Here is a 144179-nt window from a genome sequence, read left to right as displayed (position 1 = left end):
CACCTAAATGGCACTGAACAATAGGATGCAAGAGGCTCAGTGTGATAAGTGCAGTGCATGCTGGGAAACACAGGTCTTTCACCTAAATGGCACTGAACAACAATAGGATGCAAGAGGCTCAGTGTGATAAGTGCAGTGCATGCTGGGAAACACAGGTCTTTCACCTAAATGGCACTGAACAACAATAGGATGCAAGAGGCTCAGTGTGATAAGTGCACTGCATGCTGGGAAACACAGGTCTCACTCACCTAAATGGCGCTGAACAATAGGATGCAAGAGGCTTAGTGTGATAAGTGCAGTGCATGCTGGGAAACACAGGTCTTTCACCTAAATGGCACTGAACAACAATAGGATGCAAGAGGCTCAGTGTGATAAGTGCAGTGCATGCTGGGAAACACAGGTCTTTCACCTAAATGGCACTGAACAACAATAGGATGCAAGAGGCTCAGTGTGATAAGTGCAGTGCATGCTGGGAAACACACAGGTCTCTCACCTAAATGGCACTGAACAATAGGATGCAAGAGGCTCAGTGTGATAAGTGCAGTGCATGCTGGGAAACACAGGTCTCTCACCTAAATGGCACTGAACAATAGGATGCAAGAGGCTCAGTGTGATAAGTGCAGTGCATGCTGGGAAACACAGGTCTTTCACCTAAATGGCACTGAACAATAGGATGCAAGAGGCTCAGTGTGATAAGTGCAGTGCATGCTGGGAAACACAGGTCTTTCACCTAAATGGCACTGAACAACAATAGGATGCAAGAGGCTCAGTGTGATAAGTGCAGTGCATGCTGGGAAACACAGGTCTCACCTAATGGTGCTGAACAATAGGATGCAAGAGGCTCAGTGTGATAAGTGCACTGCATGCTGGGAAACACAGGTCTTTCACCTAAATGGCACTGAACAACAATAGGATGCAAGAGGCTCAGTGTGATAAGTGCACTGCATGCTGGGAAACACAGGTCTTTCACCTAAATGGCACTGAACAACAATAGGATGCAAGAGGCTCAGTGTGATAAGTGCACTGCATGCTGGGAAACACAGGTCTCACTCACCTAAATGGCGCTGAACAATAGGATGCAAGAGGCTTAGTGTGATAAGTGCAGTGCATGCTGGGAAACACAGGTCTTTCACCTAAATGGCACTGAACAACAATAGGATGCAAGAGGCTCAGTGTGATAAGTGCAGTGCATGCTGGGAAACACAGGTCTTTCACCTAAATGGCACTGAACAACAATAGGATGCAAGAGGCTCAGTGTGATAAGTGCAGTGCATGCTGGGAAACACAGGTCTTTCACCTAAATGGCACTGAACAACAATAGGATGCAAGAGGCTCAGTGTGATAAGTGCACTGCATGCTGGGAAACACAGGTCTTTCACCTAAATGGCACTGAACAACAATAGGATGCAAGAGGCTCAGTGTGATAAGTGCAGTGCATGCTGGGAAACACAGGTCTTTCACCTAAATGGCACTGAACAACAATAGGATGCAAGAGGCTCAGTGTGATAAGTGCACTGCATGCTGGGAAACACAGGTCTTTCACCTAAATGGCACTGAACAATAGGATGCAAGAGGCTCAGTGTGATAAGTGCAGTGCATGCTGGGAAACACAGGTCTTTCACCTAAATGGCACTGAACAACAATAGGATGCAAGAGGCTCAGTGTGATAAGTGCAGTGCATGCTGGGAAACACAGGTCTCACCTAATGGTGCTGAACAATAGGATGCAAGAGGCTCAGTGTGATAAGTGCAGTGCATGCTGGGAAACACAGGTCTTTCACCTAAATGGCACTGAACAACAATAGGATGCAAGAGGCTCAGTGTGATAAGTGCAGTGCATGCTGGGAAACACAGGTCTTTCACCTAAATGGCACTGAACAACAATAGGATGCAAGAGGCTCAGTGTGATAAGTGCAGTGCATGCTGGGAAACACAGGTCTTTCACCTAAATGGCACTGAACAACAATAGGATGCAAGAGGCTCAGTGTGATAAGTGCAGTGCATGCTGGGAAACACAGGTCTTTCACCTAAATGGCACTGAACAACAATAGGATGCAAGAGGCTCAGTGTGATAAGTGCACTGCATGCTGGGAAACACAGGTCTTTCACCTAAATGGCACTGAACAATAGGATGCAAGAGGCTCAGTGTGATAAGTGCAGTGCATGCTGGGAAACACAGGTCTTTCACCTAAATGGCACTGAACAATAGGATGCAAGAGGCTCAGTGTGATAAGTGCAGTGCATGCTGGGAAACACAGGTCTTTCACCTAAATGGCACTGAACAATAGGATGCAAGAGGCTCAGTGTGATAAGTGCAGTGCATGCTGGGAAACACAGGTCTCTCACCTAAATGGCACTGAACAATAGGAAACACTTTGTTTATGTTTCTTATTAAAAAAAAAAAAAACATTTCATGAGCACTGTTTCACTTTTAACTCCTTTTGGAACTTGTTTATTACATTAATGGGATACAAAACCCAATTTTTTTTCTTTCATGATTCATAGAGCAGCAACTTTCTCATTTACTCCTAGTATATAATTTACAGCTTGCTGATTGGTGGCTAAATGTAGCTACCAATCAGCAAGCGCTACCCAGGTGCTGAACCTAAAATGGGCCGTTCCTGCCTTTTTAAATAAAGATAGCAAGAGAACGAAGAAAAATGTATAATATTGCTGCTCTATCTGAATCATGAAAGAAAACATTTGGGTTTAGTGTCCCTATTTTATGTCATTATTTTACAACCAAAGCACTACATGAATCTGCTGGGACAACTGCTACTTACAATAATGGTACAGAAAACAAACATCAGCATTGTATCACCTTACAGGTGCTGATTGGTCAAGCTCCTCATCTACATACAGGTGATATACAGATACTGTACACACATACAGGTGATATACAGGCACTGTACACACATACAGGTGATATACAGGCACTGTACACACATACAGGTGATATACAGGCACTGTACACACATACAGGTGATATACAGGCACTGTACACACATACAGGTGATATACAGGCACTGTACACACAGGTGATATACAGGCACTGTACACACATACAGCTATATATACAGGCACTGTACACACATACAGCTATATATACAGGCACTGTACACACATACAGGTGATATACAGGCACTGTACACACATACAGGTGATATACAGGCACTGTACACACATACAGGTGATATACAGGCACTGTACACACATACAGGTGATATACAGGCACTGTACACACATACAGGTGATATACAGGCACTGTACACACATACAGGCGATATACAGGCACTGTACACACATACAGGTGATATACAGGCACTGTACACACATACAGGTGATATACAGGCACTGTACACACACACACAGGTGATATACAGGCACTGTACACACATACAGGTGATATACAGGCACTGTACACACACACAGGTGATATACAGGCACTGTACACACATACAGGTGATATACAGGCACTGTACACACACACAGGTGATATACAGGCACTGTACACACACACAGGTGATATACAGGCACTGTACACACATACAGGTGATATACAGGCACTGTACACACATACAGCTGGTATACAGGCACTGTACACACATACAGGTGATATACAGGCACTGTACACACATACAGGTGATATACAGACACTGAAAAGAAGGGTGTACTAAGGCACTACTATTGATGTAATACAGGGATTTTATTAACTCTGAATAAACCAGCTGTATATTATCGCTGGGTTATGTGATAAAGAGAAAAGAGGGGTGCTATGTACTTTAATTTTAGACTAGGGCAAATCAGTATAAAACTGATAATAATGTACATCTGTTTAGCACTCACATTCCTGTAATTTAATTTTAAAGGATAACAACTAATATGAGACTCCTCGGTGGAGTTCAGAGCTAGGATATAAAATTTAACCTTTATTAGAAATCATTAAAAATGTTACATACACACAAGGACAAAACTTTTAAAATTAACATCTGCTGTTGAAATTTGTTTCTTTATTTTGTGAATTCACAATAAGACTAGGAGGGTAATAGGTGATTGGTGAGCTCCAGTGATTAACTTGCCATTAGCTTAATAATTCTAAAATAGAACACTTTGTAACTTTTTCCCAGGGGTATTAGTTGATTGTGTAATGGCTTTGGTTCTCTAGTCACTCAGATTATTATTATTATCTAGTGTTATACTAGGGTTAGAGTAATATGTATATTACTGCGTTCTAACCCTGTAATTCCAATTGGTTAGATCATTCACCTAAGTAAGCACCAACAGTTTTTATGTGATCCTACAAATCCTTTGTTTAAGATGTTAGTACAATTTGTCAGATTACCAATGATAATGGATTTTAACTCCTAGACCTGCTTAGGTAGGAAAGTATTGCCTTGTATGGCAGTGAGTGTTGTTAGGATATCTAGATCAATTGAACTCTCTCTGTTATATAAAGAAATTGCTGCGTTAAATATAGTGGTTATTGGGTACCCTACTGCTTAAAATCTTTAATTTTGTATAGGTTGGTTGTATTAACTTTTATTCCCCACTAGATGGCAGTATTGTGATTTACATTCACTCTCTAGTTAATACTTGAGATAACGTTCAATATATGATTTTCACAATAAAAGGATCCAAGATATAGGAAGCGTTTGTAAATCACCGGAGATGCTGGTATAAATATCTTTGTGAATTGGAGTTAACACATATGCCCATTTTAAAGCATTATTGACATTTTGAATAATGTTAAAATGTATTGCAGCACTGTTGTATTTTACTTTAAATACCAGACTGATGCTATAGAAGTAATTCAAGATTTAGTTTGCACAGTAAAGGATCACATATGATGAAACTTAATATCAGTGTGTATATTACTATGTTGCTATATTTTTGCTACATAGTATCTGGTCTGATTCATAGGTTGATGTTCTTGGGAATAAGTGTGTATTGATTCTTCCTGCAGTTTGGAGCTTTGCACTTTAAAGGATTACTTTCTGTTATAATTTTTAAGCCAAACAACTAACATATTAAAGTTAATAAACATTAATTAAAACCTACTGACCTATATTTTCTCCAAAACGAGGTTTCATAACGTTCTAAAAGTTATATCTTTTATTCGCCGATGATGTCACGTTATCCTGCCCACTATTTTCAGCACTGAGTGTTCAAAATACTTAAACCAATAACTTTGTGTTTAAAGCGCCATTTTGAAACCTAGGTACTGTAAACGGATTGGTACAGAGCAAAGGATACCCACGGAGTGGGTTTGGAAAACAATTAAATTTGCAGACAAGATTTCTGATATACGGTAGAGATATGTTAATGAAATGCTATTGATAAAAAGCGTATTTGGCATAGTTAGTTAGTAACAGGCATAGAAAATATTTACTTACAGTGGCCCTTTAAGCTCTTGTATAGTTTATTAGAAGTTTTCTTTTGCTTTAACATATATCTAGCCGGCCACACCGATTTTACTATTAGGGGGATATCAGTATACACGATTTTCGCTGTATTTTAACCTATTGAGTGCTGTAAGAGAGCTGAATATTTTAATTGATTTTTTTCTCAGTTAAGGCATATTACCTTCAGTTGCAGGTTACCGATTTTTACCTTTATGCTCAGTTAGATAGTTATATTACCGGCCTATAACTTTAATTAATGGATTGTCATTTGTTAACCTCTATGATAATTTACCGGCCTATACCTTTGGGAACGGACCTGTTGCTCCTGCAGGTCTATATTATTATCATTCTAATGGCATTACTAAGTCTCTATAGTGGTTTACCGGCCTATACCTAAGGTAACAGATATAGAATGTGGTTGCCAATCTATACCTTTGTTGCGGTATGATATCTAAATCTAAGCACAGGAATTACCAGCCTATTCCCAAACTTGTAGATACTGATTTTTGCTTAGCAATGACAGGTTATGGAAACTTGTTCTCAGAGATAGTTACCGGCCTATACCTTGTGGGCAGTATTTAATGTTAGCAATGTTATCATATAGATTCTAGTGTTAGCATAGTGCTATGTCTAGTCTTATATTGAAGATTACCTGTTTATACCTAGGAAAAGTTACCGCTAAAGATCATTGCTTATTACCACTAGTAAAGTGAATATAAATATTGAGGTTGTGGGGATGGCAATATGCCGTAATAGTTTTTAAATTATAAGATAACCCCCACAGCTCCTTTTATTCAAACAACAGACGAGCTAAAATGTTCAAAACACCACAATCCCCTAAACTAATCAACTAATACCCCTGGGAAAAAGTTACAAAGTGTTCTATTTTAGAATTATTAAGCTAATGGCAAGTTAATCACTGGAGCTCACCAATCACCTATTACCCTCCTAGTCTTATTGTGAATTCACAAAATAAAGAAACAAATTTCAACAGCAGATGTTAATTTTAAAAGTTTTGTCCTTGTGTGTATGTAACATTTTTAATGATTTCTAATAAAGGTTAAATTTTATATCCTAGCTCTGAACTCCACCGAGGAGTCTCATATTAGTTGTTATCCTTTAAAATTAAATTACAGGAATGTGAGTGCTAAACAGATGTACATTATTATCAGTTTTATACTGATTTGCCCTGATATACAGACACTTTACACACTTACAGGTGATATACAGGCACTGTACACACATACAGCTGGTATACAGGCACTGTACACACATACAGGTGATATACAGGCACTGTACACACATACAGGTGATATACAGGCACTGTACACACATACAGGTGATATACAGGAACTGTACACACATACAGGCACTGTACACACATACAGGTGATATACAGGCACTGTACACACATACAGGTGATATACAGGAACTGTACACACATACAGGCACTGTACACACATACAGCTGGTATACAGGTGATATACAGGCATTGTACACACATACAGCTGGTATACAGGTGATATACAGGCACTGTACACACATACAGGTGATAGACAGACACTGTACACACATACAGGTGATATACAGGCACTGTACACACATACAGCTGGTATACAGGCACTGTACACACATACAGCTGGTATACAGGCACTGTACACACATACAGCTGGTATACAGGCACTGTACACACATACAGCTGGTATACAGGCACTGTACACACAGGTGATATACAGGCACTGTACACACATACAGCTGGTATACAGGCACTGTACACACATACAGCTGGTATACAGGCACTGTACACACATACAGCTGGTATACAGGCACTGTACACACATACATGTGGTATACAGGTGATATACAAGCACTGTACACACATATAGCTGGTATACGGGTGATATACAGGCACTGTACACACATACAGCTGGTATACAGGTGATATACAGGCACTGTACACACATACAGCTGGTATACAGGTGATATACAGGCACTGTACACACATATAGCTGGTATACAGGTGATATACAGGCACTGTACACACATATAGCTGGTATACAGGTGATATACAGGCACTGTACACACATACAGCTGGTATACAGGTGATATACAGGCACTGTACACACATACAGCTGGTATACAGGCACTGTACACAAATACATGTGGTATACAGGTGATATACAGGCACTGTACACAAATACATGTGGTATACAGGTGATATACAAGCACTGTACACAAATACATGTGGTATACAGGTGATATACAGGCACTGTACACAAATACATGTGGTATACAGGTGATATACAAGCACTGTACACAAATACATGTGGTATACGGGTGATATACAAGCACTGTACACACATATAGCTGGTATACGGGTGATATACAGGCACTGTACAAACATATAGCTGGTATACGGGTGATATACAGGCACTGTACACACATACAGCTGGTATACAGGTGATATACAGGCACTGTACACACATACAGCTGGTATACAGGTGATATACAGGCACTTAACACACATACAGCTGGTATACAGGTGATATACAGGCACTTAACACACAGCTGGTATACAGATAATATACAGGCACTGTACACACATACAGCTGGTATACAGGCACTGTACACACATACAGGTGATATACAGGCACTGTACACACATACAGCTGGTATACAGGCACTGTACACACATACAGCTGGTATACAGGCACTGTACACACATACAGCTGGTATACAGGCACTGTACACACATACAGCTGGTATACAGGCACTGTACACACATACAGCTGGTATACAGGCACTGTACACACATACAGCTGGTATACAGGCACTGTACACACATACAGCTGGTATACAGGCACTGTACACACAGGTGATCTACAGGCACTGTACACACATACAGGTGATATACAGGCACTGTACACACATACAGGTGATATACAGGTACTGTACACACATACAGGTGATATACAGGCACTGTACACACATACAGGTGATATACAGGCACTGTACACACATACAGGCGATATACAGGCACTGTACACACATACAGCTGGTATACAGGCACTGTACACACAGGTGATATACAGGCACTGTACACACATACAGCTGGTATACAGGCACTGTACACACATACAGGTGATATACAGGCACTGTACACACATACAGCTGGTATACAGGTGATATACAGGCACTGTACACAAATACATGTGGTATACAGGTGATATACAGGCACTTAACACACAGCTGGTATACAGATAATATACAGGCACTGTCACACATACAGCTGGTATACAGGCACTGTACACACATACAGGTGATATACAGGCACTGTACACACATACAGGTGATATACAGGCACTGTACACACATACAGCTGGTATACAGGCACTGTACACACATACAGCTGGTATACAGGCACTGTACACACATACAGCTGGTATACAGGCACTGTACACACATACAGCTGGTATACAGGCACTGTACACACATACAGCTGGTATACAGGCACTGTACACACATACAGCTGGTATACAGGCACTGTACACACATACAGCTGGTATACAGGCACTGTACACACAGGTGATATACAGGCACTGTACACACAGGTGATATACAGGCACTGTACACACAGGTGATATACAGGCACTGTACACACAGGTGATATACAGGCACTGTACACACAGGTGATATACAGGCACTGTACACACAGGTGATATACAGGCACTGTACACACAGGTGATATACAGGCACTGTACACACAGGTGATATACAGGCACTGTACACACAGGTGATATACAGGCACTGTACACACAGGTGATATACAGGCACTGTACACACATACGATATACAGGCACTGTACACACATATAGCTGGTATACAGGTGATATACAGGCACTGTACACACATATAGCTGGTATACAGGTGATATACAGGCACTGTACACACATACAGCTGGTATACAGGTGATATACAGGCACTTAACACTCATACAGCTGGTATACAGGTGATATACAGGCACTGTACACAAATACATGTGGTATACAGGTGATATACAACCACTGTACACACATATAACTGGTATACAGATTATATACAGGCACTGTACACACATACATGTTGTATACAGGCACTGTACACACATACAGCTGGTATACAGGTGATATACAGGCACTGTACACACATATAGCTGGTATACAGGTGATATACAGGCACTGTACACACATACAGCTGGTATACAGGTGATATACAGGCACTGTACACACATACAGCTGGTATACAGGTGATATACAGGCACTTAACACACAGCGGGTGTTACGTGTTGGTTTCAGGAGGGGGTGTCAGTTCAGGACTCGGCATCGGGCACACCATACCAGCTGGAAATTAGCACTTATCTGTTCAGGACGTCCAGGAGAATAGATTTCAGACCACGCAGCTATGATTCCAAAAGCTATTCTGTTTATTACCAGTTGTTAGGCACTTTTATAGCCAAGAATTACAGCATATAGGTTTAACAAGTGACGTATTCATAATTACATCATTTCACATAGTATTTCTATAAGAACAAAGAAACTCATTTAAAATATAATTGGAAGAAAAGGAGTGTTAGGGAGTCATTTCTACAGAAATACCTAACTACAGATAAACAGTAACTGGGCCTCCTAGCCCAGCACAAATCACAGCCGTTTGACATCTTGTAGAGATAACAATGCATCCAAGAACATTGTCGGGGTCATTCTCAGGGCTATTATATCTATGCAAGTCTCCCTAACATCAGATATTTCTTACTACATAATAAACCACTATAATTAAAGATTCATTACCCAAGATGGATGCCTAAGACAAAATGGCGGCGAAGAACAAGATGGCGCTAGTCATGCTAACAATAATTCCTAACAGCTGGTATACAGGTAATATACAGGCACTGTACACACATACAGCTGGTATACAGGTGATATACAGGCACTGTACACACATACAGCTGGTATACAGGTGATATACAGGCACTGTACACACATACAGCTGGTATACAGGTGATATACAGGCACTGTACACACATACAGCTGGTATACAGGTGATATACAGGCACTGTACACACATACAGCTGGTATACAGGCACTGTACACACATACAGCTGGTATACAGGCACTGTACACACAGGTGATATACAGGCACTGTACACACAGGTGATATACAGGCACTGTACACACAGGTGATATACAGGCACTGTACACACATACAGGTGATCTACAGGCACTGTACACACATACAGGTGATCTACAGGCACTGTACACACATACAGGTGATCTACAGGCACTGTACACACATACAGGTGGTCTACAGGCACTGTACACACATACAGGTGGTCTACAGGCACTGTACACACATACAGGTGGTCTACAGGCACTGTACACACATACCAGTGATATACAGGCACTGTAGACACATGCATGTGGTATACAGGCACTGTACACACATACAGCTGGTATACAGGAAATATACAGGCACTGTACATACATACAGCTGGTATACAGGTGATATACAGGCACTGTACACTCATACAGCTGGTATACAGGTGATATACAGGCACTGTACACAAATACATGTGGTATACAGGTGATATACAAGCACTGTACACACATATAGCTGGTATACAGATTATATACAGGCACTGTACACACATACATGTTGTATACAGGTGATATACAGGCACTGTACACACATACAGGTGATATACAGGCACTTAACACACAGCTGGTATACAGGTAATATACAGGCACTGTACACACATACAGCTGGTATACAGATGATATACAGGTACTGAACACATATACAGCTGGTATACAGGCACTGTACACACATACAGCTGGTATACAAGTGATATACAAGCACTGTACACACATATAGCTGGTATACAGGTGATACAGGGAGTGCAGAATTATTAGGCAAATGAGTATTTTGACCACATCATCCTCTTTATGCATGTTGTCTTACTCCAAGCTGTATAGGCTCGAAAGCCTACTACCAATTAAGCATATTAGGTGATGTGCATCTCTGTAATGAGAAGGGGTGGGGTCTAATGACATCAACACCCTATATCAGGTGTGCATATTTATTAGGCAACTTCCTTTCCTTTGGCAAAATGGGTCAAAAGAAGGACTTGACAGGCTCAGAAAAGTCAAAAATAGTGAGATATCTTGCAGAGGGATGCAGCACTCTTAAAATTGCAAAGCTTCTGAAGCGTGATCATCGAACAATCAAGCGTTTCATTCAAAATAGTCAACAGGGTCGCAAGAAGCGTGTGGAAAAACAAAGGCGCAAAATAACTGCCCATGAACTGAGAAAAGTCAAGCGTGCAGCTGCCAAGATGCCACTTGCCACCAGTTTGGCCATATTTCAGAGCTGAAACATCACTGGAGTGCCCAAAAGCCCAAGGTGTGCAATACTCAGAGACATGGCCAAGGTAATAAAGGCTGAAAGACGACCACCACTGAACAAGACACACAAGCTGAAACGTCAAGACTGGGCCAAGAAATATCTCAAGACTGATTTTTCTAAGGTTTTATGGACTGATGAAATGAGAGTGAGTCTTGATGGGCCAGATGGATGGGCCCGTGGCTGGATTGGTAAAGGGCAGAGAGCTCCAGTCCGACTCAGACGCCAGCAAGGTGGAGGTGGAGTACTGGTTTGGGCTGGTATCATCAAAGATGAGCTTGTGGGGCCTTTTCGGGTTGAGGATGGAGTCAAGCTCAACTCCCAGTCCTACTGCCAGTTTCTGGAAGACACCTTCTTCAAGCAGTGGTACAGGAAGAAGTCTGCATCCTTCAAGAAAAACATGATTTTCATGCAGGACAATGCTCCATCACACGCGTCCAAGTACTCCACAGCGTGGCTGGCAAGAAAGGGTATAAAAGAAGAAAATCTAATGACATGGCCTCCTTGTTCACCTGATCTGAACCCCATTGAGAACCTGTGGTCCATCATCAAATGTGAGATTTACAAGGAGGGAAAACAGTACACCTCTCTGAACAGTGTCTGGGAGGCTGTGGTTGCTGCTGCACGCAATGTTGATGGTGAACAGATCAAAACACTGACAGAATCCATGGATGGCAGGCTTTTGAGTGTCCTTGCAAAGAAAGGTGGCTATATTGGTCACTGATTTGTTTTTGTTTTGTTTTTGAATGTCAGAAATGTATATTTGTGAATGTTGAAATGTTATATTGGTTTCACTGGTAAAAATAAATAATTGAAATGGGTATATATTTTTTTTTTGTTAAGTTGCCTAATAATTATGCACAGTAATAGTCACCTGCACACACAGATATCCCCCTAAAATAGCTATAACTAAAAACAAACTAAAAACTACTTCCAAAACTATTCAGCTTTGATATTAATGAGTTTTTTGGGTTCATTGAGAACATGGTTGTTGTTCAATAATAAAATTAATCCTCAAAAATACAACTTGCCTAATAATTCTGCACTCCCTGTATATAGGCACTGTACACACATACAGCTGGTATACAGGTGATATACAGGCACTTAACACACAGCTGGTATACAGGTAATATACAGGCACTGTACACACATACAGCTGGTATACAGATGATATACAGGCACTGAACACATATACAGCTGGTATACAGGCACTGTACAAACATACAGCTGGTATACAGGTTATATACAGGCACTGTACACACATACAGGTGGTTTACAGGTTATATACAGGCACTGTACACACATACAGGTGATATACAGGCACTGTACACACATACAGCTGGTATACAGATGACATACAGGCACTGTACACACATACAGGTTGTATACAGGTGATATACAGGCACTGTACACACATACAGATGATATACAGGCACTGTACACACATACAGGTGATATACAGGCACTGTACACACATACCGGTGATATACAGGAACTGTACACACATACAGGCACTGTACACACATACAGCTGGTATACAGGTGATATACAGGCATTGTACACACATACAGCTGGTATACAGGTGATATACAGGCACTGTACACACATACAGGTGATATACAGGCACTGTACACACATACAGCTGGTATACAGATGACATACAGGCACTGTACACACATACAGGTTGTATACAGGTGATATACAGGCACTGTACACACATACAGATGATATACAGGCACTGTACACACATACAGGTGATATACAGGCACTGTACACACATACAGGCACTGTACACACATACAGGCACTGTACACACATACAGCTGGTATACAGGTGATATACAGGCATTGTACACACATACAGCTGGTATACAGGTGATATACAGGCACTGTACACACATACAGCTGGTATACAGGTGATATACTTTTAATAATCTCATTCCTATAATTTAATCAAATTTCTATGATGGAGATTTATCTGAATTAAGTAAAAATGCCATTATTTACTTCTATTGCCCATAGTTTGGTTAATTTCTTGCTGCATCTATATATGTATATATTGTAAAGATTGTTAGATTGTTGGTTACATTATTATATAACCATGATGATGAATAATTTTATATTGTTTTTAATTTGATATTGTTAGTATCAGCTGTGTTTGTGGTTGCATTCTATTTTTCTATGATACACTGAGTAGAGCTATTTTGGCTAATAAAAAGTTAAATATGTAAATATCTCTATTGCCCCCTTGTGGCTGAGGGGTATATTAGGATGCTTTGTACCACAAATTTTATTGCATGATTAAGGGAAGGAGTTCCTGAAACGTTGCATGTGTCTTCTGTGCTGAATAAACCTGTTTGACTTCACGTTTGCTGCCACATTATTTTGAATGCTCCACTACATAGACAGTATACATGCACTGTACAGGTACTATACAGACAGTATACAAGCACTGCACAGGTACTATATAGACAGTATACAGGCACTGTACGGGTACTATACAGACAGTATACATGCACTGTACGGGTACTATATAGACAGTATACAGGCACTGTACAGGTACTATACAGACAGTATACATGCACTGTACAGGTACTATACAGACAGTATACAGGCACTGCACAGGTACTATTAAGACAGTATACAGGAACTGTACGGGTACTATACTGACATTATACAGCTACTATACCGACAGTATACAGGCACTGTACGGGTACTATATAGACAGTATACACGCACTGCACAGGTACTATACTGCCATTATACAGGCACTGCACAGGTACTATACTGGCATTTTACAGGCACTGAACGGGTACTGTACAGACAGTATACAGGCACAGTACGGGTACTATACAGACAGTATACAGGCACTGTACAGGTACTATACAGACATTATGCAGGCACTACACAGGTATTATACAGACATTATACAGGTACTGCACAAGTACTATACTGACATTAAAAAAGGTGCTGTACAGGTACTATAGACACAGTATACAGGCACTGTGCAGGTACTATAGAGACATTATACAGGCACTGTACAGGTACTATACAGACAGTATACAAGCACTGTACAGGTACTATACAGACATTATACAGGCATTGTACGGGTATTATACAGGCACTGTATGGGTACTACACAGACATTATACAGGTACTATACAGACATTATACAGGCACTGTACGGTTACTATACAGACATTATACAGGCACTGTACGGGTACTATACAGACAATATACAGGCACTGTACGGGTACTACAGACATTATACAGGCACTGTACAGGTACTATACAGACATTATACAGGCACTGTACGGGTACTATACAGACAGTATACAGGCACTATACAGACATTATACAGGCACTGTACAGGTACTATACAGACAGTATACAAGCACTGTACAGACATTATACCGGCATTGTACGGGTATTATACAGGCACTGTACAGGTACTATAAAGACATTATACAGGCACTGTACGGGTATACAGACATTATACAGGTACTATACAGACATTATACAGGCAATTTACAGGTACTATACAGACATTATACAGGCACTGTACGGGTACTATACAGACATTATACAGACACTGTACGGGTACTCTACACATTATACAGGCACTATACAGACATTATACAGGCACTGTACGGGTACTATACAGACATTATACAGGCACTGTACAGGTACTATACAGACATTATACAGGCACTGTACGGGTACTACAGACATTATAGAGGCACTGTACAGGTGCTATACAGATATACAGACACTGTACAGGTACTATGCTGACATTATACAGGCACTGTACAGGTATTTTACAGACATTATACAGGCATTATACAGGCACTGTACAGGTACTATACAGACATACAGGCAATATACAGACATTATACAGGCACTGTACAGGTACTATACAGACATTATACAGGCACTGTACGGGTACTATACAGACAGTATACAGGCACTGTACAGGTACGATACTGACATTGTACAGGCACTATACAGACATTATACAGTCACTGTACAGGTACTATACTGACAGTATACAGGCACTGTACAGGTACTATACAGACATTATACAGGCACTGTACAGGTACTATACAGACATTATACAGGCACTGTACAGGTACTATACAGACATTATACAGGTACTATACAGACATTATACAGGCATTGTATGGGTACTATACTGACATTATACAGACACTGTACAGGTACTATACAGACATTATACAGGTACTATACAGACATTATACAGGCATTGTATGGGTACTATACTGACATTATAAAGACACTGTACAGGTACTATACTGACATTATACAGGTACTTTACAGACATTATACAGGCAGTGTACAGGTACTAAACAGACATTATACAGGCACTGCACAGGTAATATACTGACAGTATACAGGCACTGTGCAGGTACTATACAGACAGTATACAGGCACTATACTGACATTATACAGGCACTGTACAGGTACTATACAGACATTATACAGGCACTGTACGGGTACTATACTGACATTATACAGGTACTATATTACTGACATTATACAGACACTGTACAGGTACTATACTGACATTATACAGGCACTGTACAGGTACTATACTGACATTATACAGGCACTGCAGAGGTACTATACAGACATTATACAGGCACTGTATGGGTACTATACAGACAGTAAACAGACACTGTACAGGTACTATACTGACATTATACAGGCACTGTAAAGGTACTATACAGACATTATACAGGTACTATACAGATATTATACAGGCACTGTACAGATACTATACAGACATTATAGAGGCACTGTACTGATACTATACAGACATTATACAGGCATTGTATGGGTATTATACAGGCACTGTACGGGTACTATACAGACATTATACAGGCACTGTACAGGTACTATACAGATATTATACAGGCACTGTACAGGTGCTATACAGACATTATACAGGAACTGTACAGGTATTACACAGACATTATACAGGTACTGTACAGGTACTATACAGACATTATACAGGCACTGAACAGGTACTATACTTACATTATACAGGCACTGTAAAGGTACTATACAGACATTATACAGGCACTGTAAAGGTACTATATAGACATTATACAGGCACTGTACAGGTACTATACAGACATTATACAGGCACTGTACGGGTACTATACAGACATTATACAGGCACTGTACAGGTACTATACAGACATTATACAGGCACTGCACAGGTACTATACAGACATTATACAGGCACTGTACAGGTGCTATACAGACATTATACAGGCACTGTACAGGTACTATACAGACATTATACAGGTACTATACAGACATTATACAGGCACTGTACAGATACTATACTGACATTATGCAGGGACTGTAAAGGTACTATATAGGCATTATACAGGCACTGTACAGGTAGTATACAGACATTATACAGGCACTGTACAGGTACTATACAGACATTATACAGGCACTGTACAGGTACTATACAGACATTATACAGGCACTGTACAGATACTATACTGACATTATGCAGGGACTGTAAAGGTACTATATAGGCATTATACAGGCACTGTACAGGTACTATACAGACATTATACAGGCACTGTACGGGTACTATACAGACAGTATACAGGCACTGTACAGGTACGATACTGACATTGTACAGGCACTATACAGACATTATACAGTCACTGTACAGGTACTATACTGACAGTATACAGGCACTGTACAGGTACTATACAGACATTATACAGGCACTGTACAGGTACTATACAGACATTATACAGGTACTATACAGACATTATACAGGCATTGTATGGGTACTATACTGACATTATACAGACACTGTACAGGTACTATACAGACATTATACAGGCATTGTATGGGTACTATACTGACATTATAAAGACACTGTACAGGTACTATACTGACATTATACAGGTACTTTACAGACATTATACAGGCAGTGTACAGGTACTAAACAGACATTATACAGGCACTGCACAGGTAATATACTGACAGTATACAGGCACTGTGCAGGTACTATACAGACAGTATACAGGCACTATACTGACATTATACAGGCACTGTACAGGTACTATACAGACATTATACAGGCACTGTACGGGTACTATACTGACATTATACAGGTACTATATTACTGACATTATACAGACACTGTACAGGTACTATACTGACATTATACAGGCACTGTACAGGTACTATACTGACATTATACAGGCACTGCAGAGGTACTATACAGACATTATACAGGCACTGTATGGGTACTATACAGACAGTAAACAGACACTGTACAGGTACTATACTGACATTATACAGGCACTGTACAGGTACTATACAGACATTATACAGGTACTATACAGATATTATACAGGCACTGTACAGATACTATACAGACATTATAGAGGCACTGTACTGATACTATACAGACATTATACAGGCATTGTATGGGTATTATACAGGCACTGTATGGGTACTATACAGACATTATACAGGCACTGTACAGGTACTATACAGATATTATACAGGCACTGTACAGGTGCTATACAGACATTATACAGGAACTGTACAGGTATTACACAGACATTGTACAGGTACTATACAGACATTATACAGGCACTGAACAGGTACTATATAGACATTATACAGGCACTGTACAGGTACTATACAGACATTATACAGGCATTGTATGGGTATTATACAGGCACTGTACGGGTACTATACAGACATTATACAGGCACTGTACAGGTACTATACAGACATTATACAGGCACTGCACAGGTACTATACAGACATTATACAGGCACTGTACAGGTGCTATACAGACATTATACAGGCACTGTACAGGTACTATACAGGCACTGTACAGGTACTATACAGACATTATACAGGCACTGTACAGATACTATACTGACATTATGCAGGGACTGTAAAGGTACTATATAGGCATTATACAGGCACTGTACAGGTAGTATACAGACATTATACAGGCACTGTACAGGTACTATATTACTGTCATTATACCGGCACTATATGACAGGCACTATATTACAGGTATTATACTGACATTATACAGGCACTGTACAGGTACTATACTGACATTATACAGGCACTTTACAGGTACTATACAGACATTATACAGGCACTGTACAGGTACTATACAGACATTATACAGGTACTGTACAGGTACTTTACAGACATACAGGCACTGTACAGGTACTATATTATACTGACATTATACAGGAACTATATTACAGGCACAGTACAGGTATTATACTGACATTATACAGGCACTAGGGTTGCCACCTGTCCCTTAAAATACAGAACACTTATAAGTTACACATGCTGCGCCTGCAGGGTGTGCCGGGAGGAATATGAATAGTGTTGTCCAGAAACACAATACATGTTCCTCCCTGCACACCCTGCAGCATGTGTAACTCATAAGTGTCCAGGAAAACATGGCTGAGGTACATAGTTGCCAACATTTCAAAAAAAAATTCCAGGGACACTGCAGCAGAGCAAGCAAGCGGGTTACTGGAGTATTGACAACCTACTGTTCAACTGCTCCGCCCACTCAGTTCTGCAATCAAAACACACCCATTTGAAAGTAATAGTATAATTAGACTTATCTATAGTTTATTATACAGATTACAGCACCAAGCTCTTACACCTACAAAGTCTCTGGAACACATTCTGGGCATATGGTTATTTTTACAACACAGCATCAAAATTAGAAAGACAAATAATATGTGAACCCATTCAATAATAATAACAATATTCAATTAGGAATGACTTATATTTAAATAATACAATATGTCTATTTATCATCTATCTATCTGTATATATGTGTGTCTATCTGTATATATGTATGTGTGTGTGTGCATATGTGTGTATATATATATATATATATATATATATATATATATATATATATAAACCAAAATTCATTAAAATTATGGGGGGGGAGATAAAAAACTGAAATTAAAATCCTCCATGTCTCAAAATTAAATCAATGTAAATATTTGCATAGGAAATTAGTACATCTAAGCAAGTATCCCCGCTTGCCCCCAGAAATTCTTAATATGCAATGTTTCCAATGCACAAAAGAATTGTGGGTAAGATATGCAAATTAGGTATGCAAATTCTCAGTTTTTTTGCTTCAAAATACTGTTTTAACACAGCGATCCTTTTAAACAGGAATATGACAGCAAACCAGAAATCACTCACTATACAAGCCTGTTTCGTTCTTTTTAGAACTCATCAGTAGGAGATAGATTTCTGATTGCTGCATTGGAAAAGCTATTTTCATGGTTAAACCAAAATTCATTAAAATTTATACATTATATACAAACAACAAATGTTGTGCAAAAGAGATTTTCAGGAACATTTTCAGGGACAAAAAAAATCCAGGGACATACAACAAAATCCAGGGACTGTCCCTGGAAATCAGGGACTGTTGGCAACTATGGAGGTGGCAACCCTAACAGGCACTGTACAGGTACTATATTATACTGACCTTATACAGCCACTGTACAGGTATTATACTGACATTATACAGGCACTGTACGGGTACTAGTATATTACTGTCATTATACAGGCATTATACTGACATTATACAGGCACTGTATGTACAGGTATTATACTGACATTATACAGGCACTGTACAGGTACTATATTACTGACATTATACAGGCAATGTACAGGTATTATACTGACATTTTACAGGCACTGTACGGGTACTAGTATATTACTGTCATTATACAGGCATTATACTGACATTATACAGGCACTGTACAGGTACTATATTACTGACATTATACAGGCAATGTACAGGTATTATACTGACATTTTACAGGCACTGTACAGGTACTATATTACTGACATTATACATGCTACAATAAACTCAGGGCTTGTCCCTCATTCTGCTATGAACCCAAAGTCTACTGGAAAGGTCAAAGTTTGCCATTAAGTAAAATGGCCGCCGAGGCGTGCCGGAAGACTTGTCATTGAATCTAGGGCTCACATCTAGTTAGCGGTGCAATGAAGTTACCGAGGCCGGTGTTTCTTACCGTTTTGCTGCTGCTGCCGGGCTTGGCCCGGACTTTTGAGCCGATCAGCACGACCATAGGAGGCTTTGTATTAGGCCTCGCTTACTTTGGGGTGAAGTTCTACTACGAGGAGCGCTGTTCCCAAGGGACCCTCAACACCACAGGTGCAGGGGATAACTAGGGACTGAGGGGCAGGTACAGTGTGTAACAAGGAACTGAGGGGCAGGTACAGAGGGTAATTTGGGACTGAGGGGCAGGTACAAGTTGCAACTAGGGACTGAGGGGCAGGTACAGAGATTAACAAGGGACTGAGGGGCAGGTACAGGGGGTAACTAGGGGTTGAATGGCAGGTATAGGGGCAAGTTGGGGCTTAGGGGCAGGTACAGTGGGTAAATTGGGACTGAGGGGCAGGTACAGGGGGTAATTGGACTGAGGGGCAGGTACAGGGGGTAACTAGGAATTTAGGGGCAGGTACAGTGGGTAACTTGGGATTGGGGGCAGGTATAGTGGGGAGCTAAGGGGTAAGAAGCAGCTTCAGGCTGAGGGCAGTAAAGGGGCAACTACTTTACAGTAAGGATTGCAGCTGGTACCTGCGGCTCTGGATATACTGTATGTGCAAGTACATTAGATCTATTTCCTTATATAAACCTGTTACTTCCCCAGTTCTGCAGCTGGTACCTGCGGATCTGGATATTTGTGCAAGTACATTAGATCTATTTCCTTATATAAACCTGTTACTTCCCCAGTTCTGCAGCTGGTACCTGCGGATCTGGATATTTGTGCAAGTACATTAGATCTATTTCCTTATATAAACCTGTTACTTCCCCAGTTCTGCAGCTGGTACCTGCGGATCTGGATATTTGTGCAAGTACATTAGATCTATTTCCTTATATAAACCTGTTACTTCCCCAGTTCTGCAGCTGGTACCTGCGGATCTGGATATTTGTGCAAGTACATTAGATCTATTTCCTTATATAAACCTGTTACTTCCCCAGTTCTGCAGCTGGTACCTGCGGATCTGGATATTTGTGCAAGTACATTAGATCTATTTCCTTATATAAACCTGTTACTTCCCAGTTCTGCAGCTGGTACCTGCGGATCTGGATATTTGTGCAAGTACATTAGATCTATTTCCTTATATAAACCTGTTACTTCCCCAGTTCTGCAGCTGGTACCTGCGGATCTGGATATTTGTGCAAGTACATTAGATCTATTTCCTTATATAAACCTGTTACTTCCCCAGTTCTGCAGCTGGTACCTGCGGATCTGGATATTTGTGCAAGTACATTAGATCTATTTCCTTATATAAACCTGTTACTTCCCCAGTTCTGCAGCTGGTACCTGCGGATCTGGATATTTGTGCAAGTACATTAGATCTATTTCCTTATATAAACCTGTTACTTCCCCAGTTCTGCAGCTGGTACCTGCGGATCTGGATATTTGTGCAAGTACATTAGATCTATTTCCTTATATAAACCTGTTACTTCCCCAGTTCTGCAGCTGGTACCTGCGGATCTGGATATTTGTGCAAGTACATTAGATCTATTTCCTTATATAAACCTGTTACTTCCCCAGTTCTGCAGCTGGTACCTGCGACTCTGGATATTTGTGCAAGTACATTAGATCTATTTCCTTATATAAACCTGTTACTTCCCCAGTTCTGCAGCTGGTACCTGCGACTCTGGATATTTGTGCAAGTACATTAGATCTATTTCCTTATATAAACCTGTTACTTCCCCAGTTCTGCAGCTGGTACCTGCGGCTCTGGATATATGTGCAAGTACATTAGAGCTATTTCCTTATATAAACCTGTTACTTCCCCAGTACTGCAGCTGGTACCTGCGGCTCTGGATATATGTGCAAGTACATTCAATCTATTTCCTTATATAAACCTGTTACTATCCCAGTTCTGCAGCTGGTACCTGTGGCTCTGGATATTTGTGCAATTACATTAATTCTATTTCCTTATATAAACCTGTTACTTCCCCAGTTCTGCAGCTGGTACATGCGGCTCTGGATATATGTGCAAGTACATTAGAGCTATTTCCTTATATAAACCTGTTACTTCCTTAGGTCTGCAACTGGATTTTGAACAGAGAGTTTTTGGGCAGCACTTGGCCGAGCAGGTGATTCTCAGAGGTGTAGCTGGTTTCATGAAGAATAAAAATCCAAAAAAACCTCTTGTGCTGTCCTTCCACGGCTGGACCGGCACTGGCAAGAACTATGTCAGCCAGATACTGGCCAAGAATATATACACTGAAGGAATGAGCAGCAAGTTTGTGCATCAGTTTGTGGCTACCTTACATTTCCCACATGCTAGTCAAATTAATACATACAAGGTAAAGTAACAACCCTGGTACCTTTTATGTACCGAGTGTCTTTTTCTTGGTCTCGAACCCTTCACAGGGTTTTATGGTAAATTAAACACTAACGTAATGGGCACCACCATGTTAAAACATAGGTTTCCCTTATTTTATCTCTTGCTGAGGAGAGCTAGGAACAGATAGTGTGTAATTGACGGCTGTGTGGATTATAGCCTGTGAAACCCTGTTAAATATGTACTTTCATTGCACACAGCCATCTTTATCTGTCTCTTGTTGTCTACTCTTCTGCATTAAAGATTAGATAAGGGGAGATCTAGGTTTTAACATGGAAAAGCCCATTAGGCTATAGAATCGAAAACGTTACACTAATTTCTTCATTATTTAATTATAATTTAAGAAAAAAAATACATCTACGTATTATTCTCAGGTTAATCTTTGCTTTGAATACTTCATTATAGATAGCATTTATTTTCTGTTTAATGTCCTATTAGGAGCTAGCAATCTAACATTTAATGGAGGGCTTGAAAAGTCATTAAAACCAGAATTTTGTTAGCAACACACATATGTGTGTGTGTGTGTGTGTTTGTAAATAAGTGATATAACCCCTTGGTTGCCAGTAACATGAATACCAATGGTATATAGGCAGCTGTGATTTAATCTGATTCTCCAGAACACATGTACACCAATGATATAACCCTTTGGTTGCCAGTAACATGAATACCAATGGTATATAGGCAGCTGTGGTTTAATCTGATTCTCCAGAACACACCAGTGATATAACCCCTTGGTTGCCAGTAGCATAAATACCAATGGTATATAGGCAGCTGTGATTTAATCTGATTCTCCAGAACACATATACACCAATGATATAACCCCTTGGTTGCCAGTAACACAAATACCAATGGTATATAGGCATATGTGATTTAATCTGATTCTTCAGAACACACCAGTGATATAACCCCTTGGTTGCCAGTAACACGAATACCAAAGGTATATATGCAGCTATGGTTTAATCTGATTCTCCAGAACACACCAGTGATATAACCCTTTGGTTGCCAGTTACATGAATACCAATGGTATATAGGCAGCTGTGGTTTAATCTGATTCTCCAGAACACACCAGTGATATAACCCCTTGGTTGCCAGTAACATGAATACCAAAGGTATATATGCAGCTATGGTTTAATCTGATTCTCCAGAACATACCAATGATATAATCCTTTGGTTGCCAGTTACATGAATACCAATGGTATATAGGCAGCTGTGGTTTAATCTGATTCTCCAGAACACACCAGTGATATAACCCCTTGGTTGCCAGTAACATGGATACCAATAGTTTACAGACAGCTGTGATTTAATCTGATTCGCTAGAACACATATATAGACCAGTGATATAACCCCTTGGTTGATAGTAACATGCATACCAATGGTATATAGGCAGCTGTGATTTAATCTGATTCTCCAGAACACATATACACCAATTATATAATCCATTGGTTGCCAGTAGCATGATTACCAATGGTATATAGGCAGCTGTGATTCAATCTGATTCTCCAGAACACATATACACCAATGATATATCCCCTTGGTGGCCAGTAGCATGATTACCAATGGCTTACAGGCAGCTGTGATTTAATCTAATTCTCCAGAACACATATACACAAATTACATAACCCCTTGGTTGCCAGTAACATGTTTACCAATGGTATATAGGCAGCTGTGATTCAATCTGATTCTCCAGAACATATATATGCACCAGTGATTTCCCATTAACTGCCCCTTCACCTCTGTGGAGCCAGTTACCCTAGTTTTGTGTTCTGCCTTTGATCAGCTCAGTTTGCTGAGAGTTGAAGGAGAGGGAATTAGTAGAGAGTTGCACTACTGGGCAGGTTTTGATCTGTGGCTTCGATAGATCTTTTTGCAAACGGTGCAGCTATGACTCCTGTATGTAACCTGACAAAATACCTGAATCACTAGGTAAATATACCGCGTCATACCTGGCTGCACACTGATGTAATGTTACAAGATATAATATTTTGGGTAGAGCTACTGTCCCCCCCGGGTTAATATACAGGTCCAGCAGATATTAGTATGAAAATGTGTAGTTTGGCAAACTGGCGTGAATTGTCTTTAACCCTTACTGCTTTTATATGTGAATAGTAAAATGCATTACTTTAGTATCACAAGGTTTATTCTCCAGAGTGAAAAAACTGTAACCTGGTTGAGGTTTTACTGATGAGCTAGACAGATGCTATTATACCAGTATATGTGGTTTACCTATATGTATTGCAATAGGACCAGCTGCAGGCATGGATCAAGGGGAACGTGTCACTCTGCGAGCGCTCCGTCTTCATATTTGATGAGGTGGATAAAATGCATCCTGGACTGATTGATGCCATCAAACCTTACCTGGATTATTACGATCACCTAGAGGGAGTGTCTTATCGCAGAGCCATCTTCATCTTCCTCAGGTATAGGCCTCTTCATTTTAGCTAAAGGTGGCTGGCTGCTACCTACCTGACTTCTGTAAGTTTTAGAGAGAAAGCACAGAGGGCAAACTGTATATAACAACTGTAACACTTGTGCCTTATCTAATGTAAGAAATCCAAATATATTTATAATATAGTTATGTTTAAAACCTTTACAACCATACAAATATGGTTGTAAGAAAATGGTGAAAATAATCTGCCTTATCACCTTTGGGCAGAATATTTTGTGAGTTTCCCATCCTTTTAATTCCCATAAAGGACCACTAAACACAAATTGTAAACTAAATGATTTTGAATCTTCATATCTGAGAATAAATTTGCAATGAAAACTGCAGCTTTATTTTGTCAAATGAGTACATTTTTATTTTTATTCTTTTCACTGATTTCTCTGTCCCCCAGAACAAAAGAACCCTTGCTAACCAATCACAAACTAATACTCGGATATAGCACAAACTCTGTTTGCGCATGTGCAGTTGAGAGAGTGGGGAAGTCTGCTCTTATCTCTTCCCTTAAGGTGGTTTAGCACTGATTCAACTTAGTTACTATTGCAAAGAATGATTCACCTATCATGATTGTTGATGCAAAACTGATCATCCACCTTTTACAAATATGTGACTGCGGAGAATCTTAGGGGGTAGGGGGAAGTAAACAAAAGCCAAGCCTCCCTGGGAGAAAGTAAAATAAGCATATCTTTTAGATGTATTTTACAGCAAAAGGTAGAAAAATTAATAATGAATATATATTGCAATAATGTTTCACTTGCAATAATGAAACATTTTATGCGTTGTTAAAATGTCAAGATTAATGGTCCTTTAAAGGTATATAGAAGTGACAGTGGCGTGCTTTTCTAACACACTTCATAGCCTAAATGTATATAAAAGAACTGCTTTGCTTTTTAAATATATTTATTTTGTCCTGATCTCAGATGCTAGAAAGCTGTGTACTTGCCTGTCAAATCTCAAGCGTGTACTTTCTCATCACTTGCTAAACGCACCCTGGTATTGGCACTAAGTGCGCGTAATAAAAGCTGCTGCTCTTGGAGTGTGATTAGCAAATGTTTGCTAATTAGCTTCCTATGCGCCAAGGTAAGTACCAGGTACATGCACAAGGGGCTAAGCTCAGCGTAAAAAAGTCTAAGCAGCATTTATATTACAATGACATAATATACTGGTTCTGTGCTTTTGTCACTTTAATGCTAGTGAGACTGTTTACCGATCACCTGAGAGCGTTTGTGGGCTATATTCTGTGGTGTTGGGTCAGGAGAAAAGAAAATTATTTTTTAGTTTTCTAGAAAAATACTTTTTACAGCTACTGCAAGCTCTGCACTGTTACTAACTACTCATTGGCTATAGTTAGGCAGTTTAGCGCAATCTGGCTTATCGCACCTTCGGCTTAGTGCACTTTGGAATACAGCAGCTTCAGTTTGTGTACTGTGGCTTAGCGCACCTTCATCTTAGCGCACCTTTGCTTATCGCACCTTCGGCTTAGTGCACTTTGGAATAGAACAGCTTCAGTTTGTGCACTGTGGCTTAGCGCACCTTTGCTTATTGCACCTTCGGCATAGCGCACCTTTGGTTAGTGTTTGAGCGAAAGCCAGAACTGAGTTTGTAGACGTCTATGAGGAGAGGGAGTTGGCGCGGCCGTGCTATCAGGGTTCCAGATGTTAGCGCGCCTGAGGCTTCACTCGAAGCATTACCTTTTTACTTTCAACTTGTAATGTGAGCACAAGAATAGGAGCGATATTGATTTACTTTGAGCAGTGTTAGCGCTCAGTAGCACTAATATTATTGCTCTCCACTTGTAATCTAGGCCTGTGTTTCAACGGTTGCAAAAGGGTTAAACACCCAGAAAAAAGTCTGCTGCTAGGCAGGAAACCTGATTGGCTACTAGGTGCAGCTGCCTCCCTGAACTTTCATGTAGAAAATTAATTGGTGTAATTAAAGGACTATTAATCTGTTGTAAAAAAAAAAAACACTTTCTAGGTCGTAGAGTGTATGAAAGTTAGTTGATTAAATGTAAAATTGCAATTAAAATGAATTATACATTTGATACATTCTTACTTTAGAATTCCTTGATATTCAATTTCATTGCTGCAGACTGATTAGCCATTGCCAGAGGGAGATTTCCTGTAATGTGACATATTTTTTAGCCAATCGCATGAGAGCGTGCACCTGTTTCTTCACAACGTGTCAGCAGTAACGCTGTCGCTGTTCCCTTTGTAGTAAATATGGTTTAATTATTTCCCTTGAGATGTCAGTAATTGCTAGCTGCTAAAGCAAATTGTTGCCTTAATTAGTTTCAGAATTAGTACAAACATATCAGCAAATCACTTTTGTGCGTGCGAAATATAAACAGCGTAATAATAAGCTCATGTTTATTACCATTACATATGCAGCAAATGGTATAACTTGATAGGTAATAAATATATACAGCAGTCACTGTTGTCTGAGGCCTCTCAGGGATGGTTTCGATAGTTGCTTGTTCTAGGTACACTGTGCTCCTGCCTTTTATGTGCAGAGTTTCCCAGTCACATGGGGACTAAGGTGAAAAAAAATCTCAATATCTCATAATGGGATGGTCGGTTTGCAGGTCCGGTAAGTTAGGCTTGTGTAGTTATAACCACAAGGCTTGCTTGCAGACATATGATCTGTATATTTATGCTGATTGGTTGTTTACTGTGCATTCGGTTTGCAGGTCCGGTAAGTTAGGCTTGTGTAGTTATAACCACAAGGCTTGCTTGCAGACATATGATCTGTATATTTATGCTGATTGGTTGTTTACTGTGCATTCGGTTTGCAGGTCCGGTAAGTTAGGCTTGTGTAGTTATAACCACAAGGCTTGCTTGCAGACATATGATCTGTATATTTATGCTGATTGGTTGTTTACTGTGCATGGTCGGTCTGCAGGTCTGGTAAGTTAGGCTTGTGTAGTTATAACCACAAGGCTTGCTAGCAGGCATATAATCTGTATATTTATGCTGATTGGTTGTTTACTGTGCATGCTCAGGATGGCGGGACAAGTGTTTGCCGCACTGTAGCGAAAGACAGACAAACCACAACACATGCTAAAAGGATTGTACTAATCTTATCCATTTGCTGCATTTACTTAAAGGGACATAATACTCGTATGATAAATCACTTGAAAGTGATGCAGCATAACTGTAAAAAGCTGACATTTATATATCTTCAGCTCACCAGAGTAAGTGCTCTGATAACTGTTATACTTACGCTGCTGTCCAGCCCCCCCCCCCCCCCAAAAAAAAATAGCCAATCGGCATCAGCATTGCTTAGGTCATGCTTTGCTTTGCTGTGATCTCATGATATTTGATAGTAAACTTCCTTTAAACTGAATAGGAAAATAACATGAGTGTGCCTTCACATGCCAAATGCACTCTCCCTTGCAAGTCCTGGGACTAGTATCCTGATTGGCTGCTTAAAGTCTCTTACACATGGGGTGTGCAAACGTAAGAAACTTTGAGGTACAATAACTTCCTTTTTCACATAGAGATGTTCATGTGATATTTTCTAGTCATCTTTTTACAGCTATACTGCATCACTTTCAAGTATTTAAACATTTCTGTATCATGGCCCTTTAATCTATATAAAGTTCTTATTCATGTGTCACAATGTGAGTTTACAGCACAGCAATGGGAGCTCAGGTTGTGACACAGAATGCTGATTCACTTCAATAGCTGCAGCTTACTAGACGTAACTGCTTGTAGTTCTGGCTGCTGTTGTGACGGGAGTTTCTCATTGGGTTCATCTGTTTGTGGCTTTCAGTAACACCGCGGGAGAGGTCATCTCTAAACTGACTTTGGGTTTCTGGAATGCTGGAAAAAAACGAGAGGAAATTAAGTTGTCTGATGTGGAACAACAGTTATCCCTGACTGTATTTAACAAACCGGACAGTGAGTATTACACTACAGGCGTAAAAAAAAAAAAAGCTGGGCAGTGAGGGGGGAGGAAGGGCAATGAGGGAGATCCTATGTGGGATCAGTTGAGGGAAAGGGATCTGGGAGCGGGGAAGGGTATTGAGGGGGGCAGCTACACTACAAAAAGATCAGTATTTTTTTAATTTGCAGCAAACTGGGTACTGGCAGACAGCTGCCAGTACCTAAGATGGCGGCAAATAGAGGGCTGAGGGTTATAAAGCTCTTTGCAGGGGATCACTGAGGTTTTGGAGGTAAGGGAGATACTACCCTGCAGAAAATATATAATAAAAAAACGTATTTTTATACTGGCACTTAAAGATCGGGGGTGACCTTTGGGGGGGGAGAGCTGTTTTAGAGGGGTCAGAGAGGGATCAGTGGGTGGGATGTGTCATGTGGGAGGCTGATCTCTAAACTAAAGCTAAAATTAACCCTACAAGCTACTTAATTAACCCCTTCACTGCTGGGCATAATACAAGTGTGGTGCGCAGCAGCATTTAGCGGCCTTCTAATTACCAAAAAGCAATGCCAAAGCCATAAATGTCTGCTATTTCTAAACAAAAGGGATTCCAGAGAAGCATTTACAACCATTTGTGCCATAATTGCACAAGCTGTTTGTAAATAATTTCAGGGAGAAACCTAAAATTGTGAAAAATGTTAATTTGTTTTTATTTGATCGCATTTGGCGGTGAAATGGTGGCATGAAATATACCAAAATGGGCCTAGATCAATACTTTTGGGTTGTCTGCTAAAAAAATATATATATAGTTTTGATAGGTAAATATATAAAAAAAGGCTTTATTTCTGTTTAAATGTAGTGATGGCACAAAAAAAATGCTCTGGTCTTTTGGGGAAGTTTTCGTCTGAAATGCCCAGTCCTTAAGGGGTTAAAAACATTCCAAAGTAGTCTTAGGAGCGGCGATACATTACTGAGAGCTAGCTGGTGATTGGTGGCTGCACATATATGCCTCTTGTCATAGGCTCACTCAGTGTATTCAGATAGCTCCCAGTAGTGCAATACTGGTACTTCACCTAGGATACCAAGAGAATAAGGCAAATGTAATAATAGAAGTAAATTGGAAAGATGTTTAAAATTGTATGTTCTATTTGAGTTTCATGTTCCTTTAATTATACATAGTAATATATTTGCAATATACTTTCATGATTTATTTTGCCCCCTTTTTCTAACATTTTAAAATCTGTTTTATTCCTATGTCTAGTGATTAAACATTCACCATGTTTTCATTAACCATATGGCATTTAGAGGCAGCGCTTTATTGGTCGCCTTGATGTAAGGATTTATTATAGGCTGAGGCAGAATAATAAGTTTGGTATGACATTAAATAGTGTCTAACAGGTTAGAAAACTGCCATTTTCAAACTAACCATATTATAACTATTTGAAAGAGGAGATTCTCCTCTTTCCAACAAGGTCCATATCCCATTGTAAGTTGCATGGGAGCTGCCTACTGCCAAGATAAGACGTTTGCCCCTCCCTGTGATTAAAAGGGCAGTAAACCTAGAAAATAATGTTATATAATTCTGCACATAGTGCAGAATTATATTATTATTATTATCAGGTATTTGCAGAGCGCCAACAGATTCCGCAGCGCAGTAAACCTAGAAAATAATGTTATATAATTCTGCACATAGTGCAGAATTATATAACATTATATTAGTGCTAGATTTATCTAACATAATATTGCCGGTGAAATTTTTATTAAAAAAGAGGGTTTTTCAGACCCGCCCTCTGTGCTCTACTGAGCGGGTCTGGTTTTCCCTCAGAGCGCATCTGGGCAGCTGTCTAGTCACAGCCCGGCCCGATCGCGCCATTACACTCAATGCAGTTCGCTCCTGCTATCAGACAGAGAAGGAGCGAGCTGCATTGAGTGTAATGGCGCGATCGGGTGGGGCTGTGACTAGACAGCTGCCCAGATGCGCTCAGAAAGAAAACCAGACCCGCTCAGTAGAGCACAGCGGGCAGGTCTGAAAAACCCTCTTTTATTTAAAAAAAAAATAATAATTTCACCGGCAATATTATGTTACATAAAGCTAGCACTAATATAATGTTATATAATTCTGCACTATGTGCAGAATTATATAAGATTATTTTCTAGGTTTACTGGCCCTTTAACTCTTGGTCAGTTTATACATACTACACTGTATATGGTAGCCATTCCCCTATGTGGAATCTTCAGATTGCCACAGTTTCACTGACTAAAATATCAAGCCTTGGTTTCTCCTGTATTCTCTCTGCTTTTCAGTGACTAATGAGCCTCTCTTCTGACTTATAGGTGGTCTATGGCACAGCAACCTGATAGACAAGAACTTGATAGATTTCTTCATCCCGTTTCTTCCTCTTGAGTACAAGCATGTGGAGATGTGCGTGAGAGCAGAGCTGCACCAGCGTGGAATTCATTCATATAATGAGGAGATTGTCACCAATGTAGCCAAAGAAATGACTTATTATCCAAAAGAGGTGAAAATATTTTCCGTAAAGGGCTGCAAAGTAGTGTCCACAAAGTTGGATTACTATCTATGAGAAAAGCCACTTTTTATATACTTTTTGTACGGCTGTGAACAAAATGATGTAAATAGGATTTTAAACCGATGATCATCTTGAAGCTTTGGTGATCTTGGGTACAAAAAACCCATCTTGGAACTTTATGGACTTGTGGATGTATCTATATTCTCCTGCACTCCAATGCCAGCTAATTCCTCTGTGGTGGGGTTTTTATTTACTGGACTCCTCTCGCCAGTTTCTAACTGCTATGAAAGTGTTATTTGAAAGCATTTCAATCCCGTGCCTCACCCACATTACAACATTTCAACCAGGCCAGTGTTTTTGGTGATTTGTGCCATGTTTTCAGCTACAGTTTTTACTTATCCTGCGCTCCCCTGAGAGCTCATGTTATTGTGCACACCGGGCCCTGATCTAACCACTGAGAACTGTTTTAGTAAAAAAGAAAATTTTGTGTATAGATCTATCAAAAAAGTGCCTTTTCAATACTGTCTAATGTACAATATTATTGTGTATGTGTAGTTTCATTGGTCTTATTCTGTATTGTTCCCTTTCAATTCTTCAACTCGCAGTAATGTGATTCACCGTGTTCTAGTATATACTGCAGTGAAATATATAAATACTAGTCCTAAAGGATGTGTACACGGGCCAAAATCCCCATCCACTTGGATCCTCCCTCCCTCGTTCCTGCTGCTCTCAGCATTTGTATTTTTTCTTCAGTGTAGCGTTCCTGCCCCCCTCCCTCTCTGCTGTCTAATCCTCACGGCTTTTTGAAGTCTCCCACAGTCACTGACTGATCCTTCCTTTAGGCCAGGTATGTTTGTCTTGCCAGGAATAGAAAAGAGGGCGCCACATAGTGTGAAAACGTCTGGTCAGGAACAAGATGAACAAATTGCAAAGGCTTACCAAATGTAGATGCACCGTTCAGTGACCGGTGCCCTCTGGCAGACTAACACTTGCAGTGGTTAGCACACTGATGGAAGCGTGGTACCGCTGTAACCTTGGCAAAGGCAGGTAAACTTCTGTAGTGAGTAGTCTTTTGGGCTGCACTGTGGATCAGATTGAATCTGATCCACAGTGCAGCCCAAAAGACTACTCACTACAGAAGTTTACCTGCCTTTGCCAAGGTTACAGCGGTACCACGCTTCCATCAGTGTGCTAACCACTGCAAGTGTTAGTCTGCCAGAGGGCACCGGTCACTGAACGGTGCATCTACATTTGGTAAGCCTTGCAATTTGTTCATCTTGTTCCTGACCAGACGTTTTCACACTATGTGGCGCCCTCTTTTCTATTCCTGATTTTACAGATTCTCCACACCGAGGACCAGAGGAGCTGCCGCCATTGATTTTCCTCTCTGTTGGTGCCATTTGGGCCAATATTCTGACATCCGTCTGTACCTGACTGCTGACGGTTTGTGCACACACTTTGGTACATTTTAACCTAGCGCGCCCTTACCTGGGTTTCCCTCTTGGGGATCCACTTTTACTCTAGATGTTTGTCTTTCGCTGCAGTATCTTCTGCGCATGACTGCATCGGACAAACATACCTGGCTTTTTATAACATAGGATTTCAACTAAGAAAAATGTCTGGTGATTATCAGCTACAAGCGACGACTTCCTGATTGGCTGACCAGTGGATGGAGCTGTGGATGTCACATACATTGGAATCGGTTGTACAAAAATGATGCACTCTCATTAATTAGAATGTGTAATATTGCACAAAAACATCCTGTAATTTATTTTAACCAATTTCCCCACAACATAGGGAATTATGCACAGTAAAAAAATTAAATCTAATACGTGTTCATTTATTTTTCCTGCAATTAACCTCTGAAAATCATGGCTTTTCCACTGCCCCCAGAGGGCTGAAGTGAGCCCCGCATAAGCAGATCTGTGACCCTGCAACTTATGCAGGAACTTATTTATATGTATCCCTAATTGGCTACAGCAAACAATATACTGAGGAGACTTTACAGTGGGTGTGTCCATAGCATTCAAAGCTATGCAACATTCTACAAATCACAGATAAATTGTGGCTTTAACCCCTTAAGGACACAGCACTTTTCAATTTTCTGACCGTTGTGGGACCAAGGTTTTTTTTACATTTCTGCAGTGTTTGTGTTTAGCTGTAATTTTCCTCTTACTCATTTACTGTACCCACACACATTATATACAGTTTTTCTTGCCATTAAATGGAGTTTCTAAAGATAACATTATTTTTATTATATCTTATAATTTAATATAAAAAAATTATAAAATGATGAAAAAAAAACACTTTTTCTAACTTTGACCTCCAAAATCTGTTACACATCTACAACCACCCAAAAAACACCCCATGCTAAATAGTTTCTACATTTTGTCCTAAGTTTAGAAATACCCAATGTTTACACGTTCTTTGCTTTTTTTGCAAGTTATAGGGCAATAAGTACAAGTAACACTTTGCTATTTCCAAACCACTTTTTTTCAAAATTAGCGCTAGTTACATTGGAACACTGATATCTGTCAGGAATCCCTGAATATCCCTTGACATGTATATATTTTTTTAGTAGACAACCCAAAGTATTGATCTAGGCCCATTTTGGTATATTTCATGCCACCATTTCACCGCCAAATGCGATCAAATTTTTTTAAAAAAAGTTAAATTTTTCACAATTTTAGGTTTCTCACTGAAATTATTTACAAACAGCTTGTGTAATTATGGCACAAATGGCTGCAAAAGCTTCTCTGGGATCCCCTTTGTTCAGAAATAGCAGACATATATGGCTTTGGCATTGCTTTTTGGTAATTAGAAGGCCGCTAAATGTCGCTGCGCACCACACGTGTATTATGCCCAGCAGTGAAGGGGTTAATTAGGTAGCTTGTAGGGAGCTTGCAGGGTTAATTTTAGCTTTAGTGTAGAGATCAGCCTCCCACCTGACACATCCCACCCCCTGATCCCTCCCAAACGGCTCTCTTCCCTCCCCCACCCCACAATTGTCCCCGCCATCTTAAGTACTGGCAGAAAGTCTGCCAGTACTAAAATAAAAAAAGTTTTGTTTTGTTTTTTAAAAAAAAACATTCTGCTGTGTAGGATCCCCCCCCAAACAGTTTTCTAACCCTCCCCCTCTACCTTATTGTGCGCCATCTTGGGTACTGGTTTGCCATAAAATATGGTATTTTTATAAACTAATAAAATATTTTCTGTAGTGTAGCTGCCTCCCTCAATATCCAACCCCCCAGCCCCTCCCAGATCCCTTAGCTAAAAATTCCCACCCTCCCCAGTCCTCTCTCACATCTTATCGAAAAAAATTGAACGGGAGTCACCTTGATAATACTATCACTGGGCTCCTATAGGAGGCGCTAGAATCTGGTGTAGATAATAATACAATATTAGTGAATAAAAATGTAGGAAACGGCTGGCATTGGTACAAATGACAATATTTTACACTAGTATGCCAGCATGAATAATAAATTGTGAAAAATGAACAATATAAAATAAAAAATAAAAGTATAAAATATATACGAATCAGATGGTATATGCAACCCAATCTGGAAAGTCCAGCAAGACTCTTCAAATGTCCATCAGTGCTTGAACAGGCTGCTCTCTGTCTTCACCCAACTGGATGATGTATTCTATGATGCAAAACGAAAAAACAGAAACAGAGGCGCCACATGTGTGGATCAATATAACCAGAATTCCAGTAAAGGAGTAGAATAAGGGTACTCACAAACGAGGCGGCACTCTCTTGTGCCAGTAGAGGCAGGCTGGTTTTCAACAGCAAACCAGCTGGCTGTGTGTCTCCCAAATCGATCAGGGATGCTTGTCTCTTTGGTGTCAAACACCGGCTAAAATACTGCAGTGGAAGAAGGAGGGAGGGCTATAGTGCCCTTAGGTTACTGTGATGGGGATAGTAACACCAACGCCAGACTTATGTAAAAGTATAAAATCAGTCTTTTTATTATACACAATAAAAATACCAAATGGTATAACAGATTACAGCTGGGTGATGACAAACTATCTCCCCATGAACCATACAAGATAGCGACGCGTTTCTCGGCCTGCCTCTACTGGCACAAGAGAGTGCCGCCTCGTTTGTGAGTACCCTTATTCTACTCCTTTACTGGAATTCTGGTTATATTGATCCACACATGTGGCGCCTCTGTTTCTGTTTTTTGTTTTGCATTATCGAAAAAATTGTCTCATAGTGTAGTGTTCCCACCCGCTCCCGACTGCACCTGCGATCCCGCCCCCCTCTGACTCCTTCCTCCCATCGATGGCTGCCCACCTGCCTCCCTGCATCGGCTCCCACCCACCAACGATCATGACCATCGATGGCCGGTGCAGAGAGGGCCACAGAGTGGCGCTCTCTGCATCGGATGGCTAAAATATGTTATTGCATGATGCCTCAATATCGAGGCATCACTGCAATAACATGAAAGCGTCTGGAAGCGATCAGGATTGCTTCCACCGCTTGAAAACACCAACAATGTACAGGGTACGTCCTTAGTCGTTAAGGACCTTTTTTGTAGGACGTACCCTGTACGTCGTTGGTCGTTAAGGGCTTAAAGGGACATGAAACCCAAAATGTTTCTTTTATGATTCACATAGAGCATTTCATTTTAAATAACTTTCTAATTTTTATTTCTATTATCTAGTTTGCTTCATTCTCTTGTTATCCTTTGTCGAATAGAATACCTAGGTAGGCCCAGGAGCACTACTGAGAACTAGCTGCTAATGGCCGCACATATATGCTTCTGGTCATTGGCTTACTTAAAGGGACAGTCTAGGCCAAAATAAACTTTCATGATTCAGATGGAAAATTGTTTAAAATTACATGCTCTAATTTACTTTTATCACCAATTTTGATTTGTTCTCTTGGTTCATATGCTAATTTCTTAGACCTTGAAGCCCACCTCTTTCAGATTGCATTTTAACAGTTTTTCACCACTAGAGGGTGTTCATGTATTTCATATAGATAACACTGTGCTTGTGCACGTGAAGTTATCTGGGAGCAGGCACTGAGTGGCTAAACTGCAAGTCTTTCAAAAGAACTGAAATAAAGGGGCAGTTTGCAGAGGCTTAGATACAAGATAATCACAGAGGTTAAAAGTATATTATTATAAATGTGTTAGTTATGGAAAACTGGGGAATGGGTAATAAAGGGATTATCTATCTTTTAAAACAATAAACATTCTAGTGTAGACTGTCCCTTTAATGTGTTCAGCTAGCTCCCAGTAGTGCATTGATGCTCCTTCAACAAACAATGCCAAGAGAACAAAGTGAAATTGATAATAGAAGCAAATTAGAAAGTTGTTTAAATTAGTATTCTCTGTCTGAATCACAAAAGAAAATAATTGGGTTTCATGTCTCTTTTAAAGGGATACTAAACACAAAAACAAATTCTTTAATGATTCAGATAGAGCAGCAACTTTCTAAATTACTCCTATTATCAAATTGTCTTTGTTCTCTTGCCATCTTTATTTGAAAAACAAGTATTTAAGCTTAGGAGCCGGCCCATTTTTGGTTCAGCACCTGAATAGCGCTTGCTGATTGGTCGCTACATTAAGCCACCAATCAGCAAGCGCTACCCAGGTGCTGAACCAAAAATGGGCCCAGATTCCTGCTTTTTCAAATAACGATAACAAGAGAACGAAGAACAATTGATAATAGGAGTAAATTAGAAAGTTGCTGCTCTAGCTGAATTATTAAAGAACAAATTTGGGTTTAATATCTCTTTAATCTCGTAATTTTCTGTACTCCCTCTTGCCTCTTTGTCTGATGAATATCTCCTCTCCACCCATTCCAATTGAGGAGCCAGTATTTTTGTTTTTAACTTATTTCATTACATCCAGGGAATATGTCACTCTTCTGTATTGCTTTATTTGTTTTTTATTATTATTTTAAAACTGGTTTTATTGAAGGTAAGAAAAAGTGTCTAAAAGTGGTATAAAACCATTACCACAAGAAAGACACCAGCACAAATGAATAAAATACTGGTGTAACAGAGAAAGATAAATAACAATAAAAGTCCTTTATTAAAGATGGAAACAAACTTTACAAAAAAAACATAGAAAGTGATCAAAACTGACATAAGAAGTACAGAAAGGGAAATAGCTATATGGGGTTGATTGCCCAATGTCCTTGAAAATCAGTCCGAAAGTGCTGCAGAGAAATAATCATCTAAAACTGTCTTCAGGTGTTGCAGCATTGAACTCCCCGGTTCTTAAAAAAATAAATATAAAATACAAAATTAACAAATTTGTGTCTGTTTTTCTTTTAAGGTGTGAACAAAAGGAAAATCTTGTGGAGCAAGCTTTGCCATGTAACAGTAAATGGGTAGTTAAAAAAATGTCCATAGCGAAGGAGTAACCTAATGTGTACAAAGGTAGGAAAAATGTCTTGACAATCTTGGATCAAGTGTTCTTTAGTTAGGGGGGAAGAAAAAAATAAATAAATAATAAACCTCTATTATTCCATAATTGTAGCATAATTTCACAAATTTAAAATTTGCCAACTTTAAAGGAATAATCAAATTAAAACGTAATGATTCAGATAGAGCGTCAATTTTAAGCAACTTTCTAATTTACTCCTATTATCAATTTTTCTTCATTCTCTTGGTATCTTTATTTGAATGTAAGCTTAGTTGCCAGCCCATTTTTGATTCAGCACCTGTGTAGCACTGTTTGGTGTCTAAATGTAGCCACCAATCAACAAACTGTACCAAAAATGGGCCGGCTCCTAATCTTACATTCAAATAAAGATACCAAGAGAACGAAGAAAAATTGATAATAGGAGTAAATTAGAAAGTTGCTTAAAATTGACACTCTGATTCATGAAAGATTAATTTTGACTACACTATTTCTTTATGATAATGGAATCTCTCCAATTGCAATATGTGCATAACATGGTCCTCCTATTCTCTTTTTGTGGGGTTTGTAGAGGCTTTCTAGTGTTTGGGGCGAATTACCTGATACCTAGTCAGTATCATTAAAGGGACACTGAACCCAAGTTTTTTCTTTTGTGATTTAGATAGAGCATGACATTTTAAGCAACTTTCTAATTTACTCCTATTATCAATTTTTCTTCATTATCTTGGTCCCTTTAAGTAAGCTTTGGCCCCATCATTAAGTTTGGAGACATTGTGTAGAAGCAATATGTGTGGTCCATTTGGGACACCAACCTCAAGAATATCGTCCATAACCCCCAGAACAGCAGTATTCTTCAATCTTTGGGCATTGCCACCAGATACGTAGGGCCAAAGCCTCACACCCACAACCTCTCCAGCATTTTCCATTTGATGGAGGATATATTTGTTTAAAGGGATAGTAAAGTCCAAATTAAACTTTCATGATTCAGATAGGGCATGTAATTTTAAACAACTTTCTAATTTACTTTTATTATCACATTTGCTTTGTTCTCTTGTTATTCTTTGTTGAAAGCTAATACTAGGTAGGCTCATATGCTAATTTCTAAGCCCTTTAATGCATTTTGACAGTATTTCACAGCTAGAGGGTGTTAGTTCATGTGTTTCATATAGATAACGTGCTCACGCACGTGAAGTTATTTAAGAGTCAGCACTAATTGCCTGAAATGCAAGTCTGTCAAAAGATCTGAAATAAGGAGGAAGTCTGCAGAAGCTTAGATACAAGGTAATTACAGAGGTAAAAAGTATATTAATATAACAGTGTTGGTTATGCAAAACTGAGGGATGGTAAATAAAGGGATTATCTATCTTTTTAAACAATACATTTTTTGGTGTTTACCATCCCTTTTATGCCTGGAGGGAGTAAGATACTATCTGCTCATGAATTTGTAATAGGATTCCTGAACTTGAGATGAGACCTTTTTGGCAATCTGGAAAAGCTTCATCCATTCTTAGCATGTCAAATCTGAGCCTAGCTCTTTATGCCAACCGTGTACATATGATGGAATACAGTTTTTGCTAGGAATCAGAAGCAAGCTATAAATTAGCGAGATAGTATGTCTAGTAGGAGTCAATTGTACACCTAGTTTTTCAAACATGGTAGTGTCTATATAGAAAGATTGTTTATTTTGATGCAATAATACAAAATGCTGTAGTTGTTGATATTTATACCAAGAAGACAATATGTCAGCAAAACAATCAGGCAAGTCTTCACGCAACAGAATTTTGCCCCATTCCAATATGTAACGGAAGCTTCCGTTACATTTGTACTTGGAAAGGAATGCAGGCCAGCCTCCTTCCCACCGACTATGGACCCTGGAACTTGAGGGGATTCTATGATTTGGGAGGCGGGTGTCCAGGGTACAGTTGGAGTACTTTTACCCTGGATTCAGGTTTACCCCGTCTCCATGAATTCTCAGAGACTCTAAGAACTGAAGGGCCTTGAAGATTCCTGTGTTTTGTTGGAGTATAAGGTGACAGCCCAATCCAGCATTGTCTGCTTGAACCCCCCCCCCCCCCCTTAGACTCAGAATGTTTGAGCTAATTGTAACCTCCTGCTCTAATGCTGGGACCCCCTGTTGTTATCTAGTCTAGGTGTGAAGTGTCTTTCTGTTATTGTGTGAGTCATCCATTGTCCTTTTGTAAGTCAGGATGTGATTAGAATCTTGTTTAACTAACCATTGTCTGTTGTTTGTCTCAATGTATAATATTTGTTTCTATTGATTATATAGTAACCATTTGTTGGAAATGTATACAAGCTGTGTTTTCTGTGCAATAAAGCAGTTCCTATTTTGACCCTCAAGCATTCAGTCTTGGCTAATGTTCTTGGGGGTAGCTATAACAACTTGCAGCGGCCGTTATTCTAATAGCGGTGGTATCCAGTGGAGGTTCATGAGTTGGCGTTTGGTGGGAGGAAGCTGACTTTAGCGGGTATACCCAGTCTGGGGTACCAAGACCCGCTACACAATATAATATACACAATACCTTGCGTCAGGTGATAACTGTTGTCTAAGCTTTTCCTCTTACTAAACAAAGGAAGGCCTTGACTTTCCAAAATTGGAGTCATTGGTGATATTCGGAAGGAAATGTGGGAGCTGGTGAAGATCAGTTTGTCCCACTCTTTAGAGAATTCATAAAACAGGGTGAATTCCAATAGCGTTTTCGGTCTAAATCTAGCCGGTAGCCACGCCAGTGATGCAACATTTCCTTTTCAGAGAATGGCCACATCTAACCGTACCCAGTCCTTGTGGGCTGAGTTGTGACTCCAATCAACAAAACAATGTAATATGGTTGCCTGTATTTAGAGAATAAGGTTAGTTTAATCCCCAACCATAGAAAATTCTCAATTTTTGGACTTACATAAGTAATGTTTGAGGAAGATGTATGGGGGTAGTCTGCAATAAGTATAAAAGTCTAGGAAGGATGTACATTTTAATACTTATTATTATTTTTTTGTATAGCAGCGCCAAATTCCGTAGTGCTGGGTGAAGTGATAGGGGTATACAATGACAAGGATTTGTGATAAAATACAAAACATAACAAAACTAAATAAATCTAGTACAGGAGGAAGAGGGCCCTGCTCCGGAGAGCTCACAGTCTATAGGTTTAGGGTGCAGAGACATAAGGTTGGGGTAGCTTGTTACATCGGTTGTAGTTGCAGAAAACATGTAAACGTTTTCGGGTCTTGAATAAAGGTGTTTATTTGCAAGAACGGTGAGTGTGTTCCAGTTTGTGCAGCTCATATAATGTTTTGAGTGCATCCGGCAAAATTTTCTGTGCAGTAAGTGTGTGCCACGCTCTACATGGGACTTATATATATATATATATATATATAGTTAACATGGATGATTGGCACCAGAATTAGTCAGACTTAGTAAATGCACACTTGCTGTAATAAGGACAAAGGCAAGTGTGCAGTGCAACAGAGGTATAGCTAAAATATTAACTACTCAGAAGAAAATTAAACCAACAGGGAGAGGCAAAAAGCAGCATGTACCCCCTACTGATGATTTAAAAGTATACCCTTACCTGGCACAAGCCTAATAAAGTCATATAAGAAAAATCAATGAGAATACCACCAACGCATGCATTTAAACATATCATTTAATATTATAGCACATACATAATTGCTTATCAATAACTTCTAAATATAAACTTCAAACTATTTCTGAATATAAGCCACCTCAGAGGTATCGAAAAAAAACACAGTCACAGCAGAAAAAATAAGGGTACCCTCAAGTGAAAAATTATATAGGGATCTCCTTATAGATGAATAGCACCCCTTCACCGGTATCGGTTTGAATAAAACCACAAAGTAATTTCAATGATAATGAACTCCACATCCACAGGAATCGGGGAGAGTCCTTAATGCAGCTGTAACCCCAATAAGTAAGCAAGCAGGGAAGCAGTTAAAGCAGTCTCCCCCAGACACTATGTATTCAATCTGTTGTTAAGCAAAGGCTAGGTATAGGCAGGGTAGGTTGCAACACATATTACTCTCACCCAATGTTATAAACTGACGATCAATGTGTCCGTAGCAGGGGCTCAGTATGTGACTCACCTTACCCTCCTGGTATCATCCCATCTAGGAAATAGAAGAGAAAGCAGCCCCACAAAAAGAATTTGTAGAGGGGGGAAACAAAGAAGACAGTCATGTTCAAGACAAAAACAGGTACCCTTAGAGAAATCAGAGGAAAGAAAAGAGCTAGAAGATGCACTAGATATTAAGGTAGTGAATCTGTCACAGAAAATAATATCTGATGCCCAAATTAAAGTTTTGGAGAAAGGGTTCATTTTTGCCCCAACTAATACTTGTGACAGATTCACTGCAGTGAAGGATGTGCATCTTTTTGCGAGAAGATAGTTCTAAGGAAAATACATCAGGATAAAGTACAAGCAGCCACCCTAGACATGCAGGATAGATTGCTATTACAAGATTGGACATTAAATAGCACCGAAAGAGATGAGGATCAATCTGAGCAGATAGGTTTTAGTAATCTGGGGAAAAAATCTGAATATATGCCAGACCTATCGATGGCACCATCAGTTCACAATTTTGTCAAACTGGTGGAAAAGGATATAACTGAAATGAAGATCCTTAGAAAAAAGGATAATTTATCTAACCAGGAGACAAAAGCCATAAAAGAGCTAAAAAAAGATACATCAATAGTCATCAAGCCATCGGACAAGGGGGGAAATGTAGTAATTTTAAATACCAAAGATTACATTAAGTAATGCAAAAAACAGCTTGGGGATAAAACCCATTATAAATGCTTGAAGCATAACCCCACTGAAGAATATAAATTGGAACTTGTTAAAATCCTAAAAAATGGTCGTGATGAAGGGTTAATAAATAAAAAATAATTTGATTATTTCAATTAAAATTTCCCCAGCTCTGCAACATTTTATACAATCCCAAAAATACACAAAAAGGTTGTCCCTGTACCAGGAAGACCAATAATTGCTGGTATACATTCGCTAACTGAGAATATTTCCCATATATGTGGACTACTTTCTACGACCTTTTTTAAGTTCCTTACCCTCTTATATTCAAGAAGATACGCTAGATGTACTCAAAAAGCTTAATGGAACTTATGTCAATAATGAAACTATCTTGGTGACTATTGATGTTGAACAGCTCTACTCCTCCTTTCCCCATGAGAAAGGTATAAGCCAGATAAAAAGAATCCTAAATGAAAGAGGAGCAAGATATAAAAAACACACAGATTTAGTTTTGGAGCTATTAAGATTCATTTTAAACCATCATTTATTTGGGTTTCAACAAAGATACTATGAACAAATACTGGGCACATGCTGTGCCCCTACCTATGTATGCCTGTACCTAGGAGGCTGGGAACGTGACGTTGTTCTCGATGCATCCAACCTTGATCTGGGCCATATTAGTTTATGGCTCAGATTTATTGATGACATTGTAATGTTTTGGGAAGGAACTGCAGGACAACTAACAGACTTCATGGACAGACTAAATGATAATAACTTTAATTTGAAGTTCACTTACTCTTGGAAAATCAAAAAAAGTGGCACTGAGATTATTACTGAAACATTTCGAAAGTGTACAGCTGGAAACACAATTCTTCATGCTGATCATTTACCACACCTCCTAAAAAATATACCTCAGGGCCAATACCTAAGGCACCGTAGGAATTGTACCAACATGAATAGCTTTACTCAAAGCCCTTGAGTTAAAATTCTAAGAAAGAGGGTACCCCCAAAAAACCTTAAAGCAGGCTTTCTGCAAAGCTCGAGACAGTAATCGAGATAGCTTGCTTTATAATCCAAAAGTAAGTGAGGATGATAATGTCATCAGATTGTAAGTACATTTAATGAACAATGGGGCAATCTGGCATCTATTCTAAGAAAACACTGGCATGTATTAACCTTAGATAAATCCATAGAAAAAATGGTAGGGGTGAGACCGAACCTTACAGCTAGGAGAGCACCGAATCTAAAAGACAAACTGGTAAGCAGTTTATTCAAAGATTCAGATAATAAATACAAAAAGAGAGATGGTAATTTCAGATGTACTAAATGCTCTGTCTTTAATAATCTGTTGAGGGGAAACATGTTTTGTGACACTGTTGGTAAAATACACAAAGTAAGAGGACCCATAACATGTAAGACAGAAGGGGTGGTATATATGCTTCAGTGCAATTGCCCCAGATATTACATTGGCAAAACCTATTGTGAACTGAAAGAAAGTATAAAGGAACATAAGAGATATAAAAAATAAATATATAAAAACAAGCAGTATAGCTAGACTTTTTTATTTTCATCACAATAGCGATGAAGAGAGTTTAAAATTCCGAGGTTTAGAACGAGTGCAGTTAAATGAAAGAGGTGGTTGTAGCGGAGAGGCAATAGGATCTGCAATATCTTTTTGTTAGGCAGAGACAAACAAGTAACTAATCTCAGACATAGCTTGGGAATCAACGACTTTTACTGGAAGCACATAAAAATTAAAAAAAACAAAAAACAGTTTAACATATATTTTTAACCATTAGCCTAAATAACAGTAATTTAAACCGTCTCCCCTACATGGGGTTTCTGAACTCAAACAGCAGGGGTTCCTAGCAAAACAAACACAGTTTAACATATATTTTAACCATTAGCCTAAATAACAATTCTCGCATAGTTCATAAGTGGCGAAGTTTGCCACAATGCTCCCCCAGAACCAGGCCGGCATACCCAGTCTGATCCCAATAGATTGGCTTGGGGAGGTCCGGAGCAGTGTTCACAGATCAAGGTTCAAGTTCGGTTTGTCTGGACAACCCGTCGGCGTTGCCGTTTTGCTTCCCAGGGCGGTAATGGATTGTTAAGTCAAATGGCTGCAGCGCCAAACTCCAGTGCAACAGCCGGGCATTGTCCCCGGATACCCTGTTCAGTCACACTAACGGGTTGTGATTTGTGAGTAAGGAGAATTGTTGTCCATATAGATATGGCTGAAGTTTCTTGATGGCCCACACCACGGCCAGGCATTCCTTTTCGATGGCAGCGTAGCTAACTTCTCGGGGTAACAGTTTTCTGCTTAGGTAGGCCACAGGATGCTCGCCGCCATCAGCCCCGACTTGGCTCAGCACGGCTCCCAATCCAAACATAGAAGCATCTGTATGGACGAGAAAGCGTTTAGTTGGATCAGGAGAAGCAAGGATAGGGGCATTTACGAGAGCGTTTTTCAGTTCTTGGAATGCTTGTTCACACTCTGGGCTCCAGGTAACAATCTTAGGAAGGTTTTTACGGGTGAGGTCGGTGAGGGGTTTGGCTAGGGTACTATAATTAGGTATGAACTTCCTATAATAGCCTGCGGTACCTAGGAAGGCTAGCACTTGGGTTTTGGTACGGCAAGTGGGCCACTTGGCTATGGCCTCTACCTTGGCCGGATCGGGCTTCTGCTGCCCGCTACCTGCTCTGTGTCCTAGGTAATGGACCTCCGCCATCCCTATATGGCATTTGCTAGGCTTAAGGGTTAATCCTGCCTCCCTAATGCGATCTAGGATCTCCCCTATATGGTTCAAATGCTTGTCCCAGGAGCTGCTAAATAAAGCTATGTCGTCTAAATAGGCGCATGCCTACTCTTGGGACCCATCCAGTAGACGATCTACCATCCGCTGGAAAGTAGCCGGAGCGTTCTTCATCCCGAATGGCATGACCTTGAATTGGTACAGGCCAAACGGGGTAACGAATGCCGACTTGGGGATGGCATCCTCGGCTAGTGGGATCTGCCAGTACCCCTTACACAGATCTATGGTGGTGAGGTACTGTCCTCGAGCCATTTTATCCAGGAGCTCATCTATCCGGGGCATAGTGTAGGCGTCAGAGACGGTTTTATCATTAAGTTTCCGGTAGTCTACGCAGAAGCGGGTCATGCCGTTCCGCTTCGGCACTAGAACTACCGGCGAGGCCCAGGGGCTATCCGAGTGCTCAATCACTCCTAACTGTAGCATCTCATCAGTCTCCTTCCGCATATGTTCTCTCACCGATTCTGGTATGCGGTAAGGAGGTTGACGCATTGGGAGGTGACCTGGGGTTTCCACCCTATGGGTGGCCAGTCGGGTATATCCAGGCACGTTGGAGAACGTGTCTCTCTTTTCCTGCAGTAGCTCTGCTATTTGAGCTCGTTCCTGAGGACTTAACCGCTCACCCAATTGTACCTCTCCCAGACCTTTGTTCCGGTTCTTCATTCCTAGGAGGTCGGGGAGAGGTAAACTGCCCGCAACAGAGGCGCAAATAGCATTCCCCTCCTCTGCGCGTTCATGGTACGGCTTCAACATATTTACAAGGAGCATGTGTCTACCGCCTGCTCCAGTACATGGGCCAATCACATAGGTGGTGTCACAGATTTGGTCCACAACCTTGTATGGGCCCTGCCAGGAGGCCTGCAGTTTGTCATTTTTGACCAGTTTTAAGATTAGCACCTTCTGCCCGGTCTGAAAACTGCGGTCCCTGGCGCCCCTATCATACCAACGGCGCTGACGGGTCTGAGCCGCCTGGAGGTTGGAGCGGATGGTCCGAGTCAGTGCCTCCAGGCGCTCCCTAAACTCCAGCACGTATGGTACGATAGGAGTACCGTCACTAGTGACTTCCCCCTCCCAATGCTCTCGGATTAAGTCTAGGGGACCCCGTACCCTCCTTCCGAATAATAATTCAAAGGGAGAGAACCCCGTGGACTCCTGAGGTACCTCCCGGTAGGCAAAAAGCAAATGGGGTAGAAACCGCTCCCAGTTCTTCTGGGTATCTATGAACGTGCGGAGCATTTGTTTCAGTGTTCCATTAAACCATTCACAGAGCCCATTAGACTGGGGGTGATAAGCGGAATTTACAATGGGTTTCACCCCACATGCTCTCCACAACTGGTGGGTAATCTCGGCCGTAAATTGGGTGCCCCGGTCCGAAATAATCTCCCGGGGAAATCCCATGCGGGAGAAGATTTTGATGAGGGCATCCGCCACTGTCTTGGCATGAATATTAGCCAGAGCCACCACCTCGGGATATCGGGTGGCATAATCCACGACTGTGAGGATATACCTTTTCCCTGAGGGGCTAGGTTTGGCTAGGGGGCCAATGAAGTCCACCGCCACTTGACTAAAAGGCTCCTCTATTATGGGGAGGGAGTGTAGCTTCACCTTATATCGGTCTCCTCTTTTCCCTACTCGTTGGCAGGTGTCACACGTCTGGCAATACTGCCTAATATCTTTGGTGATCCCTGGCAAAAAGAAATTCTGAGTTAGGCAGGGGAATAGATCCGGCCACTATCTTCTCAGTATACCTGTACAGTAACCCCTTGTTCCAAACATACCTCTCTCCTTCCAACCCTGCCTGATTCTGGTCTACCTTATCCCTATATACTTGCAATGATGGGTCAGTGGTCACTTCGCTACCAAACTCTAGTGGAGGGGCCCAAGAGACAATAGGGGGGTGGTTGCTTACCTGAGCCTCAGAGTGATCAGCCGGTGCGTTGGTGCGGGCCTGTTGTCGGGTAACCACGGGCAGTGCTGCTTGTGGGGAGAGGCGGGGTGCAAAAGCTGAAGTCAGCTCCCCCAAGTCATTGCCCAAAATAACGTCCGCTGGCAAATTTTGCATCAGGCCCACTTCTACATTCCCCGACCCCGCTCCCCAATCCAAGTGTACCCTTGCTGTGGGAATCTTGTAAATGGCTCCCCCGGCCACCTGTACTGCTACGCAGTCTCCGGTGAGTTGATTGGTGGAGACTAAATGTTGCCGGAGCAAGGTTATGGTGGCTCCAGAGTCATGCAGCCCTTGGACACGTCGGCCCTCATATAGACCGCCTGGCAGTGGCTTTGTAGGTTGTCCGAAGCAGCCTGTACTGGGTTTACCTCATGTAAGATGCCCAAGGGTTCCCCGTGGAAGACTGCGGGTTGGGTCTGTAGTCGGGGCTCGTTCTGGTAGCAGTGCACAGCTGCTCGGTTGTTTGACAGGTTGTTCTGGTTGTTCCAGGTGGATCGAATCTTGTTCCTGGGACAGTCTCTCTGAATGTGCCCTTGTTGGTTACAAAAATGGCAATGGATAGCTGATCGAGTCTGGTATCGGGGAGGGGGTGGGTGGTTTCCCCCTCCAGGACGGGGTAGCAGAGGTGTGGGGGGCTGCAGTGGGGGTCGGGGTGACCCCAATACTAGAGCGTTGCTGTGTTCATTGAGCTCTCCGGGCGTCTTGGTATTCATCGGCCAAGGTCGCTACAGTATGTACTGTGCACGGTTTCCGATCTCTCAGCCAGTTTTGCAATTAGGTGGACACCCCTTGGAAGAATTGCTCCATCAACAGGAGCTGTAAAAGGTCTTCCAACTGGGTGACTTGGGCTGCCTGCAACCAGCCTTTAGCGGCCCTGGTTAGCCGATGCGCCCACTCAGTGTGGGTATCTTTCTCCAGCTTCTTCAGGTCTCGGAACCGCTGTCGTTATGCTTCCGGGGTAATAGCATACCTAGTCAGGATGGCCTGTTTTACCTTCTGATAGTTATGTAACAGATATAGCATTTAAATTTTGCAAACATTGCTCTTAAAAATTCCTAAAAAATTCCAAATTTAGTATAAGGCTCACAACAGAAATTTGAATTTTTTATGATTATTTTTTTAAGAGCAATGTTTGCACAATTTTAAATGCCATATCTGCTATATAACTATTTGTTTTAACTATTCATTTAGCTATTATTGCTGTATAAATTTGTGTATGTGGTAAACACAAAGTTGAATTTCTGTTGTGTACTCAATAAATTGTTTATTGTAATTGTTTGATAATATTGCTTTTGGTCCAGACCCAGCCTTCGTATAGTTGGCGCTTTGGTATACCTTATTAGTTTCATCTTTCCATTTTGACAACTAGGTGTCAAATTATCAAAGCCAGAGGTCTTATTTAGTAGGCGCTAGGTGCACTCCACTATCAATATCACCTTCTGATAGTCCCTGCTGTCCTCATCTGGTATGGTGCGGTAGGCTTCAGCGGCCCGCCCGGATAACTTGCCAGCCAGTAGGGGAACTTGGTCAGCGGTACTAATATTATGCAGTTGACATAATCGCTCAAAGTCCTGTAGGTACCCATCGATATCCTCTGTGTCGGTATGATCCTTGAAGGCGTGGTAGGGAATCTTAGCTTTCCCGGTACCAGCGCTAGAGGATACTGGGAGTCCCTCTCCAGGTCTCGGGGTGGTTTGTCGGGTCACCATTAAGTACTCCTGTACGTCTGCTGATGTCCGTGTCAGGAGCTCCTCTGAATGGGGTAGCGGAAAAAAAGCCAACCGGGTCCGCATCTCTTTTTGGAATTCGGTTTCGTTGTTCGCCATGGGTATGGTTGTACCTGCTACCCGGTCTCCCTCCATGAGCTCCGCAATCAGCCTTACTTTGGTTTTATTGCTGGCAATAATTCCTCTCGCCTCCAGTAATTCCTTCAATGCAGTTCGCTTTAGTCTGGTATAATCTGTCCCCATTGACTGTCCGTTCATATACATCCACATGTCCTCGAACTCCGGTTTCATACAAAACAAAGAGGGACTTTCTAGGACTTGCTGTGCGGTTTGAATCCCGTCGCTTGCCAGTTGCCACCAATTGTAGCGGAGAGGCAATAGGATCTGCAATATCTTTTTGTTAGGCAGAGACAAACAAGTAACTAATTTTAGACATAGCTTGGGAATCAACAACGACTTTTACTGGAAGCACATCAAAATTTAAAAAAAAACAAAAAAAAACATTTTAACATATATTTTTAACCATTAGCCTAAATAACAGTAATTTAAACCGTCTCCCCTACATGGGGTTTCTGAACTCAAACAGCAGGGGTTCCTAGCAAAACAAACACATATATTTTAACCATTAGCCTAAATAACAATTCTCGCATAGTTCATAAGTGGCGAAGTTTGCCACAGTGTTAACCTGGATAAATTATTACTACAGAAGGAATGTAAATGGATATTTAGGCTCTTAGGCTCCTTGAAACCGAATAGAATGAATGAGGAATTGAATTTTGCTCCTTTTTTAGGGTGTTAATAATATATTCTGTTCTCTATATTTGATTTAAAATATGTTAGAATCAAACACATTGTTGAAATCGAATAGAGTATCTCATATAGTTTATTTTGTTAAAAAATGTTGAACAATGTGCTGACATCTCACAGTATTGTCATATGTTAAAAGTTTAAAATGTTGATTATTTTCTACACCATAAATGGTGAAATTCTGATAAGCCACATATAGCCACAAAGCGGTACAATGTATATTTTTGCATATAAAATGTTTCTAAAATTGATGCTGGATTCTTCAATTTCCCCCGGCAAAAGAAGGCGGAGTCCAATGGATCAAAAAGGGCGTTGATCTGTAGTGACGCCATCAGACTCAGCCAGAAGAAGCCCCGTGCCTTTAGGGGTGAAACGTGCGTAGCAAGGCAGCTACACTTTCTCACAGCAGACACCGGTATCCTGCATACATCGGACCCAGGTGAATTCATTGAGGTCCAGCTATGGCAGCATTCATTACCCATATGGAGTTCTTCTGGTAAGCATAAGGGTTATTTAGCAACCGGCCCCCCATTGCAAGATTTACATCGGAGCTAGATGGGATGATACCAGGAGGGTAAGGTGAGTCACATACTGAGCCCCTGCTACGGACACATTGATCATCATCAGTTTATAACATTGGGTGAGAGTAATATGTGTTGTCTTCAGACTCGCCAGAAACAGCAGTTATGATGCAGCGGTCACAAAGACCGCTGCTCCATAACCTGTCCGCCTGCTCTGAGCAGGCGGACAGACATCGCCGGAAATCAACCCGATCGAGTACGATCAGGTTGATTGACACCCCCCTGCTGGCCGCCTATTGGCCGCGAGTCTGCAGGGGGCGGCGTTGCACCAGCAGCTCTTGTGAGCTGCTGGTGCAATGCTGAATACGTTGAGCGTATTGCTCGCCGTATTCAGCGAGGTCTGGCGGACCTGATCCGCAGTGTCGGATCAGGTCCGCCAGACCTTAATAACTAGAGGCCATAGTGTCTGGGGGAGACTGCTTTAACTGCTTCCCTGCTTGCTTACTAATTGGGGTTACAGCTGCAATAAGGACTCTCCCCGATTCCTGTGGATGTGGAGTTCATTATCATTAGAATTACTTTGTGGTTTTATTCAAACCGATACCGGTGAAGGGGTGCTATTCATCTATAGGAAGCTCCCTATATATTTTTTCACTTGAGGGTACCGCTGAGGTGGCTTATATTCAGAAATATTTTGGTGTTTATATTGGGAAGTTATTGATAAGCAATTATGTATGTGCTATAATATTAAATGATATGTTTAAATGCATTTGTTGGTGGTATTCTCACTGATTTTTCTTATATGACTTTATTAGTTTTGTGCCAGGTAAGGGTATACTTTTAAATCATCAGTGGAGGGTACATGCTGTTTTTTGCCTCTCCCTGTTGGTTTAATTTTCTTCTAAGTAATATATATATATATATATATATATATATATATATACTATATACTGTATATATATATACACACACTGTATTTATATGTTAATAGTCTATACACTTTGGTTAATGAAAGCAAATTAAAACAAATGAAGGGTTGAATTGTTGCCTTTGGTCCTGAGAATCATCCTCTGTCACAGAGTCTCACCCACTTAAGGTGCAACAGTCCTATTTCTGCTGAGGGGAGCTAATTAACCCCAGAGCAAGACACACATAAATCTAAGCACCATGTGTTACACACAGTACGGGGTGATCACACAGCAGGACGACTGACAGGCTTGCAATTAGTGTATTGTAGGAAGTGTTACTGCCCATTACTAGAGGATTTCACTATCCCTCTAATCAGATTGTGTTCCAGCTCCTCCTTCCAGCAGCAGCAGCAGTGTTTACTGAAGCGTTTCTGTTCTGTGCACAGAGGGAACTTAGTTCCTCCTGCAAAAATAGTGCAGGAACTTCGTTCCCATGCATTCCTGCTCGACTTAACCCCTGGACCTAGAGGCTGAGAAGTGGTTTTAGCGTATACACAGTCTCAACGCTGTGAATTTAATTGCTTATGTGACTTCTTTATGAGTTATTGGGGAATCTAGGAAGTCAATACTTTCTTTAGGCAACTTCTTTAACCCCTTGAGTGCTAACGACGGCTCTGAGCCATCGCAGAGTTTGCCACTCAGGTGCTAACGACGGCTCAGAGCCGTCGCTAGCACTCTCCCACCTTGAGGGAGATCTGGGGGCTCCCACCCATTCCTACCCCGGCGATCGGGCCTGTATAGTGACAGGCATCGCCAGGGCTTCACGTTATGCGCGGTGACGTCACGCGCAATGACGTGATGACGCCACCACGCAACTTTATTTAAACTTAACAATGTTAAGTATGGGAAAAAGGGGAATGCTGCTTAGAAGCCTGTATCTCAGGCATCTAAGCAGCTACAGACCCCCAAGACCGTTGGAAAGGTAATCGCCTAACCTTTCCAACAGTGTTAGTCTTGGGGATCTGGAAAAAGGAAAAAGTTAAAAAAAGAAGAAAACCCTTTGAACAGCTTAGCACCCAGGTGGGAAAGTGCTTAGCACTCAAAGGGTTAATGCAGAGGTAAAGATGTCATCTGAAATCTCCTTTTCTCTAACTATCCTGTCCTCCCCCTTGCATTTCTGTCCCTTTTGAGTTGCTAGGATTGTGGAGCACAAAAAGATCTGAAGGGTTTTACAACGGCTGCACTACATGAATATTGCCCACTGTTTTTACCAATTATTGTGTATACAAATGATTTTAGTGCTCTGGCCAGCATTTTACCAGTCTTATCCCCCCTTCATAGAACTTTTGGTTTGTAAATTAAGTTTTTTGCTGGTTCTTCTTGTAAAATGATTTTTAAGGTCTATTCTGGCTTTTAATTCAGTTAAAATGTCATTGGGTTTCTTTTTGTGTCTATTTTCTCCCTGCCAGATTTCAGTAGTTTAGATTTATACTTAAAGGGACAATCAACTCAAAAACTGTTATTGTTTAAAAAGAAAGACAATCCCTTTTCTACCCATTCCCCAGTTTTGCAAAACCAACACAGTTATATTAATATACTTTTTACCTCTGTGATTACCTTGTATCTAAGCCTCTTTTGACAGTCCCCTGAGCACAATGTGATCTATATGGCTCACATGAACTAGCAGTCTCCCGTTGTGAAAAGTAAATTAAAAAGTAAGTGATAAGAGGCTGTCTTTAGTGGCTTAGAAACAGGCAGAAATTTAGAGGTTTTAAGGTTATCGGGTATATTAATATAACAATGTTGTTTGTGCAAAGCTGGGGAATTGGTAGTAAAGGCGTTATCTATCTATTTAAAAAATAAATTTTTTAGTGTAGACTGTCCCTTTAATAAGTTCTCCCCTAAGAATACACTTGTGGGCTTACCATATAGGCTAGATTACGAGTGGCGCGCTGTTACGCAGGAGCGATAAACGGTATTTTGTGGCTCTTTTATTCATTGTTCACTTGGGCACAATCAAATTTACGCACGTGCGGTTAGCGTGACTTCAGAGTTCTTGTTAACTATTACGAAAGACTAAAAAGTGGCATAAAATACATTTAAAAGTAAGTTACACTCATACTAACACTGTCTGATAAAAAATGATTTAAAGAAAATATTGCATTAAAAAGTTATAAGGGCTCAAAGATATGAGGTCTCAGATGTTAGAAACAAGCGCTGCAAAGGGCTCTAACATAGACATTTATGTCTAAATATGTATGTGTATGCATGTGTATATATGCGTGTACAGATGTATTTGTGTATTCATGTGTATATATGCGTGTACAGATGTATTTGTGTATTCATGTGTATATATGCGTGTACAGATGTATTTGTGTATGTGTATGCATGTGTATATATGCGTGTACAGATGTATTTGTGTATGTGTATGCATGTGTATATATGCGTGTACAGATGTATTTGTGTATGTGTATGCATGTGTATATATGCGTGTACAGATGTATTTGTGTATGTGTATGCATGTGTATATATGCGTGTACAGATGTATTTGTGTATGTGTATGCATGTGTATATATGCGTGTACAGATGTATTTGTGTATGCATGTGTATATATGCGTGTACAGATGTATTTGTGTATTCATGTGTATATATGCGTGTACAGATGTATTTGTGTATGTGTATGCATGTGTATATATGCGTGTACAGATGTATTTGTGTATGTGTATGCATGTGTATATATGCGTGTACAGATGTATTTGTGTATGCATGTGTATATATGCGTGTACAGATGTATTTGTGTATGCATGTGTATATATGCGTGTACAGATGTATTTGTGTATGTGTATGCATGTGTATATATGCGTGTACAGATGTATTTGTATATGTGTATGCATGTGTATATATGCGTGTACAGATGTATTTGTGTATGTGTATGCATGTGTATATATACGTGTACAGATGTATTTGTGTATGTGTGTATATATGCGTGTACAGATGTATTTGTGTATGTGTATGCATGTGTATATATGCGTGTACAGATGTATTTGTGTATGCATTTTTATATATGCGTGTACAGATGTATTTGTGTATGCATGTGTATATATGCGTGTACAGATGTATTTGTGTATGTGTATGCATGTGTATATATGCGTGTACAGATGTATTTGTGTATGCATGTGTATATATGCGTGTACAGATGTATTTGTGTATGTGTATGCATGTGTATATATGCGTGTACAGATGTATTTGTATATGTGTATGCATGTGTATATATGCGTGTACAGATGTATTTGTGTATGTGTATGCATGTGTATATATGCGTGTACAGATGTATTTGTGTATGTGTGTATATATGCGTGTACAGATGTATTTGTGTATGTGTATGCATGTGTATATATGCGTGTACAGATGTATTTGTGTATGCATGTGTATATATGCGTGTACAGATGTATTTGTGTATGCATGTGTATATATGCGTGTACAGATGTATTTGTGTATGTGTATGCATGTGTATATATGCGTGTACAGATGTATTTGTGTATTCATGTGTATATATGCGTGTACAGATGTATTTGTGTATGTGTATGCATGTGTATATATGCGTGTACAGATGTATTTGTGTATGTGTATGCATGTGTATATATGCGTGTACAGATGTATTTGTGTATGCATGTGTATATATGCGTGTACAGATGTATTTGTGTATGTGTATGCATGTGTATATATGCGTGTACAGATGTATTTGTGTATGCATGTGTATATATGCGTGTACAGATGTATTTGTGTATGTGTATGCATGTGTATATATGCGTGTACAGATGTATTTGTGTATGTGTATGCATGTGTATATATGCGTGTACAGATGTATTTGTGTATGCATGTGTATATATGCGTGTACATATGTATTTGTGTATGTGTATGCATGTGTATATATGCGTGTACAGATGTATTTGTGTATGCATGTGTATATATGCGTGTACAGATGTATTTGTGTATGCATGTGTATATATGCGTGTACAAATGTATTTGTGTATGCATGTGTATATATGCGTGTACAGATGTATTTGTGTATGCATGTGTATATATGCGTGTACAGATGTATTTGTGTATGTGTATGCATGTGTATATATGCGTGTACAGATGTATTTGTGTACGTGTATGCATGTGTATATATGCGTGTACAGATGTATTTGTGTATGCATGTGTATATATGCGTGTACAGATGTATTTGTGTATGCATGTGTATATATGCGTGTACAGATGTATTTGTGTATGTGTATGCATGTGTATATATGCGTGTACAGATGTATTTGTGTATGTGTATGCATGTGTATATATGCGTGTACAGATGTATTTGTGTATGTGTATGCATGTGTATATATGCGTGTACAGATGTATTTGTGTATACATGTGTATATATGCGTGTACAGATGTATTTGTGTATGTGTATGCATGTGTATATATGCGTGTACAGATGTATTTGTGTATGCATGTGTATATATGCGTGTACAGATGTATTTGTGTATGCATGTGTATATATGCGTGTACAGATGTATTTGTGTATGTGTATGCATGTGTATATATGCGTGTACAGATGTATTTGTGTATGTGTATGCATGTGTATATATGTGTGTACAGATGTATTTGTGTATGTGTATGCATGTGTATATATGCGTGTACAGATGTATTTGTGTATGCATGTGTATATATGCGTGTACAGATGTATTTGTGTATGCATGTGTATATATGCGTGTACAGATGTATTTGTGTATGCATGTGTATATATGCGTGTACAGATGTATTTGTGTATGCATGTGTATATATGCGTGTACAGATGTATTTGTGTATGCATGTGTATATATGCGTGTACAGATGTATTTGTGTATGCATGTGTATATATGCGTGTACAGATGTATTTGTGTATGCATGTGTATATATGCGTGTACAGATGTATTTGTGTATGCATGTGTATATATGCGTGTACAGATGTATTTGTGTATGTGTATGCATGTGTATATATGCGTGTACAGATGTATTTGTGTATGCATGTGTATATATGCGTGTACAGATGTATTTGTGTATGTGTATGCATGTGTATATATGCGTGTACAGATGTATTTGTGTATGTGTATGCATGTGTATATATGCGTGTACAGATGTATTTGTGTATGCATGTGTATATATGCGTGTACAGATGTATTTGTGTATGCATGTGTATATATGCGTGTACAGATGTATTTGTGTATGTGTATGCATGTGTATATATGCGTGTACAGATGTATTTGTGTATGTGTATGCATGTGTATATATGCGTGTACAGATGTATTTGTGTATGTGTATGCATGTGTATATATGCGTGTACAGATGTATTTGTGTATGTGTATGCATGTGTATATATGCGTGTACAGATGTATTTGTGTATGCATGTGTATATATGCGTGTACAGATGTATTTGTGTATGCATGTGTATATATGCGTGTACAAATGTATTTGTGTATGCATGTGTATATATGCGTGTACAGATGTATTTGTGTATGCATGTGTATATATGCGTGTACAGATGTATTTGTGTATGCATGTGTATATATGCGTGTACAGATGTATTTGTGTATGTGTATGCATGTGTATATATGCGTGTACAGATGTATTTGTGTATGTGTATGCATGTGTATATATGCGTGTACAGATGTATTTGTGTATGCATGTGTATATATGCGTGTACAGATGTATTTGTGTATGTGTATGCATGTGTATATATGCGTGTACAGATGTATTTGTGTATGTGTATGCATGTGTATATATGCGTGTACAGATGTATTTGTGTATGCATGTGTATATATGCGTGTACAGATGTATTTGTGTATGCATGTGTATATATGCGTGTACAAATGTATTTGTGTATGCATGTGTATATATGCGTGTACAAATGTATTTGTGTATGCATGTGTATATATGCGTGTACAGATGTATTTGTGTATGTGTATGCATGTGTATATATGCGTGTACAGATGTATTTGTGTATTCATGTGTATATATGTGTGTACGGATGTATTTGTGTATGTGTATGCATGTGTATATATGCGTGTACAGATGTATTTGTGTATGTGTATGCATGTGTATATATGCGTGTACAGATGTATTTGTGTATGTGTATGCATGTGTATATATGCGTGTACAGATGTATTTGTGTATGCATGTGTATATATGCGTGTACAGATGTATTTGTGTTTTACTGTATATTTACTCTACATATTTCACATTCTAAAGTTCTTCACTTATAGGAAAATGTCCTTTTTATTGTGAATACATATTTCTATATATATCTATACCTGTATATCTATTCCTATAGATATAGAAATAAATTAATAAAATAAATATGTTTTTGACTTTTTGTATGGCTTCTTTTATATCCTCTTTGGAGGAGAGTGTTTTAAGGTCTTCTTTAGTGACACAGGCGATGGGTGAGGTAGGATTACCATGTACTTAAGCTGAATATGTAAGTCTGTGATCATGTGATACATCGGCGGAGGCCATTGGAGGAGTGTCAGTAGTACAAAGATATTGATTCAAACTTTAAGACTTAGAGCTCTTGTCAGCCATATTATATTTTTTATTCGGCATCACTAGTATACTGAGCCAATCTATTTCTCAGAGTATAGGCGAGTGATCATAAGAGTCAAAAACAGAAGGGCAGGAGATGGGGCAACTGTGAGGGTTGTCAGTAATTATGAAACGTTCTCTACCGCCGTGCCTTTAAAGTATATGACAAGAAAGATCAGTAAGAGTAAGTTCGGGCATACCTCCCAACATTTCAAAATCCAAAAGGGACCACCCCCCCACCCACTGAGCAAAAGTGTGATATGTGGTGTGCAGGAGCAGGGATAGGGTCTGGGGAGTGGGCTTAACAAGTGGCAGAACATAACATACATTAAGTTTTTAAAAAAAGAAGTATAAGCACTCTGATAACTGACTTTTGTTCCTAGGGGGACGCTTTCTGGTTGCCTAGGTAACCACACCAAGCCTCCTTCCCCAGTCTGCAACCGGTGATGTGTGCAGACTTTGCTTAAAGCAAACGTTTTAGCTGACAGCAGAAGGAATAATCCTAACAAATTAAAGATGCTTTTTTTTGTACAGTGTTTTTCTTATGTTTGTACATGATACTCCCGAGGTTTAGCAGGTATTAAGTGCTCTGTGTAAAAAAAAAAAAAAAAGGCATTTGGGGTAGTATATAAATCCCACAAAAACTTTAGCACTGTATACCACTACAGATCACTATGCAAAATATTAAACTATTCAGCTGAGCAGACACATTGACCTGGCACTGCCTTATTAATAAATAGTGACATGTCTTACATGTATATGTATATTTAGAGCATTCATTTCAGGGGTTTAAATATAATATATAATATAATAACATATAATAGGCCAAATTACGAGTGGAGCGCAAAATTGGTATTACAGGTTCAGCACAATGCGAAAACAACTTTGCGTTTGCATTACATGTTTAAAATTAACCAGAGATCTGATCTCGGGTAAATTTTCGAAACGCTAATTGCTACCACAATCTCGCAGTAGCATTAACCAGACAAACTCTGCTAACAATCAATATTGAAACGAAAAGTTTTACTGCATGATGTGTTACTCAAATTACCCCCACAAATAAAAATAAACACACACATATATATATATATATATATATATATATATATATATATATATATATATATACAGGGAGTGCAGAATTATTAGGCAAATGAGTATTTTGACCACATCATCCTCTTTATGCATGTTGTCTTACTCCAAGCTGTATAGGCTCGAAAGCCTACTACCAATTAAGCATATTAGGTGATGTGCATCTCTGTAATGAGAAGGGGTGTGGTCTAATGACATCAACACCCTATATCAGGTGTGCATAATTATTAGGCAACTTCCTTTCCTTTGGCAAAATGGGTCAAAAGAAGGACTTGACAGGCTCAGAAAAGTCAAAAATAGTGAGATATCTTGCAGAGGGATGCCGCACTCTTAAAATTGCAAAGCTTCTGAAGCGTGATCATCGAACAATCAAGCGTTTCATTCAAAATAGTCAACAGGGTCTCAAGAAGCGTGTGGAAAAACCAAGGCACAAAATAACTGTCAAGCGTGCAGCTGCCAAGATGCCACTTGCCACCAGTTTGGCCATATTTAAGAGCTGCAACATCACTGGAGTGCCCAAAAGCACAAGGTGTGCAATACTCAGAGACATGGCCAAGGTAAGAAAGGCTGAAAGACGACCACCACTGAACAAGACACACAAGCTGAAACGTCAAGACTGGGCCAAGAAATATCTCAAGACTGATTTTTCTAAGGTTTTATGGACTGATGAAATGAGAGTGAGTCTTGATGGGCCAGATGGATGGGCCCGTGGCTGGATTGGTAAAGGGCAGAGAGCTCCAGTCCGACTCAGACACCAGCAAGGTGGAGGTGGAGTACTGGTTTGGGCTGGTATCATCAAAGATGAGCTTGTGGGGCCTTTTCGGGTTGAGGATGGAGTCAAGCTCAACTCCCACTCCTACTGCCAGTTTCTGGAAGACACCTTCTTCAAGCAGTGGTACAGGAAGAAGTCTGCATCCTTCAAGAAAAACATGATTTTCATGCAGGACAATGCTCCATCACACGCGTCCAAGTACTCCACAGCGTGGCTGGCAAGAAAGGGTATAAAAGAAGAAAATCTAATGACATGGCCTCCTTGTTCACCTGATCTGAACCCCATTGAGAACCTGTGGTCCATCATCAAATGTGAGATTTACAAGGAGGGAAAACAGTACACCTCTCTGAACAGTGTCTGGGAGGCTGTGGTTGCTGCTGCACGCAATGTTGATGGTGAACAGATTAAAACACTGACAGAATCCATGGATGGCAGGCTTTTGAGTGTCCTTGCAAAGAAAGGTGGCTATATTGGTCACTGATTTGTTTTTGTTTTGTTTTTGAATGTCAGAAATGTATATTTGTGAATGTTGAGATGTTATATTGGTTTCACTGGTAAAAATAAATAATTGAAATGGGTATATATTTGTTTTTTGTTAAGTTGCCTAATAATTATGCACAGTAATAGTCACCTGCACACACAGATATCCCCCTAAAATAGCTATAACTAAAAACAAACTAAAAACTACTTCCAAAACTATTCAGCTTTGATATTAATGAGTTTTTTTGGGTTCATTGAGAACATGGTTGCTGTTCAATAATAAAATTAATCCTCAAAAATACAACTTGCCTAATAATTCTGCACTCCCTGTATATATATATATATATATATATATATATATATATATATATATATATATATATATATATATATATATATATAAACAGGTTATCTAATTGTGCTGTGTATTAATGCATGAAATTAAACTGCAAATAGTCTCTCCTAATGTACTTTTAAAGGCACCTGCAACTGCTGAATCCACTGTCACCAGTTGATATAGAAGGAATCCTTGTCAGTAGTTGTGGCAGGAACAGTGCTCATAGAAAGGGAGAGAAGAAAATCAAAGGCAACCAATAGTGTAATATGTAGACAAATAGTGGTGCGTGTTGGATGCAGAAAACTTGCTCACCTTGTTAGAACCAATGACTCTACAGTCACAACAATGTGTAAAATGAAGCTGATTTATTTTCTAATAAACCGTGGACTTAGTGTGAGGATCCGGGTATTCACCTATACACCCTTCCAGTAAAACAAATTGTCTCAAAACGGGGTATCCCTCAGGGGGGGGGATACTTGTAGTTGCTGTTTGAAAAACAGTTCAAGTTTGCAATGTCCGTTTAGCCAATATAAGTTCAGTAAAACTGGCTAAGGTAAGGCTTTTCTGTAAAAATGAAAAGGTCCTTATTGAGATACAAACAGTGTTCGGCTGAGTTTCTCCTCTCAGTTTGTTTGTGGTCTTGCCGGACCAGAAGTGACGTCACTGAGTGGGTGGTCCCTTACGCGTTTCGTGAACACACTGTTCACTTCATTAGAGGGTATGCCCACAATGCAGAGACGCTCACCTTTTAAAGGCTGCATATTCACAGCTGAGGAATGTCTTTAATCAGCATTTACAAGCGGATTACTTGATTGATGGCTATACAGCTCAAAATAATAGGCTAAGGATAATAATTATACTGCTTAAACACTAATACTGCTATATGGCTTGGGCGAAATATTTCATTATTTACCACTACCAACGATTGTGATAACTTGAATATGTAAATGAGATACAATAAAATGAAATAAAATGATAGTAACATAACTGATCATCTCTTAAATAAACGTGCACCTTAAAATAATGTACTCTGTGGGAATAACTATGATTGCTTTATGCGCATAAAATGTTGAACATATTATACGATCATAGAACTTATTAACTATCCACCCATGAGAATGAATTGTGTTCTAGTAAATTGGTACATTTTATCCTTTTTATACTATGTACATGAGTGCAAAGGTGGAAAAAGAGATAGGTGTGTAAAGACTGGGTCTCTTATTCCTGATCATATTATTCTACACTAAAACAGAAAGTACAAGGGTAACTAGCTATCAGGTGATAATCATACTTATATGATGTGTGAAAATTGCCAAATGTCTTCTTCTATACCATACTCCAAGAAGTGGAAGCAGAAACAGAGACACATCTTTACCAGATAGGGATATATATCCCCTCCGTGAGCATCACATACCTCACATGTTTGAGGTCTAATATGGGTACATATTACACTATTGGTTGCCTTTGTTTTTCTTTTCTCCCTTTCTATGAGCGCTGTTCCTGCCACAACTACTGACATATATACGGTATATATATATATATATATATATATATATATATATATATACACACACTCACCGGCCACTTTATTAGGTGCACCTGTTCAATTGCTTGGTAACACAAATTGCTAATCAGCCAATCACATGGCAGCAACTCAATGCATTTAGGCATCTAGTCGGAGAAGACCACTTGCTGAAGTTCAAACCAAGCATTAGAATGGAGAAGAAAGGGGATTTAAGTGACTTTGAACGTGACATGGTTGTTGGTGCCAGATGGGCTGGTCTGAGTATTTCAAAAACTGCTGATCTACTGGGATTTTAACGCACAACCATCTCTACGGTTTACAAAGAATAGTCAGAAAAAAAGAAAATATCCAGAGAGCAGCAGTTGTGTGGATGAAAATGTGTGACAGACCCTTCGGTCAGGACTGAAAGTGTTAACTTTATTTTCTAACCACAAGTGGCTGGCTCCAGCTACAATCTAATTAATGCTTAGCATTCTATTGTTGATCACCTCCAGAGAGAAAAACGCCTAAGTGATAAGGAGAGTCAAGAGTGTCCTGTGGTTGAAGTGTTTAAGTAATCTAATCCTATTGTATCATGTCAAGGGCGCTTCTCCCTTTTATCTAATGTACAACATTCTTTCAACCCCCATCTGTGGGGGGGTCAAAAACCTGTATAAATCTGTATGCTGCCTTCAAATAAAGTTATTATCCTGTTTTAAACCTGAAATGTGGAGCTTGGTCTCATGTTTGCAGGGAAACTGATCAAGGTTGTGAAGTGCTGATTCTGTATGCAGGACATTGTTCATCTGGTATTAACCCTTGGTATACAGTTGGTACCGTAACATTGGTGGCAAGCGACGGGAGAATCCTTATCGCCCAAAGGAGCAACTACGGATCCAGACCGAATGGGAACACCGTATGAAAGGCTAAAAAGAGCTACCCTTAAAGACCTGCTAGAGCAACGGGGCCAACAAACCAGTAACCTCAGGAAGAGGGAGATTATTGCAAGACTGACCGAGATGGACGGAGTATCAGGACACGAAGGAACCAATGAGCCCAGCATGTCAGACAGAACCCCCGAAGAAGCAAGCTTTGACCGGGCGGTCAAAATAAGACTGGCACACTATGGCCCCAACCCATCTGCGGAAATTATCGACCGGGTCATAGCAGCTGTGGAGGCCAACCTACTTCGCCAAAGCGGCGCTGCAGCAGTCCAAGTCACCGCAACCCCAGTGGAAAAGAGAAAAGTGCATTTTACCGCTTTTAAAAACTTTCTGGAAACAGAAGGAGAGATTGATGGGTACCTTGCGGATTTTGAGAGACAATGTGCACTACACCAGGTACCCGCAGAGGACTGGGTCACGATATTATCCGGAAAATTATCCGGCCGGGCCAGTGAGGCTTTTCGGGCCATTCCAGATGAGGAAGTTGGGGATTATAATACTGTGAAAGAGGCTCTGCTCTCCAGGTATGCGGTTACACCGGAGGCATACCGGAGGCGGTTCAGAGACACTGTTAAATTGGCTGGCGATTCCTACGTTGAGTGGGCATGTAAGGTGCACCGCACAGCATCGCACTGGATGGCGGGGTGCCAAGCCGTGTCTGGGGAAGAGGTGCTGCAGCTATTCCTGTTGGAACATTGCTTTGACAAGTTATCAGCAGGAGTTAGGGAGTGGGTTCGGGACCGTAAACCCTCCACCCTGCATGAAGCTGCTCGCTTGGCAGATGAGTATACGGATGCCCGCAAACTGGACACTGCTACCACTAAGCCCCCTGCTAAAGTGGAGTACAGACCCCCGGCCACCCCAGCAGCTGCCATTTACCAACCCCCGGCGCACCGCTATGCCACACAGCCTCCAGTCACGAACTACCCTCAGACAGCCCGGTTCACCTCATGGGATTACTCCCAGCCTATCCGGTGCTTTGGATGTAAGCAAATCGGACACAAAAGGTCGGAGTGTCCCCTCAACACGGCCAACCAAGCACAGTCCTGGAGGAGACCCGCCGGCGGAATCCCACGTAACCCTCAGCCCGCTGCCCACTGCGTAGAGGATCAAGAGTGTTGGGGCATCCTACATGAAGCAGACCCCGTACAAGCTGTCCATCGGGATAACCGGCAACAGCACCGGCAACTGGTTAAAGTAAATGGGAAGGAGGTCAGTGGTCTACGGGATACTGGTGCTACCATGACCTTGCTCCAAAAGAACTTGGTGTCCGAGAACCAGCACACTGGAGACACTGTGGCTGTGAGGGTGGCAGGGGGCACTGTGTTCCGCCTACCTGTTGCCCGGGTACATTTGGATTGGGGAGTGGGCGCTAGACATGTGAATGTGGGGGTCATGAGGGATTTACCAGCTGATGTTCTCCTTGGAAATGACTTGGCCCCCCTTGTTTCGGCCTACGCTCCCATGGGTCCCGTTGATGTTAACCCGGTGACTACCCGTGCCCAGGCCCGTGCCACCGAGACCGACCCACCTGCTGCTGAGACCCAGGTAAGACTCTCTTCCCCGACTTATACCCTAGACCAGACCCCCTTGAGTTGGGATACCCCAGAGACGTACGGGAGGGAAACCCGGGAGGATCCGACCCTTCAGAAGTACAGGGCTAGGGCAGACACTGGAGAAGAGGGAGTAGATGGGGAACGTTATGAGTGGATGGGGGATAGGCTATATAGAATCCCCAAACCTGCCCAGAAAAGTACTGCCCTTCCGCCAAATCGGCAGCTGGTAGTGCCTGCGAAATACCGGCAAGAGATTCTGCGGATTGGGCACGATGTACCGTTAGCTGGACATCTAGGGTCCCGCCGCACCGCTCATAGGATCACCCAGAATTTCTTCTGGCCCAATTTTAACCGAGATGTGCGGGTATATTGTAGTACTTGTGACACCTGTCAACGGGTGGGTAAGCGGGGGGGACCACCCCAAAGCTAGGCTTATGTCTATGCCTGTCATTGGGGAACCCTTTTCCCGCATAGCCGTTGACATTGTGGGTCCCCTTGCCAGGGCTAGTCCATCAGGTAAGAAGTATATTCTCACTGTGGTGGACTATGCCACTCGTTACCCAGAGGCAGTAGCACTGTCGAATATAGAGGCAGAGACAGTCGCTGATGCCCTAGTTAAGGTTTTTACTAGGGTCGGGTTCCCTAAGGAGATTCTCTCTGATCAGGGGACCCAGTTTACCGCGGTGCTCACCCAGCAGCTGTGGAAGGTGTGCGGCATTAAACCGTTTGCTCAGTTCGCCTTATCACCCCCAGACTAACGGTCTCTGCGAGCGCTTTAATGGCACCCTCAAGCAGATGCTGAGGACCTTCACGGACACTTGCAGAGACTGGGAACGATTCCTGCCTCATCTGCTATTTGCGTACAGGGAGGTGCCCCAGGAGTCCACTGGGTTCTCTCCCTTTGAGTTACTCTATGGGAGAAGAGTCCGCGGCCCTCTGGACCTCATTAGAGGACACTGGGAGGGAGAGATAGAGCAGGAGGGAACCCCCATCGTGCCATATGTTCTGGAACTCCGGGACCGCATGGAGAAACTGTCTCTGATGGTAAGAGGGAATCTCCAGGTGGCCCAGGAAAGACAGAAGGGGTGGTACGATCAAGGTGCCCGGCAGCGGGTCTTCCAGGTTGGACAGAAGGTTTTGGTGCTCAAGCCTGTGAAGGCCAACAAGATGCAAGCATCTTGGCAGGGCCCGTATAAAGTGTTATCCCGGGTGTGTGATACTACCTATGTTATAGCCAGCTGTGCAGATGAGAGGATCCAGCGATCCTTTCATGTGAACATGCTGAAGGAGTATCAGGAGAGGCCAGAGGACGTAGCCGCAGTATGTGCCCCTGCTGCAGATGACCCAGAGAACTTACCCCTACCCGACTTATTAGAGAAGGACCCCCAGACTGACCTCACTAGTCTTGTGCAGCTAGGGGACCGGTTGAACCCTACCGAGAGGGTACAGGCAAGACAGCTCCTGTGGGAGAAGCAGGCGACGTTCTCCCAAGAGCCCGGCTACACTACCCTAGCTGTACATAAAGTAGAGACTCCTGGACAGAATCCCCTGCGACAGCCTCCCTACCGTATACCCGAAGCAGTCCGAGAAGGAATGCGGAAGGAGATACAGGAGATGGCCCGGCTGGGAGTGATCGAGCCCTCCGATAGTCCTTGGGCTTCCCCTGTAGTCCTGGTACCCAAGAAGGATGGAACCACCCGGTTCTGTGTGGACTACAGGCGGCTCAACGGGAGGACCACCACTGACGCCTACCCGATGCCCCGGGTAGACGAATTACTAGACCGTATTGCTAGGGGGCGCTATCTGACAACCATAGACCTGTGTAAAGGCTATTGGCAGATTCCCCTGGCCGAGGATGCTATCCCCAAGTCGGCATTCGTCACCCCATTCGGCCTGTACCAGTTTAAGGTCATGCCCTTTGGGATGAAGAATGCTCCGGCTACCTTCCAGCGTATGGTGGATAGACTCCTTGATGGCTTCCAGGAATTTGCTTGTGCATACCTGGACGACATTGCGGTTTACAGTGGGTCCTGGGAAGAACACCTTACCCATGTAGGGCTGGTACTGGACAAGATTCGGGCCGCTGGCCTGACCTTGAAACCGGACAAGTGCCATCTAGGTATGGCTGAAGTACAGTACTTGGGGCACCGAGTGGGGTGTGGGAGCCAGAGACCGGAGCCAGCCAAGGTAGAGGCTGTGGCTAACTGGCCCACACCTATCACTAAGACCCAAGTACTAGCCTTCCTGGGGACGGCCGGGTATTACCGACGTTTTGTCCCCGACTACAGTACTATCGCCAAGCCCCTGACTGACCTGACTAAAAAGAACCTCCCCAAACAGGTCCTGTGGTCTCCAGCTTGTGAAGCCGCGTTTCAGGCACTGAAGCAGGCCCTTGTGAATGCCCCTGTCTTGGCTGCCCCAGTTCCTAACAAACGTTTTCTCATTCATACAGATGCTTCCATGTATGGACTGGGGGCTGTACTGAGTCAAGTCGGGGAGGATGGAGGAGAGCATCCTGTCGCATACCTAAGCAGAAAGTTATTACCTCGGGAAGTAAGCTATGCGGCAGTGGAGAAAGAATGTTTAGCCCTGGTCTGGGCACTGAAAAAGTTGAACCCTTATCTATATGGACAGGAATTTTCCCTCATAACGGACCACAATCCCTTAGTCTGGCTCAACCGGGTCTCAGGAGACAATGGTAGATTGCTGAGGTGGAGTTTAGCCCTCCAGCCCTATAACTTCACCATCAGCTACCGGCCCGGTAAGCTAAACGGGAATGCCGATGGATTGTCCCGGCAAACTGATATGCCTACCACCACCCAGTCCGGTCATCCCCAAGTTGACCCGCCAAAGGGTCAAGCCGGGTCTGCCGGAGTGTTCCACAAGGGGGGAGCTATGTGACAGACCCTTCGGTCAGGACTGAAAGTGTTAACTTTATTTTCTAACCACAAGTGGCTGGCTCCAGCTACAATCTAATTAATGCTTAGCATTCTATTGTTGATCACCTCCAGAGAGAAAAACGCCTAAGTGATAAGGAGAGTCAAGAGTGTCCTGTGGTTGAAGTGTTTAAGTAATCTAATCCTATTGTATCATGTCAAGGGCGCTTCTCCCTTTTATCTAATGTACAACATTCTTTCAACCCCCATCTGTGGGGGGGTCAAAAACCTGTATAAATCTGTATGCTGCCTTCAAATAAAGTTATTATCCTGTTTTAAACCTGAAATGTGGAGCTTGGTCTCATGTTTGCAGGGAAACTGATCAAGGTTGTGAAGTGCTGATTCTGTATGCAGGACATTGTTCATCTGGTATTAACCCTTGGTATACAGTTGGTACCGTAACAAAATGCATTGTTGATGTCAGAGGTCAGAGGAGACTGGGCAGACTGGTTCGAGTCGAGATGATAGAAAGGCAACAGTCCCCAGATCTCAATGCAATAAAGCACCTTTGGGATGTGGTAGATCGGGAGATTCGCATCATGGATGTGCAGCCAACAAATCTTGCTATATTAGTATAGTAAGCTAAGCTATATTTACTAGTACAAATATTTATTATTATCCCGCTCAAAATGACCACGGAAACTATTCTGCCATTACACAATTACCCCGGCACTATTCTGCCCTTACACAATTACCCCAGGCACTATCCTGCCTTTACACTCTTACCCCAGGCACTATTCTGCCCTTACACAATTACCCCATGCACTATCCTGCCCTTACACAATTACCCCAGGCACTATCCTGCCCTTACACAATTACCCCATGCACAATCCTGCCCTTACACAATTACCCCAGGCACTATTCTGCCCTTACACAATTACCTCAGACACTATTCTACCCCTACACAATTACCTCAGGCACTATCCTGCCCTTACACAATTACCCCAGGCACTATCCTGCCCTTACACAATTACCCCAGGCATTATTCTGCCCTTACACAATTACCCCAGGCACTATCCTGCCCTTAAACACTTACCCCATGAACTATCCTGCCCTTACACACTTACCCCAGGAACTATCCTGCCCTTACACAATTACCCCAGGCACCATTTTGCCCTTACACACTTACCCCAGGCACTATCCTGCCCTTACACAATTACCCCATGCACAATCCTGCCCTAACACACTTACCCCAGGCACTATCCTGCCCTTACACACTTACCCCAGGAACTATCTTGCCCTTACACAATTACCCAGGTGTTATCCTGCCCTTGCACACTTACCCCAGGAACTATCTTGCCCTTACACAATTACCCAGGTGCTATCCTGCCCTTACACACTTACCCCAGGAACTATCTTGCCCTTACACAATTACCCCAGGCACTATCCTGGCCTTACACAATTACCATATTGAGAGTGTATTTATGTATATGTATGTAGTCTGTGTGTACATGTATATATGTGTCTGTATGTATGAGTGTGCATGTATGTATGTGTGTGTATGTGCATGTATGTATGTGTGTACATGTATGTATGTATTTATGTATGTGTGTATGTATGAGTATGTGTGTATATGTGTCTATATGTATGTATGTATGAGTATGTGTATATATGTGTCTATATGTATGAATGAGTATGTTTGTACATGTGTGTACCTGTATGTATGAGTATGTGTATATGTGTGTACATGTATGTATGAGTATGTGTGTGTACATGTATGTATGTGTGTGTATATTCATGTATGAATGTTTATGTGTGTGTATATATGTGTGTGTGTACATGTATGTATGTGTATATATGAGTATGTTTGTGTACATGTATGTATAAGTGTGTGTATATGTATGTGTGTGTATGTATGAGTATGTGTGTGTACATGTATGTATGTATATGTGTGTGTATATATGTGTGTACATGTATGTATATATATGTGTGTATGAGAGTGTGTATGTATGTGAGTGTGTGTGTATACATGCACGTATGTATGAGTGTGTGTGTGTGTGTATATACATGTGTGTTTGTATGTGTGTGTATGTATACATGTATTTATGTATGTGTGTGTATATATGAGTATGTGTGTAAATGTCAGTGTGTATGAATGTATGAGTGTGTGTGTGTACATGTATGAGTATGTGTATATATAGAGTACATGTATGTATATATGTATGTAAGAGAGTATGTGTGTATATGTGTGTATGGTATGAGTATGTGTGTGAACATGTATGTATGAGTGTGTATGCATGAGTATATGTGCAGATGTATGTATGTATGTGAGTGTGTATGTATGAGTATTGATGTGTACATGTATGTAATTGTGTGTATATATGAGTATGTGTGTGTACATGTAGTTATGTGTATGTATATGTATGTAAGTATGTGTGTGTACAAGTGTATGTATGTATATGTTTGTGTATGTGTACATCTATGTATGTATGTGTATGTATGAGTATGTGTGTGTGGACATGTATTTAATATGAGAGTGTGTATGCATGTATGAGTATGTGTACATGTATCAATGACCGGGGAGTCCATTTTGTATAAAATCAAATTCCTTTATTGAGCTGCATTAAAATACGCTCAACAGTGTCTCCAAACTTCACAAACACTGATCATCAAACATCCGGATGGTGACGGCAGCATCACAGGCCAACTGACGCGTTTCGGCCAATGGCCGTAGTCATAGCTGTATGATCTGCCTATCCGGACTTGAACTTAAAATTCTTAAAAGTCTCTGTGATAGGTTTACAATCCATAATGACGCTGTCGGCCCAGCCCACGCTATACAATCCTCTGTCATGATACATAGACAGTCCTGCTTGTACAATATTATTACAAAAAAAGCAGCACATTTTGTTTTACAGTAATAGGGCTGGGAACAATTATACATCAGTGAGTACATTAGTTATGACTTACATACATGCAGAAAATATTGTTAATATCATTAATAGAGACAGACTTGTGAATAGCTCTGTGTCCTTAGCAAAGTTAAACATGAAAAATAAATTATATATATAAATATCCTCTGTTTACTTATTACTGCATCACTAACAATATGCACTGAAGGGGGGGCCTCTCTATATATCCCTGTATATTTTCCGCCACTAGATAATTAACTCTTCTGTTCAAGTGCCTGTTCAAAATATATATCCTATACTATAAAAGGCCAAGTGTGTTTGTCCGAAGCTGTCATGCGCAGTAGAGACTGCACGCGGATAAACACACTGGCCTAAGTCCCTACCTGTTCTGCCGACTGCGCCGAGCAAAAGTGGGCGTGACCGAGCGTGAAGGGGCGGGGCCTAACGGGAAGGCCCGTGAAGGGGGCGGAGCCTAGCGTGAAGGCCCGTGAAGAGAGCTCAAACAGCTCAAGAGAGGGTGGAGGGATGTGGGGAGAGGGGGGGAGATGTGGAGAGAGGGGGGAGATGGGGGGAGATGTGGAGAGAGGGGGGAGATGTGGAGTGAGGGAGGGGGAGATGTGGAGAGAGGGGAGAGATGTGGAGAGAGGGGAGAGATGTGGAGAGAGGGGGGAGATGGGGAGAGATGTGGGGAGAGGGGGGAGATGTGGAGAGAGGGGGGGAGAGAGAGGGGGAGAAAGAGGGGGGAGTTAAAGGGGGAGAGAGAGAGGGGAAAGAGAGAGGGGGGAGAGAGAGAGAGAGAGACAGAGAGAGAGGGGGGAGAGAGAGAGAGAGAGAATGAGAGAGAGAGAGGGGGGGGGAGGGGGGAGAGAGATAGAGAGGAGAGACACAGAGAGAGGGGGGAGAGAGAGAGGGGGGGAGAGATAGAGGGGCAGAGAGAGAGAGGGGAGAGAGAGGGGGGAGAGATAGAGGGGCAAGAGAGAGAGAGGAGAGACAGAGGGGGGAGAGAGAGAGAGAGGGGGGGAGAAAGAGAGAAGAGAGAGAGAGGGGAGAGAGATAGAGGGGGGAGAGAGAGAGAGGGGGGAGAGAGAGAGAGAGAGGGGGGAGAGAGAGAGAGAGAGAGAGAGGGGGGGGGGGAGAGAGAGTGGGGGGGAAAGAAAGAGCGGGGGGGAGAGAGAAAGGGGGGAGAGAGAGAGTGGGGAGAAAGAGGGGGAGAGAGAGAGAGGGGGGAAAGAAAGAGAGGGGGAGAGAGAGGGGGGGGAAGAAAGAGGGGGAGAGAGGAGGGGGAGAGAGAGGGGGGAGAGAGAGAGAGGGGGAGAGAGAGAGAGAGGGGGGAGAGAGAGACAGAGAGAGGGGAGAGAGAAAGAGAGAGGCGAGAGAGAGAGAGGGGGGGAGAGAGAAAGAGAGAGGCGAGAGAGAGAGAGGGGGGGAGAGAGAGAGAGATAGAGGGGAGATAGAGAGAGGGGTGAGATAGAGAGAGGGGAGAGAGAGAGAGGGGAGAGAGAGAGGGAAAGGGGGGGGGGAGAGAGAAAGAGAGAGAGAGAGGGGGGAGAGAGAGAGGGGAGCGAGAGAGAGAGAGAGAGAGAGGGGGAGATGGAGAGAGAGAGGGGGGGGAGAGAGCGCAAAAGAGAGGGGGGAGAGAGAGAAAGCAAAAGAGAGTGGGAGGGAGAGAACGCCAGGGGTGGGACCACTGTACTGCAAAAAATGGCCCGTGTGAACGGGCTTTAGGACTAGTATATATATATATATATATAACTCTGTGTGTATTTCTTAAGTACCCATCGTGGTGGCTTCAGGTAGGATAAAATGAAATGCAGTACTAATTAATTAATGCAGTACTAATTAATGACCCTATATTGTTTAGTGCCAGAAAAAGAGCAAATTTACAGTGAAGTGTGACTGTGGTGTGTTAAATTTGACTTTGTAGATCGTGAATTCTTCTGAAAACACTAGTTATAACATATCTTGTTCATTATATGCCAAAATCGCTTGATCTGATCTCATCCAAACAGTCAATGCCAAAAGTTAACTAGGTCGAATTCGGAGTTTAGTCCCTGGGGCATCCTAGTGCCCAACTTGAAAATCCAGAAGACCTCTCTTTTCGCAAGGACATAATCCAAATCCCCACCTCTGGTCTTTTGTCTTACTTTTTCTATCCAAGTCCATCTCATTGTATCAGGGGAACTAGAATGTTTGTGCTTAAAGTGTTGGACTAGGGGTGTTGTAAGTTTTCCTGCCTTTATATTTGTTATGTGTTCACGTATTCTTTCTCTTACTTTTCGTGTGGTTAGGCCTGTGTACTGTACGTGACACTGAGTGCATGTCAACAAATAAACATTAAAGGATCTGCAATTCAAAACCTCTTTGTGTTCAAATGTTCTACCAGTCATTTCACTTTTAAATTCCTTCCCTGGTGTTAGGTGTTCACAGGCTTTGCAAGTTCGGTTGCTACACCGGTATACCCCTCTGTGAGTCAACCATGACCCTGTAGTGGTGTTCTTGACCAGGAGTTCTGTAGGGGATACTATATTTCCTATAGTCTTTGCTTTTCTATTTGAGAATCTGCAGCCCAGTCAGTGAACCGATCCCACTCACAATGGGTCTCCCGGTTACATTTGTCAGAGTTTTATGCACTTTGAGCAGGTGAATAAATATTGGCACTACTGGGTGATCCACCCACAGGTACTCAGCTGTTTTAGAATAAAAAAATTCCCAGCTCCTTTCCTTCATCTATTAGACGGCTAATTTCCACTTTAAATGATCTTGTTGGATCCCCCTTTACTGTCAAATACTGTGTCTGGTCCTCCAGCTGTATTTTCGCTTCTCCTATTAACCAACTCCCGTCCATAACCACTACGCATACCCCCTTATCAGCTGCCCTTATGGTTATCTCTTGATTAGATTTCAAATTATTGAGAGCCTGCCTTTCTTTCCATCTGAGATTATTCCTAAATCCCTCCCTAGCCTGATTAGACAGTTCTTTTAGGACTGTTTCAATCCTTTTTTGTTAGGTCATAAGGATATTGTCCCTATCTTGTATAGGGTAGAATTTGGAGGGTTTCCTAAAGGGCAGGTTGGACTTGTGTAAAATTCTTTGAATTATCTAGTGGAGGAAAATATACGGGGATATATAGAGAGCCCCCCCCCCCTTCAGTAGTACAGCGGATTGCACCCATTTGCGTAAGGGCATTTGAGGAAAAGAGTTGGGTATAGAAACCACGCATGCGCAGACAGTACCTCGGAGCTGTGGTGCGAAACAATCCGCTGTACTTTTTGACTACATAACACCTCTGAAGTAGCAGTATATACACCTACAATAACAGTGTTTCAGCTGCGCTGGGACGGTTCTGTTGACTTCTTCCGTGATTGGAAATCATACAAGACAGGATTCTGCAGCCGACTGAATGAGCTCTTATTGGAAAACAATAATATTAACAAGATAACTTTAGCAGGCACATGGAAACTGTGCGTAGATCTCCAGGACTTTGAGAACACAAAGCAATTTGCCAAATATTCTTCCGTCCAAATCCTGGGAGAGGCTGAGAAATACAAGTTATTGCTTGGAGCCTTCAAGGAGGGCACTGCAGTGTGTTCCCACGCCACCCGGTCGAGGACACCAACATCGTTGTGCCGGCTTGCTGCTGTTTCCTCCTGACCGCCACTGTGCCCGGGTTTGTCTCACTGGAGGGACCGGTCTGCTTCAGTCTGAGATACGTGCACTACATGTAGTGCCCTTCTAAATGTGAGTTGCCACTTGTCTTCATGCAAAGTGTCACCCATTGTTTACTCATACTCACCCTATGAGGCGCCTCTTGTCTTCTTTCTGTCGCTTTTGTATGTGTTTGTGGCCATGTATGTATGTGTGTGTATGTATATGTGTGTGTACATGTATGTATGTATGAGAGTGTGTATGTATGTGTACATGTATGTGTGTGTACATGTATGTACGTACGTACGAGAGTGTGCATGTGTGTGTACATGAATGTATGTATGTATGAGAGTGTGTATGTGTGTGTACATAGTATGTATGAGAGTGTGTATGAGTATGTATATGTGTACATGTATGTATGTGAGTGTATGTGTGTGTACATGTATGTATGTGAGTGTACATGTGTGTACATGTATGTATGTGAGTGTACATGTGTGTATGTATGTATGTGAGGGTGTATGTATGAGTATGTGTGTGTACATGTATATGTGTGTATGTATGAAAGTGTGTACATTTGTGTGTGCAGGTATGTGTGTGTATGTTTATATGTATGTGTATGTGTGTGTTTATATGTATGTATGTGTGTACGCATGCGTGTGTGTGTGTATGTATCTATGTGTATGTATGTATGTGTGTATGACTGTGTATGTATGTATGTGTGTGTATGTATGTATGTATATATGTGTGTCTGTGTATGCATGAGAAAGTGTGTGTATGTATGTATGTATGTGTGTATGCATGAGAAAGTGTGTGTACATTTATGTATGTATGTGTGTGTAATACTATGTATGTATGTGTGTGTATGTATGTTTGTATGTATGTGTGGTGTGTATATTTATATATATATGTGTGTGGGGGGGGTATATATATATGTGTGTGTATGTGTGGGGGTATATATATATGTGTGTGTGGGTGTATGTATGTGTATGGGGGTATATATATGTGTGACTGTGGGGGGTACATATATGTGTGTGTATGTATGCTTGTGTGGGGGGTATATATATATGTGTGTATGTGTGTGTGGGGGGGTATATGTGTGTGTGTATGTATGTGTGTGGGGTATATATATATGTGTGTGTATGTATGTATGTGTGGGGGGTATATATGTGTGTGTGTGTGTATGTATGTATGTGTGTGTGTGGGGGGGTATATATATGTGTGTGTATGTATGTATGTGTGTGAGGGGTATATATATATATATATATATATGTGTGTGCATGGGAATATATATGTGTGTGTGTGAGGGGGTATATATGTGTGTGTGTAGTGTATATGTATGTGTGTGTGAGGGGGTATATATATGTGTGTGTATGTATGTATATATATATGTGTGTGTGTGTGTATATATGTATGTATGTGTGGGTATATATGTATGTGTGTGTGAGGGGTATATATGTGTGTGTTGTGTATGTATGTGTATGTGAGGGGGTATATATATATGTGTGTGTGTAGTGTATGTATGTGTGAGGGGGTATATATATGTGTGTGTATCTATGTATATATAAATATATATGTGTGTGTATATATGTATGTGGGGGGTATATATGTGTGTGAGGGGGTATATATGTGTGTTAGGGCAGTGTTTTTCAACCAGTGTGCCGTGAGAGATCCTCAGGTGTGCCACGGCAGACTGACAACAGTGTGACATATTTTTTAAACTTTGCTTGTTTTTTACTCCCAGTGCAGGGGTAGTTTGTAGGAGGCATGGCATAACAGCACAATACATACAGTATGTGTGTGTTTGTCTGTATGTGTATATATATATGCTGTATTAGGCTACTACATACAGTATGTGTGTGTTTGTCTGTATGTGTATATATATATGCTGTATTAGGCTACAATGTGTGATTTTTTTTTAATTTTGGGATGGTGGTGTGCCACAGGATTTTTTAATGTAAAAAAGTGTGCCACGGCAAAAAAAAGGTTAAAAATCACTGTGTTAGGGGATATATATATATATATATATACATATATATATATACTGTATATGTGTGTGTGTATATATATGTATGTGGGGGGGGGGGTATATATGTGTATGTATGTGTGTGGGGGGTATATATATCTGTGTGTGTATATATACATGTGAGTGTGTATGTATGTATGTATGTGGGGGGGGGGTATATATGTGTATGTGTGGGGTATATATGTGTGTGTGTGTGTAGATATATGTGTGTGTATGTATGTGGGGGTATATATGTGTGTGGGTGTATGTGGATATATACTACACTGGTTTTCTTCAAAAGTATTTGTAAGTTATTGTTTTGCTTATGGGAGATATTTTATTGTACCCATTTGCGTAAGGGCGTTTGAGGAAAAGAGCTAGGTAATAGGTATGGGTGTGAGCACAATGTTATCTATACGGCACACAAAAATTAACACCCTGCTGAAAAAAAAGCTAAAGAGGAGAAGCACAGGAATACTGTGGTTTCAGTCTGGTCTTTGAATAGAAGAAGGACTCTTCATATCTGGTGATGGTTACAACCCAGAGATTTAAAGAAAGTCTTCCAGGGTGTGCACTCACGCTATTTTATTTGATAGGAAACCTTGCACAACCTTTTCGAAATTTGTTCCAGCAATCTCAGTATTACTAATACCACCGTGACTTACTATCCAGTGCGGAGCAGATACATCACAACGTACTGAATGCTGCAAGTGTCAGCCTGCTTGTATGCACTTTATCTCTTGAAAGTGCCCTCTCCAAATGGGAGTACAAACCATATTGTGGTATAGAAATCACCCATGCGCAGACGGTACCTCTGGAGCTGTGGCGCGCATTCTCAGTAGCTTTAGGTTCAGACAGTGTATACTGCGCGTGCTCGTCGCGGTGAGAGTGGATGTATTGCGCATGTGCGGTATGTTGTTTCGTGCTGTAGGGATTGTATAGGTCGTTAAGATGAAGTGGCTGACAGTGACTTTCCTTCTTATCTTTTCCCCCTATCGGGCGGTATTAATGGAGCCTATCACTATAACTATTGCCGTAGGCGCAGCAGCTGCTCTAACAAGTTACCTGTCCTATCCACGCTTCTACTGCGGCCGCTTTGTGGAGTGTTGTGAAGAAGACAGAGAGCTCAATGTGACAGGTGAGATAGGACAGAAGGGTGAGAGGTGCTGACTGAAAAGGAAGGGGGGGAGGGGCTGAGGGGAGGAAAGGAAGAGGGGTAGGGGCTGAGAGGGAGGAAAGGAAGAGGGGTAGGGGCTGAGGGGAGGAAAGGAAGGGGGGTAGGGGCTGAGAGGGAGGGGGGAAAAGTGGTATAGATAGGGGCTGAGGGGAGGAAAGGAAGGGGGGGTAGGGGGTGAGGGGAGGAAAGGAAGAGTGGTAGGGGCTGAGAGGGACGAAAGGAAGAGCGGTAGGGGCTGAGAGGGAGGAAAGGAAGGGGGTAGGGGCTGAGAGGGTGGGGGGAAAAGTGGTATAGCTAGGGGCTGAGGGGAGGAAACAAAGGGGGATAGGGGCTGAGGGGAGGAAACAAAGGGGGATAGGGGCTGAGGGGAGGAAACAAAGGGGGATAGGGGCTGAGGGGAGGAAACAAAGGGGGATAGGGGCTGAGGGGAGGAAACAAAAAGGGGGATAGGGGCTGAGTGGATGAAACAAAAAGGGGGATAGGGGCTGAGTGGATGAAACAAAAAGGGGGATAGGGGCTGAGGGGAGGAAACAAAAAGGGGGATAGGGGCTGAGGGGAGGAAACAAAAAGGGGGATAGGGGCTGAGTGGATGAAACAAAAAGGGGGATAGGGGCTGAGTGGATGAAACAAAAAGGGGGATAGGGGCTGAGGGGAGGAAACAAAAAGGGGGATAGGGGCTGAGGGGAGGAAAAGGAAGGGGGATAGGGGCTGAGGGGAGGAAAAGGAAGGGGGATAGGGGGCTGAGGGGAGGAAAAGGAAGGGGGATAGGGGCTGAGGGGAGGAAAAGGAAGGGGGATAGGGGCTGAGGGGAGGAAAAGGAAGGGGGATAGGGGCTGAGGGGAGGAAAAGGAAGGGGGATAGGGGCTGAGAGGAGGAAAAGGAAGGGGGATAGGGGCTGAGAGGAGGAAAAGGAAGGGGGATAGGGGCTGAGAGGGAGAGGGGAAAAGTGGTATAGCTAGGGGCTGAGGGGAGGGGTAAAAAGGGGGATAGGGGCTGAGGGGAGGAAAAGGAAGGGGGGGGGTAGGGGGCTGAGGGGAGGAAAAGGAAGGGGGGGGGTAGGTGGCTGAGGGGAGGAAAAGGAAGGGGGGGGGGTAGGTGGCTGAGGGGAGGAAAAGGAAGGGGGGGGTAGGTGGCTGAGGGGAGGAAAAGGAAGGGGGGGGGGTAGGTGGCTGAGGGGAGGAAAAGGAAGGGGGGGGGTAGGTGGCTGAGGGGAGGAAAAGGAAGGGGGGGGTAGGTGGCTGAGGGGAGGAAAAGGAAGGGGGGGGGGTAGGTGGCTGAGGGGAGGAAAAGGAAGGGGGGGGGTAGGTGGCTGAGGGGAGGAAAAGGAAGGGGGGGGGGTAGGTGGCTGAGGGGAGGAAAAGGAAGGGGGGGGGTAGGTGGCTGAGGGGAGGAAAAGGAAGGGGGGGGGGGTAGGTGGCTGAGGGGAGGAAAAGGAAGGGGGGGGGGGTAGGTGGCTGAGGGGAGGAAAAGGAAGGGGGGGGGTAGGTGGCTGAGGGGAGGAAAAGGAAGGGGGGGGTAGGTGGCTGAGGGGAGGAAAAGGAAGGGGGGGGTAGGTGGCTGAGGGGAGGAAAAGGAAGGGGGGGGGGGGTAGGTGGCTGAGGGGAGGAAAAGGGGGGGGGGTAGGTGGCTGAGGGGAGGAAAATGAAGGGGGGGGGTAGGTGGCTGAGGGGAGGAAAAGGAAGGGGATAGCGGGACTGAAGGGGGGTTATGGGCTGTGGGGAGGAAACATAACTCCCATGGAGTTATTTATGAGTCAGCACTGGCTAAAATGCAAGTCTGTAAAAAGAACTGAATCAAGAGGGCAGTCAGCAGAGGCTTAGCTACAAGGTAATCACAGAGGTTAAAAGTGTATTAATATAACTGTGTGCAAAATTGGGTAATAAAGGGATTATCTATCTTTTTATACAATAAATAATGATAATCGCAAGTGATTATCATTATAACCAAGGGATGGGAAATGGGAGGGGGGAATTATATCTATGTTTAACAAGTGTCTGTAGCCTCACAAGTAGGCAGGCCTAATGGACCAATTTTCTGGTATGGCTAATTAACCCGGGATACTTAAAGGGACACTCAAGTCAAAATTAAATTTAATGATTTAGCTAGAGCACACAATTTTAAACAACTTTCCAATTCACTTCCATGATCTAAATGTATATAATCTTTTTTTATATGTAAACATTTTGAAGCCCCAGCTCCTTCTGAGCATGTGCAAGATTTACAGCATATACGTAAATGCATTTTGTGATTGGCTGATAACTGTCACATGACTAAGTGATTTTTGCATTGTCTTTTCATTATGCCATTCTACTTTGTTTAGTGGTCCTTTTAAACCCTCCTTTTACAGAACCAAGAGATAAGGAAAAATCCCCTAGCAAGTGACCTAATTAAAGCTATATTTATATTGTAACAAATTAATTTTATTTAAAGGGACACTATACCCAAATTTTTCTTTAATGATTCAGCTAGAGCAGCCATTTTATGCAACTTTCTAATTTGCTCAATATCAATTTTTCTTTGTTCTCTTGGTATCTTTATTTGAAAAAGCAAGAATGTAAAGCTTAACATCCAGCCCATTTTAGGCTCAGCACCTGAGCAACGACTGCTGATTGGTGGCTAAATGTAGCCATCAATCAGCAAGTGCTATCCAGGGTTCTGAACCAAAAATGGGCTGTCTCCTAACCATTCATTCCTATATTTTTTTTAAATAAAGTTACATAGAGAACAAAAATAAATTGAAATAATAGGAGTAAATTAGAAATTTGCTTAAAATTGTTCCAATTAAAGTTTTTTTTACTTCATCAGCCCTTCCTTCTGATGCCTCTTGCCGTGCGGCTGTTTCTTTTTGTTTTTACTTTTGCCTGCTCGGTCGCTCTGGCCGTTTTACAGCCTGCACCCCCTTAGCTGAGTTCTAGTGGATCAGTCCAACCTCCGCTCCACCGTCACGACATAGCCTCATTCTGGATCTGCAGCGGCAAGGACAGTGTGTTTGAAGTCAATTGGAAAATTGTTTAAAATTGTATGTTCTATCCAAATCATGAAAGAAAATGTTGGGGTTTTCTATCCCTTTAACCCTTTAGCTGCTAAGCCATTTCCCACCTGTGTGCTAAGCTGGTTTTGAGCTTTTTGTTGCAATTCACATTCATACAATTTTAGAAGTTGTTTTTGTGTGAATAACCTATACAAACTATATAGGTAGCCCTCAGTTTACGCCGGGGTTAGGTTCCAGAAGGAATGGTTGTAAATCGAAACCGTTGTAAATTGAAACCCAGTTTATAATGTAAGTCAATGGGAAATGAGGGAGAGAGGTTCCAGGCCCCTCTCAAAATTGTCATAAGTAACACCTAATACATTGTTTTTAAAGCTTTGAAATGAAGACTTTAAATGCTAGACAGCATTATAAACCTAATAAACTAATCACACAACACAGAATATATAATTAAACTAAGTTAAATGAACAAAAACATTTGCTAAACAGCATTATAAACCTAATAAAATAATCACACAACACAGACTTCACTTGCATTTTTCTGCAAACAGTTCTTTCTATGCATTCCAATCTGGACTGAGTTATAGACAGGAAGATCTTGTTTCTTTTAAATCTGCTCGATAGCTCAGGTCTGGTTAAACTGATTAATTTCAGCTTGCTTGGCTTTGCTGCAACACAAGCAGACAGCTCCACCTACTGGCTATTTTAATAAATGCACTGCTTCTCAATGCTTTTCAATAGCAGTCACATGACTGGGAAAAAAAGGTTGTTTTTCTGAAACGGTGTAAATTGAACCGTTGTAAAACGAGGGCCACCTGTATATTGTTTTTTCTGCGGATTCTAAATATTGTATTATTATTATATGTGTATTTATCATGTTTGAAAAATAAAGCAAAACATTAGAAAAAAGTATGTATTTTTACTCCCGACTCAATAATTAACTATGCAATTTTTATTTTTGTAAACTCTATCATCAAAACCTGTGTGGATAAATATTTGTAGTAGATAACCTGTATAAAATAAGTAAAAATTGTGAACAGTTTACTGTGCTTTTCTACTGTTTTATTGCCGGGATGTCAATTTAGTACATAATCAAAAACTGCGTTTTTAAATGTAATGTTCTGTTACTGGCATTTAAACCGTTCTAGCCACCAGGGAAGTTAAGATATGGCAACTAAACTATACATTTTTTGAAACTACACTCCCAGGTCTATCAGATGAGGGTTTATTTGTATTTATATCTCAAAACTGGAGTATGTAACAAATAAGCAAATATTGCACTTGTTTAAAAAAACAAAACGTTTTCTGAGCAAGGTTTGCAGTTTAGTTATATATTGCACACTCCAATTTTGTGCTATATATCCAATTTTATGCTATATATATATATATATATATATATATATACATGTAGCCCCTTATTTGATACACCAAGGGGCGTACTTTCCAAAAATGTGCACTTTATTTACTGTATCTTAACTTTCCAGGTGGCTACAGCTGTTTAATTGCAGACATCACCCATACAAATTATTTTAGACTTTTTTTAGGCTGTCATGTCTGCAATTAAACAACTCTAGCCACATGGGAAGTTAAAAAGGGTACATAAAGTACACATTTGTATAAAGTACTCCCCTTCGGGCATCAAATGAGGGGCTACATGTATTTCTAGCACAAAAGTGGAGTGCGTAAAAATTAACGGAATGTGGTGCTTTGGTTAGAATTTTTTTTTCTTCTAAGTGACATGTTCAGCTATTTCTTACGCACTCAAATTTTGAGCTATATATACATGTAGCCCCTTATTTGATGCGCAAAGGGGTGTACTTTCCAAAACTGTGCACCAGGGACAAAGCTGCTGTCAGTCTTCTCTAGCAGATCTAGCGTCATCCGAGAAGGAGACAAAGTCGGAGTTCATAAAGAACTCAGCTGCTTCCTCGTCACTCATCAGACGCTCAGCCATAATTCTCTTTACAAAGTGAATAGATATTTTGAAAGAAATTATGCTGCTAGAAAATATAGTAATTTTATTGCAAAAAAAATAATCTTCTTTGCAGTAAAAATACAGGGGTTTTGAAAGACGGTGAGAGCTGCGCAAAGAGGGTGTTTTGAGCACCTTCCAATGACTCTAAAAGACTGATTTATAAAAAGCATCTCTCTAACATTAATTTGTTATCACATGATCCAGGTGTTCATGTGATTACAAATATTATATCGGTATCCGTATAGTAAGGGAATGTAATTTTTCTTAGCTAGGTGATCACTCCAGTAACGCTGGTTACCACGGTGATCATTTAGCTAATATACTTAAATTTATTTATTTTTTTAATTGATTTATTTTAGGAAAGTCTATTTTGGGGGTCTCTAGGCAATTTTGATCTTTGTGCCTTTTAGAGACCCCCTTATCATTTTCTTAATTGGTTTTTAAAATGTATTTATTTTAAATTTGTTTTTACTACACTTTAAAGACTTACACCATTGGAACGGTGAGGCAATTACCTTTCCAACGGGGGGTCTGTAGCTGCTTAGATGCCCAAGATACGGGCATCTAAGCAGCATGCCCCCATCTCTCCATAACTGTCAATTGAAGGTTGTAAATAAAGTTGTGTGATGACATCATCGCTTCAATGCGTGATGTCGTCACGCTCCGTGTGTAGCCCCGAGCCTGCTCTTCAATATGAGGGCAAGATCGGACTGGTGGAGGGAGATGGGGGCCCTCAGGCCCCCTCAAGGTTAGTGAGTCCTAGCAACGGCATGGAGTCGTTGTTGGCATCGGAGGGTGAAACTTAGCGATGGCTTTAATAACCTATTTCTATAATAGGCACACACTATTTTCCTTTTGTAAGTTGTTAATGCTATAACCCATCTCCCCATGGTAGACACATTACGGAATCATTATATTAAATAAGGTCTCCGGGGAGTACATATAAATAGTATTTATCCTTTCTTCCCCAAGCTCTCTTTATGTAATACGCTCACTACCTCTGCATACTGCACTTTATCAGCTTGCACAGGAGTGTGGAGGGTTATGAGATGCTAATGTCTCCCTTACACAGTATATAATTACTATAATGTATAGATTACACTATATTATTGTATATCAATGCCCCTTTATTTGTGTGTACTTCTCACAGTCAATAATCTGCACTGTAATGATAAAGCACCAAGTTAGATCACTGGTTTACTTTTACATTTTACTTTTATTATCAAATTTGCTTTGTTCTCTTGGTATTCTTTGTTGAAAGCTTCTAGGAAGGCTCATATGCTAATCGCTAAACCCTTGAAGGGTGTCTCTTATCTCAGTGAATTTTGACAATTTTTCACAGCTAGCCAATGCTACTTCATCTGTGCCATATTAGATAACATTGTTCTCACTTGCGTGGAGTTATTTAGGAGTCAGCACTAATTGGCTTAAATGCATGGCTGTTAAAAGAACTTAAATAAGGGGCCAGTCTGCAGAGGTTTAGATACAAGGTAATCACAGAGGTAAAAAGTATATTCATATAACCGTGTTGGTTATGCAAAATTGGGGAATGGGTGATATAGGGATTATCTATCTTTTTATACAATAACAATTCTGGAGTAGACTGTCCCTTTATGGAAATACAGAAGGGCAGGCTACCCCAATCTGCACATGCGCAAACAGAGCTTGTTCTATATCTGAATATTAGTTTGTGATTGGTTAGTAGAGGTTCTTTTGTTGTGGGGGACAGGGAAATCAGTGAAAAGAATAAACGTAAAACAATGTACTCATTTGACAAAATAAAGCTGCAGTTTTCATAACAATTATTCTTCTATATGAAGGTTCATAATCCTGTAGTTTATAATCTGTTTTTATCTCTTTAAAGGGACATGAAGCCCAAATTTGTTCTTTTATGATTTAGAAAGAGCAGCAATTTTAAACAACGTTCTTTATTTTTATTATCTAATTTGCTTCATTTTCTTTATATCCTTTGTTGATAAGTATATCTAAATAGGCTCAGTAGCTGCTGATTGGTGGCTGCACATAGATGCCTTGTGTGATTCGCTCACCTATGTGCATAGCTATTTCTTCAACCTTGGATATCTTACGAATGAAGCAAATTATATAACAGAAGTAAATTGCAATGTTGTTTAAAATTGTATTCTGTATCTGAATAATGAAAGAAAAATGTGGGGTTTTATAACCCTTTTTTAAGCTACTGAGTACAACTGTATCATGTGGTTATTACTCATCATGGTATTGTTCATCCTTTGCCTGCAGCTGTATTCAATATAGTTCTCTTGTTTTCACCCCTTACAATTATTAGTTAGTGACGCTCTGCATCTTCACACTGAACGCCACCATCTTGGTGCTTATATTTATTATGTAACCGTTAACTGTGCAAAAAATAAATACAAAAATGTGATGCATGTATTATGTGAGCTAAAGTGCAAGGTACATCTGTCATAAAGCCGGTAACATCACAGATCTGTGACAGTAAACTGCTCCTATAACAGGATACAACAATACGTGAGCTACAAGATGGCGGCACCAGTATAAAATGCAGAGCTTTACCAGCTGGATTCTGTAATGAGATAAAGAGCACTGCTCCTATCACATGATACAACAATACATGAGCTACAAGATGGTGGCACCAGTATAAAATGCAGAGCTTTACCAGCTGGATTCTGTAATGAGATAAAGTGCACTGCTCCTATCACATGATACAACAATACGTGAGCTACAAGATGGCGGCACCAGTATAAAATGCAGAGCTTTACCAGCTGGATTCAGTAATGAGATAAAGTGCACTGCTCCTATCACAGGATACAACAATACATGAGCTACAAGATGGTGGCACCAGTATAAAATGCAGAACTTTACCAGCTGAATTCTGTAATAAGATAAAGTGCACTGCTCCTATCACAGGATACAACAATACGTGAGCTACAAGATGGTGGCACCAGTATAACACGCAAAGCTTTACCAGCTGGATTCTGTAATGAGATAAAGTGCACTGCTCCTATCACAGGATACAACAATACATGAGCTACAAGATGGCGGCACCAGTATAAAATGCAGAGCTTTACCAGTTGGATTCTGTAATGAGATAAAGTACACTGCTCCTATCACAGGATACAACAATACACAGCTACAAGATGCTGGCACCAGTATAAAATGCAGAGCTTTACCAGTTGGATTCTGTAATGAGATAAAGTACACTGCTCCTATCACAGGATACAACAATACATGAGCTACAAGATGGCGGCACCAGTATAAAATGCAGAGCTTTACCAGTTGGATTCTGTAATGAGATAAAGTACACTGCTCCTATCACAGGATACAACAATACACAGCTACAAGATGCTGGCACCAGTATAAAATGCAGAGCTTTACCAGCTGGATTCTGTAATGATATAAAGTACACTGCTCCTATCACAGGATACAACAATACGTGATCTACAAGATGGCAGCACCAGTATAACACGCAAAGCTTTACCAGCTGGATTCTGTAATGAGATAAAGTGCACTGCTCCCATCACAGGATACAGCAATAACAGCTACAAGATGGCAGCACCAGTATAAAATTCAGAACTTTACCAGCTGGATTCTCTAATGAGATAAAGTGCACTGCTCATATCACAGGATACAACAATACACAGCTACAAGATGGCGGCACCAGTATAAAATGCACAGCTTTACCAGATGGATTCTGTAATGAGATAAAGTGCACTGCTCCTATCACAGGATACAACAATACGTGAGCTACAAGATGGCGGCACCAGTATAAAATGCAGAGCTTTACCAGCTGGATTCTGTAATGAGATAAAGTGCACTGCACCTATCACATGATACAATACATTAGCTACAAGATGGTGGCACCAGTATAAAATACAGAGCTTTACCGGGGGCGGATCTTTCCAGAGCTCCGGCTGACTTGATACACTCCTGCCACCATCCGCAAAAGCGTCATGCAAGACATCTCTGCAAAGCTGGACATTTTGCTCGTATATGGACGGCTCAAAATTACTCAAAGAGCTAACAAACCCTGGAAATCTTAACCCATGCATGTTGGTCCCAACACGCTCGACAAGATGATCTACATTTGTGCCTCTGGACTGCATTCTTTAAACAAACAAAACCTTGGGGTGGCAGTCCCAATAACACCTCACTTTAACTTCTTATGTTTTTACGCTATTCAATGAGAAATTTAGAAGTTCCACTTAACACCATAACTGTTTTTCATTCTTATGTATAGATGTAGTTACTTTTTATATATTTATTATTATTATTTAAGGATCGATTGTACAAATACGTCTAGCTACACATCCTCCACACACAGCACGCAAGATAATGACAACTTAGCCCTCGCTCTGTGGCTTATAGCCGGAGCCGTTGAGTGAATGGAAAAACCCTCTGGGTGTGCGCTGGACATAATTCACACTAAAATACATGTAATATCAGATCCCATTACATTGAATGTGTTTATATACTCGGATTTAGAATCACTAGAAAGGTGTAAGCCCTTGACTGACGAATATCTCATCGCCTCTGTATATAATATAGTGAGGTTTAACTGGATAGCATATTAGCATCTTATCTTTTACATAGCACTGTTTTATAATATTTTTCACGTTCCCAGCTGTGTACTTGTATACCCCTAATTGTAGTTACCTATAGACTCAGGTCATGGAACAACCTATCTCACACTAAGGGGTGAAAATAGCAAGGAAATCATTTTTACCAAGTATATTTCAGAGCTTTACCAGCTGGATTCTGTAATCCAGATAAAATAAGAGAATGAGAAGACATCCCTAAATTGAACTAACCACAGGACCCATATTTAATGACATTTAATAGTATTCCCCAACGAACTAATGGAGCACAGTAATAAATCCTTATCCACTCTCAGACATAATTCCAATTTTCTAAATACTGTAGAAATGTGGATTATTTAGTTAGCCAGATTCCTATTCCCAATACAGTGTTAATTTACCCACCATATTTATGCAATTTATACCCATAGGTATTTGAATGAATGCAATTTCGAGTTCCTTTGTGTCTTTAACTCACGCACACACACACACCTAACAATTTTTATCTAATATAGTAAAATAAAAGTTACATTTTAAGTTTCATGGTCACCACTCGGACCATTTCAGCCTCTCAAGTATAAGGTCCTCTAGTCAAGGGGTCACAGAAGTGCTAAAAAAGTGCATTCTTCATAGTTAAAAGTTCCCTTCTTTGTGGAATTTTTTGACTTAAAACTTTAAAATAAGAGAATGGCTTTAGAGAGCTGGAGGTATAGGGGAAAACACTACCGTGGCGAGTAGTAACCATACAACTGTAGTTGTACTCAACAGTTGAATGTCCCTTTTTAAATTTGGGTTTTATTTCCATTTAATGAAAGCTGTTTTAGCTACAAGGCAGGGGTTGGGTGCCAACTCCACATTAATGCCCATGGTTTTGGAATGAGATGGCCAACAGGAAATGAAAGGGACAGTATACACTCATTTTCATATAACTGCATGTAATAGACACTACTATAAAGAATAAGATGCACAGATACTGATCTAAAAATCCAGTATAAAATGGTTTAAAAACTTACTTAGAAGCTTTCAGTTTAGCTGTGCTGAAAAGGTAGCTGGAAAGCCCACTGCAAGTGGGAAATAAGACACTCCCCCCCCCCCTCCTTTTGCATGTGAAAAGACCCTTTACACAAACAGGAGCAAGCTGGAGTAGGTAGCTGACGGTATTCTCCTAAAACTTTGGGGCTTGGTTAGGAGTCTGAAAATCAGAGCAATGTTATTTAAAAATAAGCAAAACTATACTTTTTTTTAAAAAAAAACAAACTTTATGGGCTTTATAAATAGATCATCTACAAAACATTTATACAAAAAAAGAGTGTATAATGTCCCTTTAACTCTAAACCTTGAAGACACAATTTTTTTGTGGAATCCATTATTTATTTTGAATTGCAGTTAAGGTGTGCACTGACAAACCCCTTTTTGTATATTGTTGTTACTCTTTGATTTGTGGTGGCAAATGGAACCCGTCAATAGCAGCAACTGTTCAACTCCTGATTAAATTGCATCCTGTTACACTATTTGTTTGCATACTGATGTTTACTTTTTAAAGGTTAACAAACCTGTTTTGCTACTTCACATGCTTTCACTTCTTGTGACACAAATACAAGGGACATGAAGAAAATGTATTTGGATCTATATGAGAGAGTGAGCACAGCAATCAACAATACAATGCATGTCTTTAGAACCCAATGGCTTTGTATAACGTTGCTACAACTGAGCAAACACTGCTGCCGTAGTGTGCTAAAAGACACGAGCATGCTCCTGAGCTCCTATCCGCCTACCTAGGTTTACTCTGCAACAAAGGATACCAAGACAACAAAGCAAACTCGATAGCAGAAATAGATTGGAAAGTTTTTATTTCTACTGCTAAGGTGTGAATACGGTCACTAACCAATACCACAGTGCAGCTGTGAGCTCTGATGCATTTATAAGGAGGCAGACTGCTAGAGCAAATATGTCCCAGTGTTTAATTACCATTGGCGATCTGGCGCCTGTATTTGTCGAGTCCTCTGCTACACATTTAGATATACAATATTTGAGAGGAGAGCGGGTTGCTTGGTGACTAAGTGGGAAAGCGAACTGTAACCCTGATAAGCTAGACAAAGCTGCAGCTTTATATAGAGCCCAAGAGTGACTAGTTCATAAGAACATGTGACGCACATGACAAGAACTATGTTTTGATGAGGTATACAAGGGGTTATGATAGAGCTTTTTAGCTCGAGCAATGATAGTTGCTTGATTGCATTAAAACAAGTTTATTTGGCTATAATTACTAAGCCTGAGTGGTCAGAAAAACCAAAACATGTGTCTGTGTAATGCTAAGATTGGATATTTTTCTTGCCTTGAGTGGTATTTTGCATTTTTTTTTTTTTTATTGTTTTCAATAAGATAATTTTTATTTATTTTTTGTTTTATCAACTTTATTTGCAAGTGCTGTTCAGAGGTCCTTGCCAATATTTGGAAAATATCAGATATTAAAGGGGAAGTGAACACCTTGTAATTAGAAATATAAAAAACTTAAGGAACACCTTAAGATATATAGCAGCACTCGCATAACCACACACAGACCCATCAAATCTGTGTAAAAAGTCTTACTGATATCAGAAGCACACAATGAATGATCAGTCCCGAACTTTGAAAACTTATTTCATCCAGACTTTGGGATAAATATGTTTGGAATAATATCCTCCACACGGGATGCTGACATCTTCATTCTTGTGAGTTTCTCCTCCGCAAGCCAAAGATCTAATAGAACATGAGTTTAAAAAAAACAGCGCAAACCAGAATTCAAGGCAGTTTTACTGACACTCGGTAATGCACATATAAAATCTTAGTTACTAGAAGCAAGTTCTTTAAAACATGCCAAACAGTACAAGAGTCCTGCTTTTGATTGAACCGCTTTCTGGCAAACAGCTGATCAGTCACGTCCCTCTCAAGACTCCGATCATACACCTGTTGCTGCAGTCATCTACGAGAACTCTACATGGACAACAATAGCTCAATGCATTTCTCCCGGAGTACGCCCGTGCTTTTTCAAGAGCAAGACCTTTGTAATTAGAACATTTTTCGAAGGTCTTCCAATAGATTAACATATCGGCAAAGCCTGAATGTTATTAGAACAGATTAACACCTTGTTTGCTGCAACCGTTTTTTTAATATCCAAACTCCACCTTCCATGTATGGAAGGTGTGACGATTAAGCCTATCCACCCAGCCGTCACTATGGGAAGTGTGGTCATAAAGGAGTTAATAGCACGCAGCCACTGGTTCCCTTAAACCTTTAACTCTACAAAGGACCTAAAGGGACACCAAATTAACCCCCAAATCCTGCCTACACCACCCCAGTTTAACAATGCTGCCACCACCAAGAGTTTTGAATAAGGGTGTCTTGGAAACCCAATAACTCACACAATTAACAGTTAGGTAACGTGCCTTTAACCTTGTCTCTTCAGAGTGTGAATTCAGATATTAGAACCCAAAGACAGAATTAGATCATTATATGTATAATAACAAAAGACAAATACAGGTTACACAGTGCCAAAGTAAAAAAATACAAAATAACAAGATATGAAAAGATATAGTCCTTTAAATCAAAAGGGGACAAAATTAACACAATCTATACATATTACCAAACTTTCAGTAGGTCTGTGTGAGAACCACTTTCAGTTGTTACTTTGTTCTTGTCCCAGGCAAGTTTTCTGTTGCATTCAATTATATCACAGTCTTCCTTTGTCTTGTCAAGACCACCACCCCTGTGTTAATTTACGACTAGTTAACCACTCCTGCAACTCACAGTATTAAGAGATGGCAGGCACCAAAAGGAGGGGGGTCTTTAGATAACTGCATTCCTTAACATACACAGATGTTACACAAAGAATGAACATTTCAGATTAACCCTGGCAATGCTGAGACCACAATACCACCTCTGCTGGGTAGCTAATCCAGGTATTACCTACTCATGAGTGTATCATGACAAAGGGACCAATCTGGACTTGAGTCTTCAGGTGACAGGGATTGCCACTGTCATTGTTTAACATAATCTCTATTGTTTGGCTTCAGCAAAAAAGATAAGAAAAAAGTTGTGAATTAAAGGGATATGAAACTAAACATTTTTTTTCATGACTCAGATAGAGAATACTTCTTTAAAAAACTTTTCAATTTGCTCCAATTATCAAATTTGCTTTGTTCTTTTGGAGAAGCAGCAATGCTAGCTGATCACATCAGGTAAGCCAATGACGAGGCATATATGTGCACCCACCAATCGGCTGCTAGGTCCCAGCAGTGCAACTTCCCTGCTGGGCCCACCTAGGTATGTTTTTTTTTTTTTCAGCAAAGGATACCTAGAGAACAAGGTAAATTAGATTATAGACGTACATTGGAAAAATATTTCAAATTTAATTCTCTATTTGAGTCATTTAATTGTGTCTGTCCCTTCAAGGAAAGCTATGTGGCAAAGTGTTTAGGCTTGTGACACCTTTTGTGTGCTCTTTCCGTTTTCAGCACTGGACAATCCACAATTATCAGACTGAAATTTACAGGAAAAGAAAAAAAAATTATGAATTTATATTACAAAGTTTTTTTTACACTGCATTATTAAGCATAGGCCTTTGTCATCAGGCCGACCTAGAATATATAGTTTGTGTGCTCATGTGCGTCTATTTACTTAATGCTTTAGTTTCTAGCACCGAAGGGCGACCTAGAATATGTAGTTTGTGTGTTCATGTGCGTCTATTTACTTATTACTTTGGTTTCATAGTCGTCCTTTTGTTTCTAGCACTGAAGGCTGACCTGGAGCAGAAGTTGTTTGGACAGCACCTGGCTACTGACATCATCTACCGAGCAGTGAGTGGATTTATGAGAAATACAAACCCCAAGAAGCCGCTGGCTCTTTCTCTGCATGGTTGGACTGGGACTGGCAAAAACTTTGTCAGCAAGATAGTTGCCGAAAATGTGTTTGAAAAGGGCCTGGATAGTAAATTCGTCCACACGTTTGTGTCTACTCTCCATTTCCCTCATGACGACCTGATTGATTTATACAAGGTGTGTTGAATCATTTGAGTAACGTTGACTATTGTGTTTTATGTCCCTTTTAAAAATCGTATGTTCTATGTGATAGTCAAGAAAGAAGGTAGCACTCTCAGGGCAAGGAAAAACCTTTTTAATAGAGCAACGTTTCGGGGGTCCTGTCCCTTTCTCAAGCTAACACACAATGATACATAATGGCAAATTTATATGCAAAGCAAAACAATGAGTGACCAATCCACATGGAAATGTCCTATCTCAAGGTTTACCAAAAAATTGTGCAGTCCTGCCCTAGTGGTCACTAACTGACCTAGTGACCACTAGGGGCAGGACTGCACAATTTTTTGATAAACCTTGAGATATGACATTTCCATGTTTGGCATGTGCACAATGCAATAGTGTAATAAAAGTTGGTGAGATATCACATCCCTATACAGGGAAAAGGTTTAAAATTCCTGGCTATTACACGTGCAACTCCACATACGTGGTGTATGTGCTAAAATGCCCATGTGGACTATTTTATATGTAGGTGAAACTACACAAAAGGTTAAGGACCGCTTCTGTCAGCATAAATCCAATATTAGGAATGATAAAACAGCCCATCTCCCTGTCCCCTCTCATTTCTTGGAAAAAGGCCACCAGGCTAGCGCCAGTTGAGATTTATGGTCATTGATCATGCTAAAAAGAAATTAATGGGAGGGGACAGAGTTAACGGTTTGTTATATAAGGAAGTCCTAGGGGACTAAATAAGGAGTTTGATTTAATGCCACTTAGATGAAGTTCTTTTGTATTTTTTTTTTTTTTTTTTTTTTTTTTTTTTTTTTTTTTTAAGGTTTCTTTGTATGGCCAAATATAATAGACCCCTTGAATATGATAGCTGCTGTCGATATCATTATGAGTGATAGTGTCCTTTAAGGCAGTTGAGGGTTAAAATAGGTAGGAATGTGTGATGAAGATGATGTAATATTAGCACACGCCCCTATGAGGCCTGTGGATTGGTCACTCATTGTTTGCTTTGCATATAAATTGCCATTATGTATCATGTGTCGGCTTGAGAGTAAGGGGCAGGAGCACCGAAACGTTGCTCTATTAAAGGGTTTTTTCCTTGCCTTGAGAGTGCTACCTTCTTTCTTGACTATCACATACTTAATTGATGGACCTTGGAGGGGGGACCCTGAAGGTTTGAGCACCTACACTTGCAAGTTAATTTTTAATGCTATGTGTATTAAGCAGGTGTGCTGATCTGATATTTTGTGTATGTTCTATTTGAATCATGAAAGAAAATTTTGTGTATTAAACAACTTCCAATTTACTTCTATTATCAAATTTTCTTTGTTTTGTTATTCTTTGTTAAAAAGCAGGAAGGTAAGGTCAGGGGTGTGCACGTGTCTGCAGAACTATATATAGCAGCAGTTTTGCAACAGTTATATTTTAGTGCACTAGATGGCAGCACTATTGCCTGTCATGTAGTGCTTCAGATATGTGTACACTATCTAGATATATCCAATGAAGAATCACATGAGAACAAAGCAAATTTGATAATAGAATTGTGTCTCTGAATCGCAGAAGAAAACAATTGGGTGTCATGTCCCTTTTTTAAGATGTGTAAATATATTCTAGCAATATGTTTTGCAGCTTTTGGTGATGCTTGCCCTAGTAATTACTGTTGGTGATGCTTGCACTAGTAATTACTGTTGGTGATGCTTGCCCTAGTAATTACTGTTGGTGATGCTTGCACTAGTAATTACTGTTGGTGATGCTTGCACTAGTAATTACTGTTGGTCATGCTTGCACTAGTAATTACTGTTGGCGATGCTTGCACTAGTAATTACGGTTGGCGATGCTTGCACTAGTAATTACTGTTGGTGATGCTTGCACTAGTAATTACTGTTGGTCATGCTTGCACTAGTAATTACTGTTGGTCATGCTTGCACTAGTATTTACTGTTGGTCATGCTTGCCCTAGTAATTACTGTTGGTCATGCTTGCACTAGTATTTACTGTTGGTCATGCTTGCACTAGTAATTACTGTTGGTGATGCTTGCACTGGTAATTACTGTTGGTGATGCTTGCACTAGTAATTACTCTTGGTGATGCTTGCACTAGTAATTACTCTTGGTGATGCTTGCACTAGTAATTACTCTTGGTGATGCTTGCACTAGTAATTACTTTTGGTGATGCTTGCACTAGTAATTACTGTTGGTGATGCTTGCACTAGTAATTACTGTTGGTGATGCTTGCACTAGTAATTACTGTTGGTGATGCTTGCCCTAGTAATTACTGTTGGTCATGCTTGCCCTAGTAATTACTGTTGGTCATGCTTGCCCTAGTAATTACTGTTGGTCATGCTTGCCCTAGTAATTACTGTTGGTCATGCTTGCCCTAGTAATTACTGTTGGTGATGCTTGCCCTAGTAATTACTGTTGGTGATGCTTGCCCTAGTAATTACTGTTGGTGATGCTTGCCCTAGTAATTACTGTTGGTCATGCTTGCCCTACTAATTACTGTTGGCGATGCTTGCACTAGTAATTGCTGTTGGCGATGCTTGCCCTAGTAATTACTGTTGGTCATGCTTGCGCTAGTATTTACTGTTGGTCATGCTTGCCCTAGTAATTACTGTTGGCGATGCTTGCACTAGTAATTACTGTTGGCGATGCTTGCACTAGTATTTACTGTTGGTCATGCTTGCACTAGTATTTACTGTTGGTCATGCTTGCACTAGTAATTACTGTTGGCGATGCTTGCACTAGTAATTACTGTTGGCGATGCTTGCACTAGTAATTACTGTTGGCGATGCTTGCACTAGTAATTACTGTTGGCGATGCTTGCACTAGTAATTACTGTTGGCGATGCTTGCACTAGTAATTACTGTTGGCGATGCTTGCACTAGTAATTACTGTTGGCGATGCTTGCACTAGTAATTACTGTTGGCGATGCTTGCACTAGTAATTACTGTTGGCGATGCTTGCACTAGTAATTACTGTTGGCGATGCTTGCACTAGTAATTACTGTTGGCGATGCTTGCACTAGTAATTACTGTTGGCGATGCTTGCACTAGTAATTACGGTTGGCGATGCTTGCACTAGTAATTACGGTTTGGCGATGCTGTGCACTAGTAATTACGGGTTGGCGATGCTTGCACTAGTAATTACGGTTGGCGATGCTTGCACTAGTAATTACGGTTGGCGATGCTTGCACTAGTAATTACGGTTGGCGATGCTTGCACTAGTAATTACGGTTGGCGATGCTTGCACTAGTAATTACGGTTGGCGATGCTTGCACTAGTAATTACGGTTGGCGATGCTTGCACTAGTAATTACGGTTGGCGATGCTTGCACTAGTAATTGGTTACGGTTGGTGATGCTTGCACTAGTAATTGGTTACGGTTGGTGATGCTTGCACTAGTAATTGGTTACTGTTGGTGATGCTTGCACTAGTAATTGGTTACTGTTGGTGATGCTTGCACTAATTGCTTGCCTTTGGTGATGTGCACGCCACCAGTTACTTTTGGTGATGTGCGCAATACTATTTGGGGGCTTTTGGTGATGCGCGCACTACTTGTTGGTGGCTTTTGGTGATGCGCGCATTACTTGTTGGTGGCTTTTGGTGATGCGCGCACTACTAGTTGGTTGGGAGCTGTATGATTTTACACTTTGTACAGTTTTTTTTTCCACGGTTTAATATCCACAATGTTTTTGTTTTTATTTGATAAATGTGTTTTTATTTTTTCAGACAGTTCTGTATTATTATATAATTCTTTTTAATGCATAGTGGCATCATTACCTTTTTGTTTGTAGAACATGCTTGCTTTTGTGGAGAGAGGCTAACGTTTATAAATCTTTTTTTGCTTGGCTAGAGCCTCAAACCTATTACTCTTTTCTTAGACGCAGTTACAGACGTGGATTCGAGGGAATGTTACTGCATGTGCAAGATCCATATTTATATTCGACGAGATGGACAAACTTCATCCAGGACTTATCAATGCCATCAAACCCTTCCTGGACTATTATGACAATATAGATGGAGTGTCCTATCGTAAGGCTCTCTTCATTTTCCTAAGGTAAACAATACTATTAAGGTGAGATACTGATGTATCTGTCGTTTCATGTTGTCTGGTGTAAGATGAGTGACCTATTTATCATATTTGTACATTTTCTGTTAGCTCTGGTATGAATGTGAAACCTACTATATTTACATGTTATATGCAGAATCATTACTTTGCATGCAAGTACACATGGAAAATGGCTACGAAATTTGCCTTTACCACATTAACATCATAACAGTGTGAAACATTTTATTAGAGGACTTAAAAATAACCCTTTTTTTTAATTTGTAATTGAATAGAATATGTAGGTGCAGATACATCTTAAATTAGTGGCCCTGCTATAAAATGAAAAACACTTGAACTGAACATACAACGTAATAGGAGTAAGGGAGTACGGTAAGGTTTTGAAATAAAATGTGTAGCACAAAGTTACCAAAATAATTATCTACCCTAGAAGTTATCACGTGCCAAATGGCAATAAGTTATTGACATCTCTTCTGTCATGGTTTGGAGTGAGAGAGACGTATCGGGCAAATAATAATCTAAAACATAATCGCGTTTGTAACGCGCTCTGTCGTCGGTTGCGCCTGCAGCGCGAGGACAGCTTCAGGAGCTCCAGGTCTCAGCACACAGGTACTAAAATTTTCCTTCTTAATGATAGTTTTAATGACCAGCTATTTCCAGTGTAAAATAAACCTAAAGGGGCAATTGTGCATACATTTGTTACTAAAGAACTAGTATAGCATTGAGAATATGTTGTAATTTTTTTAAATAAAATAGGTGTGTTTGGGGGTCCTTTTTAAAGGGATACTGCACCCAAATTTTTTCTTTCATGATTCAGAGAGAGCAGCAACTTTCTAATTGTCTCCTATTATACATTTGTCTTCATTCTCTTGCTATTTTTATTTGAAAAAGCAGTAATGTAAGCTTACGAGCGGGCCCATCTTTGGTTCAGCCCCCTGAATATCTCTTGGTGGGTAAATTAGACACCAATCGGAAAGCGCTACCCAGGTGCTGAACCAAAAATTGGCCATCTCCTATGCCTCACATTCTGACTTTTTCAAATAAAAAATACCAAGAGAACAAAGTAAAATTGATAAAATGCGTAAATTAGAAAGTTGCTTAAATTGCTTCTCTATCTGAATCATGAAAGAAACAAATTGGGTTCAGTGTCCCTTTTAATTTATGATTCAGGTAGAGCAGCAATTCTAAATATGCAGTCTTTTTATATTTACACTTTGAGGTACCACCACCTACTGTGCATGTGTCGTAAAGAAATCTACTTATTTAAAATTCAAACAAAGTGCTTTTGCATTGTCTTTTTAGTATGCTTGTACTGTTTATGCAATTAGAATGTGTTTAGTGGTTCTTTAACGGTTCACCTTTACATCAAAGTACAGCAACAATTTCTGCATACAAAAATGATTACCCACTCATCTATATTTCTTGTCCTCTTGCTTTCTTAGCAATGCAGGTGGAGATCTTATAACCCGTAAGACGCTAGAGTTTTGGAGAATGGGGAAGAAGAGAGAGGACCTGCAGCTGAAGGATTTAGAGTCTGCCATTTCTGTGGCCTTATTCAACAATAACAAAAGTAAGGCTTTAATGGGTATATTCTTGCTATTGCTTTTTGAAGTACATTTCATATTATCTTGGCTTACTATGGTAGCATTCACGAACATAGAGTAGGACTGGGAGGGGAGGGGTGAACGGTTGGGTGGGAAGTGCTTACTGAAATTTGCAGAGAAGAAAGATGTGAGTTGGAAAGAATTCCAAAGAGAGAATTTGTAGGTGTGGTGGTGGAAACAGAACTGGAGAATGGGTGGGGTGAGTTTAAGATAAGAGAGTGGTAAAAATGAAAGCAAAAGTTCACATGGTGTCCCAATAAATGTTAAACAGGTTTACATGTTAGAAATACCTAGCTGAAATTTGCAGGGAAGGAGGTCTGCCTGTCAGACATGTTTTGAACTTCAGTTGCATTCTGCCTTTTCTGAGCATGAGCAAAACAGACTCACTGACTCTCTAGCATTATCTGTTTCAATCAGCTCAAGTTACTCTACAATATTTAGGACTTAAATCTGGATAAGCCTTCCTGTAGAAACCACAGCCTTCTTGATGTAATGGACACTACACAACAAGTTTAAAAATAAGATAAAATCATTTTAAAATTATGAATACATATTGCAATTATTTCTATAAAGTATAACCCACTGCTTAGTCTTCTGCATTGTTGTAATAAGCAAATCACTGGTTAATATCCACTTGCAAATACAGGTATACCTCACTTTACAGCGCTTCGCTAATACAGCGCTTTGTGGAGCTGAAGTTCACCCTAAAAAGATTTTTAAACACTGCTGTAATAATCGTGAGATTGCGAGAAAAGTGACTGGCACCATTTTGTTATGCATTCACTTTTACATTATTACAGTGCAATCTGTGTCTCAGTGCTATAGTCTGACAAATTGTACTACAGTATTTTTTTTAATACTAATTGGATGCTGTGCTAGTGTTAAACTAAACTTACTGCTATTGCACCCCTAATATATATTGGTTTAAACACGTTTTCAAGTCTTTAAACACACTGGCAAGTGAGAAGAAAGCTAACACTGCCTTGTTTCACTTTAAGGCAGTTTTCACTTTACAGCGGGGCTCTGGTCCCTAACCCTCTGTTTGAGCGGGGTATACCTGTAAACACATTTTTAAATGCTGCAAAAAAAACATCTATTCTTTTAATTAAAATTGGGATCATAGTCGCACAATATGGCCATATTCTGCTTAGTCACCAACTTACAAGGTGTCCTAATATTGACTGGTCCTAACACTACAGTCCTTTGCCTTTATGGGCTCAATCATTCCTGCTTTTTCTCTTACATCTATATATACACACTTTGCTATATAATTTCATTATGTACTTTTGTCCCCCTTTTCCTGTAATTCCATTCTGAAATTTTGAGCATTTCATTTCCTGCTAGAAAGGGAAGTGCAGAACACTGTTATATTCCTCACAGCCATTGGCTGCACACTATAGTGACCCTATTTATAACTGTCCCTACATTGGCCACAGCAGAGAAGGTAACCTAAGTTACAACATGGCAGCTCCCATTGTTTTATAGACCCTAAAACTTACACTTCATTTTGTTAATATTCAAAGTGAAGGTCAGTTTTACAGTTATTCACTACTGCCAATGCATTTATAAATATTGCATCAATGTAGTCACTAACATTTTTCTGGAATTAAGTCGGATTTTTTAAAAAACAAACAATGTTAAAAACTGAATATCGTTACAATCGCGACTCCTCCCCAGCACTACTTCCTTGTTCTTCATAAGCGACGTAGCCAGCGGTCCCACCCGCTCTCTACGTTGGTCCAAAGCGTGCTCATGATAGTGTTTCAAACTGCACACGTGTATCGCGTCAAACTGTGCATGCGTAAAACTCCGGCAATCTCGTAAGTGATACTTCTATTGAATGAATGACTACATTCATTGAGTTCTATGTGATCGTCTATAGCCAGCAGCATTTCTGCGATCGTGTATAGCTTCATAAACTTTGTTTAGAAACATGGAACGCAATCGAAGTAGAATGTTTTTGTTGTATCAAATGTTTTGACGATGCTGCCAAATGCGCATGCGCTAATCATGAACGAGCATGATGATGAAACGGGTCAATTGCGGGCTTAACGCCTGCACATAAAATCGGTGACCTTGACCAAAAGGGGCTAAACGCCCGGGGGGGGGGGGGGGGGACCATTGGGTTATTGAATAGGACTAGACTGCCAATCACTTTTAGAAACTTACTGGTGTCAGTTTAAAAGGTAAATACAGCCTTATATGTTCATAATATAAAAAATTAATGAATTTAAAGTAGATGTTATTCTTAGACTAATCTTTTCTTTGAATGCATCATTCTATCTAGCATTTATATAGTGTTTAACCCCCTTAGTGACCAGACCACTTTTCAATTTGTTGACCATCTGGGACCAAGGCTATTTTTGCATTTCTGCGATGTTTGTGTTTAACTGTAATTTTCCTCTTACTCATTTACTGTACCCACACATATTATATACTGTTTTTCTCGCCATAAATGGACTTTCTAAAGATATGATTATTTTCATCATATCTTATAATTTACTATAAAAAAAAATATAAAATATGAGGAAAAAATGAAAAAAAAATGCACTTTTTCTAACTTTGAGCCCCAAAATCTCTTACACATCTACAACCACCATAAAATACAATGCTAAACATTTATAAATACCCAATGTTTACTGTTCTTTGCTTTTTTTGCAAGTTATAGGGCAATAAGTACAAGTAGCACTTTGCTATTTCAAAACCATGTTTTTTCAAAATTGGCGGATAGTTACATTGTAACACCAATATCTGTCATGAATCCCTGAATAACCCTTCAAATGTATATATTTTTTAAAAGAAGACAACCTAAGGTATTAAACTTGGGGTCTTTTGACTTTTTTCGAGCAACCATTTTACCACCAATCTATGCCAAAGTTTGGGGGGGGGGAAATAATTTCGATTTTTTTTTGACAAATAGCAATTTAAGAATACATTTACTGATAATATTAAGGGTTACTGCCAAATAACACCCTCATATGTCTTCTCAGCAGCATCTCCTGAGTACAGTGATACCACCCATGTATAGGTGTGTCGGGTTCTCTGGGGGCTAAAAGGCCTTAATTTTAGGAAGCGCATTCAGTTTTTCAACTTGGAATTTTCACATCGGTCACTCATGCACCCATGTCCTATTTGGACATTTCTGAAGCTGGCCAATGGAAATTTACCCCCCATCAAACCATATATTTTTAAAAAGTAGACACCCTAGGGTATTTCAAATGCTGGTATTTTAACACTTTCCATGCACTAATTCAACCACCAGTCTTTGTCAAACTTTTGGGTAGTCATTTTTTTGTGTTATTTTTCACACACATTGTACTTTAGGCATGGATTCTCAGTTCCTGTTATGTGTTACTGCCAAAAAACACCTCAATATGTGTTCAACAACATCTCCTGAGTACAGTGATACCACCCATGTATAGGGTGTGTCGGGTTCTCTGGGGCTAAAAGGCCTTAATTTCTCCAACATAGGTGTGTCCGGTCCACGGCGTCATCCTTACTTGTGGGATATTCTCTTCCCCAACAGGAAATGGCAAAGAGCCCAGCAAAGCTGGTCACATTGATCCCTCCTAGGCTCCGCCCTACCCCAGTCATTCTCTTTGCCGTTGCACAGGCAACATCTCCACGGAGATGGTTAAGAGTTTTTTGGTGTTTAAATGTAGTTTTTATTCTTCAATCAAGAGTTTGTTATTTTAAAATAGTGCTGGTATGTACTATTTACTCTGAAACAGAAAAGAGATGAAGATTTCTGTTTGTAAGAGGAAGATGATTTTAGCAACCGTTACTAAAATCGATGGCTGTTTCCACACAGGACTGTTGAGATGAAGTAACTTCAGTTGGGCGGAAACAGTGGGCAGACTTTGCTGCTTGAGGTATGACACATTTCTAACAAGACTTGGTAATGCTGGAAGCTGTCATTTTCCCTATGGGAACCGGTAAGCCATTTTTCTTAGTTTAGTATAAGAATAAAGGGCTTCACAAGGGCTTTTAAAGACTGGTAGACACTTTTTTCTGGGCAAAAACGATTACTTTATAAGTATATTTAGTGGATTATAACTATAAATAGTTCTTATAATCTTGGGGATTGTATTAAAAAACGGCAGGCACTGTATTGGACACCTTTTTCACTGGGGGCCTTTTCTAGTCATAGGCAGAGCCTCATTTTCGCGCACTAATGCGCAGTTGTTTTTGGGAAGCAAGGCATGCAGATGCATGTGCTGAGGAGCTAAGATCCACTGAAAAAAGCTTATTGAAGGCGTCATTGGTATCGTATTCCCCTCTGGGCTTGGTTGGGTCTCAGCAAAGCAGATACCAGGGACTGTATAGGGTTAAATGTAAAAACGGCTCCGGTTCCGTTATTTTAAGAGTTTAAAGCTTTCAAATTTGGTGTGCAATACTTTTAAGGCTTTAAGACACTGTGGTGAAATTTTGGTGAATTTTGAACAATTCCTTCATACTTTTTCACATATTCAGTAATAAAGTGTGTTCAGTTTACAATTTAAAGTGACAGTAACTGTTTTATTTTAAAACGTTTTTTGTGCTTTGTTATCCAAGTTTATGCCTGTTAACATGTCTGAACCAATCAGATAGACGATGTTCTGTATGTTTGAAAGTCAAGGTTCCCTCCCCAATTTAAATATATGTGATGAATGTGACATAGTGTCCAAACAAAGTAGGGACATTGATGCCACTGATAATGATGTTGCCCAAGATGATCCTCAAGTGAGGGGAGTAAGCATGGTACTGCATCATCCCCTTCTGTGTCTACACCAGTCTTGCCCACACAAGAGGGTCCCTAGTACATCTAGTGCGCCAATACTTCTTACTATGCAACAATTAACGGCTGTAATGGATAATTCTATTAAAAACATTTTGTCCAAAATGCCCCACTTATCAGAGAAAGCGCGATTGCTCTGTTTTAGATACTGAAGAGCATGAGGACGCTGATGATAATGGTTCTGACATACCCTCACACCAATCTGAAGGGGCCCAGGAGGGAGATTTTGTCTGAGGGAGAAATTTCAGATTCAGGAAAAATTTCTCAACAAGCTGAACCTGATGTTATTACATTTAAATTTAAATTAGAACATCTCCGCGCTCTGCTTAAGGAGGTGTTATCTACTCTGGATGATTGTGACAATTTGGTCATTCCAGAGAAAATATGTAAGATGGACAAGTTTCCTAGAGGTCCGGTGCCCCCCGATGCTTTTCCTATACCCAAGCAGGTTGGGCGGACATTGTAAATAAGGAATGGGAATGGCCCGGAATACCTTTTGTTCCTCCCCCTATAATTTAAGAAATTATTTCCTATGGTCGACCCCAGAAAGGACTTATGGCAGACCAGTCCCCCAAGGTCGAGGGGGGCCGGTTTCTACTCCTAAACAAACGCACTTCTATCCCTATAGAAGATAGTTGTGCTTTCAAAGATCCTATGGATAAAAAATTAGAGGGTTTGCTTAAAAGATGTTTGTTCAGCAAGGTTACTTCTACAACCAATTTCATGCATTGTTCCTGTCACTACAGCCAGCGTGTTTCTGGTTCGAAGAACTAGAAAAGTCGCTCAATAAAGAATCTTCGTATGAGGAGGTTATGGACAGAGTTCAAGCACTTAAATTGGCTAACTCTTTTATCTTAGATGCCACTTTGCAAATTAGCTAGATTAGCGGCGAAAAATTCAGGTTTTGCTATTGTGGCGCGCAGAGCGCCTTTGGCTAAAGTCTTGGTCAGCGGATGTGTCCTCCAAGAACAAATTGCTTAACATCCCTTTCAAGGGTTAAACGCTGTTTTTGGCCTGACTTGAAAGAGATTATTTCAAGACATCACTGGGGGAAAGGGCCACGCCCTTCCTCAGGATAGGTCTTTTAAGGCTAAAAATAAGCCAAATTTTCGTCCCTTTCGCAGAAACGGACCAGCCTCAAATTCTGCACCCTCTAAGCAAGAGGGTAATAGTTCTCAAACCCAAACCAGCCTGGAGACCGATGCAAGGCTGGAACAAGGGTAAGCAGGCCAAGAAACCTGCCACTGCTACTAAAACCGCATGAAGTGTTGGCCCCCGATCCCGGGACCGGATCTGGTGGGGGGCAGACTCTCTCTCTTTGCTCAGGCTTGGGCAAGAGATGTTCAGGATCCTTGGGCGCTAGAAATAGTTTCTCAAGGTTATCTCCTGGAATTCAAGGAACTACCCCCCAAGGGGAAGGTTCCACAGGTCTCAATTGTCTTCAAACCAAATAAAGACAGGCATTCTACATTGTGTAGAAGACATGTTAAGAATGGGAGTGATTCATCCCTGTTCCATTAGGTAGAACAAGGGATGGGGTTTTACTCCAATCTGTTTCATAGTTCCCAAAAAAAGAGGGAACATTCAGACCAATTATAGATCTCAAGATTCTAAACAAATTTCTCAGGGTTCAATCGTTCAAAATGGAAACCATTCGAACAATCTCTTCCCTACCATCCAGGAAGATCAATTCATGACCACGGTGGATTTAAAGGATGCGTATCTACATATTCCTATCCACAAGGAACATCATCGGTTCCTAAGGTTCGCCTTTCTGGACAAGCATTACCAGTTTGTGGCACTTCCATTCGGATTAGCCACTGCTCCAAGGATTTTTCACAAAGGTACTAGGGTCCCTTCTAGCGGTGCTAAGACCCAAGGGGCATTGCAGTAGTACCCTTACTTGGACGACATATGATTCAAGCGTCGTCTCTGTCAAAAGCAAAGGCTCATACGGACATTGTCCTAGCCTTTCTCAGATCTCACGGGTGGAAAGTGAACATAGAAAAAAGTTCTCTGTCCCCGTCAAACAAGAGTTCCACTTCTTGGGAACAATAATAGATTCCTTAGAAATGAAGATTTTTCTGACAGAGGCCAGAAAATCAAAAACTTCTATGCTCTTGTCAAGTACTTCATTCTGTTCTTCTTCCTTCCATAGCGCAGTGCATGGAAGTAATAGGTTTGATGGTTTGCGGCAATGGATCTAGTTCCTTTTGCACGAATTCATCTAAGACCCATTACACACTGTGCATGCTCAGACAGTGAATGGGATTATACAGACCTTGTCTCGACGATCCCAAGTAGATCAAAGAACCAGAGATTCACTCCGGTTGGTGGCTGACCCTGGACAACCTGTCACAGGGAATGAGCTTCCGCAGGAACAGAGTGGGTCACTTGTCACGACCGACGCTGTCTGGTGGGCTGGGGCGCGGTCTTGGGAACCCCTGAAAGCTCAGGGTCTATGGTCCTCGGGAAGAATCTCTTTCTCCCGTTAAACATTCTGGAACTGAGAGCGTATTCAATGCTCTCAAAGCTTGGCCTCAACTAGCAAAGGCCAAATTTATAAGGTTTCAATCAGACAACATGACGACTGTTTGCATATATCAACCATCAGGGGGAAACAAGGAGTTCCCTGGCGATTAGAAGAAGTGACCAAAATAATTCAATGGGCGGAGAATCACTCCTGCCATTGTCTGCAATCCAACATCCAGGAGTGGAAAATGGGAAAGCGGATTTTCTGAGTCGTCTGACTTTCCATCCGGGGGAGTGGGAACCTCCATCCGGAAATCTGTTGCCCAAATAACTCAATTATGGGGCATTCCAGACATGGATCTGATGGCGTCTCGTCAGAACTTCAAGGTTTCCTTGCTACGGGTCCAGATCCAGGGATCCCAAGGCGACCTCTAGTAGATGCACTAGTAGCCACCTTGGACCTTCAACCCTAGCTTATATATTCCCACGTTTCCTCTCATTCCCCCAGGCTGGTAGCCAGGTATCAATCAGGAGAGGGCTTCGGTGATCTTGATAGCTCCTGCGTGGCCACGCAGAACTTGGTATGCAGACCTGAGTGAATATGTCATCGGCTCCACCATGGAAGCTACCTTTGAGACAGGACCTTCTTGTTCAAGGTCCCATTACGAACATCCGAATCTGGCTTCACTCCAACTGACTGCTTGGAGATTGAACGCTTGATTTATCAAAGCGTGGGTTTTAGATTCTGTCATTGATACTCTTATTTCAGGCTAGAAAGCCTGTAATAGGAAAATTTACCATAAAATATGGAAAAAATATATCTGTTGGTGTGAATCTAAAGGATTCCCATGGAACAAGATAAAATTCCTAAGATTCTATCCTTTCTACAAGAGGGTTTGGAGACTGAGGATTATCTGCAAGTTCTTTGAAGGACAGATTTCTGCTTTACTCTGTTTTACTTCACAAAAAGCTGGCGGCTGTGCCCAGATGTTCAAGCTTTTGTTCAGGCTCTGGTTAGAATCAAGCCTGTTTACAAACCTTTGACTCCTCCTTGGAGTCTCAATTTAGTTCTTTCAGTTCTTCAAGGGGTTCCGTTTGAACCCTTCATTCCGTAGATATTAAGTTACTATCTTGGAAAGTTTTGTTTTATGGTTGCAATTTCTTCTGCTAGAAGAGTTTCAGAGTTATCTGCTCTGCAGTGTTCTCCTCCTCTATCTGGTGTTCATGCAGATAAGGTGGTTTTGCGTACTAAACCCCTGGTTTTCTTCCCGAAAGTTGTTTCTAACAAAAAACATTAACCAGGAGATAGTTGTGCCTTCTTTGTGTCCGAATCCAGTTTTTTTTTTTTTTGTGTTATTTTTCACACACATTGTACTTTAGGCATGGATTCTCAGTCCCTGTTATGTGTTACTGCCAAAAAACACCTCAATATGTGTTCAACAACATCTCCTGAGTACAGTGATACCACCCAATGTATAGGCTGTGTTGGGTTCTCTGGGGGCTAGAAAGGCCTTATTTTTAGGAAGCGCATTCCATTTTTTACACTTCCCATTTTCACATCCCATGCACCCCATGTTCTATTTAAGACATTTCTGAAGCCGGCCCAATGTAATTTACCCCCATAAAACCATATATTTTTGAAAAGTAGAATCCTAGGGTATTTCAAATGCAGGTGTGTATTAACACTTTCCATACACTAATTCAACCACTAGTCTTTGTCAAACTATTGGGCATTCATTTCTTCTGTGTTATTTTTTCACATACATTGTACTCTTAGACATGGATTCACAGCTCCTGTTATGTGTTACTACCAAAGAAAGAAGACCCAATATGTGGTCACCAACATCCTCTTGAGTTCAGTGATACCAACCTATGCATAGGTTTGGTGGCTTGTTGGGCGGGTTGACAATGCCAAATGTCTGACATGTGTTTGTGATTTTTTTTCACATCTTAACATAATTTTCTTGCCTATCGTCTTTTTTGGGGGTCTTTTAACATACCCCAATTTATTATGTTTTCCATAAATGTGATTATATTTAAAAAGTTGACCCCCCAAGGTATTATACATGGAGTGGTTTGATGACTTGATGCAACCGTTTTAGCCCCAAAAATAGGAGAGAAGTATATTGGTGGTAATTTTTTCAATGTTCATTGTTACAGACACATTGCTTTTTTACTATGATTTAGGAGAGACTGTTGTAAGTTATTGCAAAATGAATACATTCAGGTTGTTTTTCTGCAAGGCACCCTGAGTACACCCTATGCCCCCCATGCATTAGGTTTGCCAGGATTTGGGAAGGTTATGTTACAATTTTATGACTTCGTGATTTTAGTTCTTAAAAATGAGAGTATTTCTTCTGATAGGCCTATCTTTAGTTTGGGGCCTATCGCATACCCCCCACTTTTATTTATTGCATTCAAACTGTGTATATTTTTTAAATGTTGACACCCCAAGGTATTGTATATGGTGTGCTGTGATGCCTTTGAAGCAACCGTTTTAGCCCAAAAAATTGGAGAATGTGTATGGTGGTAATTTTTCCATTTTCATTTTTACAGACACATTGCTTTTTGACTATAATTTAGGAGAGACTGTTGTAAGTTATTACAAAAACATACTTCAGGTTGTTTTCTGCAAGGCACCCTGAGAACACCTATGTCCCCCCATGCAAGGTTTGACAGGGGTTTTGGTTTAAAAAAAACAGCCCAATTTTAGAAAAAATTAGAGTAGTGAAATGTAAAAATCTGGCACAGTAAAAGTAAAAAAAACAAAAAAACATCTAACCTGTAAACATAACCAAAAAAAAAAAATATATATATATATATATGTAACAGCAAATGTATTTATTTTTTAAAAAAATTGACCATTGTATGGTACCGCTTGAAGCAGTCCCCAATGTAGAGTGCGGGTGTCCAGGGCAATCAGGACAGTGATATATGGTGTCCCTTCTCTTCCCCCTCTTGGTACAGACTCTGCATTTTTTTTTGTGGTTTTGCTTTGTGGCAGTAGGGGGGATTTTAAAAATAAAATGGGTAGCCCCAACTCTGCTCTCTCCCATCACCGCCCGGGGAAGCAGGTGCATCATGGTCACAAAATCCCCGTAATAATCTGGAGCTGAAACTGTAAAAAAAGTCTTTTTAACCTCTAGGGATTTGCTTTTTTGAACAACAAAAAAGCGTTGTGGGTTGCAATCTGCATTAGGTAAATTGCAACCTTTTTGTACCAGGCCCTTGTCTTCCGTATAATTAGGTAGGGCTGAGCAGTGATCAGCCAGATCAACCCCACCCATATGCCGGTTATAAGACTTGATGCACACTGGCTTCCCCTTATGATCTCAGCTCTGCCACGTACAGAAAACCGCCACCCGTCCCTCTCTGTGTGGATGGTGGTAAGAAGGTATACACTCCTTCTTGTCTCTGTACTTCAGTGCCAACAGCTCCTCTTGGCGCAGAAGCTGAGGTCTCCACCCTTCGTAGCCGGGTGCGTACAAGCTGTCCTGGGAAACCTGCGTGGTTCATTTTTATTTGTACCCGCAAGCTACTGTATCAAAGCAATACAGTAGCTTGAACAAAAGGACACTTGTATAAAAATTGTCCTAAGTACAGTGATACCCTTTGTTCATTAGGGGTAATATCAGGTCCCAGACAATCTTGCCAGTGGTTCCCCATATGTTCTGGCAACCTGGAGGGTCAAGGTGGCTATCCTTTCCCTCATACACCCGGAAGGCCCTGAGTATACCCAGTCTCGCTGTCACAGAGCTTATACACCTTTACCCCATTCTGGAGCGTTTGGAAGGAATATACTGCTTGAATCCCAGCCTTCCCTTATACTTCATTAGGGATTCAGTCAACGCATATATTCCTTCCAGGTGTATAAGCCTCTGCAAACTGGCAGAAAAGTGGGTTATCAGGGGGCGAGATTTTATACTGCCTGTCAAATTGGGATGCTCCCTAGGGGGGCACAGGCTGTTGTCGCTGAAGTGCATGAAATGCAGAATCATTTCATACCTCTTCCTCGACATAGTCTGGGAGAAAATGGGGCGGTAGAGCAGATGGGGCTTAGTACTCCAGTAGGAAGCGAATGGAGGGTTTCTTTATGATGCCATCAGCATAGTCAATGCCCAGAATTTTTTGAATTCTGGCACATTGATGGGGGCCCATTGCTGCTTTGCCAAATATGTTCCAGGCTTTGCAGCACGGAACATGATGGGCATATAAATTAGTTTGGGCGACAATGTTCCCCAATATATCATCGGCCAGAAACACTTCCATTAAACTGCTGGGGGCTCTAAAACCTGCCACATCTATATTTATGCGAGCATTTGCTGTGAAGGGTGGGATATCTGGCCTCTGGAGATGAGGCGTTACCCACTCTTCAGCAGCAATGGCAGCAACACGCCTCCTTCTGGCAGGGCGGGCTAGCAGCCACAGATACATCACTATCAGTTGAGACTGCATCTCAGTGATGTATCTGAGCACATGGCAGGGTCACAAATTGGGGTCTGAGTCAGAAATAGAGGCATCTGACTCTGACGCAAGGATGGCATACGCCTCCCTCAGCACTATATCTTTTCTGTGACATTTTTGTATCTGTCACAGAAACAATTACTAAAAAAAATTAAATTAACTAAATTAAATAGCAAAAAAGTACAGCTATGCTACTGCCAGTGATTTATAGCGATCACTGGCAAGCTAGGGGTTAATGGCTCTGAAAATTAAATTAACTAAATGTTTCTGAAAAGAGCCTTAGGGTATTTTAAAAATTACAACAACAAAATTAACCCCATAAAAAAATGCACAGACAGCAAAAAAAGTACAGCCTATGCAACTGCCAGTGATTTATAGCGATCACTGGCAAGCTAGGGGTTAATGGCTCTGAAAATTAAATTAAATTAACTAAATTAACTAGCAAAAAAAGTACAGCTATGCTACTGCCAGTGATTTATAGCGATCACTGGCAAGCTAGGGGTTAATGGCTCTGAAAATTAAATTAACTAAATGTTTTCTGAAAAGAGCCTTTGGGTTTTTAAAAAAATTACAACAACAAAATTAACCCTAAAAAAAATGCAACAGACAGCAAAAAAGTACAGCTATGCAACTGCCAGTGATTTATAGCGCATCACTGGCAAGCTAGGGGTTATGGCCTCTGAAAATTAAATTAACTAAATTAATTAACATAAATTAACTAAGCAAAAAAAGTACAAGCTATGCCTACTGCCAGTGATTTATAGCGATCACTGGCAAGCTAGGGGTAATGGCTCTGAAAATTAAATTAAATTAACTAAATGTTTCTGAAAAGAGCCTTTGGGTTTTTAAAAAAATTACAACAACAAATTAACCCCTAAAAAAATGCACAGACAGCAAAAACGTACAGCTATGCAACCTGCCAGTGATTTATAGCGATCACTGGCAAGCTAGGGGTTAATGGCTCTGAAAATTAAATTAACTATATGTTTCTGAAAAGAGCCTTAGGGTTTTTAAAAAATTACAACAACAAACTTAACCCCTAAAAAAATGCACAGACAGCAACATGCAGCAAAAAAAGTGCACCTATGCTACTGCCAGTGATATATAGTGATCACTGGCAAGCTAGGGGTTAATGGCTCTGAAAAGAGCCTTTGGTTCTAATATTTTTTAACAAATAAAAGAAATAAATATCTATCTCTCTGTAAATACAGGTCTCTCTCTTCTACCCAAAAAATGGCAAGTGAGGAGAGGGAGGGAGATCCACACTGATCATAGTCAATATTTACAAATATTGACATGATCTCAGACAAATGGGGTATTTTATTATTTATTTATTTTTTAGGTGTGGGAGGCTCAGATTGGGTGACCCTAGCTTGCCCCTATGATGATGCAGGCTATGGGACACCCCCAGAGGCCCCATGATGCACTGGGCATCGCCATCTTGGGATGACCTAGTGAAGGGGGAGGGGGGGGCTATTTAGGGCTTTTTTTTTTTAATTTTATTCGTTTTTTCTTGTTTTGTTTTTTTTTTACTTTTAATTTTACAACTAACTAAGTGCCTCGACCCCACCGACGGCACTTAGCACACAAGCAGAGCATCGGAAGCCGTGTCGATCGCTTCCGATGCATCTGAAACACTGCGGGGCTCCACGTGGAGCGAAACCGGAAGTGATCACTCGTGGGGGAGTGATCAAGTCCGGTCCCGGCACTCGGGGGGAACAGTATTGCAGGATGCCCTAGACATCAAGGCAAGCCTGCAATACTGTTAGAGCAGCTGGAAGCGATTTCGATCGCTTCCTGTGCTCTGTTAAACCGACGACGTATGCCATACGTCCTCGGTCGTTAAGTGCTTTTTTTTTTTGAGGACGTATGGCATACGGTCGGTCGGTCGTTAAGGGTTAATGTCCTTTTTTTTTTTTAAACCCCACTGTTTTAAATATGGCAGTTTATGAATATAGTCAAGGGGAATACATGCTTCTTACTGGTTACTGAAATTCACCCTAGTAGATGCGTGATTAACATTTCCTATAACGGCCATCTGCTACCAGAGGAGTATTAGTCCTTTCATAAGAAAGAGGGCTGTCCAACATTTAAAGTGTTTTAGACCAGACTTAAAGGTGGCACCTTTTGCTGATGCAGGAAACAAGGTAAATCACATCTTCTGGCCATTACAGCAGTCAACCTTCTAGTATTGGCAGGAGGACCATCTCAACCAGTAGATCTGATGGTTTTGTATCTGTTATCAAGTGGGGGGTTGTCGGTCTGTATCCTCTCCTGGAAGCCTATTCACTAGCTTGCTTTCACCCCAATTGAGATAGGACCTTTTTTCAACTAGCCTGGGTTCTTTACTGCATTCAGGCCTCATCTTTCAAGTCCTTTGAAGATTTAAACATGCGGGGATAAAGTGATGGGCAATTCTACCTTGTGGTACAAAACCATATACTGTGTTCCGGCTCATAAGCAAAATCTGAGTATATTAAATTGAAGAGGAGAAGGAAAATTGCCAGAATTAGGAATCCCACACCTATTGTAGACTATAATAATTTATTAACAAGATAAATAAAATGATCCTAATTAGCTAATTACAACATAAGTAACATTTTAGCTTTTGCGGTGACTTCATACAACAACAGAACAGCATCAAACAGGCGGCTATTTTGAGATCTTGAAACTCAAACAACTGTGACAAAGCATATGTAGGGCAATGCTTTGATGGTCTTGGTGTAAAGCAGTCATCTGTTTTTATAAAATGCCAAATAAACAAGAGTAAGCATTAATATTTACAGAAAGTTGCCATAAAGCACCAGTTCTGTGAGCAAACTTTATTACGTGTGAAATATATTGTTTAGCGTTACCAGTTTAATTTCTTTCTCTTGCTTCAAGCAGCCCCTTGAATGTCAGGGACATGCTAAATGCCAAACTATCGTCTTCCCCACTACTACTAATTTAATGAGATTGGCTGTAGACAAATCCTGGATATTCAGGTCCTGAGTCTGCAAGCTTGGTGGATTATTGATGTTGTTTAAAGAAGGATAACCTTTCTAACCTTTTAGTGCAAATGTGTAGGTCTTTAGTTTTTCCAACATTACTAGAGTCGGATGGTTCTGACGTCCTACAGTACAGCAAATCTTTCAGGCATACACAACCTGTGCATAAGTCTTAGGGATTTGCTTCTGGTACTGGAACCCTTGATGACTTCTTTTGAACCATTACAGCAACTATCCCTTTAGAATCTCACCATGAAGACTGTGATTTTTATTTTGACATTTGCCAAGGTCCAATAAATGTCTTAAAGGGATAGTCAGGTCAAAATTAAACTCATGATTCAGATAGAGCAGCAACTTTCTAATTTACTCCTATTATCAATTTCTCTTCATTCTCTTGGTATCTTTATTATAAAAAGCAATAATGTAAGCTTTGGAGCTGGCCCGTTTTTACTTCAGCACCCTGGGTAGTGCTTGCTTATTGGTGTCTAAATGTAACCATCAATTCGCAAGCGCTACCCAGGGTGCTAAACAAAAAATTGGCTGGCTCCTAAGCTTACATTCCAGCTTTTTCAAATAAAGATACAAAGAGAACAAAGAAAAATTGATAATAGAAGTACATTAGAACGTTGCTTAAATGAAAGTTTAATTTTGACTAGACTATCCCTTTAAAGGGACATGAATTTCATTATTTTTTTGTGTGATTTAGATAGAGCTTACACTTTTAATCAACTTTCCAATTGACTTTTACTATATTATTTGTTTCATTCTCTTTGTATCCTTTATTGAAAAGCAGCGTGTCATGTTATTGGCTCACTCGTGTGCATTGCTGTTCTTCAACAACAGTTATTAAAAGAATGACGCAAATTAGATAATGGAACTAAATTGGAAAGTTGTTTAAAATAAGTATTCTCTATCTGAATCATAAAAGAAAAATGTTGTTTCATATTAAGTTGCAGGGTCTAGCCTACCTTCATGATCGGATAAATCTGCGTCCTGCATCTGTCTCCCTATGTTTTGTATACTTAAAGGGACATGAAACACAATTTTTTCTTTCTTTCATGATTTAGAAAGAGCACGCAATTGTAAACAACTTTCTAATTTGCTTAATTCTCTTGATATCCTTTGCTGAAAAGCATATATAGATAGGCTCAGTAGCTGCTGATTGGTGGCTGTTCATAGATGCCTCGTGTGATTGGCTCACCCATGTGCATTGCTATTTCTTCAACAAAGGATATCTAAAGAATAAAGCAAATTAGATAATATAAGTAAATTGGAATGTTGTTTAAAATTGTATCTTCTATCTAAATCAGGAAAGAAAATTTTGGGGTTTAATGTCCCTTTTAAGATTTGGTTTGTCTTCATGAATATGTAGTAGACAAGAGCTTGACAGGTTATTTCACTTATGAAAAATGACAGGCTTCCAGGTAAATTGTTTATTGCATTAATTTGTGTCATTAACGGGGTCGATCTGATCAAGCGACGGCGGACAGTGGCCGTACTTATGCGCCCCTGTCCACCTCAGCTCCCGGAGTTCAGCATTGCACAAAAGCGCTCTATTCTGCGCTCTTGTGTAACCAACTCCCCCTGCCCCTCACACAGCCAATAAAGCGCATCGGACCGAGACCGGAAAGATTGAAATTCACCACCTAAGAGATGGAGAAGAGATTAGGAAGCCAGTGGTCTGCTGCTTGATAAATACGGACCGCAGATTCTGCTCGCAAGGGCTGGAGGTCAAGGCTTCTGCTAAAACTCAGCTCAGTAAACATAGTTTTGCTTTTTCGACATGATTTGCTATGATGCTTTTAGTTTCTCGTTTGGTTTTTGCATAACCTTGAATTATATGTTCAGATCAAATAGAATATATTATTAAAATACATAAAAACATGGTTACAATGTATACAATACATAAAAAAACTTGTTACAATGTAATACAATACATAAAACAGGTTACCAATGTAATACAATACATAAACAACAGGTTACAATGTAATAAAAGTACATAAAAACAGGTTACAATGATAATACAATACTTAAAAACATGTTACAATGTAAAACAATACATAAAAACCATGATTACAATGATAATACAATGCATAAAAACTGTTACAATGTAATAAAATACATAAAAACAGGTTACAATGTAATACAATACATAAAAACAGGTTACAATGTAATACAATACATAAAAACAGGTTACAATGTAATACAATACATAAAAACAGGTTACAATGTAATACAATACATAAAAACAGGTTACAATGTAATACAATACATAAAAACAGGTTACAATGTAATAAAATACATAAAAACAGGTTACAATGTAATAAAATACATAAAAACAGGTTACAATGTAATACAATACATAAAAACAGGTTACAATGTAATAAAATACATAAAAACAGGTTACAATGTAATAAATACATAAAAACAGGTTACAATGTAATAAAATACATAAAAACAGGTTACAATGTAATACAATACTTAAAAACAGGTTACAATGTAATACAATACATAAAAACAAGTTAACAATGTAATAAAATACATAAAATACAGGTTTACAATGTAATAAATACATTAAAAAACAGGTTACACTTGTAATACAATACTTAAAAACAGGTACAATGTAATACAATACATAAAAACAGGTTACAATGTAATTAAAATACTTATAAACAAGGTTTACAAGTAATAAAAATACATAAAAACAGGTTACATATGTAATAAAATACATAAAAACAGGTTACAATGTAATACAATACATAAAAACAGGTTAAATGTAATACAATACATAAAAACAGGTTACAAGGTATACAATACATAAAAACAGGTTACAATGTAATACAATACATAAAAACAGGTTATCAATGTAATATAAATACATAAAAACAGGTTACAATGTAATAAAATACATAAAAACAGGTTACAATGTTAATAAATACATAAAAACAGGTTACAATGTAATAAAATACATAAAAACAGGTTACAATGTAATAAAATACATAAAAACAGGTTACAATGTAATAAAATACATAAAAACAGGTTACAATGTAATAAAATACATAAAAATAAGGAATCTTGCATACGGTTGAAGATCCACAAATGTAGTCACCTAGTTTGTCTGTGACACACAACACGTTTTGTTATTCCACCTCTTCATGTTTATTATCCATTTAAATCGTATTGTCATTTCTATATCTTGGCTCTGTTTATTAAATATTTTTCATTGAGTTTCCTTAATTTCTTTTAGTTTGTTTTTTTGTCTGTCTGATCCTCTTTAAAGTGTGTGTGTGTGTGTGGTGGGGGGGGGGGGGGGGGGGGGGGGGTCTGCCTTTACTGGTAAATGAGTCAAGTTAAAGCAAATTATCATAGATGGTTCAACTTGGTATTTTTTCCCCCAGCTGGTTACCTTTTTCTGGCATTAATTATGTGGTTGATTTTATCTTTTCCACAGGTGGTTTTTGGCACTGCAGCCTCATAGACAAGAACCTCATAGACTTCTTTGTTCCATTCCTGCCTCTGGAGTTTAGCCACGTGAAGATGTGCGTGCTTGCAGAACTTCAGCATCAAGGTTATGAACAGGATGAGGAGCTGGCAGGGAGAGTTGCCAAAGAGTTAACGTATTACCCGAGAGAGGAACCAATGTTTTCTGACAAAGGCTGTAAAACTGTGACAACTAAACTCAGCCTCCATCTTTAACTCTTTCTGCGCGTGAGGCTAATATCCCTACAACTAAAGGATATGGCAAACAGACTGCAATAAGCACTTAAATCCATTTATATAGATTTTTTTTTATTTTTGTACGTTTTTATCAGAGTGATATTTTCGTATTGACTGTTACCTTTTATCAAGACTTTCCTGAAACACTTCCTGATGCAGATTCCTGTTTTTTGCCTGTATTTTTGCTGCATTTAGCATCTCTGAGAATCCTCTCGTTTCACATACCTCATTTCCTAAATCTTCACATTTTTAAGTCATTTACAGAGGTCACATTTTGTGAGTTGGAAAAGCGCTTCTCCTTAATCCGTTACAATTTCTTGTTTACACTCAAATGTCAGTTATTCATATAGCAGTTTAACTTGGCCTGATTTTGTTACCATGAAGAATGGAGGTATAAAGGGGCATAGACTCATTTACTGTTTAGCGGATCACCCTAGTGCATCAAAAAATTGAGATCAGCTTGGTGGTAAATTTATGACAAAAAAACGTGTTCATTCTTAAACCGACTGACTTTGATAATTTACTGTGTTGAACAAGTTATGTGTTAAAGATAATGCATAATTTCACGTCCCTTTTAATTTGTTTTGCATAGCATTAATAATCACCTTTTTTTGTCATTTTATATATATATATAACCCAACATCTAATCTCAGGAACTCATTCTTCCGCAAAGTTTCCTGTTTTTTGTATGAGCTTCATAGAGTTCCCTGTAAAAATCTAAGATATCAATTATTATTTCCAAGTGTATTAACTCATTGGCTGCCAACATTGTCTTTTTCTTGACAACCCAGAGGTAAAATAGCATGTTGTTATTGTGATAATGTTACATGTTCCTCCATTATTGGACCATATGTGTACGAATTTGAAATAGGACGAGCTGCAGGCGTGGATCAAAGGGATTGTCTCGCTCTTTGACTCTTCATAATTGAACAGATGGAAACATTGCCTCCTGGACATCATCGATCCCTCTTAAAACGTATCGGGATTGCTGTGAATACATGACTGGGAGCGTCTAAGCACAACGCCATTGTCCCTCTTCCTCAAGTGCACAATTTGTTTTAGCTGAAGGTGGGTGCTTCTTTTTACTCAAGGATCACTAAAGGAAAACAATTTTTTTAAGTGCACACTATGTAATTATGTTTATGCATTTGCGGAATGGCTGACGGCAGTCACATGATACAAGGGGGAGGGTAAATTGAATAACTTTGCAAAAATGTTTATATTGCTCATTTCAATTTGAAAGTGCCATTGTATTGTCTTTTTGTTGTGTATTTGTCAGTTACTTAATGCTATTGTATGTAGTGGTCCTTTTAAAGGGACAAAACTGAAAAATGCTCAAGTGTGTAAGAGAATGTTATTGCACATTGCTTAGAATTTTGTATTCAGTCCCTATGGAACGTATTAAACACACACTTCAGTTCAGCTCCTGAGCAGCAATGCGCTACTGGGAGCTAGCTGAACACATCTGATGAGCCAATGACAGGAGGCATATATGTGCAGCCACCAATAAGCAACTAGCTCCCAGAATACATTGCTACTCCTGAGCCTACCTAGGTATGTTTTTTTTTTTTTATGTAATGATTCCAAGAGAACAGAGATTATAATATAAATATATTGAAAAGCCTCTTAAAACTGTTGCTCTATCTGAACAATGAAAGTTTTTTTAATTTTTACTAAACTGTAATATTTTTTTCCATGAGAAACACACTCAGCATGCCAAAAAGCTTTCCAGATAAAGCGACATCTGGGTAAGAAGTATTTCAGATAATTGTGTCCTGAACTTCTTCTCAGCAGTATGTCTGGAGTTCAAGAAGAAGCCTTCTATCCATAGATTTTAAGGGATACCTATCTTCACATTCCCATCACAGAATACCATCGGCAGTTTAAAGTGATGGTAAACCTTAACTAATCAAATGCCATAGATTTAATCTATACCGTTAAAGTAGGTGTACCTTTTTTTTTTTTTTAAATTGTGATCCCTCTGTGAAAGGATTAAATTAGTGTATATAGCAATGCTTCTATTGCAATGTTATGCCGGCCCACTTTTTTTTTTTTTTTTTTTGACATTTCCAGTGAACATCCAATCAGCGTGTGTGTCATTTGACGATCTTGTAGTCCAGCCCTTTTAAAGTAATTAGAAAGCCTATGTAGAGTGTATGTCACTACTCTATACATCACAGCCCAACCAAAAGAGAAAATGAAGGAGGGTGGAGGAACAGACAATACCAATTAGGATTATAAACATTTTAATATATAATATAATATTATATAATATAATATTATTAGGAGATCATCTGTGCTGCTGCAAAAATTATTCACCAACGTCCTGTTCCACTAATTGTAGAGCTTCAGCTCAGAGGGTTTTTCTTAATACTTAAAGGGACACTGAACCCAAATTTTTTCTTTTGTGATTCAGATAGAGCATGCAATTTTAAGCAACTTTCTAATTTACTCCTATTATCAATTTCTTTTCGTTCTCTTGCTATCTTTATTTAAAAAAAGAAAGTCCAGAACCATGGACAGCACTTGTTTATTGGTGGATGAATGTATCCACCAATCAGCAAGAACAACGTAGGTTGTTCACCAAAAATGAGCCGGCATCTAAACTTATATTCTTGCTTTTCATATAAAGATACCAAGAGAATGAAGAACATTTGCTAATAGGAGTAAATTAGAAAGTTGCTTTAAATTGCATGCTCTATCTAAATCACGAAAGAAAAAAATTGGATTAAGTGTACCTTTTAAGATACTCTTCTGATTGCAGACTCCTATCATCAGGTTTCTCTTCACAGAGACCAAGGTCTTCAATTTCTTTAGCTTCACAGAAAAGCCACAAGTCTCCTTCCCAGACAATTGTCTTCCTAAAATGGGTTAGTGTCTTTTGCTTTTTCAGTAAATCCAGTCCCTCATCACCTTTTTCAAAAGCCTCGGGTGTTTCAGACAGTTGTCAGCAACTATATGAAGATGTTGGACCACTTGGCTTCTGCAACTAAAGGGACAGTAAAATCCAAATTAAACTTTCATGACTCAGGAGATGTTATTTCTTTTTTATGACACAATGAGTCCATGGATCATCTTAATTACTAAAGGGATATTTATCTCCTTGTTACCAGGAGGCGGCAAAGAGCACCACAGCAGAGCTGTTAAATATCACCTCCCTTCACTCCCAACCCAGTTATTCTCTTTGCCTACGTTAGTGATAGGAAGTGGTAAAGTGAGGTGTTAGAAAAGATTCTTCAATCAAGAGTTTATTATTTTTAAGTGGCGCGCAGAAGAGACAGATCCGCCCATCGTGGATGTGTCCAAAGTAAAAGTATTCTTCCCGAGGAAAAGTTAACCCCCTAACCACCGTAGCCAATCTTGTAGCGCTCAAACCAGCCCCAGTGCCTGCTATAAGATTCTGTCTGCAGTCCTCTCCAGCCTAGGAGAGTTTATAAAAGTAATAAAGTGCCCCATTTACCTTGAGCCCCTTTATATAGATAAGGTAAATCCAATGTGCTTACTTGGTTCAGAGTTGTCTCTTGCTCCCAGAAAATAAAAGTCTGGGGGACATACTGAGTAGAGTCTTCCTATGCCTGTCTAGGAGCACATGTTCCGTGCTAGACATGCGTTCCTAGGACCGGTCTGCTGAATTTTGTCTGGCGGTATTCCGGATCGTCTACTGCGTACAGGGAATTCATTCAGCTCTTGGCCAGTAAGGTAGGCGCCTCAGCAGCGTAGCTGAGGTGTAGAGGTAGCTGCAAGTTTATTTGGTAGGAGAAAAGTGTTATTACTACTTTACACAGACCACAGAAAAATAGTTGTGGTTTGAATTTAAAGAGACAGTAACATTTTTTGGGATTTAATGTTTTTAGTAAATTTTTAGGTTTTTATTAAAAAATTTACCAAGTGAACCAGTATGGATCAAGGCACTTTGCAAAATGTTCCTTGCTCTTTGTGTTTTAATGCTATTGTGGAACCACCAGTACCTTTCTGTCCCTCATGTATTGAAAGGACTTTGTTATAAGGAAAAAAAAATTCTGAGCCAACTTCTAAAGCGTATGTTGTCCAGGAATCTAATGATGAAGTACAATATATGCCGCAACCTTCTCCTCAAGCGCTCCAAGTTTTACCGCCCTCACAAACAGTGCCCTGCGCTTCCGCTATAGTCCCTTCTGGGGTTACTTTAAAAGACATAGCTTCTCTCATGTCTTCTACTATTTCTGATGCATTGTCTGCCTTTCTAATGTTGCAGGGAAAGCGTAAGAGGAAAATCAGACATTCAGTAAGCGAGGTTTCTGACGCAATTGTTGCAATTTCGGAGGTACCCTCCCAACGACCCGAAGAGGAGGGTACTGCTGTAGCATCTGAAGGTGAAATTTCAGATGCAGAGTGTATTACCTATGACAGACACGGAGGTGGTGTCTTTTAGGTTTAAGCTAGAACACCTTCGTCTGTTACTTAAGGAGGTTTTAGTTACCTTGGTCAACAGTGACTCAACATTAGTGGTTGTCCCTAAGAAGTCTAGTAAACTGGACAGATATTTCGAGGTTCCTTCCTACACAGACGTATTTCCAGTTCCTCAAAGATCATTGCTAAGGAGTGGGAGAGACCAGGCATACCTTTTTCTCCCTCTCCTATTTTTAAGAAGATGTTTCCAATAGCCGACTCTATCAAAGAGGCTTGGCAGACAGTTCCTAAGGTGGAAGGGGCCGTTTCCACCTTAGCTAAGAGAACTACTATTCCCATAGAGGATAGTTGTGCTTTCAAAGATCCTATGTATAAGAAGTAAGAGGGTTTACTCAAGAAGATATATGTACACCAGGGTCTGCAATGGCAGCCAGCTGTGTGCATTGCCACCGTCACTAGGGTGGCGGCGTATTGGTTTGATGCTCTGTCTGAGGCCCTCAGGACAGAAACGTCTTTGGATGAGATCCAAGATAGGATAAAGGCTCTTAAACTAGCTAATGCCTTTTATTTTGGACGCCTCCCTTCAAGTTATCAAGCTGGGAGCTAAGGTTTCGGGTTTCTCTCTTCTAGCTTGCAGAGCCTTATGGTTAAAACCTTGGTCTGTGGATGTGTCGTCTAAGCCAGTGATTTTTAACCTTTTTTTTGCCGTGGCACACTTTTTTACATTAAAAAATCCTGTGGCACACCACCATCCCAAAATTTAAAAAAAATCACACATTGAAGCCTAATACAGCATATATATATACACATACACACAAACACACACATACTGTGTATGTATTGTGCTGTTATGCCATGCCTCCTACAAACTACCCCTGCACTGGGAGTAAAAAACAAGCAAAGTTTAAAAAATATGTCACACTGTTGTCAGTCTGCCGTGGCACACCTGAGGATCTCTCACGGCACACTGGTTGAAAAACACTGGTCTAAGCTTCTAGCTATTCCTTACAAGGGGAGGACCTTGTTTGGACCTGGCTGGACGGAAATTATTTCTGATATCACGGGAGGTAAGGGTCATCTGCTCCCTCAAGATAAGAGAAACAAATAAAAAGGACGACAAAATAATTTTCGTTCCTTTCGAAATTTCAAGGGAAATTCTTCCTCTTCCTCCTCTAAGCAGGATCAATCTAAACCTGCATGGAGACCCAACCAGTCTTGGAATAAGGGAAAACAATCCAAGACAGCATGAAGGACATGCCCCTGATCCGGGACCGTATCTGGTAGGGGGCAGACTTTCCTTCTTTGTTCAAGCTTGGGTTCGGGATGTTCAGGATCCCTGGGCAATAGAAATAGTGTCTCAGGGATACAAACTGGAGTTCAAAAGTTTTCCTCCCAGAGGCAGGTTTCTACTTTCAAGATTATCTGCAGACCAGACAAAGAGAGTGGCGTTCTTACACTGTGAAGGAGACCTCTCCGCCCTGGGAGTGATTGTTCCATTCCAGTACAGGAACAGGGTTCTGGGATTTTTTTTCCAATCTGTTCGTGGTTCCCAAAAAGGAGGGAACCTTCAGACCAATTTTAGACCCTCAAGAGTTTAAACAAATTTCTCAGGGTACCGTCCTTCAAGATGGAAAACTATTCGTTCATTCTTCCCTTCATCCAAGAGGGTCAATTATGACAACAGTGATTTAAAGGACGCCGCTACCTACATGTTCCCATACATAGGGATAATCACAAGTTCCTAAGGTTTGCCTTTCTGGACAAACACTTCCAGTTTGTGGCTCTTTCCTTTCGGTCTTGCCACAGCTCCCAGAATTTTCACAAACGTTCTGAGATCTCTGTTGGCGGTGTCTTCGATCACGAGGAATTGCAGTGGCGCACTATCTGGATAACATCCTAGTCCAGACGCTATCTTTTCAACCAGCAAGATTCCCACACGAACTTGGTGTTATCCTTCCTACGATCTCCACGGGTGGAAGGTACATTTGGAAAAAGAGTTCCTTAGTTCCAAATACAAGGGTAACTTTCTTAGGAGGAGCTATTTAACAGCTCTGCTGTGGTGCTCTTTGCTGCCTCTGCTGACCCAGGAGGTGAATATCCCATTAGTAAACTTAAGATGATCTGTGGACTCATCGTGTCATAAAAGAAATAAATGTATCAGGTAAGCATAAATACTTCTTTTTAAACAACATTCCCAATTTACTTTTATCATGAAAATTTGCATTTTTTGTTAAAGGCTAAACCTAGGTAGGCCTTTTAGACTGTGGTCCACCTCTTATCTCTCATATCTGTGAATAGCTAATAACATTTACTGTTTGTTCATGTTTGCCATATTAGATAACATTGTGCTCACTCCAGTGGAGTTATTTGAGTCAGCACTGATTGGCTAAACTGCAAGTCTGTCAAAAGCCCCGTGAGATAAAGGGGGCTGTCTGACTCATGAAAGGAAAATAATTTGGGTTTTATATCCCCCTTTAATGACCTTTTTACCAGTTTTGACTTCAGCTAATCCTCTGCGAAGCTGGGTCACTATTTTTCCCCCTATTCATTTTCACCCCTTTTTTTTATTTCTTCTTTTTCTATATTCCTCTTCCCTATTACTTCAGAACGCTTACATTTTAGCTTGAAACACATACTAAATGAAAAATAAGTTTTTTTGTTTTTTTTTTTACACAAGATTTAACTTTAATGCCTGGGGTAATATCGGGCTATCCTGTGTACTAATTTCTGCCTTGGATAAGCATAAGGCTATCCTACATACTAATTAATGCCTGGGATAATCATAAGGCCTATCCTACGTACTAATAATGCCTGGGATAAGCATAAGGCTATCCTGTGTACTAATTACTGGCTGGGATAAGCATAAGGGCTATCCTACATACTAATTAATGCCTGGGATAATCATAAGGCTATCCTACGTACTAAATAATGCCTGGGATAAGCATAAGGCTATCCTGTGTACTAATTACTGGCTGGATAAGCATAAGGCTACTCCTACGTACTAAATAATGCCTGGAATAAGGATGACTATACTACATACTAATTAATGCCTGGGATAAGCATAAGGCTATCCATGTGTACTAATTACTGCCTGGGATAAGCATAAGGCTATCCTGCGTACTAATTACTGCCTGGGATAAGCATAAGGCTATCCTGCGTACTAATTACTGCCTGGGATAAGCATAAGGCTATCCTGCGTACTAATTACTGCTGGGATAGCATAAGGCTATCTTACATACTAATTAATGCCTGGGATAAGTATAAGGATATCCTGTGTACTAATTACTGCCTGGGATAAGCATAAGGCTATCCTTGTACTAATTAAAGGGACAGTCTACACCAGAATTTGTTTTAAAAAGATAGATAATCCCTTTATTACCCATTCCCTAATTTTTCCGATAACCAACACAGATAAATAAATGCACTTTTTCTTCTTAAATGGAAATAGTCCACAGCTGCATTCATTACTTTTGGGAAATAAGAAACCTGGCCACCAGGAGGAGGCAAAAGACACCCCAGCCAAAGGCCTTAAATACTCCTCCCACCTCCCCTTATCCCCAGTCATTCTTTGCCTTTCGTCCCAGGAGGTTGGCAGAGACGTGTCAGAATTTTTAATTTTTGTTTTTTGTCTGTTATGGAGGGTAGTAATCTTCAGCATGGGACAGGAGTTTTAAGTAGTCCTGTCAGCCCTCTCAGTGAGGGCTTGGATGAAAGTTAGAGCCCGGAGATGCAGGGAGAGTCTTTCTGCGAAACCCATCCCGACTCATATTAACAGCTCCTCAAGCAATCAGCGTTGTCTAACTTTGCTCCGCTGCCTGGTTTCTTCTCTCAAGTCCATGGTGGAGGCGATGCTACTATTCGTCACACTTTGAAAGGCCGTGTTCCTGTTCCACGGCGTTGATTCCGGTAAGATCGTTTCATTTTACTTTATCGACAATGTACTTAATGTGAATGTTTTCCCGAGAGGTTACTCACCCTTTTGCGGGTCTAACTATATGTCATAAGGGTCTCAGTGAGTCTCTGTTTAATATCTCCTGAGGGGGGTTATTGAACAGGGGAGTTTATAATCATGTTTATGTGATTCAACCTGCTTATGTGTGATGTTTATGGGCTCGTGGTTGGAACTTTGATGCCTTTGGAAGTGACTCAGCCTTTTGGTTGGGCACACTTTTTTGGAACTGTTCGGTTCACCTTGTGTTCGGGTGTGGTTACGTTCCGTTACCCATCTCCGCATTCCTGGCTTTGTGGCGAAGGAGATATTCTAGTCCGCAGTGGTCTGGTCATAGGAGGTGGTGAGTGCCCGAGCCATTGTGGTGTCAGGTGCCGTTATTGTTCTCATACTTTAGTCCATATTGATATTTCCTCTATCAAGTTATGGAGGATTCTGATGCTGAGGCTGTGCTTGTTTCAGATTTAGTTACGGAGGATTCTGATACCGAGGCTATTTTGACTTCAGATGCTGTGTCCGGTGATGAATCCGGATTGGCCTTGTTGACACATGTCGACCAGTTTTGTTCTGTATGCCATTTCAGAGCGCCTTGTTCCTCGGGCTCGGGGAATCAAGGGACTGCTGAGCCATCTGCCTCTGGGGGTCCTGTCCTCCGAGAGGCATGTTCCCTACCAATTCATACTTCTACACATGCGGGCAACCCAGTTTCTGATTCCTAAATGCAGGGTGGTGTGTTTCTCCCTCCCCCCCCCCCCCGAGGTTTGCAGCACATTTACGCTTCCACATAATGTTGGCGATTGTTCGTCTGTAGAGTCCAGACGTTTCTTAGAGAATGTGCTTGTGCCCTATTGTCCCGGGCCTTCCGCCTTGGGGGGGACCTCTACAGTTCCCCGCCGGTGTAACTGTCCCTGAGTGTTGTGCCTTTCGTTACAGGATATTGCGCGACTTTGCGTTATTGCTCAGACTGTTTTTCAGTTATTGAATGACCCTATTGTTACCAGATACGGGGATTTTCAGTCTGCTAATTCGAATGGTGTACCTCATTAGACATGGATGAGGTAATCTCCTGCTTGTCATTTGTTTGAGATCTTTCCCAGTTTTTGAAAGATAGGGCTCCGTTTGGCTGGTCCTGCGGGTAGGCCTGTGTCTTTGTTGGGCGTGAACCTCCTGGATGCCTTATATTTTATTTGTTTTTGTTTCCTTCGGGAACCTTCTGGGATTGATACTCTTTGTTACTTCTTCGGAAGTTGTTTTGGACATGTTAGTCCTATGTTAAATGTCTGTTTTCTGTTTTTTCCCCTTATGAGGGAGAATTTATGCAGCTTGCCAGTTTGGACCCTATGTGCAGGCTGGGTACTGTCGGGTTTGTTCAGTCTTGCGGCTGTTCAGACACATGGCGCTGTTCTGCTGGGCTGGTTCGGTAGAAGCGCTGAGTGCTCAGGTTATTGTTCATGTTCATCTAAACATTTGAGGACCTGTGGGTCCGTGAGGCAGGAAGGATTGTTTCAGTCCTTATAGCCTTCAGTCATAGATGGCCGGGCAGGGGAGTTTCCCGCTGCATCACTCTGACATCTGATTTCATCAGAAGCTAGAGCCTCCCCCATGTGGTGGAGGGTTGGAGGGCTTAACGCCCCTTACCGCAGTTGAGCGGTTTGGCCTTCATTTTTTAGGCCTGGATTTGTCCTTTTTGGCTTGATCCAACAGCTTGTACAGGATAGCTGTCTAGCATGCGGAAGGTTTGCAGTTTGAAACCAGTTGCAGCTCTTCACACCTAGCAGGTGTACGCGTAAGCTGTTTATAGTGTTTCTAGATACAGCTCTTACTCTTTGACGTGTACTGTCTGAGTTATAAGAGACCTTTGGGTCCTTCCATTGTCTCGGGTGGTTTGGATCACGCTTTAGGGATCTGTGTTTCGGGTAATGGTTGTTCCCTGCAGGGACTTTGTTTAGCTTGGGGTTTTTCCGGAGCTGGGTAGGCTTGGTGCCTTTCTCTTCCTTGTGTCCTTTGCTTTGTGCGGAGGTGATAGGAGACTAGTCCTGCTAGTATGATTTTTATTTTTATTTTTTTACCTCGAGGTATCCCTTGGTTGCCCTGAGGCTTTGAGAAGTATCTTCATATGACTTCTAGCCTCGCTCCTTGAAGCATTGGACTTTAGATATGGGTGGTTCCTTTCTTTTTCGTTGGGGCTTTAGAGTTCTTCTCGCTATCCAGATTCTCTGGATATGCATCCATATCTCTTGTCTGGCTTTTTGGCCAGTTGGGATATTTAGTTCTAGGGTAAGGTTTGCCTGAAGTATTAGGTGCCCGGACCTGTTTTTCTCCCTGAGATTTTCGGTTGCTGAAGCTTCGTTTGGCCTTTTTCCTGACCCCAGTTTTGGATGGTTTTGGAATCTTGGATCTCAGGGCTGGTCGGGGTGTTGGGCTATGTCCTTGCTCCATCTACCTGACCGGGTCATGGTTGGCCAGGTTTTCGGAGTATTTTTTACTCTTTGCCACAAGTGTAACCCATGTCATCTTGTGGTTAGCTGTGTGGCTTGCGCCCTCAAGGGTGGTTTGTTCCTTCCCAGCTGCTGGCGCTGGATGTCCAATTCTGGTGTGCCTTAGGGTTGCATTTCCCTGGTCAGCTTGCCAGTGTTCCCGTGGATTCCCTGCTCTGCAGACTAATGGGTTGGCTGTGCCTTTGCTTGGCAAGCTATTTGTAGGGGGGTCCTTTTCTAGGACTTCTGTGTTGGGAATTTCTCTTCCCATTAGCCGGTGACTTCGGGCCTTGAGGGGTTGTTGTTGCCCTTCCGGCATCATCCTTTTTCTTTAGGGGATATTCTCCTCCCTATGGAGATAGTCCTTGCTTGGGGCTTCTCCTGGATGGGAGGCGGAAAAGGTGGGATTGGTTCCTCCTGCGGTCTTGCTGGCTCCAAGTCAGACTTGTGGGCCTTTATTTGGACTGATCTTTCGGTCTATGGCCTTGTTGTCTGTTTTCAGAGTTGGGTTTTGTACTTGTACTCTGTGGGGATGGCTGTGCTATCCTTACGCTCGTTCCTGTACCTGTTTCAGGATTCAATGTTCCCCTGTCTTTGCATCCCTGAGGCTGGCTTGGCCCAGCTGGGTGTGGATCTGCAGGTCAGGATGGTCAAGCGGTCTAAGGCGCTGCGTTCGTGTCACAGTCTCCTCTGGGTGTGTGAGCTTGAGTCTATCCTGCTCAGTTGCTAAGGTATGAGTTTCCTTTCACCTTGCTCCATTGATTTCAGAAGAGGGTTTGCTCTTCCTTCGGGTTCTGAGGGTATACTCTTCTTCTCGAGGGGGGCCTCAATTTGAGGTTTTGTGTCCCCCCTTTTTAGGGACCTGTGTGTAGGTCCAGTGACTTAGGTTGCCTGGAGTGTGCCCTCTGGGGGTTGCTTTTGCGGTCTGTTTCTTGCGAGGAAGAAGAAGCAGCAGTCAAGCAAGTACCCTCTGTGTCATCCTGTTATGGACTCTGTGTTCTCAAACTTGGGGTTTCTCACCTGGGTGTATTACACACTTTTTCATGGGGTTTCTCACCTGAGTGTATTACACACTTTTTCATGGTCGAATGCCTTGGTTTTCTATGGTCAACACTGGGAGGACTTTGCCTCTTCAGTGGCATCCGTGCTTGCAGGATATTGGAGAGATGTCTGTTCTGTCTCTGTGCCTGGTTTTATCCCGGGTTTCTCTTGGTATAGGCGTGGCCTCCTTTCCCTGTTTGGTTCCCTTTGGGTCTCTGTGAGCTGGGCTCACTCTTGGAGGTGTTCTTTTTTGTATTAGGGGACCTTACGGTTTCCTCCAGTTCTCCTTTGCCTTGTCCCCTTGTGGGTTTCGGCTGGTGTCCCCTTCATTTATGGGAAGCTGGCTGGTGAGCGGGGGGACTGTTTGTTGTGCGACAGTGTCTCCTGGAGGACTGTTGGCTCAGGCGAGTCTGTTTGCGGTCTCTAGTGTGTCTTCTGGACTAACTGCGAGTCAGTGTCATTGGGGCTTTTCCTCTTAAAGTTGTCTTGGCTTCGGACAAAGCGGGGTTTTTATTGGGCAGAGGTTCAGGCCTGGTGCCCTCAGTATGGGCCGACTATTCTACCCTCCCGTCTGGCATTCAGTGTCCTCTATAGCTTGGGTATTGTTTTCCCAAAAGTAATGAATGCAGCTGTGGCACTCTTTCCATTTAAGAAGAAAAACATAAATTATGCTTACCTGATAATTTCCTTTTCTTCTGATGGGAAAGAGTCCATCCGTAATTATATGTGGGGCGTCCTTATATTCTTCTGGCACCTTTCAGCCTGATATTTCTTCTACTGTTCCTTGTTCCTCGGCAGAATGACTGGGGGATGAGGGGAGTGGGGGAAGGTATTTAAGCTTTGGCTGGGGTGTCTTTGCTTCCTCCTGGTGGCCAGGTTCTTATTTCCAAAAGTAATGAATGCAGCTGTGGACTCTTTCCATCAGAAGAAAAGGAAATGATTAGGTAAGCATAATTTGTTTTACCTCTGTGATTATCTTGTATCTAAGCCTCTGCAAACTGCCCCTTATTTCAGTTCTTTTGACAGACATGCATTTTAGCCAATCAGTGCTGGCTCAAAGGAACTCCACGTGCATGAGCACAGTGTTATCTATATGACACATGAACTAACACCCCTCTAGTGGTGAAAAACTGTCAAATTAGAAAATTGTTTAAAATGACATGCCCTATCTGAATCATGAAAGTTTATTTTGGACTAGACTGTCCCTTTAATGCCTGGGATAAGCATAGGACTATTATACTTACTAATTAATGCAAGATAAGCATAAGGCTATCCTACATACTAATTAATGCCTGGGATAAGCATAGGATTATCCTACGTACTAATTAATGCCTGGGATAAGCATAGGACTATCCTACGTGCTAATTAATGCCTGGGATAAGCATAGGACTATCCTACGTGCTAATTTAATGCCTGGGATAAGCATAAGACTATCCTACGTGCTAATTAATACCTGGGATAAGCATAGGACTATCCTACGTGCTAATTAATGCCTGGGATAAGCATAGGACTATCCTACGTGCTAATTAATGCCTGGGATAAGCATAGGACTATCCTACGTGCTAATTAATGCCTGGGATAAGCATAGGACTATCCTACATACTAATTAATGCCTGGGATAAGCATAGGAATATCCTACGTGCTAATTAATGCCTGGGATAAGCATAGGAATATCCTACGTGCTAATTAATGCTGGGATAAGCATAGGAAATATCCTACGTGCTAATTAATGCCTGGGGATAAGCATAGGACTATCCCTACGTGCTAATTTAATGCCTGGGATAAGAATAGGACTATCCTACGTGCTAATTAATGCCTGGGATAAGCATAGGACTATCCCTAGTGCTATTAATGCCTGGGATAAGCATAGGACTATCCTACGTGCTAATTAATGCCTGGGATAAGCATAGGACTATCCTACGTGCTAATTAATGCCTGGGATAAGCATAGGACTATCCTACGTACTAATTAATGCCTGGGATAAGCATAGGACTATCCTACGTACTAATTAATGCCTGGGATAAGCATAGGACTATCCTACGTACTAATTAATGCCTGGGATAAGCATAGGACTATCCTACGTGCTAATTAATGCCTGGGATAAGCATAGGACTATCCTACGTGCTAATTAATGCCTGGGATAAGCATAGGGACTATCCTACGTACTAATTAATGCCTGGGATAAGCATAAGGCTATCCTACGTACTAATTAATGCCTGGGATAGCATAGGCTATCCTACGTACTAATTAATGCCTGGGATAAGCATAGGACTAACCTACATATAATTAATGCCCTGGGATAAGCATAGGACTATCCTACATACTAATCTAATGCTTGGGATAAGCATAGGACTATCCTACGTACTAATTAATGCTGGGTAAGCATAGGACTATCCTACGTACTAATTAATGCCTGGGATAAGCATAGGGACTATCCTACGTACTAATTAATGCCTGGGATAAGCATAAGGCTATCCTACGTACTAATTAATGCCTGGGATAAGCATAAGGCTATCCTACGTACTAATTAATGCCTGGGATAAGCATAGGACTATCCTACATACTAATTAATGCCTGGGATAAGCATAGGACTATCCTACATACTAATTAATGCTTGGGATAAGCATAGGACTATCCTACATACTAATTAATGCTTGGGATAAGCATAGGACTATCCTACGTACTAATTAATGCCTGGGATAAGCATAAGGCTATCCTACATACTAATTAATGCCTGGGATAAGCATAGGACTATCCTACATACTAATTAATGCCTGGGATAAGCATAGGACTATCCTACGTACTAGGGACATTTTACACTTTTAGCAAATTTTGGGCAGATGTGTTAGGCCTATGGTTCTTATCTGCCATCAAATCTATGAGCCTTTACTTTTTCCCTCATTAGCTTTGTAAAGTTAAACAACATTTGTATGTGAGGGCGAATATAATGCGAGAAGGTCACTAGCTGCACAGTATAACGTTTGTGTTTATAGAAAGGTAGATATGAGGAAGACAGTGTGTGGGTAGAGCGATACTGTAAAATGGAGGTGATATAAGCACGTTGGGTTATAGCAATAGTGTGTGTGTGTGTATATATGTGTGTGTGTGGTGTGTATGTGTGTATGTGTGGTGTGTGTATATATGTGTGTGTGTGTATATGTGTGTGTGTGTGTATATGTATATGTGTGTGTGTGTGGTATGTGTGTGTGTATATGTGTGTGTGTGTGTGTGTGAAATGCAAGAACAGGTAAAAAGTAACCAAAAGTGCTCAATTTTTTTATTTATTTTTACAACACAGGGTTTGAGCTCACAATAAAGCCCATCACACTTGCTATATACACGTCTTGAGCCCTCTGCTCATCTCCCTTTTATAAAATCAGATGCGGAATGTTAGTGATATTTTAGATGGAGTTTAATTTATCAGTTGTAATGAAGTTGAGCTATAATTTACTTTTTAATATAGAGATATGATATTCAAATTCCCCCCACTCTGCCGCCCACTTAAAAATTAAATTTTTCTGTGTGCTAACAGTTTAAACTGTTGTCCAATCTGCGCTGTCCCTGTACGGCACTTTTGTTGTAGCTAGAGCACTGATTGGAGAACAATTTAAACCGCTAGCTCAGAGAAAAAATTGACTTTTGAAGTGGACGGCAGAGTGCAGGGAATTTGTATTTCATTTCTATATTAAACAGTAAGTTATAGAATCTTCATTACAACTGATTAATCTCCATCTAAAATATCCTTAACATTCCGGATCTGATTTTTAAAAAGGGGAGACTTTACCATCACTTAAAGTGAGATTTACATCCTCACACACTGCCCCTGTAAGCATTTTTATTTTTATATATACCACCGGAAATATCTGACCCTATTTGATCTGGCCGCTAGAAATGTCTGTCATGTCAATATGTTTTGTGCAGACATAAACATCTGTATCTTAAAGGGACACTGAACCCAATTTTTTTCTTTTGTGATTCAGATAGAGCATGACATTTTAAGCAACTTTCTAATTTACTCCTAATATCAAATTTTCTTGGTATCTTTATTTGAAATGTAAGTTTAGATGCCGGCCCATTTTTGGTGAACAACCTGGGTTGTTCTTGCTGATTGGTGGATAAATTCATCCACCAATAAAAAAAGTGCTGTCCAGAGTTCTAGACCAAAAAAAGCTTAGATGCCTTTTTCAAATAAATTGATAATAGGAGTAAATTAGAAAGTTGCTTAAAATTGCATGCTCTATCTGAATCACGAAAGAAAAAATTTGGGTTCAGTGTCCCTTTAAGAATTCATTACTTGTAGCCATTTTTATGTAAACTAATCTCTTGACTATTTAAAGGGACACTAAACCCAAATTTTTTCTTTTAGGATTCAGATAGAGAATAACATTTAAATTTAATTCTATTATCTAATTTGCTTCAGTCTTTAGATATCTCTTTATTGAAGAAAAAGCAATTCTCATGGGTGAGTTAATTGCATCTATGTGCAGCCAGCAATCAGCAACTACTGAGCCTATCTAGATATGCCTTTCAGCAAAGGATATCAAGAGAATGAAACAAATTGGATAATAGAAGTAAATTAGAAAGTTAATTAAAATTGCATGCTCTTTCTAAAACATAAGACAAAATTTGTGTTTCATGTCCTTTTTAAAAGCTTTCACTGGTTTTATTGTGGGGTCACACACCAATTGTCTAAACTATGACGCACTTTGTGTGTTGTACGCACTGCATAACAGCCGCCATTTCTTTATATAATTGCTTCAGAATTACCATTTCCGCTTTATGTGGAAGGGAGAACCAGACCTTGTTTTCTCATGTGTTGTCTTTTGATTGGTGACTAATTGTTTCTCTGTTTTTCTTACAGCTGCTTATGGCACTGCGGCCTGAAACGAGGCCTGTTCCGCCTGCTGGTGCACAAGCATGTGAGAGAGATGTATAGAGCAGAGCTGCGCCTAAGCGTAATCCTTCTGTATAATGAGGAGCGAGTACCCGAACGAGGAATAGCTAAAGGTGGCACACATTTTCTGGTGTTGTACTATCTGAGCGGACCCACGTTTTAAATATGTTACTGCTTAAAAACTATTTAAATAGAATTTAAATTGATGATCAGCTCTTGGCCATGTGCAGAACATCAGAGTATGAAACTCCAACTTGACACCTGCGCTGACTCCATTCTCACCAAATTCCCCTGTGGGGTCAGTTTTTTTTTTGTCATCTCCCGATGCTCTTGGGTGATTTTATAAAAACATTTCAGTCCCTGTACCACGCACAGTACATTTCTTTGTACAATTCAAGGCCCATGTTTTTTATCGTTTTGTTTTGCATCTGTTCCATTTCAGATGGCGTTTGTTACCCTGCACACAGCCCCCGATCATCAGTTTCACAGAGACAAAATTAATTTCTTTAATAAAAAAGATAAATATACATATGTGCCTTTCCAGATCTGTTCTTCCTTTTAGGTAGCTGTGTTAAATGTTATGGTATTAATGTATATAATTAGCTTTGCTCTCCTTTTTTTCTTTTATATACCTAAACCTTTTGTTCTATTTTCCCTTTTTAAATTGTTACATCTAGATTCTACAACTCACAATAACATAAATCACAACACTCCGGTATAAAATCCCATTAAATATATAAAGGTAAAAAAACTCTATAAAAGTTGCCACTTGGTCCTTGTGGTCGTACCACAATGTTCATTGCTTTACATTGGAAGCTGAGAGTGTTGTGTACTCTAGGGTAACTTAATTAAAAGCCCCTGAGGTTAAATGATTTAGCTTTATATCATCTCTGTGTCATATCAGCTTTATTCTAACTTTTGTAATTGTACCGTTTTTTGTAAACTCTGTAGTGCTAGTTACATGAGTAGGAGTGCACATAGCGCTAAAGAAATAGACTTAACAAAAGCTACTAAAGAACTTGCAATCTGTTTAATAAGCGTAGGAACTTTCTATTAAGGATATTGTAGCTAAACATTTCTCACAAGAAAGCAATGATTTATCACATTCAAATATTTAAACAGTAGTTACCAGGAAATGCCTATTCCATAATGCTCTGTTCATTCTCACCAGCTGATTGACAGGTCTCATCAGTATCTTGGCAGACTGGGACAAGCCACTAAGTTAAAAGTAGGTTTATTCAGCACATGTAATGTTTGAAAATATTGACTTGGATCAAACAAAATACATAGTGTGCATTACACTCTGGACCTATAGTTAGCTGCAAAATGTCCGGTTTCACGTCAAGATAATAGTGAATCCCAGTGCTCCGGTTTGAAGGATAACCATGTGTTAGTTTTATTTGGCCTAAAACAAAGGGAGCTATAGCTGTGCTCTTTATGATCTTATTGTTTAAGACTTGCAGGTCAATTTTCATCTAGTGTTGCAGGAAAAGTGTATTTTATTAATGATTTCCACTTCCTTTTTGATTACTTGTTACCGGCAATATGTAGGGGTGACCACTAGGGGGGGTCAGATGAAGGATTATGGAGCACATGATTATTACTAGATTAAATACTCCTTGCTCTGACCTCTCAAGATATCTTTATTTTTGTGAGCAATTAATGAAATGTTTTGCATGTTAATCCATTGAATGCTCTCCCTTAGAGTTGGAAATAAATGCCCTGCCTGGATGCATTGTACAATATTTTGGATATTTAATGTAAAAACGAAACCTCTAGATGGTATTTAATTGCAGGATCATGTAATAACTTTATGAAGACAAAGCTGTTATTAAATTATAAGTCCCTAATGATTAAAAGCTCGCTGGCATGGTGACAAGTCACACAATAATGGTTTTGTTTTTTCTTTAGTATTGTGTTAGTCTCTCTCACACCCAGAACCTACATACGGAGATAAACGTCTCTCAAGACAAAATTTGCCTTCATTTTTTTTGTGAGGCCCCAACAGAACTAACAAAATAATCTCACCAGAGCAGCGAGCTGCAAAACATCAGGCCCTTAAAGGGACATTATACTGCTCGGTACAACTACAGTCACATGTTACTACTCACCATGGTATTGGTGTTCTCCTGTACCTGTAGCTCTTTTTAAAGCCATTCTCCTATTTTACCTTATTACAGAACCCAGCTGGTAAAGCGCTGCATTTTATACTGGTGCCGCCATCTTGTAGCTGCGTATTTTTGTATCCTGTGATAGGAGCAGTGCACTTTATCTCATTACAGAATTCAGCTGGTAAAGCTCTGCATTTTATACTGGTGCCACCATCTTGTAGCTGTGTATTGTTGTATCCTGTGATAGGAGCAGTGCACTTTATCTCATTACAGAATACAGCTGGTAAAGCTCTGCATTTTATATTGGTGCCGCCATCTTGAAGCTCACGTATTGTTGTATCCTGTGATAGGAGCAGTGCACTTTATCTCATTACAGAATCCAGTTGGTAAAGCTCTGCATTTTATACTGGTGCCGCCATCTTGTAGCTCATGTATTGTTGTATCCTGTGATAGGAGCAGTGCACTTTATCTCATTACAGAATCCAACTGGTAAAGCTCTGCATTTTATATTGGTGCCGCCATCTTGTAGCTGTGTATTATTGTATCCTGTGATAGGAGCAGTGCACTTTATCTCATTACAGAATCCAGCTGGTAAAGCTCTGCATTTTATACTGGTGCCGCCATCTTGTAGCTCATGTATTGTTGTATCTTGTGATAGGAGCAGTGCACTTTATCTCATTACAGAATCCAACTGGTAAAGCTCTGCATTTTATACTGGTGCTGCCATCTTGTAGCTCATGTATTGTTGTATCCTGTGATAGGAGCAGTGCACTTTATCTCATTACAGAATCCAGCTGGTAAAGCTCTGCATTTTATACACTGGTGCCACCATCTTGTAGCTGCGTATTGTTGTATCCTGTGATAGGAGCAGTGCACTTTATCTCATTACAGAATCCAGCTGGTAAAGCTCTGCATTTTATACTGGTGCCACCATCTTGTAGCTCATGTATTGTTGTATCCTGTGATAGGAGCAGTGCACTTTATCTCATTACAGAATCCAGCTGGTAAAACTCTGCATTTTATACTGGTGCTGCCATCTTGTAGCTCACGTATTGTTGCATCCTGTGATAGGAGCAGTGCACTTTATCTCATTACAAAATCCAGCTGGTAAAGCTCTGCATTTTATACTGGTGCCGCCATCTTGTAGCTAATATATTGTATTCTGTGATAGGAGCAGTGCACTTTATCTCATTACAGAATCCAGCTGGTAAAGCTCTGCATTTTATACTGGTGCCGCCATCTTGTAGCTCATGTATTGTTGTATCCTGTGATAGGAGCAGTGCACTTTATCTCATTACAGAATCCAGCTGGTAAAGCTCTGCATTTTATACTGGTGCCGCCATCTTGTAGCTCACGTATTGTTGTATCATGTGATAGGAGCAGTGCACTTTATCTCATTACAGAATCCAACTGGTAAAGCTCTGCATTTTATACTGGTGCTGCCATCTTGTAACTGTGTATTGTTGTATCCTGTGATAGGAGCAGTGCACTTTATCTCATTACAGAATCCAGCTGGTAAAGCTCTGCATTTTATACCGGTGCCGCCATCTTGTAGCTGTGTATTGTTGTATCCTGTGATAGGAGCAGTGCATTTTATCTCATTACAGAATCCAGCTGGTAAAGCTCTGCCTTTTATACTGGTGCCACCATCTTGTAGCTGTGTATTGTTGTATCATGTGATAGGAGCAGTGCACTTTATCTCATTACAGAATCCAGCTGGTAAAGCTGTGCATTTTATACTGGTGCCGCCATCTTGTAGCTGTGTATTGTTGTATCCTGTGATAGGAGCAGTGCACTTTATCTCATTACAGAATCCAGCTGGTAAAGCTCTGCATTTTATACTGGTGCCACTATCTTGTAGCTGTGTATTGTTGTATCCTGTGATAGGAGCAGTGCACTTTATCTCATTACAGAATCCAGCTGGTAAAGTTCTGTATTTTATACTGGTGCCGCCATCTTGTAGCTCACGTATTGTTGTATCATGTGATAGGAGCAGTGCACTTTATCTCATTACAGAATCCAGCTGGTAAAGCTCTGTATTTTGTACTGGTGCCACGATCTTGTAGCTCACGTATTGTTGTATCATGTGATAGGAGCAGTGCACTTTATCTCATTACAGAATCCATCTGGTAAAGCTCTGCATTTTATACTGGTGTCGCCATCTTGTAGCTGTGTATTGTTGTATCATGTTATAGGAACAGTGCACTTTATCTCATTACAGAATCCAGCTGGTAAAGCACTGCATTTTATACTGGTGCTGCTATCTTGTAGCTGTGTATTGTTGTATCCTGTGATAGGAACAGTGCACTTTATCTCATTACAGAATCCAGCTGGTAAAGCACTGCATTTTATACTGGTGCTGCTATCTTGTAGCTGTGTATTGTTGTATCCTGTGATAGGAGCAGTGCACTTTATCTCATTACAGAATCCAGCTGGTAAAGCTCTGCATTTTATACTGGTGCCGCCATCTTGTAGCTAATATATTGTATCCTGTGATAGGAGCAGTGCACTTTATCTCATTACAGAACCCAGCTGGTAAAGCTCTGCATTTTATACTGGTGCCACCATCTTGTAGCTGTGTATTGTTGTATCCTGTGATAGGAGCAGTGCACTTTATCTCATTACAGAATCCAGCTGGTAAAGCTCTGCATTTTATACTGGTGCCGCCATCTTGTAGCTCACGTATTGTTGTATCCTGTGATAGGAGCAGTGCACTTTATCTCATTACAGAATCCAGCTGGTAAAGCTCTGCATTTTATACTGGTGCTGCCATCTTGTAGCTCACGTATTGTTGTATCCTGTGATAGGAGCAGTGCACTTTATCTCATTACAGAATCCAGCTGGTAAAGCTCTGCATTTTATACTGGTGCCGCCATCTTGTAGCTCACGTATTGTTGTATCCTGTGATAGGAGCAGTGCACTTTATCTCATTACAGAATCCAGCTAGTAAAGCTCTGCATTTTATACTGGTGCTGCCATCTTGTAGCTGCGTATTGTTGTATCCTGTGATAGGGACAGTGCACTTTATCTCATTACAGAATCCAGCTGGTAAAGCTCTGCATTTTATACTGGTGCCGCCATCTTGTAGCTCACGTATTGTTGTATCCTGTGATAGGAGCAGTGCACTTTATCTCATTACAGAATCCAGCTGGTAAAGCTGTGCATTTTATACTGGTGCCGCCATCTTGTAGCTGTGTATTGTTGTATCCTGTGATAGGAGCAGTGCACTTTATCTCATTACAGAATCCAGCTAGTAAAGCTCTGCATTTTATACTGGTGCTGCCATCTTGTAGCTGCGTATTGTTGTATCCTGCGATAGGAACAGTTTACTCACACAGATCTGCGATGTTACTGGCTATATGACAGATGTACCTTGCACTTCAGTTTATCTCACATAATACATTTTTGCACAGTTTAAAAGTTACATAACAAATATAAGCTACAAGATGGCGGCGCCCAGTGTGATGATGCAGAGCTTCACTAACTGAATATTGTGAGAGATGAAATAAGAGATCTATGAATACTGCTATAAAAACAGGAAGAAAATCAATAAAATGGTGAGTAGTAATCATTTATTGTAGTTAGCAGTTTAAAGTCCCTTTTTTAAAGCTTTTTCCTTTTAGAGGTTATTTCATATATTTTCCTCTTAACATATATAGATACATAAAACAATCACTGTGCGGAATGTTTTTAAAAGTAAAGATCAAGATGTATGTATTTTTATAATTAACTGTATAAATATATATTTTTTATTTAGTTGGTATGTAAAAAAATGGATATTAAATACAGAAACTTTTTAAATTAAGTAAATCTTTTCAAAATGCTTTACCTTTAGTAAACGTTAAAAATAAAGGAGCAGGTTGATTTTGTTATTCTATATGTGTAATGTCTGCTTTTTCCTCACTATTGTCTGTGAACAAGGACTTGTTTAGATTTGTCTCATGCCTTTTTATATGGATTTTAACATTTGGATTAATAAAGCAATTATGTTTAAAAATATTAATGTGTATACGCATTATACTTTGTTTTAAGTAAAGGAAATTGTAGAGCACCAGGTCTCTGACCGGAACTGCCTTATCAAAAAATCCTAAGGAATCCAGGGGGCCTAAAAAGAAGCAAAAACGGCTTACAAGGAAGTACTTTCTGGTGAGATTTGCTTACATTTTGTTTGTTTGTGTTTTTCTCCCTCCTCAAACAATAGAAACAACACAAGTTTTCTGTGTGCTTTTGTTTCTATAGTGATTAACACAAAAAAGCCCAATTATGTGATTTGTGAGTTGAAAAACAAAATATCAACCTTTTAAAGGACCAGTCAACACATAAGATTTGCATAATCAACAAATGCAAGATAACAAGACAATGCAATAGCACTTAGTCTGAACTTCAAATGAGTAGTAGATTTTTTTATAACAAAATTTCAAAGTTATGTATATTTCCACTCCCCTTGTACCATGTGATAGCAATCAGCCAATCACAAATGCATATACGTATAGTCTGTGAATTCTTGCACATGCTCAGTAGGATCTGGTGACTCAAAAAGTGTAAATATAAAAGGCTGTGTACATTTTTTTTAATGGAAGTAAATTGGAAAGTTGTTTAAAATGACATACTGTATCTGAATCATGAAAATGTAATTTAACCTGAGTGTCCCTTTAATGAATCTAGTCTAACTGACCATGTTCAATCAATTAGTGTAGTCTAGGAAACCTTAAAGGGTCATTCAGGTCAAAATTTAAATGTATGTAGATGAATTACATCTTTGAACAGAAACATTTTTGCAATGCTTATAGTAATAGTTATCACTGTTTTAGTGTTAGGATTTTTCTCTGTACGTGAAGCATAACTAGATATTCTCAGTGCATCAGCATTTTAAATACTGCAGCTTCTAAGAGCGGCAGTGGGGCTTGTATCATGTAAGCAATTAACAAATTGGGTCATTACCAGATGGTACAATCACCTTAGACTCCCTGACAGGTGCTGTGTTGAAAATGCTGGTGCACAGTGCAAACTTAAATACATTTTTGAAAGAGCTATAGCTTTTAAAATAAGCATGTTTGCTAATGCATGTATATTACAAAAATGCTTCAATTCAAAACTGAAATGCATCTATGTGGATTCCAATTTTGTCTGGAATGTCCCTTTTAAGGCATTCTTAATCTGGCTGTTATATACAAAAATGATACATTCTGTTATACAATGTCTTTTCTTTGCCACGTATTGTTATACAAAAAGCAACTTGTATTTCTTATTGATCTTAAAGTGAAGGTAAACTTTGATGAATGAAAGCCCGGTTTTTAAAAATACTATTAAAAACAGGGGCACTTTCATTCATCAAAGTTTAGAAAGCAGCCGTTTTGTTTAAAAACTTACCTTTGTTCTTCTCACAGCCAGAGCAGCTTCCCCAACCCGGAGATCCTCTCTTCACATGTCGGCAATGACTAATCCGGCTTCCTCCAATCACGGCATGGCAATGACTCCCTTGGGGGGAAAGCCGTGATTGGAGGAAGCCGTATTAGTCATTGATGTTGTGTGAAGAGAGGATCTCCGGGTTGGGGAAGCTGCTCTGGCTGTGAGAAGAACAAAGGTAAGTTTTTAAACAAAACGGCTGCTGTCTAAACTTTGATGAATGAAAGTGCCCCTGTTTTTAATAGTATTTTTAAAAACCGGGCTTTCATTCATCAAAGTTTACCTTCACTTTAATATAATAAAATATTTGGGGTAAAATAGCATAAACTGACATTATTATAATAATTATTATTCTTGCATCATTACAAATTTAAACAATAAAAAATTTTGAACACTAAAAATTCACCGTTTTAAAATACTTCTAAAAACACGTTAAAAATTAATATAAATACCACCTCTATACACACACACACCTAGTTTGTGATACCTTAGTTTGACAGAAACTTTTCATATGAAGGCTTGTAAATCCAAATCTACATTTAATCCCTTGGGTTTTAAAGTCCCCAGTTTATAGATCCAGTATGTTTCTTGCTGTCTTAGTTTAAGCAATCTATTGGCAAGTGATTTTAGATTGCCATTGTAGCATTTGAGAAAATGTTCAGGTACACTACCTTTAATATTTCTTTCCCTTGCCTTCTTAATGTTATAAAGGTGTTCATTCACCCTAGTACGTATATTTCTTTTTGTGCGCCCCACCTACATTACGTCGCAGGTTAATAAATATACTGTGAATGTTAACTCAAAATTACTCACATTTATAGTAAATTCCTCTGACCTTACAGAACTTGCAAGAACTATATATGTGTACACAAATTACAAATGGGTTTACCACATCTAAGTGTACCTTTTTAATGTTATTTAACCAATTTGTTTTTCCTATCTTATTTGGTTCTAACCTTAATTTACTCTATGCGAGAAGATTCTTAAGATTTCTCCCTTTCTTAAATGTAATGAGGTGTTTATCATCTAATTTCGGTCCTAATAGGGGGTATGCTTTCAATATGGCCCAATGTTTGTTTAGAACTCTAATTGTATCTGCCCTTTCATTGTAAGTGGTGATAAATCTTACCGGTTGGAAATTGGGGGGCCTTTTGGGGTCCGATATTCCTCTTAGAAATCTCAGTTGGATTCAATAATGAATCTCTATCTATTTTACCAACTTCGTGTTTGGCCGCTTCCAGAATTTTCTCATCATATACTTTTTCTCTAAATGTATTATCTGAAATTTGTACTTTCACATAGTCCTCATGGTGAGTACAATTGTGTTTCATCCTAAGGTTTTGCCCATAATGCACATTGTTTATCCATTGACATTTGTGGGCACTCTTGGCATTGAAATAGCTGTTCTTTTCTGTGGGGGGTTTTAAATTTGAGATAGCTACCTTATTAGAATCATCTATGAAAAGTTTCAGATTCAACCGAGTCTTGTGCATGTGTGCAGGGACTTGTCTGTTGCCTCTCTTTATGAATCTACAATATACTCCTATTCCATAACCTCTACTGATATGTTTCAGTACTGGTTTGGCTGTCTGATACTTAGATGGTGGACAAGTGTCTACTGGTAAGTATTATTTTTTTGTTATTATTCTATAAGACACTCTATGGCTATGTTATGGGCACTGTGTTATAGGTATAGATATTGATAGATATATTCTTTATATATGGCCTTGGAACAGGATATTTCTTTGCTATTTTCCTTATAGTTTGTTTGTGCACCTAGTTTTCCACTAGTCTGCCTTTGGGTTCGGTCATGCTCCATAGTTTTCTATTAGGGATATGCGCACGTCGGGTTAGCACACATTCTATAGTTTTCTGTTAAGGGTATTTTTCGCTGTCACTCTTTAGGTTAGCGCATGCTCATCGGTGATGCACACAGTGGTTTTTTGCACACCTTTTTTCTTTATAGAAATAAATTGATTTTGTGCGCGTTCCCTCTAAGCTGTATGTTGTATTCCTACTTAGGAGGGGTTTAAGCTCCTTAAGAGCTTATTTTAGGTGGTTATAGTGCTTTATGCTATAATGGAGCTTTCTGATTCTATTTCTACCCAAAAAACTAACGGCTAGATTTAGAGTTTTGTCGGTAACGACCCGCGTAGCTAACGCCAGCTTTTTTCTGGCCGCACCATAAAAATAACTCTGGTATTGAGAGTCCACATAAAGGCTGCGTTAGGCTCCAAAAAAGGAGCGTTGAGCATATTTAACGCAGCTTCAACTCTCGTTACCTGAGTTGCTTACGGACGCGGCCAACCTCAAAAACGTGCTCGTGCACGATTCCCCCATAGGAAACAATGGGGCTGTTTGAGCTGAAAAAAAACCTAACACCTGCAAAAAAACCACGTTCAGCTCCTAACGCAGCCCCATTGTTTGCTATGCGTAAACACTTCCTAAGTATGCACCTAACACCCTAACATGTACCCCGAGTCTAAACACCCCTAACCTTACACTTATTAACCCCTAATCTGCCGCCCCCGCTATCGCTGACCCCTGCATATTATTTTTAACCCCTAATCTGCCGCTCCATAAACCGCCGCTACTTACATTATCCCTATGTACCCCTAATCTGCTGCCCCTAACACCGCCGACCCCTATATTATATTTATTAACCCCTAATCTGCTCCCCACAACGTCGCCTCCACCTGCCTACACTTATTAACCCCTAATCTGCCGAGCGGACCGCACCGTTATTAACCCCTAATCCGCCTCACTAACCCTATAATAAATAGTATTAACCCCTAATCTGCCCTCCCTAACATCGCCGACACCTAACTTCAATTATTAACCCCTAATCTGCCGACCGAAGCTCACTGCTATTCTAATTAATGTATTAACCCCTAAAGCTAAGTCTAACCCTAACACTAACACCCCCCTAAATTAAATATAATTTTAATCTAACGAAATTAATTAACTCTTATTAAATAAATTATTCCTATTTAAAGCTAAATACTTACCTGTAAAATAAATCCTAATATAGCTACAATATAAATTATAATTACATTGTAGCTATTTTAGGATTAATATTTATTTTACAGGCAACTTTGTAATTATTTTAACCATGTACAATAGCTATTAAATAGTTAAGAACTATTTAATAGTTACCTAGTTAAAATAATTACAACATTACCTGTAAAATAAATCCTAACCTAAGTTACAATTAAACCTAACACTACACTATCAATAAATTAATTAAATACAATATCTACAAATAACTACAATGAAATAAACTAACTAAAGTACAAAAAATAAAAAAGAACTAAGTTACAAAAAATAAAAAAAATCTAC

General features: G+C 40.4%; 2 protein-coding genes across 2 annotated transcripts; both read left to right on the top strand.

The window, feature by feature from the left end:
* Nucleotides 1-20875: 20875 nt before the first annotated feature.
* Nucleotides 20876-32711, top strand: LOC128643185 (torsin-1A). The gene is made up of 5 exons (XM_053696160.1): nucleotides 20876-21088; nucleotides 22998-23263; nucleotides 25543-25718; nucleotides 29516-29643; nucleotides 31958-32711. Exons 1-5 carry the CDS (start codon nucleotides 20917-20919, stop codon nucleotides 32203-32205), a joined length of 990 nt encoding a protein of 329 aa, XP_053552135.1. The 5' UTR covers nucleotides 20876-20916; the 3' UTR covers nucleotides 32206-32711.
* Nucleotides 32712-77650: 44939 nt separating this feature from the next.
* Nucleotides 77651-117394, top strand: LOC128643108 (torsin-1A). The gene is made up of 5 exons (XM_053696059.1): nucleotides 77651-77892; nucleotides 92237-92502; nucleotides 96368-96543; nucleotides 97995-98122; nucleotides 116308-117394. The coding sequence occupies exons 1-5, from the start codon at nucleotides 77706-77708 to the stop codon at nucleotides 116550-116552; spliced, it is 1002 nt and encodes a 333-aa protein (XP_053552034.1). The 5' UTR covers nucleotides 77651-77705; the 3' UTR covers nucleotides 116553-117394.
* Nucleotides 117395-144179: the final 26785 nt, after the last annotated feature.

Source organism: Bombina bombina, chromosome 12 (assembly GCF_027579735.1).
Source record: "Bombina bombina isolate aBomBom1 chromosome 12, aBomBom1.pri, whole genome shotgun sequence".
NCBI classification, from domain to species: Eukaryota; Metazoa; Chordata; class Amphibia; order Anura; family Bombinatoridae; genus Bombina; species Bombina bombina.
This window is presented reverse-complemented; position numbering and strand designations above follow the sequence as displayed.

Bases quoted from the DNA above. Each gene is read 5' to 3' on its own strand.
- LOC128643185 (XM_053696160.1), top strand. From the start codon at position 20,917: ATGAAGTTACCGAGGCCGGTGTTTCTTACCGTTTTGCTGCTGCTGCCG. The intron at 21,089-22,997 runs GTGCAGGGGATA...TTACTTCCTTAG, and splicing joins AGGGACCCTCAACACCACAG to GTCTGCAACTGGATTTTGAA. The intron at 25,719-29,515 runs GTATAGGCCTCT...TGTGGCTTTCAG, and splicing joins GCCATCTTCATCTTCCTCAG to TAACACCGCGGGAGAGGTCA.
- LOC128643108 (XM_053696059.1), top strand. From the start codon at position 77,706: ATGAAGTGGCTGACAGTGACTTTCCTTCTTATCTTTTCCCCCTATCGG. The intron at 77,893-92,236 runs GTGAGATAGGAC...TTTTGTTTCTAG, and splicing joins CAGAGAGCTCAATGTGACAG to CACTGAAGGCTGACCTGGAG. The intron at 96,544-97,994 runs GTAAACAATACT...TTGCTTTCTTAG, and splicing joins GCTCTCTTCATTTTCCTAAG to CAATGCAGGTGGAGATCTTA.